Source organism: Semicossyphus pulcher, unplaced genomic scaffold (assembly GCF_022749685.1).
Source record: "Semicossyphus pulcher isolate SPU_LCO1_2020_fin unplaced genomic scaffold, fSemPul1.0.p SCAF_26, whole genome shotgun sequence".
Classification (NCBI taxonomy): domain Eukaryota; kingdom Metazoa; phylum Chordata; class Actinopteri; order Labriformes; family Labridae; genus Semicossyphus; species Semicossyphus pulcher.
The window spans coordinates 10,254,397-10,398,575 of record NW_027211700.1 but is presented as its reverse complement, the minus strand read 5'-3'; positions in this window follow the sequence as shown (position 1 = coordinate 10,398,575).

Genomic DNA, 144,179 nt, shown 5'->3' with positions numbered 1-144,179 from the left:
TTTCTTATCACCCAGAGCAGGGAAGGGAAAAAAGTTACGAAGAGGGAAAGAACTGTAAAAATCTATTTTCACCGTCACTGATTTTTATTTTTATTGAACAAAAGCTTAAAAATGAAAAATCTGTTTTGTGATGAAAAATGTTTTAAAAAGTGGAAAGAGAAAGCCTCTAAAAGTGTGCTTTGACATGGAACACATTTTCATTGAGCCACAACAAGTCATCAATCACCATTAAAATACATTTTTACAAGAACTGTTCCAGGTGCAGTTAACATGTTTCAACTTATATGATTACAAATAATGTACACTCAGTTTATAACTGACATCCTTTTTCTTTCTTATGTTATATGTTGTTATTTGCAGGAAGATGATGTAAGATGGTAATAGTCAAATGATTGTCTGTATTGACCCTGGGTTGGGTGACGACTTTGACACTGTGTTCACTCATGGACAATAATGTATCAGGTTATTGTCTTCCCTATGGGACTCTATAAGCACTCTTGTCACATAAAAGTTGTTACAGTTTCTTCTTCTGCAATAAAACTGCTCCTCTGCGGTTTTACAGGATGTTTTATTTGTGATTTGTTGAGGTTTGACAGAAGAGAAGACGCTGAACAAAAATCAATCTTGTCCTGAGGGCAGCAGGGCTCCCTGTTGCCTCTGAGAAAGTGACATTATTTGATTGTTGGTTTAACACAAAGACACTACGAGGCAGCCAGTCTGGCAGTTATAATAACACTTGGTTTGTTCGGTAAAACTGTGTCGATCCTTTTGGTCCTGCTCTGTCATGTTGCAGAGCCCTCAGAATCTTTCCACCAGTGCAAAACCTGCCAGGTTTTCTCATGTGTTCGGGTAAAGGTGTAAGAGTTTATAAATGCCTCTGCTCCTTGCCTTGTGTATAAAGCTCGCTCCACATCACCTCTCAGACCTGCTCAGTGATTATTTGCCACACAGGTCTCTCAGGTCGTCTCACACAGGCCTGTTTGTAAGATTAAAGTGACGTCTGGAGAAGCTTGTTTTGTAGTTGAGGTTCCAGTCTCTGAGGCAGTTTGTCAGAGGACATCAGATGTGTCCCAGTGTGGACCTCATTTAATAGAAAGTATAAATGCTGCTTTTCTCCTCAGCTTTTTACCAGCTTCTCCTGTGTTTTTATGTATGTGTTCTTTTTTGGGACGTCTTAGTGTGTGTATCTCAAAAATGATCACAACTATTGTTCCCAATCATAAACTGGATGCGACTCACGACCACAGGCTGCCTCAGCTTGTTCTACTGGCAATAATACAGACACATATACAGACAGAGGATCAAACAAATCATTTGAATCTAAATGAAAAGTAAATCATTGTTTGGAAAAATGACAGGTCGTAGTGGGAATACTTCCACCTGTTCACTATGTTTATAAATGTAAATCTGCCAATAACAGCCTCCGTGATTTAACAAAATATAAGTGTTCACATGGTTTAGTAATAACATGAGACTCTGTCAGAGCGGGAAAAGCACAGGTGTAACTACTTGAGTTAACGAGGCCTGGGCTCCATTGAGTGTCAGTGAGCACTATGGCAGGGCTCAGAACCTGACTCCTCTGAACAGAGAGCAGTCGTTAGTGAAGTTATTGATTACACCTGTGCTTCTTGTTTGCTGTAAGAATATCTGCTGTGAACATAAGGTTCTATTTCATCATTATACTCCACTGCTGCTGTCACGGTAGGAAGAACTCAGAATTTAACTATGCAAATGTTGACTGCCGACATTATTGGACATCCCTGTAAATGTGTGCAGGATCTCTCACATTATAAGTGCTGGACTTCAGGGAAATATTTAACTGTATGTTACATGCAAACCTACCTTGATATTCAGGCCTGTTAGATCTTAAAGCTACAACGTACAAGGTTTCATGGCTTTGAACACTTTCTGCTGTAGGGTGGAATGGAATAAAGCTTAATGACATTTGCTTTGACATTGCTAGCAGCACAACATAAACATAATGAGCTGCATAAGGCAAAACAATACAGTAAAGTGCATGACTCTTTCATGTTGCACTGGCAACATACACGTTTGGAGGCTGATACATATCACTTTTTGAGACGAGAATCCATTGCCAATCTGTCATGTAAAAGCTTTTCAGTGAAGCTTCAGGCTGTTGCTGCGGCCAGTAGAGCAGATCTGCATAATGACAGCCTGTTCTGCTGGGAGCTCTGTGAGGTTACAAGGTGCTTACACAGCTCTGTGTGACCCAGCATGTAGGAGGACTGAGCTGCAGGAACAGGTCAGAGTGTAGGAGCGCAAGACCGCAATTAACAGACAGAGAGAATACGAATCGCAGAGAAAACATGTGAGAATAGTTCTGCCATCTGTAGTGTTTTCTGTGCTGCCAGTGGCAGTTGTTAATTAACACCAGGTGTGTCTCTGCTTTAATTTTCAGACTGTAGCTGTGTCACTGGACATTTTGTCTCATGACTTATATGAAAGCTATCACAGTAACACTGTAGTCCTGAGACATACATGATTTAGAATTGGTCTCTATGCTGTCCCGCGAGATGACCCTCCTGAATTTGCACATAATACATAAAAATAAAAATTCACACACGCACACACACAAACATCACAATTCATCTGTATTAATTAGGCTTTAATTGTTGCTAGAGGTCTGGAGGTGATACTCGTCCCATGCGAGTGGGACCTTCGTTAGTGTTATTTAACACACCTGCTAATTTTCGTGCTGTGACCTGTCCCTATTCCTTCTTATGCAGCTCACAAAAGCAGCTCTATTTAACTGCATTTAAAGGTCAAGAAATATCCTTTTAAAACTTAATGTCCTATAATCTACACATCTGTTAACATAGGTTATTAAATAATGGTACTCAAATAGGAAAGCAATGAATAATTCACATCTTATTACTATACTGCCATTTATATTTAGGCTCTTTATGATGACATTGGAGAAGCCGAGCAGATTGCTTTAAAAAGAACATTGTACCCATTTTAACACAGCCTTCACTTTCAAACTTGGCTTTATTGGCTTAGTCATTCATCCTGTCAGATCAGCTCACTGCAGTCTGCATGCTAATGCTCAGCCATGACGAGACAATTCAAACTAACTTGGCTTCCTCTGTACAGTGGCAGGAGTAACACCACTCCTCAAGCATTTATGTTCTGTGTGTGGGATTACTTTGTCTTTGTCACAACCTGTGTTAGTGGGATGATGACTGGAGTCTCTCAGGACAGCTGGACCACCAGAGTGTGTCAAACTAAACTTGGCCCCTAATCTGCAAAGAACTGATAACATAATTCAATAATTGACTGATTTTTACCTTATATTGTTCATTGTTAAAGTCTTTAAACTGATTCTATCATCACAACAACTCACACGAGCTGTGGATTCAGTAATCATGAAAGCTACTGTTGCAGCATTACAAAGCCTCTACCTCACTGCGGCTTCTCTCCTGATACTCAGAGAGGAGATCTAATCATTCATGATGGTCGAGTTGTTGACAAGCAGAAGGTCTTACAGGATGTGAGTGAGACAGACAGGATGGATCAGGGAAGATGACTCCACAGTGCTCTGCTCCTCTGTGTGCTGCTCAGTTCTGTTTAACTACTGACACTGTGAATGGATTCTGATGGAGGGATTGTTGTTTGGAATTTTACAGGAAACTCGCTGAGATCTTGAGTCATTATTCTAAGTAGTAGTACAGTCAGATGAGGACACCTGATGTACCAGAGGCCACGCGTCATTTGGGCTCTCTGCCAGTTGTGTAACTGGCCGATGTTTTTTTCTGTCAGTTCAGAAAACTTTCTCCGTCAGTTTACCTGCTAACCAAACAGTGAATAATAACTGGGATTGTAATGTCATGTTTACCGACAGGCAACTGCAAAGTGTGATTTAACAACCTGGCTGTCACTGACATTAATGACTATGTGTGTACAGTGCAGTTAAGTGCAAGAACAATTAGCATGGAGCAAATATTGCCAGCGGCTGCTGTGACAACACACAGCACTTTCTTTTCCTCCTCCTCTGCCTCCATAATGTGACAATAATGGCTGCTATTTTGCTGCTCTTAACACTGTCATACCTTTACAATGTTGCTTTGCTGTGCTGAAAATATTACCCTTCTCCACCTCTACTATTGAATGTAAACTTTAGCATGTCTGCTGTTTGTTTTAAATCAAATCTGTGCTTCTGTTTCAACCTTTTTAAACTTCTTCTTCGAGTCCCTTGACCACTGATGCTTGTGACATTTATCAATGAGTCCTGCAGATTGATGTTCATGTGATGACGGCAGTGTTTGACTGAATTTGATAAAGTGTAAAACCTCCACATCAAAAACAGTTATTGGTGGCCTGTGGTCTTCTTCTACAGAGAGTATTTGTTCTGACAGGATCTGAGGAAGTGAACAAGCTAACAAGTCTGCAGAGACTCAACTTGTCCAACATTTTTTTGAATAAATCATAATTATATTTTTGTTAATCAATATATGGTCTGACCTCATCCTGTTCTTTTGAGTAGCTGTCAATCATCTTCCTTCCTCCTCTGACTTATCTCTCATTAAAAACACTGCAGCTGGTGGCTATCTGTTTACAGCAAAGGCACTACTTTAATGGAGTGCTAGTGAAGTGGAAAGAGCATTTCTCTTCATTACTGCTCTACTGTTTACTCTCAATTGATTTTGTGTTTATAGATATTGTCTATTTTATAGGTCCAGTGACTGGAGCAACAAACCTCTGGGTCTGAACCAGAAATTGATGCTCTGCCCTCCAGACATTTGGCTCTCTGTTAGAGGCAAACTGAGTCTTTAGGGAAGCTTTCACACATTTTATAAGCCAGCTCAGAACAGCAGTGTTGCAGCAGAGAACTTGCATATAATAAGAACAAAACAGTCATAAATCAAAGCTCTCCACAGAGTCACAGGTAATCAGCTGGGGGTCTGTGTGATGGAAACCACTGGGATGGAGTCACTAGAAATAGACAGAGGAGCTCTTTATTCAGGACAGAGACAACAGCAGAGGAAACTAGAGCTCCAAGAGTCATTAACACCAGAGAACAAGAAGCACAGAGTATCTGCAACTTTACTGGAAATGATCCACTTCTGCAGGTCACAGCTCAGAGTGGAGAGAGTGCTGTGTATTGTGGTGTACTGGTTACTACAGTATATGCTACTGATACCTGTTCAAAAATGCAATGAGAACAGCAGTCTTTCTCCACAGTCAGCTAAACTCTGTGCTCTGCTGCTTCTCTGTCTCTGTCCATGGTGCTGAATGGAACTGAATCTTGCTGCTGGCATGTTATAATGAAACAATAACGATCTCCTCTGTGCCTGAAATACAAATGAGCAGTGTGAGGGAAACAGGTGGGAATGTAAATAAACTACCTAAAATAAATTACCTCGGATGGCTGCTTACTGCTATTTAAGGATCAGGGCTATCATTATGATGGAAATTGAGACACTACCATGACTTAGATGATAAAGCACTAATTCGTGAACCACTATCCTATACTTCAATCATATCATACTGTGGTGTGAAGATTACTCTGAACTGCTGACTCCATTCAATGTGTTTCCACTTGTCCAGATTATATCAGTTTGATCTGCTGAGGTTTGATACCTACAGCAGAGATGTCTGCTTTAACATTAAACATGTGTGGCTATCTCTGGAAGTGATAATTACTTTAAATTTGATGTTGGGGGATCGGAGACGAATTACACAATCAGGTCTCAATTCAAAATGTCCAGAGTAAAGATAACTTTCATTATAATGCCAGGTCTAAGGAAAAAAAAAAATAGACCATTATATGACTTTTAAATTCTGAAAATGAACATCGATAACGAATAATTTTTGTAATGCATGACAAAAATTCTGAAAGTTTAACTTTTTCTTTAATGGTCCCTTTATTTCATGACAGATCCTAATTGGCCTACTCTTCTGTACTGTAGCTGGAGTTGGCCCAATTATAAAAAAGTAAAGCAAGCACTTCTGTGATGGTGAGAACTGTAATAAATCTGCTGTCAGGATTTCTGTGGTGTGAAACACCACACGTGTTTGCACACATATAACTAACTCCCTCCACTTAGACCACCAAGACTATTTTTGGTTTTGGACACAAATATTGGCAGTATGTGGGACTAAGCAGCTTCTAAAATACTAGATGTACTTTATACTCCCTTAAGACATTTTTCAGTTTGAATTGCACGCCTCAATTTGAAACAAGTGGACTCATATTATTCACACAAAATGTATTTTGTTCTTAATGTAGCCGATCAATATCCCATATGGACGTTCATCTTTAACCTCATTAGTCATTCTTGCCTAATTATAAAGGCAGACAAGTGACTGGATTATGTTATTTCCTCCATGTGTAAAATCATGGTCATGGTCGTCATGGAGCAGTGACGGAGCTCCCAGCTCTTGTGTTCATCAGCACCGGTCAGACTGGGATTTCTTCCTCCGCTCGGCTTCACTTTCAGCGCTTTCTCTTGTGGAAATTACCCGCTGCAGACGGAGCTTCGTCGGGAAGAGCGCGGAGCTTTTGCACGTGTGATTAAAGGACACCATGCTTTCCTTCTGGATACACACCGTGTGGATCCCCGGCATCGCTTTCCTCTTTGGATTTCAAGGCAAGGGATCGTTTCATTCTTTTCATTTCATGTCCTGACGTTTTCCACTAGGAAACACTGGAGATGAGAGAGAAATGACAGCTACCGTGGATGTTTCTTGTGCTTCTGTCCGTCTGCTGCTGCCTCTCGTTCTGAAGGTATGTGAAGTGACTTCCCTTCCCTGAAAACACTGACATGACAGAGAGATCTCCTCATGGAGAAGCCTGTGACTTTCTGCTGCTGGCTGTTACAGTAGAGCTCTGTTTGCTCTCAATAAAGTTAGTGATGAGCTGAGCTGATGTGACTGCAGTCTTTATGTTAGGTAGCAGTGTGTGACACAGAGAGGAGAGCAGCCGCAGAGGCTGATGGTCCAGCTGACAGCTTCAGTAGAGAGTCTCCTCTCAGCACACAAGTAGAGAAGTGCACAAACACGTGGAGGCTGTTCAGCTGTCAACTCCTCTGGATAAACTCAAGTGGACAAATCTGTCTTGATCTATTCGGCAAGGAGTTGTGTTAGTGTGGAGTGTGTGTGAAGTGGATCAAAGAGAGTGTGTGTGTGATACACGTGGATGAAAGGAGAAAGAGGAAACAAACAGAGCAAACTTTAGCGAGCAGGAGAGATGATGGTGGGAGGATAAAGAGAGAAGAAAGGCTGGATGGAGGATAAGAATGATATAGCTTCCATGTTTTTTCTTCTGTCTTCTGTAATTAGATGTCAGCAGTAAGTAATGATGCTCTGCAGACTGTAAGTGCAGCAGCTTTAAAGGAATTGTGAATGGATGGTGATGTAGTGATGACAGAAGCAGCTCAGTTTGACTTTATGATCACTTTCTTTACTTTCCTCATCCTCCTTCAGATCTTATTTTATGGCTGTCAGGATTTAAAGCCTTCTTCTTTTCTTTGTTTGTCTCTCTCGTGGCGTCATTTTCTAAAGCTTCCTGCACATGACTGACAGTAGAACGGTTAATCTGTGTCTGAGCCGTTGTTTCCTCTGAGGGGAGCAGTGATACCCGTCTCACTGCAGAGCTTCTTCTAACCTGTCGTCTGCTCAGATGTTGGCCCTGTTTGCTTGAGACTAGGGATGCACGATATTATCGGCACGTTATCGGTATCGGCCAACACGCCGATGTCCGTCGATATACTTAACCGATAAAATAATGGGCTGCTGCATACTTGATTAAATGCCCGACCTCTGCGCAATGTCCCCGGCGCGAAGAAGACCTGACGTCACGTGTGTCTACCTGCAGCATGAGAGAGTTAGAAGCCAAAATGTCCGTGGTGTGGAAGTTTTTCAAAGTGTCCGAAATAGACAGCAAAACTACTATTTGCAATGACTGCTCATCTTCGGTGATGCGAGGAGGAGCCAAGGCAAAGTCTTTCAACACTACAAACTTGATTAACCATCTCAAGACCCGTCACCCCGACCGTTGTAACAAATGTGAAGAGAGTATCACCATTATACTGCACGCTAATTCCAATACAGAAGAGAGTTGATTTGATTTGATTTGATTTGATGATCTCTGCAATTAGGTGTGCAGGAAAAAAATATCGGTATTGGTATCGGTAATCGGCTAAATGAGTTGAAAAATATCGGCATATCGGCAAAAAATCCAATATCGTGCATCCCTAGACGTAATATACTTGGGCAGGCTGGATATACATCTGGTATGATTCCCCAGATTCAGCTACTTCTATTAGTTACACAAACCACAAATCTTCTGCTGAGCATCAGTTTGACTCTCACAGGTACATCTCTGTTCCAGCTGTTGTGTCTCCTTCTAACAAGGCAGCAGATAAAGTGAGAATTATAGTTTATTTTCACAGCTTTGTTTGGTTTTCTTATTATATTTCTTCCCACTAAGTCGAGCAATAACAGAAACGTAAACATCCCTTCCGGAAATGTAATATATATTTATGTATGTACAGACAATAAACTGCAGAATAATAATAGAGAGAGATAAATTAAGAACTCATTCATTCCTCCTCTGTGTCTCTGTCTGGGTGTTAAGGATTTCTTTCAGGCTCATCTGATGTTTTCTTCTCTTTTACTGGCAGAAACAAAGGAAGAGAAGCAGCTCTCATAAAATATTAAAAACTTCCCCCAGGAGAAGTTTTACGCCAAAGCATTTAGTCTGGTATTTAATATCCTCTGCAACCTTTCAGTTAGAGTCCCTCACCTCTGACTCGTGTTATGCTGTGTCTGTTTGTGCTGCTTCCAGTTGTTTTAACTCTTTACAGTGACATTTTAGTACAGTGTGTGCTGAAGCAGAACATTCAGCCTTTGATGGATGTAATTATGTGTCTGCTCTGAACGCTTCCAGCTCTGTGTGGATGTATGCTTCTTCTGGGAAACTGGATGTGTTAGTTGAATGCGTGAATGAGCTACATGTATGCACAAGGTAATCTGTGTGTGTGTAAATTACAGACTTTATATAGTGCATTTCCTTACTCCAACAGACTGATGCATGTACTCTCTCTAACACACACACACAGTTAAACATTAACAAACTAAAACATATTAAAGCAGTGTGAGCTCATGGAAATGTTGTTTTCTGATAATCAAAAGGTTTATATAAATGTACAGAACAGATCTCAACAGAAGTCAGAGGGTCAGAAATAACAGCTGACAGACAGACATTACATCATCACAGTGTCTTTTACTTCAAACAGCAGAGTGCTGAAAGTGTCAGCTTTCTGTCACACAGAACAAATAAATGACAGGATATTTGTTCCCGTACTAAAGAGTCAATAAAAATTGAACAGGAGAGAGTATAATAGGATTACAGGATTAAAGTTGTTTGCTTGGTTTAAGTGTTCAGATACATCCACACATCCTCTTTCTATGAGTCCTTCATTCAGACAGGTCATCCTGCTGAAGACAACACCTTGGACGCTGACTCATTCGCTTTATCCACATTTCAATGAAATTCTGTAAAAGAAAATTTTGTGTGATCTGTGGATTAAAATGACACTTTGTTGTCTCATCCCTCATTCCCTGTAAAAACCAGCAGCTGAAATGTTTACTTTGAGTTTGTATCAGCTCTATAATTTATGCTGCAATGAATAATTACTGCTATTTGCCTGCAAGGTTCATGGTTTGTAATTTGGATGTGTTCAACATGATTATTAGTGTGCACTTGCGTTACCTCTGTGGAAGTGAAAGCTGCTGGGCTGCTTTCATTTAACCTCACATCACTAAGTTGACATTTCAATTTAAGTGGTAAATTTAGTTTTATGTCTGATACTTATTTCTGACTTTATTCATAGATTAGCAGTTAGCATTGGAGTCACTGGTCGTGTCAGTCATTTTGTGTACTCATCATTCTTTCTTTGTTTCCTGTATGTTTCGTAATGTTCATACCTTCAAAGCAAAAACTACGGAGTTACATCACCACCATGTAAGGTGGATGTATGTGGTCAATACTACTTCAGTGCATTTTGAGTAAATGAAACCTCAAAGCAGAATCTCTGTTTACAGTCTGCTCTCCTCTTGTTCTGTCTTTAGGTAAGAGTGGCCAGTTCGACCCTGAGCTGTGTCTGTGTGTTTATGTGCTGGAGTGATATAATGCTTAATATGTTAGAGCAGTTTAAGTTGGCACCTTGCCTCACTTTAGGTTCCTGAATCTGCTGATGTGTGCAGAAAATTGTAAAAACCATCATTCCTGCTTCTGCACTCTTCAGCCACTTTACATTTATATTTTTGACACACAGACGAAGCCCAAAGAATGACATAACTCTCTCTGTCACTGTTCATTGTTTTTTTCATATCTACTTCTTCACAAATTCACCATCTACTAGTAAATATTCTGTTGTGTGTTTTCCTAGCTGGCCATGTTTAACACCACATCACAGAAAGCAGCTCCCTGAGAAAGCTTTAGTGTGAGATTAGGGGTCCACTGATTGCTCCTTGTTGACAGTGATGGGAGGCTGGTGTAAAGGCAGGGGGCTTCTTTTCCTCTGTGTTTAATGGAAGAAACCTGATTGGGTCAAGAGCTGCTGTCCCCTTACTCTGAGATGAGATTGTTGCTGTGTCCTGTTTGCTGACGTGCTGTATTGTTTATGTCTGCAGTCCGTGTCTCTGCCTTTTGCTTCTCCAAAGCACTCACACTTCAGACACTTAACAGTGACATTGACCGAGTGTGTCCTGGTTTTGTGGCTTTCTGCTTTGACTGTATGGATTGGTGGTCTCAAAATATCTGTGAGGGGGCCGTCATGCACTTTTTAGCAGCTTTTAAGCCCCGCAGACCGAGGGTGAACTGGCCTTCAAGTCTCCCTGAATGTGATCACTGGGATTAGGCCTTCTTACAATATGAAGCCAGTGTGGGCCTCATGTTTGTGTTTGAGTTAATCTGAAGCAGTAGCTACTTTGCCATTTCATTTAATATAAATGAGCTTGATGAGTGTTTAATACGGTCACATATTCCCACAGAGAGGTTGTGTTTCAGGCTTGGGAGACTTACAGTACTGTAACTTCATAACAGGATGTTGTTGCTGAATTGATTTTTACACTCAGTACTTCGAGAGATTAGACATTAGAGCTCCTCTTGTAAAGTGCAACTAAAAATCTCTTCGGAGGAGAACCTTGTTGGAGATGAAAAGATGCTTCAATGATCATTCATTGATTTGCTTTTGTTACAGTAAATAAAGCAAATTAATAGTAAATAAGGCACCAAAACCTGCTGTGCTAAATATTACAACAGACACTACAATATTTGTTTAGTGGGGTTTGTTGTCAGCAGTGATTCATTCATCCCAGTGTATCTAATGTGTTCTGAAATCATCAGTGTGATATTAGAGCAAAGTCAGTGGCGGTCAGAGCAGCTATTTGCTAACATGATGTAACTCCAGTGATGATGTTGTTCCGTAGTGATGGATTTACTGTCACATAATGAACAGAGCGACTGTTCAATATCAGCTGAATGACTCCATGTTTCCTCTGTTCACTGTGACTGTGCAGCATTAGCTGCAGTGGTTTATGGGTAGTGAGCTCAGTAGATTGATGGAGTCTCTTCTGACACGTTTTTGTTCCACAACCTGACTTTCATCCGTTCCATCTCTGCAGCTTCCATGCTGTCAATCATGTGTCACACCTTCATCCATCAGGAGATTCAGCTGTCTATAAATGATTGACAGTTAGGAAATATACTGTGATGAGAATAGTAGCAGGTAGTCCACTGCCTCTCACTGCTTCACTCCTGCTTGAGGAGAACTCTGTGTCTACTTTGATGACGACTTTCATTCTTCTCTGCGTGTGTTCGAGCCTTTTAGTGAACAAATCTAAATGCTGCATGTGGTTCTTAAATCCTCAAAGTCTGCAGATTAGTTGTTAATTAACAGGATAAATGAAGTGTGGTGGAGAGATCAGAAGGTTCCTCCGGGTTATTTTACAGCTTTAGTCGACACACAGACACACTAATCTGTGATTTATTCAATATATTATTCATCAGTAAAGTTTAAAATTCACATTAAACTTCCTAAAGCTGGTTATTGTTGTTAATAATTAAATTTTCTGAACTCCACTTGTTCTTTTCATGTCATTTCAGTATTTAATTGTTCAGTATTGAGCAGGAACACACGTCATGATGATGCTGAAAGAATGGTGGCAGCTGAGGGGACAGTTGGTTGCTGAGAAGGAGCAGAGCCCGGGGAGTTCAGGCCTGGCAGGCAGAGCCGTGCTCTCACAAGAGTTCCTCATACCATGAGTACAGACTGATTTGTGGAGGGAACCTCTGAGCCAACTGACAGGAGCTCATTACCCAAACGCAGCTGATCAGTTTGTCTGAACACGAGAACAAGAGGGGAATCTACAGCATTGGTTATGTAAGATTTAATCAAGGCACCTTAATTGAGTCTTTTATGACTACTTGTACCACACTCTGACAGTGTGCAGCACTTCACTTAATATCACCTTTAGAAGTCTGTGTCAGTCTTCGGTTGAAGTCCTTTTCTTGATGTATGGAAGAGATTTATTAAAGTGGTCCTCTAGATTCACATTCAGCCTCCTGTGAGGATCAGTGTTCTGACTTTTACTATGAATGTAAAGTCTTGCACTTTGCTTGAGATCGCATCTGTTTTAACATTGTCCCTCTGAAGCAGCTTTATCGTCATGTCTGTAATATTCTAATAAAATATGAATGCATTACATGCCTCTCCTATCTTGTGTCTCCTCCTACACAGCCCCACAGCTCCTAAAATCCTCCATTATCAATATCGATGTTGAAGAATCTCCCACTTGGTGAGATCATGTCTCTTCCATATGCCAGCTCTCTCTGCTCTCAGCCATGCAGGACGAAGCTGTTTCTCTGAGCTAAACCTCATTCACCCTCTGACATTTTGCCATTTTCACTGGAGATGAGATGTTCAATAGAAAGCCTTTAAATCCCAGTGTTATCAGCATTTATGAAAGATTTCACACTCATCATTTCAACATTTAAAGGATCCTGTTCCAGTTCTGAGATTGAACCTTTTTTCACATCTCTGGTACCTTTAGAGAGAATTCAACTAAGTGTTTAAGATCATTGTATTCATAGCCAGTTATTGCAAATGTAATCATATCTGAGAGCTGTGGTGTGACACAAGAAACTGAGGCAGATAAGACCCAGCAGCTGTGGAGCTGCAAACCTGGAGATGAGGGATAAAACTATCAAAGATCAATGATAACAGCAGGTCACATTTTATATGATACAGGTTCTTTAATTTGTCCTCACTGATGCTTTTAACTTCAGCATCAAAGAAAATAACTTCAGGTTTAAGCACACACATGCAGACATACGTCAACAGTGTGGGGAAGGCTGCTGTTGTGGTGGGGCGTCCTCTGGAACTGTCAAACTGTCTCTGTGTGGTTAACCACCAACTTCTGTTAAGCTTCTTATTAATATTAAACTGACAAACCAAAAGGACTTTCTAATGAGTATGCAAGACCATCCTAATACAATCAGTCTTTGGAAACTTATTGGGTACTCATTTAAATAGTAAATAGACTGCACTCATAAAGTGCCTGTCTAGTCTTTCTACCACTGCCCAACCCAACAAGGTAAGGGGAGGATGATTTGGTCCTGAATGCTGAGCAGCTTTTTTGAAAGTTTCCACATTAACAATCAAATTCAGAGTTCTTAGATTCGTCAGGAATCTCCTTTTTTCTGATTTTTGGATCCATTTGAAACTTTTTCAACTTAAAGAGCTGCAAATTGAAATCCCAGAGCAGTTGGCAGCAGTGATTCATTTGAGCAGGAAGCAACAATTGCTGCGTCTCTGCTCACATTCACTTCTCAGGCAGCACTAACACTCTGCATTCAGCTTCAGTGGCATTCATCAGGATATCATTTACAACCTTGATGGTGGAAGTTTCTGCACTGACTTTATCCTTGACAGGACATGTCAGGCAGACGGACAGGATAATAGTCAGACAGATGGACAGTTTGACCCAGAGAACCTCAGGGCAGCTAAACTGTACAAAACTTTAACACCTGAAAAGATATCAGAAGGTCAGATACTGAGCTGTCTCTGTCATAGTATGCTCTTTCAGCATACTGCTACCTTCAGGGGAGTTTCAAACATAAATAAAAGGAGTGAACAGTAAAGAGGAAAACAAAGCCAGACTGCCTGTGAGCCAACAGAAGAAGCTGACAGAGCAGCACTTCTCTCCTCTCACTGATTGGAGTCGATAAGAACAAGATCAGTCTTCAGCAGCAGTCGATGATCTCAACTGGACCTCCATCCAGTAATAATCAACAATGATTCATGTTCATACAGAGGAGAATAGATTCAGGGTCACCAGCAGGTCATTCTCTGAGCACTGAATCGTTGTGATGTTTCTGAGAGTCTGATAAGAATCACAATCCTGAGTGAATTGAAGGTGTGAAAGGTGAAGAAGATAAAACTTCAGAGATTCCTGTACTGGGCTCAGTAAGTCATCCAGTGTTTTATCAATCTTATCATCTTATATAGAACACACTTTATTTTTTAAAGGAATGTAGTACAAAGTTAATTCTGCTGATTTCATGAAATATTGTGTTTGGCCTGTACTAGGTCTAACAGAAATGTGAATATTTTCCTTTTTCATTCGAATCTGACGTAAAGGCTTTATTGAAAGGAACCTTTTAACCCCACTTTTAAAGAATGGTTTGACATTAAATGACCCAGACCAAAGCACTTGGTCATTGTAACGTAAACTTCCCACATAAATCCAAAACAGCTGCAACTGATGGACATTGTCCATATTTCTCTGTTCTGCCCAACATGTTTTACCGGTATAATAGTGACCTGAATCAGTGTCCTCTGGCCTCACCCTGAGCCCCTCTAAAGCCATTAGCTTTCAGCCATTGGATTAATGCTGCCCATTGATTCCCACAGGAAATGAGTCAAGTTCAGCATCACCTGATCAGAGCTGCCAGCTCCCTAATGGAGAGAGAGAGAGAGCAGGGGAGGAGAGAGGGATTTTGGGAGGCAGGAGTTCACATGAACAATGGAGGGAGGGAGGAGATGAAACAGCTTAATGTGAAATACAAACACACACAGTGAGAAACAGCCAACATGCTATTGTTTCATTGGCAGCTTCCAGCAGCCTGAGGGATTCACATATTATTGCTTTGCCAACGTGGAGTAAAAACTTTTAAACCTTACGGGCTTCACGTTTTATATGTGCTCTCTCTCTCTAAGAAGAATGCTGAAAACCCATAATCTATATTTGCTGTTATACATACGCTGCAGAGGCCTTTTGTTTCTGCTTTTCCTAAAATGTCTCAAAACATTTCGTTCTTGTGGGATTAAGATCAGTCGGGTCACATTTTCTGCTTTATTTCTCAACATTATGTCTCCAAATGTTCCTCCTTGGTATGATGAAAGAAAAGGTTCTTTATCAGCATCTGAAGGTGTTGTGTTGTTAAATTAAATCTTTGTAGCTTTTCCTTCAGTGAGTTCTTGAGAGCAAACACTGACGAAACACAGTGACAGGTCTAAGGACAGACAATTTATTCCACCAACCGATCGGTATGTATCATTAATATCACGTCTTATTTAATGTCTAACATTGAATTGTTTCATTCTGGCGTAGCTGGCATCCGTCCCCTAGTGATGACAAGTCCCGGTGGCTCCGATGGAAATGCTTCAGATGGGATGAGCCAAACTCAAAATGCAGTTAAAACACGTGGTTCTTATAAATAAGCCTGTAGTTTTTCAGTCACTGTTGTTGGCTCGCTGCCTCTGCCTCTCCTGTTGCAAACAGCGTCTCTACACATGCTCGTAAGAGAAACACACACAGACATTCACTGGTATGTCCCTCTTGTAAATGCATTGATTTGGTAGCAATGTCTCTTGTTAAATATGGACCTTGTTATGGCGCTGTTTTAAAATATTTTAAGTACAGCTGTGTTTTGTCTGTGTCATTCAGAACCACGTCGCAACCCAACGTCTTTAACGATGCACGGCTCACCTGCTGCTGTCGCGGGTGATAAACTCTATTAACAGCTTGTCACTCTCTGTCTGCTGGATGTGTTAGGCTGTTGTTTTCCCAACAATTTAACATGCGATTGTACAGTGTGGTTTACTGTGAGTGTGTTTTATGTCCTTTCGACTCTGCATTACCATTACCTGAAGTTGTTTCATGAGCAGCAACAGTAACTGTGTTTCCTACAGTGTGTTTAAATAAAGGATACATGAAGGACAGAGGTCTGGTCCTCCCTGGTCGAATGAAGTTTAAATGCTTGTCTTAATACCTGTAAACCTACAGAGCCCTGGTGTAGCAGCATGAGAGAGAGAGATAAAACAGAATCTCAGTAAAAAGGCCACACAAGACTGACTGCACTTGATATTATCTAGCCTAATAATATAAGCAGACTAGCTGTATGTTGAGTTGGGCTTTGGAGAGGGATACATGTTCTTTATAATGCTGCTGGCAATATAATACACACAAGACATTCTCCCTTGGTGTGTGTTTGTGCAGGTGTGCATGTCAAAGTAACTGTGTATGCTGCACAATGACGTCCTGCTGGGAGCTCTGGGAAGTCTGAAACCCTTTAAATATTCAAATTAAAACTGCAGAAGAACTTATTTGGAGATGAACATGAAAGTGAAGACAATTTAAAGTCAGGTGTGAACCTTCCAGGAGTCATAGACAAAAAATATGCAGAGTGCAGCCTCAGGCCTTAATTTCTCTGTGGTTTCACTGTTCTGCCTTCACATATTTTAGTTATCTCTTGCTCATATTTTACTCTCTGGAGCTCCAGATCAGTTCTGTCCAATCAGTGTTCTTCATGTGCTGTGTTGGTAGCCTTGGAATCAATTAAACATTCAAGTGAATGGAGGCTGGGTGCTGTTAAAAGCTCCCACAGGGGATTCTTATCCTTCACAGCTGGTGGAGCTCTGACTCTGGTCTGCTCTCCTCTTCTACCCCTTCACTTTTCTTTGTCTCGTACCTCATTTAATTGCAAGATTTTGTGGGGAAGAAAATAAGGAACGTACACGAGAAGAAACTATCACAAAATAAATTCCAGGGGCAGAGAAATAACTGAGCAAAACAGAGATAGACGATGAAGAGCAGACAAAACTCTTGTTCAGGTAGCAGAGTTCAGTGATCCCAGATCAGTGCTGCTGGATGACTTGAATGTTGGCTAAAGAGTTTTGAAATAACAGACAGAGTGACAGCACTGGTTTTCCTCACACTGATGTGTAGAGCAAACAGAGTTAAAGAGGTTATTCAGGATGGAGTTTGGTGTTTTGAGGCCAACGGCCACAACTATAATATGATGTACTGTGTTTTGGCATGTATGCACTGATGTTTCCATGGGAAGCAGCAGTTAATGAATAACATTTTAATCAATTAAATTAAGCCAATTAGACAAAATGAATACAATAACTGAAACATCTAAGGCATGAGGTATAAAGATCTTGAGAGTCAGTGGTGTTGGATGTGAGTGACTGGACACACCCTGGGCCCTCAGGTGTGGCCAGTTAACCTAACGAGCACTAACGAGCAGCTGCAGAGACAGAGCAGACTGTTCAATCACAGAGCACATAAAGATGACACCACAGGGAGCATCACATCCACATTCACTTAAAAAGTAATAACATTAGTTAACATTTTGCATACAGCAAACACTATTTTATAGACTGCAGTATTTTTGAAACATTGGTAACTGTCACAATGAATGATCCATCACTGATGGTGTCATCTCTGATTTAATGAACTTCATTGATATTTTCTGCTAAAAATACATCAAACTTTGAATATAAAGTGTGATTGTCAGTAATATAAGAGTCTCTCATCATGTGGTTACTGCTTTAGTTTCCAGCCTGTCTCATAAATATTAATACGCATATGTTATCTTCAAATACACCTTCAGTTTGATAATTTCATCAGATACATGTAAAACAGGATGTATTTTCCCCCACAGACAGAGAAGCAAAGGGCTTGGACATCTTAGAATAGCAGATTCTTTGGATTAAAGCTGGACTAAGTTCCATGTATTGAAAATTCTCCAACCAGGTCACACTGCTGACAATTTATGTTACATAACTTATCAAGCCAATATTATTTTCAAATCTTTCCTCTATCACATTGTACACGATGAGAGGTTTGATAAAATGAATGAAGGATTAAGTTAGAGAGAGAAAATGCATTGTAGTAGTTGACATGATGAGTCCACAATGATGCTTTTTAGCTAGTGACCATGATTATGATGTTTGATTGGGTTGTTTCTATGGCTCAGCGGCCCATGGACCGTTTTACTGCAGTGAGCTTAAAGTATTGATGAGTTGTGTTAGACATCTGAAGGCTGAAGATCTCTAGGCTGAAGAAAACAGAGAATTTTTCAGAAACACTTGCTGCTCTGATCACCGCGCATTAAACAGTTAGCTGTATCTTTCTCATGATTAACACAGACCGTGTCCATACTAAAGGGGAAACTTGTTTCAACCAACTTGACACCAGCGACTGAAATGGTGAGAATCTTTTAGTGCTTGATGGAGCTTTTTGTTGTCATTTCTGTCTGCAAGAAATCATTTGAAGAACAAGTGAGGATGTGGTATGATCTGCAATTTGAGAGCGCCCCACATCTGCATTTTTGGCAAACAGGAATACCACAGTATTTGTTCTCTTAATTTAGCTTGATTGTACACATGATTTGGATTCACTGAACTGAGCAGCCTAAAAGGTCAGATAATCACGCTGATGTCCAGGGGGTTTGTTTGAATTCCTCCATTAGATGAGATTATTATAATTATTATTATTTATATATATATATATATATATATATATATATATATAATTTTATATACATTATTTATTATTATATTATTATTATTATTATTATTATGATATTTCCGACAGCAACCTGAGAGAGTGACCAGACAGGTAGTTAGTAGTGTTAACATTATATCTCACATAGCTTCTGTATGTGGCACAGTGCATGCACATCTCATATATCTGTTTATGGGTAAAGTTTTATGCTGTTATCTATCAGTGACATAGTTTCACTTATGCTACATGTGAAGACGTTGTAGATACATGTTTCTATGGTTACAGTTCGGGTGAATGTTTTACTTTTACTGTAACAGTCAGTACTTCTCTCTCTGGTGGGACAGCACAGCACGGCATCTCTCCCTGCTGTTTGCCTCTAATCTGTTTTTATCTCTCAGCCTTGTTTCTTTGTCTTTCCCCACTTTAAGTCCCTGTTTCTCTGCCATGTCCTCCATCCATCCTTATACTCCATCCTTTTCTCCTACACACTCTACATTATATTTATTGTACAGGAGATGTCCAGTATTTTCCAATATAACATCAGGGTTTGTTGTTTTATCTTTTAAAAATGTTGTACATCTCAAACTCAGCCACATACATCCCTGTTCGAATGCTGCGCTGGCTCATTCTTAAATGATTTACAGCAAAGCCACTTAAGTCTGGGTTGAATCCACTTCACACTCAGTGAATAGCAGATAAAGCCTCAAAGACAGAGCCTCTACTCTTCTTCTCCCCTCACTTTCTCCTCTTTGTTCCCTTTCTCTGCACCCAGCTGTACAGTCAGTCAGGAGGTCAACAGCTTGTTGAACTAGCTAGATGGAAATGCTTTTGCTCCATATGTTTTATGTGAGAAAAATACAGTTCCTGCAGGGATTAAAAGTTGGATAGCAGTGTTTGACAGTGCCAGATAAAGCACAGACAATACACATGAGAAACACAGTTAGACGTGTCTGAAACCGCTAACTTGATCGGTGGTCTTAATCTGGAGGGAAGATCAGGTCTGGTCTGACAGGAGATGTGAAAGTGAATGAGCTAACAGGTCTGCAGAGACTCAGCAGGATAATCCTCAGGAGAACAGCTGAGTTCACTTTGGTCTGTCTGGTCTGTGAGAGAGAAACACATTTTGCTCCGTCTCTTCATCTCTGAAAAGATGTTAAAGAAGCAGCTGAGCAACAGAATGAGGGACCTTCAGTCTCTGTGTTTGCTCACTAACTGCAGGTTCACAAATCTGCAGGTCGGCCTTTTCTCTTCAGGTTTTATTGCCTCCAACCTGACAGATCCACATTCACAGCATTCAGGACACAGCAGCAGTGACCCTGTGGATCTCAGTGACAGAGATGTTTCATAACTAACAAAACAAACATGTCAGATGTCAGATCGTCTCAGAAGAAGTTGGCAGTTTGACATAAATCCAGTGTCAGTGGTTGTTTTGGGACTCAGGTAGCTGTGTGTGTTTTCTGCCTCAGAGAACCAGGATCCTTTCATGTTGGGCAGCTCAGGGATGTTGCACTCAGTGGCATAAAAAACAAGCAAGCCATATCAGAGGTTTGAATCCATGCTGCAGGCAAACACACACACCTACGAGTATATACACCTATACATATACCTTTTCTTCTGTTTCCAGTAATTCACTGAGTTTTCACTCACATTCAAATATGTCATCCAAGTATTTTTTAAAGTTGTATTAAATGATGTTATAATACAAACAGGATCCTTCTTAGGACACATAAGAAACACACAGTGAGACAACATGAACCAAGAGAGGGAGAGATGTAGTCCTCTAACCACCATGTTAAACCCTGACTGTCTGTGAGCTGCATGAAGAATGGTGGTGTGACAGTTTAATACAGTTAAAAGGTTTCTGCTGCAGAGCCTCAGGTCTACACTACAGGCTGTCAGGGTCACACATCTATCAGAGCTACAAGACAGAAATGAGGAGGAGGAGGAGAAGAGAGGACTGTAAGAGGAAATCCTTGAAACATGCCAGATACTTCTCCACAAGTGATGAATATATGCTTATCTTTGGGTTGTGTTCATATCATTCACTGTTGCATCTTCCACTTTGATATTTTGTTATATCAGAGTGATTATTTCTGAATTTTCAGACATCATATTCACACAGTGAGGATGACTTTATTGAGGATACTCTACGTGCTGAAACTCCTGAGTTTCCCTGGCAAGTTATTCATTAGGTTAACGAGGTACAGCTGCTCGTTAAGGCAAAATCTAGTCAGCCAATCAGGTTGCAGCAACTCAGCCCTAATTGTTACATTGAAAATCAAAACTGAACAACAGAAAATGTCGCCTGGACTGATTGACCTGTGAAGGAGGACAGAATAAACGGTAACACTGATAATTGCTCATGTGCTGTAGTGAGTCCATGGTGCTACATAACTTTGAAAGCATTCCTGGAGTCATAGAGCCCACGGTTAGCTGCCCTGTCAAAGATAATTACGAGTCCGACAAATGCTGTCTCAGTGCAGCGGGAATAAAGGCAACCAGAGTGTTACTTCCCAAAGAGATCGGTGGTCGGTCTGTGTAGTTGTCAGGGGTTTGTGTTTCTAAGGTGGGCTTTATAAAGAAGCAGTTATTTGAGGGATGATCACAGAAAAAGTCTGAAAGAGAGAGAGAGTAAAGAGTCTATTGGCTTTTTGCATGCTGAGATGGCAACTGTGACAGGCTGATGTTAAGGTATTTAACATGTTTGCCATCATATCAGGTTCAGGATTCTCTGTAATGCTCGCTCACAGTGCAGATATTTCAGAGACTCAAACTCAGTTAAGGTTGTGAGAGTGTCAAGTGTAAGAGTGGAACATTCTCATGCAGCCATCATATCCTGTATACTGTAAGATGCAGCCTCATGGAGTGTGCAGGTTTACTGTATATCTCAGAGCGAGTTGGAGGAACTGAAGTGAGCTGATAGGCATTGAAACAGCAACAAACACATAATCACAGCCAGCACTCTGATTGCACTTGGCTGTTTTCCTCAGTTTTCCAGCCAAACTTGAAATCTGGCTGAGAACCAAATCGGGTTCTTCTGCAAGGCAGCAAAACATGAACCAGTGAACCATCAGTACTGTGTCGCAGTCAAATGACCAGGTGGCTTCATTTTCCAGTGATATAATGTAAATTGAAGAATATGCATGATTAAAAAATAAAACCTATAGGGTTCATATTTTGCAGGCAGAGATTCAGCAGTTGAATCAATCAGTGTGTGCTACTAATGGAAGTATAGTGATGCAGCCACATGAATTGTCTGCACTGATACATAGTTACCATCAGAGCAAAGTTTGCTATTACAAAGGGATTTGTACAGACAGTCTCTTTATAAAGAAACTAATACAAATGAATAAATGCATCATTTCTATAGTTTTCCCCGAAACTGCCACCACCAATTTCATACTTCAATAATTTGGTTGAGGAAGTTGGTTGGAAAGTTTGAATGCAGCCATTTATTTAAAGCTCTGCACTCCTGATGAGCTTTTTTCGGCAGCATTTTAAACATTTTGCTTCATATTTTCTGCAACCAGGAATCTGCCTGTAAAGTTTTCTTGGAATAACCCAGTTGGATTAAGACCTTTGACCCTGTGACTATTCTGGCAGATGCATATTTCATAGTTCATAGATAACATAACAGGCATAATGTGGAGAGGGGATCAAACAGAAGGGGTATTGCCCACATATACACACATACACACACATTGCGGGATAGTGAGGCAGCATCAGTGTGTCAGCTTTCTGCAGTTTAGCCCCTCTCTAAGGAGATAAGTGATATTTATACTCAAAGGTCAGAGTTTAGAGCAAACAAATGGAAGGAAAGCCTCCATGTTTTACTTCCTCTGGCTGCATGTTATGACTGTGTTTTATTAGCTGCCAGCCTCACACTCTGCTCTAATTAAATAGATTAATACAATGCACATGCAGGCACTTTTTCAAGTATTCCAAGCTGGAAAATCATAAAATCATCATGCATGAGTCAACATTAAAATGAATGGTTCTGCATTATGTACGCACAGTTGTTCTTGTTGGCACAAAAGGCTGCCAATTAGAGAGTATGGAGAGCATTGATTTACCTGAGGCCCTATCTAACTTCAATTGCCCCTTTAAGTGGCAGCACATTAAAACATATTTGATGTATAAATAAACTCATGGAGGCTGTATTGGTCATAGAGTTCTGACCTGCATGTGGAGCCTCTCCAGTCTGGCAGATTGCCTGTGATATCAGTTTGATAGTGACAGCAGCTGAGAGAGATAGTGTGGAGAATTATCTGTGCGTGAAATTGGAGCACAGTACTTACAGAGATACTGTAACTAAGGGTCAGTTGGGTTCATTGACTACAACATTATGTGATATTAAAAGTTTTAACAGCTCCTGTTAACACATGAGTCCTGTGTTGCAGTGTTTATTAAAACTAATATTAAAACTAGATTACTTTCAGCTGCAGGCTTTCACTCTTTCCATTATTCATTAGTTAAAACCTGCTGACAGCTTAGTGCTGTCTTTAAATGTCAGATGGCTGCGTGTTGGCGGTGGTGGGTGAACATCAAAGCATCAGGAGTGTTGCAGGTTACTCCATATTTAGCATATTTTTTGGGATCTCAAAAATAAATTTACTGCATTTGATATTTAAAAGGAAAATAACATGTGCTGTAATGAACACTAATAAATGAGTCCAGCATCAATACATGATGTATTTTGTTGTGAATGTAAATGTGATTGGCTAACACAATAAAGTGGAGATAGTCTTTCCTCACTCTTTAAGATGACAGTATAATATTAAATGATGATTTAGCAACCAGCTCTTTCATCTCTAACATTAACTGAACGTCATCTCGGCCATTTTGACATCCCAGATGTTTCACTGCGGGATAATAATGTGATGATAATGACTTCAGATTAGTCCTGAGTCTGTCCTCTCTAATGTTTAATTTAATGATTTGACTTGTGAGCTGGTGCTCGTGTAGAGTGGGCGATTTCCATGATCGTCAGGTTACAACAGTGTATACACAGTAAAGGTTTAATCAAATCAATTTGAGGTAATTATCTGTTATATGTAACCATCAGCTGCTGCGTTTTCATGTGATTACCATCTGTGTGTACCATCTGAATGTAACGGTGTGTCTGCTTCAAATACCTTCAGGTCTGTGTGGAGACAGGAGCCAAAGTCAGATGCTGCCTTTGCTCGGTGTGTTTGAAGGCTTTCTTTAGATACAGATTCCTGTGATAGTTCTCATGGTACATTATCATATCTACCATTACATCGCTACATGCAGCTGGATCTGCTTTGTACTTAGCTTAATCTACAATTCAAATCTTACACTGATACTGATGCCTGCAAGACAAGGTCTGTTATTCAAATGTAAAGCAGGGAGTTATTTTCCATTATTATCACTATGACTAAGCTTGATGTCTGTTATGGCTTCACCAGTAACTCTTTAGAGCCATTTTTCAGATCCAAGACTCCGACTGTCTGCTTCAGCTCAGAGAGAGAGAAAGTGATTGATTTGCTAATGTTAGAAGGCAGAAAAATGTATCGTTACTTTTAATTATATGATCACAGACTCTAATCGACTCAGTCTGCTGTCTTCTATTTTTCTTCTGTCACACCAAAATCATTTGAACATTTCCACAGGCTGTTTTTATATGAGCTCATGTCTGGATGCTGAATAATTTATTCTGATGTTCAGAGATAAATGATGATGATTTTGTGGCTCTGACATCAGGACTGTCAGACTTCTGCATCTAAAATGAGAATCAGAGAAACTGTGTGAATTATTGTTACTCTTTCAGTCTCTTTGATCAACTTGTTCTCCCTGCGTGCTCTCATTGGCAGCAAAGCTTTGTGTTTCAGTTATTTGATGTTTTTAGTTGAATTATTTTCATCATTTTAAAGATTTTTCTGGTTGTAACTATGAGGTAACAGAAAGTTTGACTCTACTCTTTGCCACATCCAATTTTATTGTCAATCTATTTTTTTAATCTCCAGTTTAGGTCTTAGCATTCATTATTCCTCTTCTATGTATTTAAGGCAGATTTAGAGTTTGCCTGTTTGTGAGAAAACAGAGCAGTTCTTAATTATAAGGCTTACAATTCAAATAGGATTATTTCTTGGTTTGAGTGTTATAATAAAATGCTCAGCTTCTCACACATAGCAACACATGCAAACCAGTCTGATTCTCCTTGGGACGTTACACCTCTGGGACACACATGTTCCACAGAGCTCTTAGAAGTGTGTCGGTCGTTGATTGTCTCTGGAGGCTGTGGGCCCTGTAGAGCTCAGATCTGAAGTCCCTTTCATTTAGAGCAGCCACATTCACACAAACTGAGAGATATACAAATGTCATTGTGGTAAGATAGCCTGTCCTGTATTTGATGTAAAGTTGTTCTTAATTGTGTGTGCACTACTTACATATGTGTGTGCTTGTTGTCAGTTTGGGATGGATGTCATCTTTGAAAATCTGTTGTTTGGCTGCAACATTCAGCTATCAAAGAAGTAGTTTGTTGTTGTGTAGTAAGAAAAATCTCCACCGCAGTGACCATGATGCAATGCAGTAACAAGACCTGTTGAAGTGGAGCAGAGACCCCCTCCTCTTTCTCCCACTCTCTCCCTGTATTTGTTTTATGCTCTGTTGCACAGAACACTCGCGAACACACACGAACACAGTCATGCCCTTATTTTTGTTTGAGTGCTGTGTAATTATTAAAACATAGAACTCTTAACAGTACAGATTATTCTGAAACTAAAATAGAAACTTGTAGTTGGGGAATAAATAATTGTCAAAAATGATAAAACTGTTGTCTTTGCTAATGATCAGGTATCAGGAACAGAGCAGCAGAAAATTTCATGTGTATTACACCCGTCTCCCGCGCAGCATACGCAGCTGGATTATATGTCTACACACAGCCTTGTACCACAGCTTGTCCGTGACACATCAGAAACATGCATGTGATTGCATTCTAATTAGTTTCTGTCCATTTTCACATTCTGTTGCCTTTTATGCCGACTTTCATTATCCTCCACTTGTAGAGCAGAGTTAAAGGTCTTTCTTAACACTGGTGCACATTAGAGTGAAAAGCATGTTGTTAGAGTAGGAAATCACCTTTTGTCCAAACCCCTGACTCTTTTCTTATGCCATTCAAAGTAATTCCACTGATTCACATGTCTCTGCATGTGCTGTTTTTTCTCTTCTCTTCTCTCCTCCATGTGTTATGAGTGCTGTGTAACCTTGAGTGTGTTCTCAGTGTAGAAGCAGAAGCTACTTTCCTATTTAGAGTGTGTGCTGCAGTAATGTCTGTCCATTTCTCTCTGGAATAGAAAATACCATCTGACACACAGCTCAGGATTAACCACGCTGTGTCCATGTGTGTTTGAGTGTGGATGTCTTCTCCCCAGCACAGTCTCCCAGTCTAGCCATTAACATGTTTTTGTGTCCTTGGCACATGGAAGAAAAGCAACAATATTTATATGAATTTATGATAGAATTTTTGTTATATTGCTCAATCTCTAAATGCCAGATTGTACAAGGTTACAGAAACAGCCCTGCAATCAATCAGATCCTTATTATATTATAAGTTCTTATATTCAGTTTGGTTGCTTTGAAATGCTTAAACTTAACAAGTATGCCACAATGAAAGTACCCCATTACAAGATAGTTTTGAATTTATTACCCTACTTACGTTAGGTACAGACCTATTATGGGTTGTAATGACTCCTGTGGTGACATCTTGTTGGGCACTGTGATTGACCCGTCTGCTCTGTCTCTGCAGCTGCTCGTTAGTGCTCGTTACCGGTAACTGGCCACACCTGAGGGTCCAGGGTGTGTCCAGGGAAAAGTCCAGGCTTTAACATGAAGCTGCTCTGTTTCTCATTTTCGTAGCATTCAGGGTTGCTGCTGCTGTGTGCAGTTTTTTGTTTCCCCTTGGTTTGGTTATGTTGGTTTAGCATATCACACCTCATGCCTTCGATATTTCAGTTAATGTTATAATTTTGTCTTATTTGTATGGTGAAGAGTGTGAATCTATAAACAGTTCAATGGGTATTTTATCTGAAAGTAAAGGAAATATGTGGTGTCACTCCAAGGCTGCTTTAATTACAGAGTAGTTTCCAGGCTTTGGCTCATACTGGCGTATTAATCAGGCTACTCAACAGTGCAACAATTTATCCTCAGAATCTAATCAACAAATGATCCCAGTGCATATCCTTTGGCATAAAAAGACTTTGGAACAGATCTTTGCTCAGGGTTGGCAATTTGTTTTAGAAGTTTAATTTGTTAAACATTCCTCAACATCCCAACAGAAATAATTTAATCAAATGCTCTGACAAAACAAGGTATCTGTGGCTGTAATAAGCCTGTCCAATTATTTAATTTGGACCACATGAAATGATTCAATTGCTAACCTGCCTGTCCACCTACTGACCCTACTACCTGTCGGCACTCTGCCAGTCAAGTCATTGTACATCAGCCAAGTCTTCCACAAGCCAAACAAAATGAGTTTGTTGCACCAAAGTGGAAGAGAAAGGAGAATGGACACTGTATTAGATGACTGATTTGCTGCGCTCATATAACCCCTTCCACAAAGCCAAGTAAGTCTCCAGCAAAACAGACTTACATGGATAATTAGAAGACATATTTTAAGAAGGGTTCAGTCTTAGTGCAGTTTGTTACACTAATTGTGACTGAACAATGTGGAAGCGTATGGATAGAGTTCAAATAGAGGGAATGTTCACTCTTATGATGATTAGTATGTGATTGAGTTGAGACCTTTTAATGTTTATTCAGTGACCTGCTGAAGCAAACTCGTCTCACACTGAAATGGACCCTGAAGCAGACTGTGCCACAGTAACCTGATGGGATTTAAGCGTAGACAAGCTGAAACTCCTGGGAGTGTGTCAGAGGGTTCACCCTGGAAGAGTTGATACGCTCCACTGACTCCACTCTGGCTGAATGGAAAAAATTGTCTGATAGCGCTGCCACTGTTCGACCATCAGAACTCTGAGAACAGGCAGGAAGACTCTTTCAGCGCTTGCAGTACGGTTTCTCAGACTTGTGGTCTGAAGGGTGGACGGTTTAATTTCCTGAGATTACCGATAATGTATCATTGTTTTTTTGTTCATTGCAGGCAGGTAATTATGATTACCATGATCTCCATGTTATTCTTTGCATGCTAACACTTTCTAACTACTGCACATTTAATGACGCCGCCATTAATGTTCATTGAACTATCTTTTGCCTGTTTCGGGAACACTACAAGATTATGTGTGTTATGAGTGTTGATGGGTACTTTGTAACACAGAATTAGACCAGAACCATTTTTACTATATGAAAATAAATACATAACATTAGTTAACCCTTGTATTTGTTATTGTCAACAAGGCATAACATTTTTAATTCTGTGTGGTTATAAAATAGCCTATCCCAACTGTGTTTTTGGTTATAGCCATTCAGGGGTTGTGATGACCAGTCTGCTCTGCCCCTCCAGGTGCTCGTTAGTGCTCGTTAGGTTAACTGGCCACACCTGTTAGCTCAGGGTGTGTCCAGGTAAAAAGTCCAGACTGCAGCTCACTCATGAACAACCACACCACTGACTCTCCAGATTGCCACACCTCGTGCATTAGATAGCTCAGTCAATGTTTCAATATATCAAATCAGGCAATAAGTCAGCCCATGAGAGGATGCTCTAGCTTTGCTTCTAATTTGCCAAACCATGTTTATAGCTATTTCAAAGATAAGTGTACTGACAGGAAGTGTGTTTACTAGTTTGTAACCTCAGTCATATTGCAGTTATGTTTTCTCCCTCTCCCTGCCTCACTCTCTCTGTTTTTTTAATACTGATACATGCTCTGGACTCATCAGTGCTTCTCATATGAAACAGTCCCTCTCAAAAACTTCTTTACATAATACAAACCTCTCCTGTGATTGTTGCTCTGTGTGGAAAAGTCCCTGTATATTGCTACCTCACAAAGGGGGCCCACTAAACTCAAGCAGGATTATGTGGCTAAATTTGCCTTTTTAAGTTAAGGGGGAACCACAGATTAAACTAATGTTCATTCAATGGTACAACTGCTTTAAAATGTAATAAGTGCTCATTAATGTCTCCTTGAGAATGAGCTTATGTGATTAAAGTGCTGGGGGCTCTGCAGGGCCTGGAGTCATGACTTTTAATTCTGGTTGGTTTTCATTACCTGCATCCCTTAAGGGAGTCACAGGGTTTAGATTTGGGTAAAATTGTGGCTTTGTTGAAGCTACTGCTCTACAAATAATACTGCAATATCCTGAAGACACAATTCATTTGTATTTTCTATGCTTCAAGACCACCATTTTTTTCATAATTCCAAAGAGAGTAGGATAACCAAACAAAGCAAAAAAAAAAAAACTTGTATAATCACTGTCTCCATCGTCTAAATGATAATTGTTTACTCTGTCTCTAACAAAAACAACTACAGCACAGTGTTTCATTCAGCCACACATTCTCCATAGTGTTGTGTTTCAGGCTCTGGAGAAATAAAGTGCTGTAAGTGAATAACAAGATGTTTTTGCTCCATTGATCTCCAACTGTGTACTTCCACAGTCAGACATGTCTGTGTTCAGCTTTGGCTGCAGTAATCTCTGTATTTACAAACTCATTCTCATGTGGAGAGCTTTGCTCTGTTCAAGGCCACTGACTGCTGACTCCAGCCTGCATTTACTCTACAGCATGGTGTGATGTAATGCAATGACAACACATGCAGCTTTGGTGAAGCCTCATACATACAAAATGTCCCAAGCAATGATTATTTATCCCAAAACAAACAGATCATTCTGTAAGTCAAGTATTTTAGATATGAAATTGCCTGTATTCCGCAACTGCTTTCTTATTTTCATAATTTGTAGTATGTTGTTGCAAATACCAAACCAAAAACTAAAATACCCATGAGCCTCGCTGGTTATACTATGGGGAAGAATGCAGTCAGAAGCTTGTATGGTTCTCTGAACAGGATACTACAAAGAACCTGTCTAGACCTGATGTCTCTGCAGAGTGCCATGACATAACCTTTGTTGTATTTATATTAGTAAAAGTGACATGACCTGACTGACAGCTTTATTGTTTATTCAAGGGGGGACAAACATGATCTTCTCTAAGAACCAAAATATGATTCATTATATCACCAAAGCTGTTGTTTGTAATGACAAAGTCAACGAGGGTTAATGTGTTATGGAAATCATCAGTGTAATAACAGAGCAATGTCAATGGCGGTCAGAGCAGCTATTTGCTCACATGATGTATTACTGCTAACTCCAGTGATGTTTCACAGTAATGGGGCTCACTGTCATATATATATAACATTTGTGACGAAATTATTAGATTAGATTAGAAACATCCCATGAGCGCTGATAAAGAGTAGGCTACAGCAGCAATGGGACATTTAACCATATGAGTCACATTAAGTTAACCTCGGATATTACGTTTACTGTTTTATTCTGAAGTCTAACATCTCCTGTCATGTGTATCCCATTGATTACCAACACCTGTGCTCATATCACACCTGCCCCTGATTATGTCATTAGCCACCTGGTTCATATACCCCTTTTTTTGCCCTCCTCATTTGTCAGATTGTTTTTGTTTATCCCTGTGAGAACATCACTTTCCAGCTTATTCATAGATTATTACATCAACAGTTTTTAACTCTGGCCTGGTTTTTCGATTTGGATTTCTGCCTCAGTCTGTTGTTGCTTATTAATTTTAACTACTTTATGTTGTTGATAGAGCTGCTGTATGAAAACAGGATCACAGTCGAGGCCTCGCTCTTCTACTGAGTATCAGCATAGCTGTGATTATCTTTAATTATCTGTGACAGAGTCACAGCTGTGTATCAGCACAATAATGACTGTGTTTCTGCCGTTCACTGTGACTGTGGGTTATAAGTTGGTGTTGTCCATGAGTAGTGCATTTAGTAGTACACTAAAGTAGAGCTCAGTGGACTGTGTCTCTGGTGTCTTAAAGCACAGTTTTCAATGAGCTGTGAGTCCACAACCTGGCTTTCATATGTCCATTCTGCAGGCGGTGAATTGTCACTCTCTCTCTTACAGAAATACAGATACAGCAGCCTGCTACGTAATGAATTTAAGTGACAGGATCAGAACTTACAATAATAACTCAACTGTTGCTTTCATCCCAAATATAAGGAAATATTATCAGAAAATGAGTGCTTAAACCGTGAATCTATATTGCTTATAAACCTTTTCAGGTTTGTCTCTTTCATGTATGTTTTTTTGTCCTTCCATAATCATCACGAAACATAATGTCTATTAACACTGTCTCAAACTTCCTCAAGTTCATGGAAATGTATCTTTCAATGCCAAGCTGTTTTATCCCAGTCCATTAGTATAAGGGTTTTTAGGTAGCGACTGACACTCACTTTGAATGTTTTGTAAGCCTACAGCTGGTGTTTTAATTTAGCTGAATCTAAATTGGAGCAATCAAACTGAATTTGGCTTTCATAGAGCGCCTTTTTGATCCAGGAAGCATTATTTTCTTGCATGTGTGTGTTTCAATCTGGTAAGCTCCAGATAACAGCTGTGTTATTTAGACTGTGTGAATCTATTTCAGCCTAACAGAAGCAAAGCTCTGTAAACAAGTGGTTAGGAAAGGGGTCTTGTGGTTTCCCAAAATAGAGAAGACGATGTTCAATGTGCCTGTTAAAGAATGAATCACTACAAACAGTCGAGTGGCTCAGCTGGATCGGTGGGTTCTTGCTGGTTTCTTGTTGACATAGTGTACAATGTGTGACATTTCTGGATGGGAAATGTTGAACGGACTCAATGATTCACTGAATTTGTTATACGTGTCTGCCAGGTGTGGGGTCAGGACATCACTGAGATTTGAAGTGAAAATGAGATTTCAGGACACACACACACACACACACACACACAGACAAAAATCTACTGAAAGCTTCTTCCATCCGACTCGTCTAACAACACTTCCATCTTGACAGCTCTTTGATTTGATTCCAGCTTCACTTTGTGTCTTTACAAACTGTTTGACTAGGATTTCTAATTTAATCATGAGGATCTGAAGGAAATCAAAGCTGCTGTCATCATGTCGGGTTGAAAAAGATTTGAGAAGGAATCTCGTTCAGAAGCAGGAACGATGCAGAAAATGCAGATGGTGGATGAGCACCTGTGCAGCTTACATTTTCATAGAACAGACCTGCCTTGCATGTTTAGTGACTTAAACAGAAAAGCTTGATTCATATCTGATTAGTTTTATGATTACACAATGTACTTTTTTCTGAATGAGATTGCACTACATGTGATGCAGTCGGGTTGATTGTTTGCAGTTTGAGGAAATAACTTTGTCAAGAATATTTGATGCATTCAGATAAATATTTATTAAGCATCAGGGTATCTGTATAGGAATACAGTATGTGTACATGAGGGCATTAAGATGGAAATGAAGACAGAAGCTCCGACATTTGAAGACCTTGGAGTTTTTAAATCAGCACTTTTAGTATCTCTGTGTTGGAAAACTCTCTTCAGGTCCTGACCCAGCTCAGCTAAACTGGACAGTTTATCCTCTGGCAAAAACACTGTAGAGTTAGAAGCAGAGCATTTATAAAGTGAAAAAGAACTGCATATTTAGCAGAACTTAGTATAATTCATGTTATTCATGAAATGCATGGGCACAACTCTTTTAGAGAACTATAAGGTTTTCTGCTTCACAGAAAATGACCTTCTAGATTTCAAGAAGAAATAGTTGCTTGAATTGGGGAACCACACAATACTTTAAAACACTTACTGTTAAAAGAGTCTGATATGCTGCCCCTTTGTTGGAATATGTCTCCAAGCTCTGACAGATAACATGATTCTCATTCAGAGCAGCTGCAGTGATAATCCTGTTAGACTAAATGAGGGTGAAGCTGTGAAACTTCAGCTATTGTGCACTTCAGATGAAGAACAGTGACACAGAAATGCCCTTCAGCCTGCCTCTGATCTCATCAGCTCTACTGTCACTGACTGAGGAGAGAAAAGTAAAGATGTTTTGGGCTGTAAGTGAGACTCAACAGTGTTCTTACAGGAGAGAGGGATGTACTGGATGAGTACTTATGTCTTACCTGCATCAGCACTTATTTTAATCATGTCGGTGCTTCATTGCATGGAATAATTTCCTCATCATCTTCAGTGCTGTTTATCTACTCGGTGAATTTATCATCAGGCTCAGGTCTTTTCAGCTGATTCAGAAGATTTTAAGCTTGTTGTGAGTCACGCAGAAAAGAGCTGCCTGGACTGTTCACAACAATCTGCTCATCTTAACTGTAATTCAGATATTCTTGAATCTTCTCTGAACTCATGACTGAGATTACGTATATCTCATGTAAAACACTGGAGATTTAATTATGCACATAAAGAGGATCATACTTAAAGGAGAGAAGACAGCGAGCAGATTAAGAGACTCTTTGAAACTTAGACAGTTATATTTCTGTGTGCATCAGTCGATGATTTCTTGCTTGGTCACATCCTGGCTAGGATCCTACAAAAGCACAGTGTGTCTCTCTGAGTTATAGTGTGTGTGGGCATCAGCTGTTGGCTTAGAGGGTAAGTAACTTGTTATCAGTCACTGATAAACATTTATGTGTGTGTGTTTCCATTGGGTATGCAGTTGCTGATTAATGTGCACAATCCATTAATCCAGTGATTGCAGAACAGGCCTAAATGCTTCATCAGTGGTGAATGTCCCAGAGATGTTGTCTGCCTCCTGCTGCAGGTTAAAGTAGATAAGAATCAATCAAACACTCTGACTGTGGCTCTGTAGCTGTAAACATGTAAAGAGAGAAGAAGGGGAACACAGAGGCAGAGAGTTGAAATGTGGACAGCTCATCTTGGTACTTTGAAGACAAGTTGTTTTCTCCAGCAGTATTAAACAGAAGAAAAATAGGCATGGTACAACACCTCTCTCTGTCACAGTCCACCAGGGTTAACAACTTTCTCTTTGCTATCACCTCTGCAGGTTTATATTCATCTGCTTGATTATGTTGTGTGATGGAGCAAGTAAAGTCCTCAACTACAAGGGGAATGACCCTGCCAAATGTTGCTCTTAATGAAAACATATTTGTCATACTATATGGACACATTTACATGCCACAGTGCATTTCATGTCCATGAAAGTGATTGCACATTTTGATGAAGGGTAGGCGACTATTTCAAAACCCAAGATTATTTTTATCTCTGGTGAGAATACATCTGTTTTTTCTAAATGTTGGTTGCCTTTGAAAGGACAGCAGAAAGTCAGACTGACCCATGGAGAACAATGAAAGAGTCAGAGCAGCATGAGAGGAATCAGAGAGACAAAATCCACATTCCCAAATTGAACCTGCACATTGCTGGATTCAGTTATCCTTGCAAGATGGTTTTTGACACTTTTTTTCCTGTAAGGACACATTCAGCATTGAGTCTGTTCCCTTCTGACATGACAGCTCTGGATAGATTTGCTTCTTTTACTCACCATGGGTGGCAGCTCTGCTGGAGATCAGCGGCCAGTTGAAAAATAAGGACTCAACAGGAGAAGCATTAGTGATTTAAAGTTTGAGCACATTTTGAGTCCTCAGGCAGGACAAATAAATGATGGATTTTGAAAGCTTGTTTGCCTGTTTTAGCAACCCCAGTGGTTTTCACAGCAGCTCAGCATTGTCTTGTCCCTGATTACATTTGACAGGAAATCTGCTGCTTGTTCCTTTGTGCTCAGGCTAGGGTTAGGGTTCCCTAGGGTTAGGGTTCCCTAACCCTAGCCTGCTGAAGTCCAGGCTGTGTTGCTGTTATCTCCTGTAACGATATGGTTCTTACAGCAGCCTTTATCACTAATGTAAGACATGTCTGTTGATCTGATGAAGCTGTTTCATGCTTTGGCTATAAAGTCGGGGTATCTTTTGTGTCTATTTAAGTTTATAAAACTGTGAAAACATTTTTTAACTCCTATTTGGCAACCAGGCATTTGTCATTACACATCTAACATATTTTATGTCTCTCTGCTGCGGTCCAACTGTTCAGTTGTATTATTGTAGTCATGAGAAAAACACAGTTCTCTTACAGTTCAGAGCAAGTTAAACCCTTGAACTTATCAAGAAAGTGCAAAGATAAGTACAGACCACCAGCTCATCCTGCATTTGTCTCATATCTGCTGAATGTATTTCTTAAGAGACTTCTGTGTTCTTGTGGTTTCTAGAAGAACATGGCTGCCTGGGCTCCTCAAGGACCATCTTCACGTTGTGAAATACAGTGGATCAAAAACTACTGCCATCTACTATATAATAGATCTGATATTGTGTGGCTTTCTTGTGTCAAAATGCTGCAGAGTTCATGTCTGTGTGAGATTCTGTGCATGCCCGGGTCTAAAGAGAGTCCATGAGAAGGCTTGAGGTATGTCGTCTCTGGTGAAGGAGCTTTCTTATCTAAATGGATCTCACAATTTGAGGGATGAAGGAGAATTTTTCTCTATGCCTAATTCTGTTTGGCATTCCAAGGACCTTTTGATGTTTCATGAGGAATAAGAGGGGTATGATTTACTTACACAGAAGAAGCCAAAGAATCTCATGAGACAACTTAGCTGAATGAGGATTAGAGAATAAAGTGTGAAGAAAGCGCTGCTTCTGAACAGAGGGGAGAGCCTGACAGGGTTACACTTTTCACTTTGGTTCACTGGAGCCAAAAACAACTGGTTTTAAACAGGGTTTTCTTTCAATAACTGTAAGGCTGTTGATGTTCAAACAGAGGAAACCGTAAATCACGTGTTCAGGGTGAGCTAAAGTTAATTCCAGGTACTTTTTGTACAGTATTATTTATAAATTAGTAATAGTGGTTTAGGATGCATACAAATCGATATTCTTCTCTCGCAGCATATTGACTCTGTGCCTCACATAATGAGGATGGTTGCAGAGTGAAAGGAGAGCCTATTCATTGTGGGTTTGCATGAAATGTAGCCAGTGGGTATTTTGTGTCGCTGTCCGTGGTGCTGAACAGTAGTGCGATGCTGCCTGTGTGGACTGGGCAGAAAGGCATATTGATTGATATTGTCTGCTTTTTCAGAGCCAGTGTTGGCATCACCACAGCCTGAAAACAGATCAATTTTGAAAATGAAACCAGAATGTTCTGCCAAAAAACAGCTTCTATTTTAGAAAGGTAAAACCTGTGAGCCATAGGAATGCAGTCTGCCAACAGGTAGGTTACATGGTTGCTACAGTTTACACAGCTATGGACAGTTTTGGCAAGTTAAACAGTTAATAGTATTGACATACTGTATTTTACCCAATATACCATTTTATAGAAGTCAGCCATATGAAGTTAGTTAACCTGTATATGCTGAGGTGTTTACCCCCTGGATCAGTATGATTCATATTTCTACTCAATTATTTTTCACATAACCTGCTGGAGATTCGTCGTTGTTGTATGTTACAAAAGCGATTAGTTCAAATATATGGATTGAGGAAAATATTATACCTCTTTGGTCATAGAGAACATTCAAGTTTGTTAATTAAATTGAAGCTACAATAAAAATGTAGATGGTCACCAGCATAACAGAACTTTTCCTTACATGTTTTAGCCAAAGGGGAAAAGTAATAAAGATTTAGAAGGCAAGTAAGGTCCACGGTGATAAGACAGGCATACTTGATTGTAAAGACGGCGATCAATAGGAATAATACATTAGAGCAGGGAGACACCTCAGGAATGTTAATATCAGTTCAGTGTCTGGTGAGTGTCAGAAATTTACCACCATAGCAACACTATAGCCTGACAAATTAAGGTGAACTTTTTAAGATCTTGTTGTAAAACCATGCAGATAAAGAGGTTTATCCCCCACAGGTTGAATGTCCTTATTTTGAATAAGATACATTTAATAATAAAGCACTGCATCATGGATCTACTTTATCCATGTGCTGTTTGAATTCTAACTCCATTGGAAAGGAAGGGCGTTGCATATTCATCTGTGGCTGGCTGCTTAATAACTCAAACGTTCTCAGACTTATGACTAAAGCTCAATACTCCATGCAGATGGCTGAAGTCAACCTCAGCAGATTGTATGTCTCTGCAGCAGCTGTCCTTCTGCACAGGTTGAACACACAAATCTCACCCTGCCAAAACGGTGACTTGACAACCAATAAATCTAAAACACGGGAAATTCCAAATTTACTGTTAGCCTTGGTGGGCTCTTTTTGCAGGCCTGGATGTGTCTTTGACACAACCCAAGGCGACCTAACTGAAATATAACTCAGGCTGAGAGAGAGACGGAGAGAGAGAGAGAACTTTGGCCTTGTTCAGACTGCCTGCATGTGTTTCGGTGTCTAATTCGAGACAGCATAAAAGACAAAATGGATTTGTTACATATCTGTTCTACCTGTTGCCTTTGAGCCACACTATTTAAAAAGACAAAGCCGAGTTCTGTTGTTCTTGTAAGACAATGATCAGTAACAATCATGGCAATGCAAACAACACAATGCTGTTTATAACACAAACAGTGATGTCTTCCCAACAAGTCATCTTTTTGCCTAAACCTAACTGCCCAACTATAGCGTCGCATTCTTGTCAGGTGCCATTGTAACAAGATCATCGATGCTATTCACTTCACCTGTCAGTGGTCATAATGTTGTGGCTTATCAGTGTATCTACCTCAAACATTGGATGTGACTTTATCCTCCTCTTAATCAAGCAGTTGCCTTAATTTGACTATAAAAAACAATGATGCATTGAAAAAGTGTAATATGTAAGGAGCTGACCAACAAACCATTTTTTTATGAAAGTGTTGGGACTTTTTGAACACATCTTGTGCTGTGATCACTGTTTTCCACTCTGCTATACTGTTCTGATATTGAGCTGGCATTGTGCCCAGAAGCAGAACACACACAAAGCAATGGGCTCTTAGAGGATTATTGATCTTCTCTGAAGCCATGCCAAATATATCAGATAGACGATTCAAAAGCCAAAGTATGTGTGCATAACATTCAATACTGTAATTGAGACGGGAGCAATGATACAATAGTTGTCTGGCATTTGAAGAATAGAAAAATTCTGCTCTTCAGAAGAGAAACAAACAAACACAATTTGAATCAGTCGATGCTGAGGAAAAAATAATCTTCAATCAATCTGATCCGAAAAATTTGATTTATTTTGTATTACACATGGAACTGATCAGGAAACACGATACATATCCATTAGAGGCCTGTAGAGGAACCAAATATTCACTCTAATTTTCACGGCAGACTTAGAAATGTTTAATGAGGTTAAAATGGAACAAAAAATGTCTCTGCCTCTGGTGACTTTGTTTTATTCTCCATGCGTGTCTTCTTCCCCACTTATAAACACCAGCATTACATTAGTTTCATCAACCAGGGGTTGCACTAACAAGAGATGTAGACCTTTCAGTAAGAACATTTGACTCTCGGAAGTATTTCCTGGCAAATGATCTGATGGACTGTTTCCACTCTGACTAATCTGATTATTTGGAAGGATACATCGAGGAGATGGGGAATCATCAGAAATCAGCACACTGATTGCTGACTGTGTGTCCTTGGGTTGTGGAAACTGTTCGCAGGTATCAGCTTGGATCACAGCCAAACAAACAAAGACACATACAGACATACTGACTTCTCTCATTAACATGGTTCCAGTTGCCTGGAAATCCGCAAACCTTGGTGTATCCAGCATCAAAACGTATTTATTTCATTCACGCTATTACAAAGCTTTCCTTCTGTGACTCCTTATGGACTGTTGCATCAAAGCAAGGTACACAATGTGGCCCTGATCAAGACTGTTAGGTTGTCCATGCTTTGTTGATGAAGCACTACCAAGATTTTACACATGGGGCTCTACAAATGCAACTACAGGCACAAGTGTTATCGAGGTCTTTGGGGCATGGATTGTGTGGGCATTTCCAAGCAATACAGTTTTTTGGTTTGTGTATATTCAGCCAGAGGAAGTGCAAAGGGGCAGGGGAATAGAAAAGGGAGTAGTGCCTGACTGCAACTGCTGGAACTGTTTGTTGTAAAGTTGGAGAGGAGGATCAGTCAGGTTCTGGTTCTGAATATTGGTGTATACATTTGGCAGAGAGGGGAGTGTAGCGAAAGAAAATATACTCCTGTCCTAAGCTGAGCTGTTGCCAACCCCACAATGATGTTACCTGGCATGATGATCTCTTCAGCTCAGGGCGCAGAAAGATTGAAGGGTCATCAGTTCTCCTCAGCTGAGAATCCCTGAGGTAGTGAAGGTTCAGCCTATTTTTTCCTGAGCAGGGTGTTTGTGTTTCATCTCAAGAAAGGGTAGATTTGTATGTCAATGTTGCCTGGGAGCCATTGTCAATGAGTAGAAGATTCTTTATGAATGGCCCAGAACATGAATGTGTGTGTTGTTATGACCGAGCTCGAGTGACCACAACAAAAAGGAAAAAAAACACAAGCAGTTAATAAAAGTATTTTATTAAATCAAATGAACCAAATTAGTCTGAAACATGTTCAAAATTAAGTATAATATTTCAGGGTATGAGGTGTGACAATCTGGAGAGTCAGTGGCGTGGTTGTGCATGAGTGAACAATGAGTGTGTGAGGTTGTTGTATGGAGCATAAGAGCACAGTAAGCAGCTAAACGCTGGGCCCTCAGGTGTGGCCAGTTAACCTAATGAGCACTAACGAGCACCTGCAGAGACAGAGCAGACTGGCCAATCACAGAGCACAACAAGATGACATCACAGGGTTATCACAGAGGGAACATATATTTTTTCTACTATGAATACATGTTCTACCTTGCAGGTAATCATGAGATCATGCTCTGATATCACTTGAGCTGTATGATTACATAACATTGAATTTAAAGTCTAGGAATCATTTCTGACCTCCATCCTGGAACTGCTCTGCATTAATATTCATGCATCCAGTATTTGTTGAGAGTTTTCAGTGTCCACCACAAAATTTTTGAGCAGAACATGGTAGTCAAATGTGGGCGCCTGCCAATTAAAGCACTGTTTATTTCTCTCTCCCTGTCCCCATTGCTGTTTCTCATTTGCAGAAAAAAAAACAGCTTTTCCAATGATGCATTGAATAATTTCCATGACCAGGGATGTAGGAGTAGAAACTGGCCTTACTCACACTAACCTCATTCGTCCCTATTGCAGAACACGCCATACATATTTATGAAGATATTTGAATAATGTGAATTTAAACAACAAAACATCATTTGGAGAAGAAATTAGTAGAAATAGCAGGAAGGTGAGTCTCCTAGGGGTCAAGCCTGGGAAAGCCATCCATCCAATGTAAGGTGCAAATAAATAATGAGAGTGTAAATTATGTGTGTGGGGTGTCACACTGCAATTGCACTTCAGGTTGAAGCTTCTGAAACAACTGAGGACAAATGGGGAAAAAGCTGTTGGTAGAAGAGGGTAAAGAAGTGACAGGAACAAAGAGAACATGAGATTAGGTGCTGGTAGAAAGGTGAGTGTTGCTCACAGAGAGAGAAGACGAGCACAGAGGGAGTGAGGTGTGGACGACATCTCTCAGGAGGGAACATGTAAGAAAGAGAGAGGTGTGTGGGGTCCTGCTGTCTGTCACTGCTGTCGTCTTAGTCATGTGGGTGACAGAGTTGCCTGGAGGTCTCCCACAGGGAGAGAGACCTCATGTTCCAGGAACAAGAAATACAATCTTTAAGGGATCAAAACTAAGACACAGTGCAGCATGCATAATGAGTTATTTAGCTGCCATGGAGGACAGTGTTACTCATAGAAATGATGTCCTTGCTTCAATCTTTTGAAAGGAGCTGAATCTATTTTCTTCTTATCGCTCAGAGCAGAAAACAATGAGTTGAGAGGAAGAAAAGACCTGACTGAATGGAGGAAAGGTAGAAAGAAAAACATGATAGATAGTCGTGGAAATTGATTGTGAACAAGTGCTTGTATTTGACAAAAGCTCGGCACCTTAAGAGAAAATGTTCTCCCTGAATAAATACTGTGGTGGAAATGAGGTTTAGACTTGATAAAAGAAAGCCAGGGGGGAGGTCGATGGAGACCATGGGTTGAGAAAAGAAGTTTAAGAGTGATTAAAGAAAATGAGAAAAGAGGCAAAAAAGAGCAAACAAACTGAAAAGGAAGAGGGAAGGAGTTATTAGAGAGACAATGTGGGTGGGACAAGAAGAAGAATGGGTCTCTGTCCTTTGGCTTTAAATTGCCAACAAAGCATGGAGTCAGATAAATTCAAGATGTCTCTCTTCTATTCTATCTTTATTCATCGCAGCAAAATGCTATTAAGTGAAGGTGGGTAGAGCAGAAGGTGTGAAGCAAGGCCACCAGAGAAAAACAAAACAACACTGAAAACTTGGTAAATGTAGGGCCAGGAGCACAATTTTACCAGTAATTAATTTTTTTTCAAATGTGGCCAGTGGTTATTTTGTGTAGCTGTCCATGGTGCTGAAAAGTGATGCGATGCTGCCTGTGTGGGCTGGGCAGAAAGGTATATTAATTGATATTGATTGCATTTTCAGATCTAATATTGCCATTTCTGTTAACAACATAACATTATTTTGTCGTATAGCCAAACAGAGCCAGTAAGAAAGATTTGGAAGGCACAAGCAAAGTCCACAAGGATGAAACAGGCCTCCCTGATATTAAGGACAGTGATCAATAGGAACACAGATGAAGGAGACACCCCACGAGTGTTAGCATTAGCTTCAGAGTGTTCTAGGTTGCCTGTTAAATTATGTTTTGCAGTTGAAATAAAAATATATCCCCACTATGAAATCTACAAAAAATGTTTCTTCTCTGTGCTGGAGAGAAGGGGCCCACTCAGGATTGGCTGCAGGCTAGATGGACGTGTTTGTGTTACCGAGCTGAGTTTGGAGCACTTTTTTCAGTAACTTATTGAGTGTTTTATGAACCAAAACAAAGTCAATCTTTGTCCCCTCAGGTATCCATTTGTCTCTCTCTCTGCCTCTCTCAGGTTAAAAGGGCAAAGAAAACCCTTTTAGCCTGTCTGAACCGAAGTCGGGTCCAGCAGCAGCACTGATAATCAATACAGCATGTTGATTCAACCCACTTTACTAAATGGGTCTCCGCTGTCCTGTTGATGGACATTAAAATTAGAGTAGTTAAAAGCCTGGAACAATGTATCGTCGACTGGATCGATATTCTGCAGAACTGTCCCTGTTTTTTTCCGACTTTTACTCTAAAAATTGTTATCTTTTCTTACTGACAGTTGTGTTGAGGATATTGCCGACATCATTAAGCAATGGGTTTTTGACTGACATAAAACTGTATTGCAAAATATTTAGCTCAGGAAATATTTATTTTTGGCAGCTGGTGAAACTCACTTTAGTATATCTCTTGAGGCACTTTTGCTGGTGCTGATTCTTTAGCAGGTCGGTGGACAGAATGCAAAGTAATACCAGGTCAGTCTGGTGCACTAAAGTCACTTACAGATTGCCTCAATGCACAGCTGCACAGGGTCAAAAAGAGCGACAGTGTGAAAATCAAGCCACAATAACTCAGCATTCAGTTGCCATTTACTGCAATGGTGGATTTTCCCAGTTTGCACGACTGGCATTTAAAGTTATGCTCTCTATTCACTTAAACAAGAACAGGCTTCACTGACTGTTTAATGACAATTTTACCCAGACAACTGGCTGCAGCTCACTATTCCATGCAGACGACTTTAGTACGACTACCAGGAGAGCAATATCAAAAGCCCAGCTGAAATCAACTTCAGCAGATGTTATGTGTCTGCAGCAGCTGTCCTTCTGCACAGGCCCAAAACACAAATCACACCCAGCCAAAACTATTACTTGACAATAACTCAGTTCAACATTGGGGAAGTTTCAAATTTACTAAAGCCTTGGTGGGCTTTTTACGAGGGCCTCAATGTGTCTTTCATTTAATCCAAGGAGACCTGCTTGAAATATAACACAGGGTGATCGAGAGAGAAAAAAAGAGAGGAGAGAGTGACGGCTTTCTGCTTGATTGCAAGAGCTGGAACAGTTCATCGATGGGGTGGAGAGGAGATCAGTCATGATCCTGCAGGCTCTGGTTCTGCACATTGGTGTATACGTTTGGCAGAGGGGTGTGTAGCTCAGACAAATGCACTCCTGTCCTTATCTGGGCTGTTGCCAAACCACACAGTGATGTTCCTGTCATGATGCTTCATAGTTGCAGAGTAGAAGCATTGAAGGATCCTCAGAGAGACCCTGAATTTTCTCAGTTGAGGAGGCATGAGGTAGAAAAGGGAAGTCTTATTGTTTGTTTGTTATTGTGGCCAGTTAACCTAACGAGCACTAACGAGCAGCTGCAGAGACAGAGCAGACTGGCCAATCACAGTGGACAACAACATAATACAACATGAGTCATAACAGAGGGAACGTTTTTACTACTATTAAAACATTTTGTATCTTGCAGGTTGTCTTGAGATCGTGATGTGGTATCAGTCACACTCTATAGCTACATAGCATTGAATGAAAACTCTTAGAATCATCTGCTGAAGTACCTCCATCCTGTAAGATGTTGAGTACTTCCATACATGCGGATTGTATAGAGACTTTTAAGACACCCCAACTTATTTTGGAAGAGAACACGGGTGTTAAATGTGGACAATTAAAAGACTCCATGCTCTCTCTCTGTCTCTAAATGCTATTCATATGATGCATTGAATAATTCCCATGACCAGGGATGTGGAAGTAGAAACTGGCCTCCCTCTCAGCACCCTCCTGTCTCAGAAACCACCATTAATATTCATGATAATATTTGAATAATGTGAATTGAAATGACAAAACATCATTTTGAGAAGAGCAGAAATAGCTGGGAGGTGAGCAAAAGGGGAAAGGCACAGGTGCAAGAATCTTCCAGACCTGAAGTGTGAGTCATGTAGGGGTCAAGACCCCTGTTCAGTATTTTTACAGATGTGATTATGACCATACATACTCTGCATACAACTTACCGTGAAAAGCAGGAGTCACATAATGAGTAACCATTCGGTAAAGCATTTTGTCACCAGAACAGGAATCATCACATAGGAATGATGTTCTTGTACCAATGGTTTGAAAGGAACTGAATCTATTTTCTTCTTATCGCTCTGAGCAGAAAACAATGAGTTGAGAGGAAGAAAAGACCTGACTGAAAGGAGGAAAGAGAGAAGAAAAGCATGATAGATAGTCGTGGAAATTGATTTTGGGCATGTATTTGACAAAAGCTTGGCATCTGAAGAGAAAAAGGTCTCCCTGAATAAATACTGTGGTGGAAATGTGGTTTAGACCTGATTTAAAAAAAAAAGCCAGGGGGGAGGTCGACGGAGACGATGGGATGAGAAAGATAAAGAGTGATTAAAGAAAATGAGAAAAGAAAAGGGAAACAAACAAACAACGTGAAAAACGAGTGAGTAAATGAGTTATTAGAGAGACAATGTGGGTGGGTCAAGAAGAAGAATGGGTCTCTGTCCTTTGGGTTTAAATTGCCAACAAAAAATAGAAAAATTCAGGATGTCTCTCTTATTCTTAACTTCCTTATTCATCACAGCAAAGTGCTCCTACATGGTGTGAAGCAAGGCCTGAGTCTCTGACTCCCATTTATTTAGATGAATGGAATTCAGGAAAAGAGTATTGTGGACATTTCAATGATTTGACACCAGACAGCTAGCAAATGTATTCTTATGTATCTGGTCTTTAGAACATTTATCTATCTAGCCTACCAATGTAGCTTCTGTTATGTGTATTGTCATGATCATATGTAGAGATGTACTGATACCATATTTTCCCTCCTGATATGAAACCTAAACTTGTGTTTCAGCCAATACTGATTATGAATCAATTCCAATGCACTGAAAGATATGGACAATATTTTACAGCTGTAGGCCTATACGACTATCCTCTGTATGGCATCATTAGTGCAATCCCTTGAAACTGAAGCCTTGTATACTGGTCATATTATATGTCACACAACGTAATAAAAAAAAAACGGACATCACAGAACCCATCAGCAACCTGCAGAAACACTGACTCATAACATAATGGATTTGATTTTTTCATCCTAAAATGAAAGTTAATATGTGACCAGATATCTTTTCCTCTGTTGTATATGAACTGAGTGTAGATTGCCTATCAATCAGTGCAGGGGAGGAAGCACTGTGACATTGTGGTCAATGTATGAAAAGACAGAACAGAACGATGCATCAGGTTATTGTTTCTCTCTGCAGGACGACCTCATAAGCCTTCTTACTCGTTCCTCTTCTGCTGTAGCTGTCATCTTACATGTGGCTTTAACCTTGGAAGACTGACATCTTTTTCAGTCAGACAACATTTTTTACATTGGTTCAGTAAAGAGGCCACACATGAATATCAATTCTCTGTGTCCTTTGTGGCTTTCTGTCTACTCCCGTCTCTGGTTTCAAGGAGGTAAAGATGTCAGCAGTTACTCATCTCATTGTAGTTTATTAAAACTACAAACAGTAAATCAAAGGAGGATGTGTTTCTCTGTTGTTGACATGCTTTGATGCGACACTTCAGCGGTTCCATGAAGAGTGGATGTACATTATGCATGCCTGCACTTCAGTTAATGTTTGTCTGCTCTGTTACATTTATATTTGTTACAATATTGTAATACTCTCTTTTATTCTCTCCTTACACAGTGTCCCGCTTTCAGAAGTTCGTCTTATCTACTTAAACTTTGTCTTGCAATTTAATGCTTCAGCTGAATCTAAATTAAAGTCCAGACTCCAGTTTCTTTGTGAGGCTTTAGCTACTTTTTGTCATTTTTAAATGAAGGTTGAATCGAGCCCAATTCATACGAAGCATACATATTTCTCTGCAAAAGTGTTTCTGCTTCACAAAGTACAACTCACTGCAGCGTTCTGATCTACCATGACCCTTAACCTTTATTTTGATTCTCTCCCACTTTGGCTTTCATTTCTACACATTTAAAAGCCCTCTAACTCGTTACTTATGTGTAATTATCTTGGAGAGCGTGTGAGGTGAAAACCGATTTCTCTGTGTCACGGCTGATGGCAGGCTTGACATGAGTTTAGTCGTCCACTGCAGACTGACAATCCTCCATGTGAAACCCTCTGGGTCAACATTCCATAGGTGACTCCATATAGGGGAAACCAAGTTACAGAGTTCAGGAGGTAAAATGACTTTGTGGCCTTTTCTTTCCTTCTATCCTTCATTGAAAACCCACAGTGCTCTCTAAATGCAAATTGGAAGGCAGGTTTTTATGTGCTGCACTGACGGAACATTGTCTCTCCTCTGTGAGGCTGGTTGGGTGGGTGGGGACTGTTGAAAGTGCAGGTTCTGGGTGAATGTCATCAACTCTTGTAGGTCCTCAATCATCCTCAGCATTGAACAGCTCTGAGCAGAATGGATGTCCTTGTTTTAAGTACAAGACTAAAATTATTCTTCTTCTGAAGCACTCTGTATGAGAGGAATTGTTGGTTATTGTAATTGTGAAAACAGACAGTCTATTGGCTTGTCAGAGTAATTGGTGCAACTATTGATCAGCTCCACAATAAAACAATTATGAAGAAGAAAGTTTTCATGGATTTGACTGCACTGCTGTGATTAACTGAATACATGGCAGAGACTGAATAAATGCCTGTGTAGCATTTTGATGAGCAGATCAAAGTATCTCGAGCCGTCTAACAGCTTTGCCTGCGTCCTTTGAGCCATTGCCTGAAAGTGATCTAAAACATGGAGTATGAACTGTGAAATGAATACTGTGTCGGCCATTCTCTCTGTGCACTGGGCTATAAAATTATACAAATTGCTCATTTATCAGGTTCAGTTCACATTACTGGGATTCACCATTTCTTCACTATGCAGGGTCATTATGGAGCTGAATTATGTCCTTATCTTTTCCTTATTACTGTACATTGCTCTTAGATTTAGATCAGTAGCCATGATGATATAATTTCGTCATCACCATAAGGTTTTTCAGTCTCTTGAAAACCATTGTCACATCCTTACGGTGTCTAAAGGAGGATAGATGACTATGTGTTAATATATTCCAGGGAACTGGTTCCTAAAAGTCATCAGCAACTTTAATCACTGATTGAAAAGAACTATTGTAAGGGATGTCTCGGTCGCTCTTTGGTTGTTTGAATTGGATGTTGTTTCTGAACGTCTTTGTGCTGCAAGAAACAAAACACAGTTTGGGGCTGAGGCCGAGTTTTCACATCCACACTGTGGTGGTTCATGTCTGTCCATGCTTTTTCTGGCAGTCGGCTATACAAGGGTCCACAGTTTGAGTGTTGCACTAGCACATGCAGGTCAAAATGAGCGTGCAGTCAGAAGCATTATTTCTGCACATCGGTGCGGACGACTTGAATTCTGATACAAGAGTTGGCCGTATTTTGGAATTCACGTTTACATAAAAATCTATCCCAGTTGAGTTAGCTGACTGAATTCACATTTGCAATGCTGTGAGCTTCTTTGTGTTCATTATAAATATCTATGATTTCACATTTGCACCAAGTCCACTTCTATCAAACAAGGTCATAATTGCAGATGAACTCGACTCCATCTCTGTGTCAGAGCGAGGCGAAGAGGACTTCAGATGAGTGTTTGTCTGCTGGCTGCTGGTAGAAATGACAGTGAAGTGCCTTTACGTTCCCATCAGTCCATAATAAGTCCTCTCAGATTCACTGAAGCTTTCAAATGGAACTTTTTCAAGGTCACAGATTCAAGAGGAAAAGAGCTTCATAACTCAGCCTGTTGACTTTTTTAGAATCTGAATCACTCAGTACTTGCTCAGATTGTTGACACTCTGTTGTTGTCATAATGTGGACTGTTAAAAGCTCCAGCTTCAGTAAACAGATCTCTAACCTCCGACACTTTTTAGAAGAGTCAGTGGAGGTAAACTGTGAGAAGTCAATCAGGGAGATGGATGCTTTCTCAACTATGTAACCATAAATGTCTTATGGCTGACAACTATAGATAGGATAGAGGGTGAAAATCGGGGAAAATGCCGATATGGAATCATGTAAAGTGCAACCATGCTGCCTTCAAAAGGCACTCATCGCTCAGCCTGCTAGATACAGTTTTGACCTTGTATGAAAATTTACCACAATTGGTGCTTTTAGTGTCACATTCTTGCATTGGAAAAGTGTGAAAGATGAAAGAAGAATGAAGAAAATCAACCTCGCACTGTGCTGCACCAGCTATGTGTTAGTTATCTGCTTTGTAAGTGTGTGAAAGTATCTACTCAGCAGCTGTGGCTCACAGAAAATTGTCACTTTTCCCCCAGCTGCAGTCCACATGTGGAACTGTCCTTGGGCGAGACACTTTACCCCCAAATTGCTCCCGAAGGCCTATGGCCATCGGCATGTGAATGTGTGTGAATGGAATTGGATCAGTACTGATGAGCAGCTTGGCTCTCTGTATAGCAGCCTCTGCCATCAGTGTGTGGATGTGTGAACGTTGTCATGTAGTGTAAAGTGCTTTGAGTGGCTGGAAGACTATAAAAGCACAGAATAAATGCAGTCCTTTTACAATAAGTATTTAATATCTAACCTATAAGTGGGCCTCTAATGGATTACTCTTAATGACAAAATGATATTGTGTAGAACTGCTGTTTTACCATTAGTGAATATAACATTGTGGCATTTATGATTCACAGCCACCCTAAGGTGCATGTTTAACTATGCAGTTGTTTTGTAGAGTTATGTTGTAACTTATCTCCACGATGCATTAGCTTTTATTTTAGCATAAATCATAACTTAGTATTAATGAGCCTTCTAACTACGCCGGGGTTAAACCTAGACACACACGCTGCTGAACTACAAGGGCCTTTTGTATTTAATGAAGCTTTTGCACAGACATCATGTTCATTCACAGACTTCATATCATCTGCATTATTAGAAAGTCTATTTTTACATCACATTCACGCAACATGGACTGCTTGTTTACGGATTAGGTTCTTTAATTTATCCTGAAGCACGGTCATATTTAATAGCGTCTGTTGGATGACAGGTAATATTCCAGAGCCCCTCTGTGCTCCTCAGATCTTGATATGCAAATGAACAATCAGATATAATTATGAAATCTGACTTTCAAATGACATTTAATATGTTTTGATGAAATGGGAGCATTTCAAACTTCTGACAGCAGTAAATGAAGACTGAGTGAAGAAAGCACAAACTTCCTGTTTCCAAACTTCCTGTGTCATGTGTCAAAAGTTTATTAATACTGATGCTGAGTTTCTGCTTTAATTTAATGAAGGTTATTTATCTGACAAATGATGATGAGCATCAGCCATCAGCAGTGATTCTTATGACCTATCAGACAGCACAGTTGATGATAATTGACATCAGCTTGTCAGTTAATATTCAGTGAATGATATAAAAGAGAGAATCAGTCAGATGTGACAAATCAGCACATCGTTACAACCTGAAATTAAATGGAATATTTTTTTATCAAGAAGTCAGTCATCATTTCCTCTCACAGATTTTTAATTTCCACGTCTAATAAGAGTTTGCATATCAGTCTTTCCAAATGCACCACAAGTATTAGTAACACTTGCAGGAGCTCTGAATATCCACCGTGTTCTTAATACCCATAGTATGAAAGTATTTTGTCTTTCCTGCTGTAGTGACTGGCATGTATATGTTCACATGATGCCCTGGGAGTCATCACAGCGGGTCAGTCACCGTTTCGTACATTCTACCATTCATACGCTAAGCTGACACTGAGAGGCAGCCCCGAAACATGAGCTGTGGCTTAAACATGACAATGAATTGCTTCTTTGAACCTGAATTTGCCCATGTTCACGTGATGGATCGAGTGTCTATGATTCAGTTATTAAAGGCCAAGGCTTTAATATGATTAATATTATCACGTGAAACAAGGTTCTTGACCTTCAACTGAATATTATTGTTTCATGATCCTGAGAAAGACATTACTGCAGAAAGATATACATATATACTGTATATGTAGAGATAGCACAGTGTGTGATATGGTCGATAAATCAAGGGGATCCTTGGTGGGTGTGATGAGAAGAAAGAGAACATAAACACATTTTGGGAGCTTTTTTTTCTGCTCATTCCTCTCTCAAGATCTGTTATGCAGCTTCAAAGGAACTCCACCACAGGACATTACTTTCTCTTTGTACTGAACTCTGTCTTTCCAAAATAACTCTTACATTTTGATTTCCTCATTCTAAAAAAACAAGTTCTGTTTGTTGTGCAGCTTTTATTGATGTCTATTTAATTCAGAACATTTTACCGAATTGATTTGGGTCGTTGTTTCAGAGAAACTGATGTTACAATGTTCTTTTCAGTATGTCTTTTTACTGGGCAATGCTGTCTTTAAAGTCAGAGTGGGGTTCGCTGAATGGCATAAAGTGTATTTCCAGTTGAACATGTCCAATAGAATATGTAGGATTCAAAAAAGTATTTGAGTGACTGTTAATAGCACCAAATGTTCCTGACTTTTAAAGAGGAAGAACCAAAATACAGTTTATACAGTTTATAGTACTTTCATTCTATTAAAGAAAAAAAAAATGGTCATTGCAATATGCATCATGCAAATAAGGGTTAGTGTCAGTGTGCATTAGATATCATCCCTTTGAATCTTTATGCTCATGACAGCTGAAATAAGATTTACAAGACATTAGACTTCAAAGCTGAGCTCTGCTCAAACGTTGCAGGAGACATAAGAGAGATAGAGATCTCTCCCTCTGCAAAGCTTTCATAACTCAGGCTCAAAGTGACAGAAAGAGAAGAAATACACTGACACCTTAGAAAGTAAAGAACTACTGTAACATTTTCTGCGATCTAAAGTACTCTGAGATGCGAAAAGAGTTCTTATTCTAATATGTCCATCATGGAGCTGTTGACTTCCCTCCAGCTTCCTCTGTTGGAGCAGAGGTGTTATTATCCTGCATGTCTCACACCTGTCTGATCCTATTAGATCACAACACACCTGCTGAGCTGATCAGCGCTGTAGCCCAGCAGATGGTGAGATGATGACCGTTCATAATGGAGAAAATGAACATCGTGAATCAGCTGATAATAGAAATGAGATTGGCTTTTATTTCTCTCCAGTTAGCAGACAGAGTCTGTATTAGAAGTGTGGACATATGAGGTTTCCCTGAGTAAAGCAGAGCAGTCCTATTCAAATGGAAACCAGCACCCTGCAGTCCTCAGTTTAAATGAAGGCTACATGATGTGAGCTTGACACTGTGAGTGGGGGGTTTGTGTGTCCTGTCAGTGTCCAGTCCTTGGTCCTTTCCTCTTATAGCTTACCATTTCCTCCTCTACCTGAACCTCTTCCTGTCTTCTGTCAGAGCCAGAGGGCTGCAGCTGCTCTCTTGTGTCCTGTCAGTGTTTGGACCTCAGCTCTCTCCGTCTCTTCTCCACCAGACTCTCCAAACAGAGCGAGCGCACACAGACTGACCTCCATCTTCTGTCCTATAAACCAGGACAGAGCTTCACATCTTCAGTCCTGACTGACTGTACAGCTGTGTGCAGAGAAAGGCAACAAAGAGGGAAAAGTGAAGGGGAGTAGAAGAGGAAAGGCCATGACTGAGTGTGAAGTGGATTCAGCTCAGACTTAAGTGTCTGTGTCCTAAATCACTTAAGAATCAGCCAGCCGCAGCATTGGAACCAGGATGTATGGGGTTGTATGGATGTACGGAGTTCTAGCAAGAAAGAACAACCATGATGCGAGAATAAATGTCAGATAGAGTGTGTAGTAGAAAAGAATGGAGTATAAGGATGGATGGAGGACATGGCAGCGAAACAGGGACTTAAAGTGTGGAAAGACAAAGAAGCACAGCTGAGAGATAACAACAGATGAGAGGCAAACAGCAGGGAGAGATGCCGTGCTGTGCTGTCCCACCAGAGAGAGAAGTACTGACTGTTCATCACATTGTGTTGTTTCTCCTCTCATGAGGACAGTGTGTCTGTATGCATGTTTGTGTATGATTTCTGACCTCACTTCTGCAGGACACAAGAAGCATTTCTCACTGTGTTTGTTTGCATGCTGGGATTTCTGCTTTTTACAGTCTTAGGTCTGCATGAACAAAGATTGTGACAAACAAATCTTTAATCATCAGTTAATAACACCAATTTACAGTCTGAGCCTTGAGGAGATGTTTAAAATCCAGCTCAAAGACCCCCTACAGCGCTAAATAGTCCCACATTTAGAACAAACAAAAGCTACAGTACATAAACACACTCCTGGGCTGGTATCACACACTCCACACAGACTACCACCTGCTATGCAAGAAGTAAAGAGGAGGAATTAAAGGCTTTCAGGAGAGAGAGCTGCTCTGCTCTTGGCAGGCTTCAAAGGCGAGACGTTTTCTTTGCATGCTGAACTGCCAGCGTGTGTTTATAGTTGTACTCCATCTTCTCCTCTGCGCCATCTTTGCCTCTCAAGGTATTCCTCAGTTATAAAACAGTCCTTTTATGTAAAACTCCATGAATGCAAAGTCACAAGTAGGTAAAGTTAAGCCGCTTTTTCTCTTTTACACAAAGTCATTCAGTCTGTCGAGTTTGTGTTCACCTTCACTTTGAAAGAAGTGCTGTGTGTTCTGTGTATTTTTGTCATTTGTTTTTCACCCCAAGAGATGGAGGCATTCTAGTTCAGAGCCTCTCTTTCATTACTCAATCTCCACTCACACACACAGGAACACACAAGCAGCTGTTGCCGTAAACAACAGCCAAGTCCAATGTTTAGTGTTCTCATACCATGTGGTCATGATGTGACCGGGTTGTTGGTTCTTTCCTTCTAATTTAACTTTGACTCTGTCAGCACCGCCTGCAAATATTTTTTGCTGCAGTGATGTCAGTGACATTTTTAGACATTGGACATTATTCATAACTGAGTTAATGTAATTGGACCGCATCCATCTGACAGTGAAATGTGCTGCACTTGTTGCTGTTTGTGTGGCTGCCAGTGTTTTTCCAGCCCCTGCAGCAGTAGCCACATGGTGAGAGTGTTTGTGATGAATAGTGTTTTACTTTCAGCTGCATTGAGTTGGAGAGAGTCCTTCATCTAAGTCACCCAGCCCAAGCTGTAATGTCATGATTTATTCTCTCTTACTCGTGAACATGTTATCTCTGTTTGGTTTCCTACATGGACGAAGCTAGTTGAGTTGTTATGTTGCTTTCTCTTTCTCTCAACCCTACTCTATCCTGCAACTTTAATTCAATAACACTAAGTCTCATTATAGAAGAATTGAAGCTATCATAAAGAGGCTGAACATGTGGATGTGCTTGTGTTTCGAGGTCAGAGGTCATTGTTAGAACTCAGAACAAGACCACAATTCTGTCTTCAATGTCTGCATCTGTTTACACGTTTCCCCTATCTTCTAACTCTTTAACGCTGCCCAATATTGACAATATATAATAATATTTTAGTAATTTTATTGTTCCTCGTCATTCTTCCACCACTACATATACCAGCTTGGGTCAGGTTTAAAGGACATGACCAGCTGTGTCTGTATTGTATTTTTGCCAATGTTGTTGGAGCTCTTTGAGTGACAGCCATATGGCCAGTGCGTTTGTCACATACAGACCTTTGTTACACAATAACCTTTGAGTTGATCAATAAACACGCCTGGATGTGAAAGAGGAGGACAGGACAGAGGAAGTCAGTGTGTCAGTTTGCTGACTCACAAAGAGGTAACAAACAAGCTGATGAGCTGCTGCTTCTTGTTTCTCTTCAGTTGAGACAGGGACTGTGCCCCCAAGCTGACTCCTGACGTATTGAGTGACAAGGACATGTTAGACATAAACCTCTCCGTCTTATGATCACTCTACCGAAAATACATCTCAACAGAAGAAGCCAGAATCAGTTCCTCTGAACTGGATGTGGTCCCAGGAGAGGTTCTTGCTATTTTCATCTTAGAGTGTAACACAGTGTTTTTAAACTACATTATCAAAGGGTCACATCGTTTTTGTGCACACAAACACATTCACTCATACGCCATGGTATTTTGAGTGCCACATGAAACATTACACCTGCTGTGATTCAGTCCGTCTCTAGACAAACTTCAGGAAATATCATTTCATCTGTTGGAATGTGTGTTAAATAAATCCAAGCTGTGCTCAGCAAAGACAGCAAACACAGTCTCCTCCCCCAGCATGCCGTCGGGGTGCTGATGCAACACAGTGGTTGAAATCCTCCTAATTCAAACTGCCCTTTACAATGTGGCTCCTCTGAGCCGTGACAGACGCTCCTGAGGAAGCTCATTGGCATTGCAAAATCACTCCCAGGGTATAAGAATGTGTGTGTTCACCAGAGGGTTGCCTGTTTCCAGGCATGCATGGGTGTGCAACTGTTTATCCCATAAAATATTTAAATGTGCTGCCTCACATGTCACTGCAGAGGAAAGTAGTAGTAGTGTAGCATGTAGTAGTAGTGTAGAATGTTTGTGGGTTGTGTGTTAGAGGTTCAACTTGATAACCAAGCTCATCCATGATGTCTTTCAATAACACAATGGTCCTCATTCTCTCAGCATCTAACCATAAGTTATCCATCTGTTGGAATTTTCTGTAAATTAATGCATACCTCATTGTTAAGGATGTTATTATTTAGCTTGTACCACATGTTGTAGGTGACAGTCACAGCTTTTAAAGCTCTGACATGGGACATAAACAGACAGAAAGACGCAGATCTGTCCACAGCAGCTCGTATCTATTATGCACATTTTCCTGTCTGACAAATGTTCTTAGCTGTCATCCTGCAGACATTTAATCACACCAATGTACACCTGTTCATGCATATAATGTTCTGCCTGTTCGCTTATAAGGGTGGGTGTAAATGATGATGTTTTCCATATAATTAAAGAGCCTGTCAGTATGATTACAGCTACAGAGGACAGAGGAAGGATAGCACACACACACTGAGAAGTCAGATCAGAGTATGTAAATAAATCTAAATATTGTTGCTGCTTTTCCAAATTTATTTTCTTTTGATATTTACAGCCATGCCGGCACCATGGCTCTAGGGATGACAATATTGGGTTGTTGCTTGCTGTTGCTATCTTTACTGCCTGCATGAGGTTTACAATCAGGGTTTTCAGTGTAGTGACTTAACAATTAATGGCTGTATTGCAATGAGGGTTTGTACTTTGGTCAGCCTCAGACTTTTAATCAAGCTTCATCATCCAACACTGCCATATGTTTATGACTAAATCCCATTAAACCAATGACATTCCCAGTAGCCCCAGCTAATGAAAGTCATGTTAGCATGCTGAATTTAGCCTTTAGCAGCACCGCCAGAGTTTAGACTACACACAATATTCTGTTGATGTAACTACTAACATAATTATACCAACAAAAGTCATTCACACATTTAATCAGTTGGTGGTGATATGTTCCCTGAATTAGTGTACTCAGCCAGCCTTTCTGATTTCTGATTTAGACGACCAACATGTCCTCCATCACCATCTGATCTCACCTGCTCTGTTTCCTGTCTGCTTCTCTGTGATCCCAGCAGTGAAAGTTAATCTCAACAGAGAGATGTTTGTGATTACAGCTGTGTGCTGGGAGAGAACACAGAGCAGGAAGTGGGCTTTTGATTATTTTTGTGTATCCTCATCTTTAGCTTATAACAGCACACTTTGTCACATTACCATTTATTTGCAGTGATCAGATGTTTATTTGCAGAAATCACCAGGGGATGTTGTTTTAATGGAGGTTTGTGGATGATGTAAATTATTAATACATCAGCTTTAGTACAAAATGTTCACCTCAGCTTTTATTATGTGCTAAAACAGTAACAAGGCTTTTAATATTTTATTGTTTTTTATATGGCTCTGGTCCAACTTTTGTAAGTGTACCATGCAGTGTATTTAAATTTTACACATCCACACTCAGAGGACTCTTGTGTAGATTGTGTGTTAGCAAACTGATGCTGTGTTAAAGGGAGGAGGGTTTTTACCTCCATGGGTGGTTGTGACTCGAGGACTGCATGTAACTTCTGTAAAATATGGAAGAACTATATATGTTTAATTTTTGAATTTATCTTTTCCACAATTGAACTGAACCGAAATTAAGTGCAACAATTGAATATTTACTGTTTTGGGAATAATTGGAAATAAAAACACGGACGGGATTTGTTTTTCTTTTTTCTGTTGATTTTAGCTGCACTTGAACTACGAATACATCTAAGTTCATTCACAGCTGTACATTTTTGTGCTGTGTATTTGATTTGTCAATACGGTTTGCATTCAGGTATGTGTCTTGTCGGTTCAACATACGAGTTATATATTTATTCTCTTTGCTTGAGTGTGGTATGACTAGAGAGAGAGAGCATGCAGGAGGTCAAGGGAGAAACACAACTTTAATGTCTGCATACAGAATTCACACACAGTGGAGTTGACAATAATTTCACTTCAGTTTTTGTGTATTGTTTATTTGTTGTTATATAAGCATTTTGTTTAAGTTTCTGTTAAAATTACACTTGTTTAATGAGACAGATAAGCAGACAGAGTGATAGGAGAGAAGTGAGCTTATGTTACCTGTTTCATCCCTGTCGTCTATAATAATATAAATGGGTAATTTTGTCCATTTTACACATAAACAAAAATATAATAGGAAATATAGTTATATAGTAAGTCACAATTCATCTTCTTAAAGAAGCCGTTTTGAAATGACGTGGCACACACACACACACACACACACAGGTGTATTTAATAAAGCTAATTACCTGCTTCAGTCTCAGCCGCCTGGTGCTGTTGGAGTCTGGCTCAGTAACAATAGAACAGTTATTAATTAGGTGATTAAGAACACCTGTGCTGCTCCTACTATGACAGCAAACATGTCTGCTGTGTAAAAGGCTGATTGTCAGCTTCTTACATTAACTGATGGATCTGATGGAGGTTTAAAATGAGAACCAAGCACAGAGCAGCTGAGAAACAAGAAGCTGGTGATCTAAGAAGAAGCTGGTGGGGCAGATATAGATGATCTGTTTTATTGAGCACTTTGCAGTGGTCTCACAGATAATCCTTGGCTGTGCTGTGATCAAGGCTATTCATCTTGTCGTATTGCTCTGATATCCTTCTGGCCTCCTGCCTCGGGTTTGAACACATAAACCAGTAAGCCCTCTGAATCTGTCACTGGCATCTCCTCTGAGAGCTGAACACAAATCTGAGGTTTGGGGCCTGAAGACCTTAATCCCTGTCATATAGCTATTACTTTGGACAGGGAGGGACAAGAGAAAGGTGTGTAGTCTGCTGTTTCTGCCTGATGATACCAACTTTCTACTACTGCTACTTTTCTGTGTATTACTCTTACAGGTAGTCTTAAAGTCTCCTTCTAGTCCCTTTTTATTTGGGGTTGGGCTTGTTGTTGGATCATCCTCTGTTAGGTCAGTTGTACAACACTGACATCGACCCAATGTTGGTCTGTCTACGTAGACACTGAAAATAAATGTATTAAAGAGGTAATTCAGAAAATTTAATGTTAAAGTCAGGACTGTGTGCTTGCTGTTCATCTAATAAAAAGTTCACTTTAAAGTGTTTCACTCAGGTCTTAAGTGCAATAATTTTATACACAATAGAGAGTGGTTTTGTGGGGTTCTAATAGTTTTTGCTGTAAATGCCTCATCAGTGTAATGGCCTCTGTGTCTGATGTCTCTGTGTGTTTGGCTGTGCCCTGAAAGAGGAAAAAGTATATTTGGAGTCTGAACTGTGAAATGAATACAGTGTCTGTCATTTTCTCTGTGCACTGGTTTTAAAATAAAAAGACAATGAGGTAAAAAAAAAATATGAATGAACTGTAGATTCTACAAGGAGGACCGGACGACCAATGGTCCTTCTCTGCAGAAACATACTGGGGTCTTCAGATGAACAATGTGCCTTCAATAAAGCAACAGCATTGTGATAACTCTGCTTGGTCAGAGCTGCAGACTCTTTTGAGAGATGAAGATTATGAGTCTTCAAGATTAAGGCAGGAAAAGATGAAGAACAAGCAGAAAGTGTGTGTAGTGTTTCCTGACCTTGTTCAGTCTTTGTTGCTTTATTGTTTTATTAGCTTTCTCAGTTCCCTTACAGCAGAACCAAACAGCTACCTGTTTTAGCCTTGTTACCTTGAGAGTGTTGGCCTTGTCTTGTGCCTGACATGGTGAGGCTTTGTGTTATCAGACTGCAGTCACTACTGGATGGTCATATTTACTGAGGCCGTCTGAAAGAAACACTGGAGCAGGTCCAAGGCACACTAATTGATTTGTTCTCAGACGGGTCCTGAGGCAGAACAGGGCTGGACAGTGATCTCTTTTAACAGCGAGGAGTTTTACCGATGACAATGAATTATTTGTCGTGAGTTGTACAAAACGTAATCATATCAAATCACATCTGAAGTAATTATATAGAGAGAAACAAAAAAGAACTCTTTTTTATAAGTGACACTTTGATGTCAGCCTCAGTCCTTTATGTTCGACCACAATGATGATGTGAGAACTCCAGTGTTGGTTATTACACAGGGTCAGTGGTCCATGAGAATACTGTGTGTTGAGATCATAGAAGGGAAATGACTTTTCAATACAATATTCCTCAAGCGTTTTTCTAGCCTCCCTCCAAACACCACTGCCACTGTGAGAATATGTACTCACCCAGTCTGAAACTTTTATTGAGTAGCATTGTGTGAAACTGATACTGGCTTGCAATTGTTTTGATTCAGTGTTGACCAGTAATCTGCTGATAAAAGATCGTAGAAGAAGAATCTCAATAGTGAATAACATTGCGTGTTGATTTACTACATGTGTATTTATGTGTACATGTATGTACAGCAACAGAGACTGTGTGAGTTGCTGTTAACCAACAAAAATACCACTGTACATATTTTCTGTGCAACAGCTTCTTTAAAGTTATGTACATGATGTAACTATAATTTAACTAGATAGCTCATCTTTAACCCTAAATGTAACTAAGAATGTGATTTAGACTCTTACGTTTACATTCAGAGATTTGATTCCTGAGCTGCTTGTTGCTGAAAGAGACAAAAAGCTTCAGGGAAGAATCATTTCAGGGAAGATCTCAGTCTGCTTGAAAACTGTATCCTGCTGAATTTAACACTAAGAAGTTTTACAGTCTTGAAGCATGAAGGAAATTATGTGACTGCTGTGTTGGAGTGAAGTGGGACACACATCACTTTTGTAGATGTTGCAGAGCTCTCAGCCATTCAGACAAATGAGACAGAAAGTGCATTTAGCCTTTGTGTAATTATGTGTCTGCTTGAAACATTATGTTCATATTTGCTGTGAAAGTAAATCTTTTTTAACTGCTGAACAGAAAACAAAGGGCAGTTTGTTTGTGCTGATAGATGAGACCCTTCTGTTCACAAGTTTGCCAAACACGCTTTCCCGATAACTAATTATAGTTTATGTATGTCAGGGTAGAACCAGGTCAACAATCTTATTTTTTTATAATACATCCCTCCGAGTCTTGGAGCTGGTTTGTGTTGGAGCTGATTTGTCCTTCTATCCATGAAAAATGCTGATGTTGTCCTTGTCTCCGGGCTGCAGCGTGTTGTTGTTCTTCAGGCCTTGGATTTTTAGCTTCAGCCTTGATTGAATTGCGAAACAGCTACGAAACTAAGCTGCAAAAAATAGCGTCTCAAAAAATGTTTTGGACAAGGATACATTTTTCAAAGGTTTGGCTGATTTAAAACCTCTCATATGAAACTATAGGAAGCTGTTTCCGGTAAACAAGCTCTTTACAGCTTCCTGCTCTGCTGAAATACACTTTTGGTGTCACAACTTGGCAGGGTAATGGCAGGTCCTGAAAAATATGTCAAGGGATGAAGTTTCCAAACATGAATAATAAAGCACTGACTTTTAAATGTGACAAAACCTGTTAGCTGAAATTGTGCAGATTCTTCAACACAACAAAGAATAAAGAGACCAAATGTTTGTCTTCAGTAGAGATAGATGAGCTGACCTTTGACACTACTGACAACATGGTTGCATGTTTGCAATTAAGTGAACATATTTAAATTGTTCTCTTGTCTTCCTCAAATCATAGTTACACCTTTCATCTGAGAAGATGATGTTCAAACGGACACTTTATCATCTTATTCTGCTTATAGAAGTTTGACAATATTACCGGGCTGTTTCAACTATTGACATGTTTCTCACTCCTGGCTCAAACTTTAGAACTGGCTGTTTATTGCAAAGACTTTATGTAGATTCTGCATTTTTGTCTCTGATTATCTCTTAATTGTATGTTTCTCTTTCTCCTTCTTTTCTTGGTGCGGTCTCATCCATCCTGGATCTTCCTCTGTGGATCCTGAAATGCAGGTAAAACATGATCTTGTTCTTGTATCAGTGGGGTTTTAGATTTTACATGCAAGTGTGTTTAGTGAGGTGGGAAGTGTTTGTGTTTGGGGGATGTTGGGATTAGGGCTGATCAGGGAAGTGCCAGAAAGTACTTCTGTAATGTGTGCAGGCTGGCCAGCTGAAACCTGTCGCTATGTGTACATACTCAGAATGCACAATATAATAGTACATAACTTAGGTGGGACTTCCAGCACATAGATGTAACATAAAATCTAATGTACAAACACTACATATACACTCATAAAGTTCCCCTCGACATATGCTGCAGTGTGTTGTTGTAGCTGACTGTATGTAGCATAAACCCAGAGGTCACTGTTGGTTTGAATAGTTCAGTAGTGAAGTCGTTCTTGCTGCTCTGCTCTCTTCCTCTCTGACTGGCTGCTGTGAGGATCAGAGGTGATTTGTGCTGCACACACAAATGGGAAACCAAAAAAGAAGCAGAACAGATTCGATGAGCGCTCCATGTCTGGTGTTTTATCCTGCGGCAGTTTTTCTTAAAGTTACAGTGAGACTTAGTGAGCCACACTAACCAGAGTAGCCATTATTGATCACAAGATACTTTCTGTCCACTGAGAAGGACTTATAGTGGCCACAGGGAACACGAGTGAGTGTGGCTGCAGACACTGAAACACACACACACTGAAACACACACATTGTCAGGGCTGAATAAATGGTGTGAAGATCCCACAGAGTCTCTGAGCTCAGTTTCAAGGCTTTTTACTTCTGCAGAAGAAATTCAGTTTCAAAGAACAGATTAAGAAGATCACTAGACCATCGACTTTTTCTGACTATTATTCTTATCATGAATGTGACACTGTCCAGGGTGAGTTAAACAACAGCTACAGTCAAAGCTGAGCGAGTTTCATCACCAGCTACATCCACAGACTGCTCATGATGTCTCATACTTCTATTAAAAGTATTTCTGCCAGGTAACAGGACTGACTCTGAGTAGATCAGCTCCCAGGTCAGATCCAAGAGAGACGACTGAGATGTGTCGTCTGTTGTCTTTATCATGCTGTGACTCTCTTCTAACATAACTTACTGCGAGGGACAATGTGTGTGTGGTGTGTGACGTGTGTACCTTCTTGTTCACCTCAGAGGCCCCTACATGAAGCTGATCATCACTGTTTGAATGTGAATAATAAGGTTATTAATCTCCTCAGCTGGATGTTAACCTCCTCTGTTCAGTTTGGTGCCTGGCTTTAAAGAACAACAGCAGGAGTCTTTCATGTGTTTCATCAGTTCAATGAAGCAGTTTGAGACGGAGAGTCAACTTCACCTCCAGTTGTCCTTTTTGTCTCAAGAGGAGGAATTCAATCTCCCTACAGCTCTTCATCTGACAGCTTGGATATCATTTTAATCAGTCACTGTTTGAACCTCAACTCTTTACCCTCTGCTGTCTTTCTGTTGTGTCAGCATGATAAGAACAAACTATAGTGACAGAAACCATGTTAGAGAAACAGGACGCGGGCCTTATGACCCTTACTCTCTCTTTACTGTTGCGGAGCTGTCATGTCGTCCATCTTTTTATACAATCTGTTGTTGAGCTGAATTTACACTGCATTGTAATTGCTATTCATGAGTGGTACTTCTTCCACCTCCACCTCCAGAAGTAGCTTCAAATGCAGCAGAGAAACTTGAAGGTATGAGGCCTGTGAAGCCTCAGGGAGGATTTCCTGAAAACCTCCTGACTGCTGTATTTAAATAAAACAAGTGTCAGGACAATGTTACATAAAAGACAAGTTTAATGTCCATGGACCATATTATAATCACAGGGGTTGTTCAAACTCATTTATTTAAAATACTAATTTACAACAAAAGAGATGACATCAGCGTGAAGTTCAGTGTAAGTTCAAGCAGGAAGTTCATTTACCTCTCTCTCTCTCTCTCTCTCTCTCTCTCTTCCTGCTTCTATAACCGTTGATCATGGGTGTTTACTCTTCAAGCTAAAAGCTACTGTGAGGAACTTTCAGTTTGTGTTGATTTTGGCGACCCCTGTGGACAAAGCTGTACCTCTTATAGAGTAATAAAGAGTAATCAGAATAATTTAAGTTGGTTTCATAACCAGCGGAAAACAGAATTTACAGCAATCTCCATCAGCCGTCATCTTGCTGCTGTCAAACTTTAAATGTGTTCTCCTCTCTGTTGCTGTCAGCTGTCATCCACTGTCTCCACTTCACCACATCCAGTGTCCAGATCAAGCTCTCAAAAGTCCCCTCCTAATCACACCAGGCATCTTTTCACTGCCATCAACAGCTGTGTTTAGACTCCATCAGGGAGTGTTCTTTACTACTCTCGGCTATCCCACTTGAAGGTTACATAATGGGGATAATCACCAAAGACTTTTCACATTTGTCATCTAAAAATTTGCACATATCAATTAAATACCTGTTCAATCATAATGATGTCTGTCCTGTTTGAAATTTTGTATCACAGGTGTTTATGTTTGCATCGGAGCCTGAATGTTTGGGCTTTTTATTTTGGTCGTGTAATGAGTACAAGTTGAACAAAACTTTATTGTTCTCAAATGTAAAGACATGGTAGCTGACATTTTAACACTTCTGCAGTCCGGATGTAATTTGATTGGTTAATTTCTGGTTCATTACAAATATTGAACTTTGAAAGGAACCGAACATTAAAGAGTTCTTTTAAAATCCAGACCCATTGTCTACACATCTGCATGTATACCTTGAAGAGACACTTGAAAGCACCTCAAGTGTCACATACTTTTCACATTTCATCGGGTGGCTGCAAACACTGTCCTTTTTCACTGAAGTTCTTTTGATTCAAACATCATAGATTTCTTTCCTTATGCATACTAATCAGCACACTGGAGAGATGTAATGATTTCCTACATATCCCTTGCACCATATTAAGAGTGCACTGACCTACCTGTTTTGTCTGATCACTGAGATGTGATGTTCAGTAATGCTATCCACAGATCAGGACATTATATCGTTACACACGTTGTTATATCAGGTAGAAATTCACCAATGTGCCGATGTGTGTATACCCACTCTTCATTCAAATGCTTCAAATTTCTATTCCTGAAGGTGATCACACACCATGAAGACACACAGATTGAGACGTGGTTTAAAGAACGTCACTCAGTGTCTCTTTCTCTAGTTTCTCTCCGTCTCTGTTTATCTTATTATTAAGTCTCAGTAAATATTCTGGTTAGCTGTTCTTTCTCACCAGACACTGTCACATCTGCTTCTTAATGCAGTCCAAATGAAAGGGGCTTTAGAATGAGATTAAGGGGGCACTGATTGCTCTTTAATTGGACAGTGATGTCAGATTAATTCAATGATACAGGGCCTCTCTCCTCCTCTTGCTGCTGTGTTAGACAGGTACAACCACTCTGTGACAGAACTGTTGAATCTTTATTCTGGAGTTAAACAGTCCATGTTTTTTTATATGTTGGTTTAAATAAAGTCCTACCTTATCGACGAGACATTGGCCATGCATTAGAAGGCACATTATATGGTTTGCTAGATGGCTTAAATTGCATTTATAACATCTTTTCCCTTGAATTTGAAACACCAGAAATTTAATCTGCTGGAGTTGAGAATGTCACTTTCTTAAAGTCTGCTTAAGTTTTATCTGCAAAGGCTGTAGAGGTGTCCATTCTGTGGTTGTCAGCTGTCTCACCTGTTGGTCAATTGACTGATTTTCAGCCACTTACCTGGCTGTCTGTTACTGTGACATCCTAATAACATCTAAAGCCTGACAGCTCCATTTAACAAATATTAAGCTGCTGACAGGAAGGACGGGACGAGAAAACCTGCTGCTGTCTGATCCATCTGTCTGTCCAATATGCTGTGCACATGCATCAGTCTAGTTTAATGCTCTTGTCAAATTTCACTCCATAAATAGATGTAGGGATGCCTGATTGTTGAGCCTCTCTTCTGTCTGTCCCTGCTCTCTGTCGAGCTGCTTGGAATAAAACAATATTGTTTACATGCAAAGTGGGAGGAAGTGGTTTACTTCAAGTGTTTTCATCTGAGGTCACAACACTGAGTTAATCAGGGACTGATTATATGGTTAAATCGACCACAGCTTTGAATGCCAAGTTCTCATGGAGTGAAAGCTCAGCACTCATATTTGAGCATTTGACATGTGTCTCATGTTACACTGTGTAGGAATGACATCATTGTGCTTCACCTGCTTCACAGACACTCTTAACTTTCAACTAAAATCTCACACACATGCCCTGTGAAAATACAATAATTCATGACCAACTTATGACGAGTTGATTAAGCGCTCGTTGGTATGAGGTCATTAGTGTGACGGCCCTCTGTGAGCAGACCTCTCCCTGCAGGAGCCTGGTGGGCGGAGTCAGCTCGTTAGTAGATTAGGATCACCTGGCCTTTCTGCTGCTATACGCTGGTAGCAGTCAGTCAGTCTTTCTCTCTCCCTCTGCTTCCATCCTGTTGTTTGTTTTCTTTACATTGATTCTGATTTTATTTCTGTTAAATAAACATACTTTTTGTTAAACTCATGTGTGGTCTCCAGTCTTTTGTCCAGAATTGAGCCCAGTTGTGACAACGTGTACAGAGGCATGTCTAGCTCCATTATCTGCATGACCCAGCATGTTAATGTGGTAAGTGTCTGTATCAGATGCATTGATATTAGTCATAGGTTGTGTGCTCTGTTTATTTAAATGTGATAAAAGTTTATTTTTTGATTGTATCACTTTAATTTAAATTTGTGAATGTCTTATGAATCATATAATAAGAAGACTAATGCCTCTACATGGCGACATTACACAAATTCACTGATGGAAAAGCAGGCAAAATGAAAATCCTGATTGGATTTCATGAGATAAGTTCATGACAGCTACTTTTCAGTGTCAGATATGAGATTCTTAAAACCCTTCATATCCATTCTAATGAAACCGTTAACCATCAATAATGAGTTAATATCCAGAGACACTTTATCAAACACAGACCTCCCTGAGCTTCTATACATGATGCAGACCTCTGCAGTGACAGTAAAGCTTTGTGACAGAACAGCTGTATATTATTACTCTCACAAAGGGAGAATAGTTTCAGTACCCAAACAGGATCATGTCTTCATTTACATTTGTAAGTCAGGGGCAAACATGAGCTGGGAAATCTAATTAGAGCTTCTTATTGTCCTCATGAATTCATTGTCCTCACAAGAAAGGATTAAAGTGACTGAAGTGCTGGACGCTTTGCTTTGGTGTCTAAATCCCATTACTTCATTTCTCTGTTGTTTGAAGCTCATGTGACTGTGTCTCTTTGTTCAAGCTCAGAATTCTCTGTCACAGTTTGCTGTTTTTAGACAAATATAAGAGTCAACGAGAAATGTTGGGTAAACAGGCAAAGTGCCGGGAGGACACAAAACTGAAACTATTTGGCCAAGTGCTGAGAGAAAGCAGAGAGAGAGTGAATAACCAATCAGGTTGAGCTGTGGAGGCAGGTCCTGTAACAGGTCAGCAGGCTGATGAGATGATTGGGAACAGGTGTGCAGAGCAGCAGGATGCCTGATGGACAGGTGACACATGACTGATTCTGTCCAACAACACAAACATGAGACAGGAGGAGACAGCAGCAGGAGCACACAGAGACGGTTCATCAGTAACATGGTGAGTGATTATAGTCATAAGGACCACATTTCTAACAGGCAGGAGATGTGTCAAATACAAGAGAGAATAAATATTTCAAATAACAAAAATAATAAATTGTTTTAATAGCTCCCTTTTGAAAGAGCTAAATTGTCCTCATGTGATGAAGTGTTGTTTCACCGCTCAACATTCAGGATATAATGACAGAAATGTGCTGTCTATGAAGGCATTGCATAATGATAACTTGTGGTGAGGTCAGTGTTCTGCAGACTCTTCATTCAGGGTCGATTTCATGTCCCTCTCTGATGCTGCCACCCCAGAGCTCTGCAGGTTTACATGTGTTTACAGCTGCTCAATGAGCCTTAATCTTCAGTTCCAGCAGGGAGGACAAAGTCTCTGGACATTTTATCCAATACTAGGCACTTAATGAAAAACAGGAAGAGGTATTTAAATAATTCATGTGTGAGTCGCTATCCTGTTTTTTAACCATTAGATACAGTGGAATTCACCTGTACTTAAATGAGTCTGATGTCTTAAAAAAGTTTAACATTGATTTCTTTGTCAGTATTTTACACACTCGATGGTTCACATCTGACACTCAGGATATTGTCATTGAAATAGAATAGTCCAAAGCCTTAATCATATGATTTGTTACTTGATGTATAATTAAATGTATTATTAGGATGTATTTCCTTATATCATGTAAATCCTTCATTAAGTGTGTGTGTTTAAGTGAGATTTTGTGGTGTTGCTTATTTTTTTATGCTCACCTATATTCCTCAAAGGACGAGTCTGCCATTGATTCTCCTGTTCTGCAAGCTTGGCACATTTTGTCCACAAATATGCATAATTTATGTATTAAACTAAACGATTTTGATGTTGGTCCTATCTTGGGAACAGAACTGATACAAAATTTAGTGATTTGAATCATTTTAATTACTGAAGCTACAACATGCAGTCATCCATTAAGCACAGTGACATTCCCAGAGAAACAAAGTGTGATTCACACGCAGCAGTTCTGCATAAAGCATGTTGAAGTGTTTAATTCTCACGTATTAATTTTCAGTTTTTAATAACATTCAGTTTAAGTTATGTAATATAAGACAGTCTCAGTGGAGCAGCTTAGTTTTATTAAAACAGTTATTTCCTGAGCACGTTTACACTCCAATCTAACTCCCAGCTGTTTGTCTCTTTAACATCCGTGACTCCAACATCACCAGGCTCCTACACATGTCAACACTGAACGCTGCACTAAGACAACAGATGATACTGTTTGATTTGTCACAGTGCTGCTCAGAGACAATCATTTCATGGGTTAGCTAAACGTGTGTGTGTGTGTGTGTGTGTGTTTACTGTTTTTATATGTTTGTTTTTTCAGGAACTGGATGCTGGTACATTAAACAAAACTGGTTTGAAGCCATTCGTTATTTAGCAGCAGATCATTAAATGTACACACAGTATGCACGGCTGCCAAAGCTACAACATCCTGATCAGATACTCTTTATGAGACGGCCACAGATCAGTGACGAGATAATTGCTCCCTGATGAAACCAGGGGATTGTGGGTAATCAGATAGCTCTTATAAAAAGGCTTAAAAGGCCAAACACCGGATTGCATGCTGGGTTATGACTGCATTATTATCAATTTGCTTGTATTAGATTATGAACTGAATATCAAGTAGGTGGGGAACAGTGATGAAGGATACAGATGCATTTGTTTCAGTCATTCACCAACACACCAACAGAGTCAGTAGAACTGAGAACAGTCATTTATTTAACAGTACAGCAGGGTCTATTTAAGACCAGTAATACAGTGGTTTATGATTGTGATGTTCTGCTGTTGTTCCCTCAAATAAGGCCCTTCATGGGATTACTTTCAATAAATATAAATATCCAGCTGAGGAGATTAATGACAGCACAAAGGGCCTCTGTGTGGGGAAACACTCACAGACTTTTAACCAGTGTGTGTGCTGTTGTAACATTCTGTCACACCTCATCTCTAGAAAACAGCAGGTGACACAGAGGATGAACTTGGCTGAATTAGTGTAGAAACAAGAGGAGGTGACCTGATTCTCATGTCGTCTCTCTGACCTCGCTGGACTCAGCTCTTTGTGAGACTGTTGGCAGTCAGATTGGATTCAAAAGAAGATATTGCTGGTAATTAAATAGAGCTGTCTGAGTCTTTTCACTGAGTGCTTGTGTCTCTAGAAGATGATATTTAAGGAAAAAAAAGAACTACTCAGTCCTAAAAAGCTAAAAAGAAGCTCCAAAGAAAGTTTGTAGAACATCTTACAAAGCAGGAAATCAGTCACTGCACTTCCTGTGCTCAGTGTTTGCCTTCAGCTAAATGTCCAATTTGTGTCTGTTTCTTTTGATTTGCACTTGTTTGTCCGTACAAATGATTTACTCACAACTCAGAGGTCAGAGAACATTTGACCCCACTTCTGTCGACTCACTCACTGCGATATGAAAGAACACTGCAAATGCAAGAGCTTTCATCACACGGTCACAGGCACAATTTACTTAACTAAAAATCTTCAAGATGATGAATTTGAAATACAAACACTTAAATGTTCAAAAGAAGACTCGAGCAGAAAAGACAACTGCAGGATAAAGGAAACAGCTGCTCCACCTTTTAATGAGGATTCCTTCTTTCAAAAGGTCAAATTCAGACTAAAATTTTAATTGGAGGAAGATTTTTCTCAAACACACAACAACATGAATTAACTGAAGTTTCCTCCCTGGAGAAGATTGTAGAACACATTTGGCTGCAGGTGCTTTTAAAACAATGTTTCATTAAATCGCCACACTTCGTTTTTGTATATTCTTTAGATAGTGTGGACTGCGCTGGTAAGATATTTTCATAATTTAGAGTTTTGTACAACAGAAAAATAAACATGCTCTGGTTGTTCTTCATGTATCAGGGAAGCATCAACTCACAATCTGTAAGATCCATCTGGAGCAGAAAATATTGACAAACAGTCTTAGCAGAAAAAAGAAATCTTGCCAAACACCTGCCCCACAGTGAGATGGAGACCAATGACGTGACATAAATGTTTAGAAGGCATCTGCCAATTAGATTGTAGTGATGGCACTGGATCCATGACTGAACCACTGGGCTCAGTGATTTTACCTCTTTTATTACCATCATCAGAGACAGAACCTTTACCAAGCATTACTCTCTAATGCACACAATTCTGTGTTTAATTTTCCAGTCCAGCTGTTACACATGCAGGTGGTACCTGAACATTTCCATAAAGTCAGGTTTCATTCAGACCTCCCACTGAATCATCTTGGCCGACGGCTGACGGCTGAATGAATAATAACTCAGTCTGTGAAACAGGAAGCTGTAAGCACAGCTCTACCTCTCTGCTAGAGTTTAACACAGGGAGGAAAGAGGAAATGATAGACGGCTCCCAGTGACTGCACATCTCCTCCAGCAGCATCTGGAGAAGGAGCTCAGAGGCTGACAAAGAGATGAGGAAACAGACAAGCAATAAGCAGTGAGTTGCTGCAGTTTAATCACTGCTTCTCTGAACTCTGAGCATGAACAAACAGACATTATGTCACAGAGAGCATTTGCTTACACAGCAGCAGCCATTACAGAGACACCAATTACATTTTAACTGGTGTATACTGCCAAATTGAATGTCTTGTTTTTATGTCTACATTTCTAGACTTTCAATGGCTTCTTCCTTGCAGAGCTTTGTGTTATTATTTAGTCTGGCTGTGAGCCATTTCTGAGAAATCAGTAAGAGTAAGCCAGTAGGTCTGGGCTCTGTGGGAGGACTACAGTATGAAAGGAGTCTGGGGAGCATGTAATGAAGAAATGTACAGAAGTCAGAGATCAATGTTTTTATTCCCGTGTCAGTTCAGTATGCAGTGTGTTAGTATGCAGAAGCCATGTGGGTAGACCCAGATCTATGGTAGCAGGAGTAATGCGAGTGGCATTTCATAATTAGAGTATCAGAGGAGAGAACGGGTGTTTTTCCTTCACCACTGTAATGCTGCCACCTCAAAGCTTTACAGGTATTTAAAGCTGCTCAAGGAGCATTTGCACTTCAAGTCACCAGGACAGACGACTCCTCTAAATAGCCAACATTTAGACCCACTAACTGGGATTCTGTATAATGATTATTCTACTGTTTTTAACACCATCCACATGCACTTAATTCTGTCTCTCTAAGAAGTGAAAACTCAGTATGGCAGTAACTGGAGATACGTTTTGGTGGTTGACCTCCTTATGAAGTGAAACCTGGCAACGTTCTGCTGATCAGTCAACAGATTGTGTATTGTATGGGCCATAAGTAATGCTTTGATGTTTATGAGTTATGAGTATCAGTCCACATATATTGTTTTATATCTCAGTGCTCTGGCTCTCTATCACACATGGAGCATTCTCTATATATTTTTTCCTTTGAGTGAATGGAGGCAGAGGGGTGTTTGAAAGCTCCCATAAGGACTGTTTATATCTCACACTGCTGATGGAGCTGTGATTATTTTGGAGGCAGCATCCCTCCTCTGCTGCACAGCAGTAAGTGAGCAGGGTGTGCATGTGTGTGATAAGCACAGCTGAGCAGCCAAGCAGCTGTTCATTAGAGATGTTAAGGCTGCTGAATCCTGTTATCACTTTACCAAGTTTAGTAAGTTTAGTATGTTCTTTACCACATGCTTATTTAAGAAGCCAGTATCCCTCTGAGCACACTTATGATGGTATGCACTACACACTACACATTGTAGCAGAAAAACACGGTAACACGTGGTTTATGTCACCATGTGTTCAGCATTTAAACAACAGCAGGTGGTCTTTGTCTTGATTAATCAAACTGGTACCTCTGAATCACACAGGCAACCAAAGCTACTAGTTGTATTTGCTGAACCAGATGAATGATTGAACAAACAAATAATAAGAAACTGCTGTTTGAGTTATTAGTTTACTACTATATGCCTATGTGATGATTTATTTGTTCTGTATCTGAAAACACTATGTTCAGTCTCTCTGCTCATTCTGAATTATTGTTAAAGCTTGGAAAAACAGATTGATCTCTTTCTGGATATTAATGCCCCAGAGCATCTCATTGAGATATTTCTATGGATCGATGACCTTTTGAAAGTTATAATGTTGTAAGGAAAATGGGCTTTTCAGAAAACTCCCCTGTGGATGTTCACTGAGCTGTAGCACTGGCATTGTATTCAGCAGGATAATACTATCAGGCAGCCAGAAGCCAGTGAAGGAGCAGCAAGTTTTATAGTTATTTAAATACACCATCTTGTTATGAGAATCGATTTTTCTTTGTGTAGTGTTCAGTGGGCAGACTGCCAACATATGAGCCTTATGTCCCACCTGAACAAACACTCATTCAGCCAGAAACTCTCTCTGTGCGAAACCATTTTTATAAAGTAAATAGAAAAAAATAGTGCTTCCTGCTTGAGACAATTTATGTTCTCCTGCTCTTTGAAAGGGAGATATGGTGATGCAACATCGAAGTAAAACCTGGCTGATACATTTATTAAATGGAAGTTTGTGTTACAAAAGATTTCATGGAGGGCAAAACTATTTAGCTGGAACTTCAAAAGTAAACTTTAAAAAAAAAAAACTGTAGAGATATTAGCAGTAACTGCAGGAAAACAAGAAAAGTTGAATCAATCACAAGTTTTAGCTGAAATTTTAACTGATTTGTGAGATAAATGTCATCTCTTCTGATATTCCAACAGTTTGAGGACAGATGTTTGCTGTTCATGCTGAACTGTCTGTGGGAGTTTACAGATGTGTTCTGTCAACTCCTCTGCACTCTTTGCCTCAGTGTTGCAGTTTATGACCCACTCAACTTTCTGTCTTCATCCTCCTCCCAGTTCTCTCCCGTCTTTCTCTTCAGCACAAAGTCATTCAGTCTCTCAAGTTCATTCTCAACTTTTTTTGTTCTCTTAAATGAGTGCAGTGCAGTGTGTGTATCTTCTTTCCTCCTATAAAAAGACAATGTTTCACTTTCGAGCTTAACTTTCATTTGTTCAACTTCTCACACTCTTATGCTGCTCTTCATTCTACATATTAATTACTGGACATGCAATACTGACGCAATCCTGCACATCACACAGTCTCTTCAAGGTCTGTTTGACCTCTCTGAGCAGAGAGTGTGAGGCTGTAGATCTCCAGATTACAGGGATTTATTCTCAGGCTACATATTCATTCAATTGTTGCATTCTAGTTTCAGACTGATATTTAACAATTATTCAGTCTAAGTAATTGGTGTTATTATAACAGCTATTAGTTGCTTTAAGAGAGTTTTACATTCTGAGTTTCCACCTCATCTCCTCTAAAGTCAGCACACACCATTAGTGTTCAGTTAGCTCAGGTCTCTGCTGACTCATTCAGGTTGTGTGTTGCTGTCACAGAATGTTTCTTTTTCCTGACAAGCGAGGAGGGGAAGGCGTGCAGATGTCTTTAGTGCAGAAATGGACCACACAGAAGCTGTCAGTCAAGGAGGAATACAGACACAGGGAACATGGTGAGCCAAAAAGACGTCAGGGAAAGTTATTCTTTGCTTTGAACACTTACTGCCTACAAGAGCCTGACATGATGTGTGATGACAAAGACAAAAATACATTTAACTAGCTTCACTGTGACACATACTGCAGTTTAAGATATATGGATGCTTGTTTGAAGTATTGTCTCATGAAATGATGAACTAAAAATATTCAAGCATGAAGAATAACATTACTTTCAACATTTATTGTTGGAAAACTGTATTTTTGCCAAACCATCAGCAAACAAAGTTGAATCTGTTACCAGTTCTGTGTTGTAAGTGGCTGACTGTTGAATGATGTATTGATATGTAACAGCAGGAGCATCACAGGTGTAATTAATCACACTAACGAAGGCTTGTTCATTTAGATTCACCAGTTCCAGGGTTCTGTTAATGTGCATGTAGCTCACTGGTAATGTTTAACGAGACACCACAATGGAACATACACCTCGTTAGTGTCATTAATTACACCTGTGACTTTTCTGCTATGTGACAAGTAAAAACCTTTCCTCTGAGAAACATGTTGAGAGCTGATACAAAAGCCTCAAACAGCTTTACAACCAAATCTAATATTTAGAAAGTTTGTGTCTCTTCTGAGGATTCACTGTCTTGCTTCTCTGAGCATTCCAAAGTAAAATCACGCAGGTAGAGCATGCTGTTTGTGTGCAGGTCAGGCTGCCAGAGTGCTGCTGATTTGTGGCGGAGTGGTCACTGAGAGGTTCACAGCAACAGTGGGGGGTAGTTGTCAGGGCCCTGGGTCTGAAAAGTCTTTTAAGGAACAGGTGAACATTCACTTTGACAAGGAACATGTTGTGTTGCGAAGTTGTGGAAGATAAGCTGTTGTTCATTGTTTTGAGCAGTTTTTAGTAAGTCCACAAAAAGAGACCAATGTCCAATTTTCATCAAAAACTTTAAAACTTAGAGTGATTGCAGTCAAAGATTTGGGAATAAGTGAGGGCTGGATATCTGTTTTCGCCAAATGTCCTCATTGCTCAAAAGGTTTTGGCTTTCTTTCAAACTGACTCTTGAGCTGGACACTGTGCTGTTAGTGCTCTGTCTCTGTCCATGGTGCTGACTAAGAGCCTGGATCTACCATCTATTGAGTCTATAACTGTAGTTCAGTTCAAACTGTGTGGTTCCTACCTGTGTAGTCCAACTCTTTGAACTACAATTGAGGTCCCCTGCTATTCTCTAGACTCTACCAATCCGCCATGCTTTCACTCACCAGGGGCATGAACGAGGATGAGTGGGGCCTTGTTATTCTCCATCTGTCAGTCACAGCGTAGAGGACCCCTGCCTGGGCTGATTGATGCCTGTTAAGATTAGTGATTCTAACCCACCAACATCTAGTGCTGCGAATGAATACTGAAACACTGTTAGCGGGACATTACTCATGAACTATTTATCAAAACAACCAGAGGTCAGAATTTAAAGTGAAGGCTAAATTCATCCCAGTGCTTCTCCACTGAATCTGGACTGTTAAATAAAAAGTAGTAACTTTTTTTTTTTTCCACCCGAATCTGAAAGTCAGAGAATTACAACTGCAAATTTATGTAAAGCAGTATTAATTTGTTTTTGTTTTTTAAATCTCAGATATCTCCTATTAACACTTAGAGGTAAAGAGCTCTACCTCCTATTTCAGATATAAATAGTGAAATGTTTTGGCTCCTACATCCCAAGGTTGAAGTGAGTCAAACATATTGGAAATGTGAAGGGCTCAGGAGACGGGAAATGCATGCTGATGCATATTCTATGATGATGAAATACATTTACATTAAATTCTAGTGTTTAATGTGATTAATGGTCAATGTGAACATACATCAGGAAATTGGCCTTTCATTATTCAACATGTGTCAACAAAGGGTGACAGGCTTTTACCATGTATCATTTGTACAGGTACAGGCTTTTGCTTTTCCCCCTCAGGTGTTATTCTCAAACATGTGTTTGTCTTGGCAGGGCTGACTAGATTTTATTTCAGAACAATTACAAAAATATTCTGTTGATGTTGTTCATACTTGGAATAAGGGATATCTCTGGGTGCATTGAAGGGTGGTGAAGCTTAAAGTCTAGTGTTTTCTCTAATGTCCTCTGCCATCTCTACTGTGAAGCTCCTCACTATAAGGATGACATAGTGGATAAGGCACAAACTGTGGCAAAAATTAATTCAGTCAAAACGTATTTATTTAACTGTAAAATAATTTTCTTGTGCAGCATTATGTACATTATGTATAAAACATCTTTAGAAAGAATACACTCACAGTGCAATTAACATAGCATTTGTGATAGGAGCCACAATAAACACCCCTCTAACTCTAACACACTTGGTGCATTCCCCCTGGAACACCTCCTCATAAGCCAATGGCAGCTTCTGTTCAGTTTGGCAGTTCCTGGTTCAAACAGAGGAGGGAGAGTACAGCAGAGAACAAACAGGTGACAAACAATTGTTGTTCTTGCCAAACATGTTTCACAATGAATAAAAAACACTTTTATTAGACGGTATGTCCTTGTATTCTTTTAAAATCCCCACATTCTTTTCTATGACCAGAGATACATAAATATATTACAGTAATGATGGCAATGTAAAAACATGCTAGGCTAACAATAAAAACAGCTCCTCCTCCTTCTGGCTTGATTTAATTATTTTAGAGTGTTGGTGTAGCATGTGTGTGCGAGTGTGCATCTTATTCTATAGAGCACATGCTAACTCTGTGACACTCACCTGACTGGATTTCCCCTCTGAGGCAGCAGAATCAGCAGGTGTTTGGTTCTTGTGGTGAGAGATGGGCTGAAGGTGTCGCTCTGTCAGGGAGCAGGTAGAACAATTGACTCTGCTGGATCAGATAATGTCGGCCTTTACACTAAAAAAGGCTGATAAAGGTTTCCCATCAAAGTTGTGACTGGCCAACAGTGGGACTCATGGCTGCAGCTAAAATAAATGAATGATATTGATGTTGATGATGTCATGGATAAATTATTTAAGTCTGTCTTCTCTTTTTGTGTCTTTTCTAGGTAAGGCGGCCGATTGTGTGTGTGTGTGTCTGTTTTATGTGTGTGTTTATGTCATGACGGCTGGATGAGAAAGACAACCTGCTGCATCACAGTGATCTTAAGAACTGACAGTAAGAACAACTCTGATATTTCACAAGTGTCGAACACGATTGCTTCTGGTCTGCTGATGATCAGCTGATGTGGTGTGCTTTCATTCTGTGTCTTGCCAGAGATGCTTTTGTCAGATTCTCTCCTTCACTCTAACCTCTGCTGCTGCAGAGATAAGGATGCACAGTTGTGACTCTTAGTTTCTACTGAAGGACTGAGGTTGCTGTTGGTTCCAGGAGCAGCTGCATGAGAAACATGTTGCTTTGCTAAAATGTTTGAGATTCTTGGAGCTGATTAGAACTGGCTTCATTGCTGTTCTTTGTTTCTGTGTGAACCCGTCAAGTGGTGCCTGGCTTTCAAGCATCGGTCAGCATTATTTCCCATCATTCACAGCTGATTAGTCAAGTTTTTTATTCTAAATTCAATCTTTTATTACACATCATTGTCTTCATAAACATAAGCCTGTGTGTTCAGCGGACTTTGAACTCTACTTATCTGTTCCTGATGAACCTGCAGGTTTAGTTTTAGATTAAGCACTTTGAGTTGTCTTGTGTCTGAAAGGTGCTTTATAACTAAACATGCATTGCCCAGTGTCAAACCATGTGCCATGTATGTCAGACCGTAGCAGGTCATTTCTGTTCTTCTGTGTCATGAGTAGCCATAGTTTAGTACTTTAATGCTTCCTGTCTCTTCTTTTTCACCTCTTTTCTCTTCCCACACTCTCGACTGAAAACAATGACTTGCATAAGACCTTGTAGTGAGATCCTCTATAGCTTATGTTAAGAACTTGACCATGAACCGCAGTGTCACTGGTTTGACTCTATTTTGGTCAGAGCATTGAGTATGTGTTTTATTATTATTATATATTGCGACCTTATTATACAGCAGAAGATGGTATATGTTGTTCACAACATGGTAATGAGTTAAATGTTGAATTTTGCTCACTGAGGATTTTCAATATGTATTGTTTTATAACATTTTCTTTACTCACAATCTGTGTCATCCAGTTTCATCCATTAAGCATCCATAATTAATTTGCTTAACCTTTTTAATACTGGCACTGAACCTTCACACTGTAATCTAACATTATTAGCTCATAATTAGCCGGCTTAGATTTTTGGTGGTAGCGTCTCCATTGAAAAGAGTAATGCACATCTTCAGCACGGCTGAGTGTGACTGATGAAGCATTAGTCCATGAAATGTTTCAACATTACAGACTCCTCCTGCTCTTTATGTCAGGCTCTTTAGTGAAGCAGAGCTTTATGATCATCATTCTGGAGCACTACATCATCAAAATCACAATCCAACACAGTCACTGCATACACAAAACTAACTACAGGTGGTATAGTCTAGTTTATTCCCCTTGTTTTGATAGAGCAACTGGTGCTGATAAATCTGGAGGCTAATTTAAAGACAAAATGCCATAATGTCGTTGTTGTAAGTTGTCGAGGAGGACATTCTCAAAATGTTTGTCAGTGATAATTTGCTCACTAAAACATTCCACTTGGATTAAGTGAGGAGAGGGATGAATCATAGCATTACCTGCAAATTATTGTTTTTATTATCAAGCTGATCGTTCACATGAATTGTGGATGTGATGACTCATGTGGTGTCATCTTGTTGTGCACTGTGATTGGCCAGTCTGCTCTGTCTCTGCAGCTGCTCGTTAGTGCTCGTTAGGTTAACTGGCCACACCTGAGGGCCCAGGGTGTGTCCAGATAAATGTCCAGGCATAGTCCACTACACTTTATATGCTGAATTACACTTGAGTAGACGGACTGAGGTACACATAAAAATAACACAGGCAGTAATATCACTGAATGCTAATAGCTGTTGATAAATATTCATTTGAGTTATATTACACACAAGTGTTTTTATTTCTATTCTTCTATTGAATAAATGTCTATGTAAGCCAAGACTACAGGGTCCAACATATTGTGTATTACAGACTCACTGTTGGATATTTGTATATAGTAGGAACTCATACATTGAATCTTTTTATACAAGGTTTGTTGGAACAGCAAGAACAATGTTCTGTATCTGGATGATTTATTGCCTTTATGCAGTGGGGCCATTTCAACATGATTCATATCTGTTGATATTTTAGCACTTTGACATATTTAGGATTATTGATTGAGATTCAGCCCTTGACACTAAGAGAGTATAAATCAGTAATGAGCTACATTACGATCATAAGTTAGGTTTCTGTGAACATGTGGTGTGTCGTCAGATATGAAAAATGCAGAGACACTCCTGCTTCAAGGTGTAAAGATAAGAACTAATGAAACACTGTGGCAGCTGATCTGTAGCTTAAAGCTGCAAAGGGGGTGAGAGTTCACACAGATCTCGCAGGGTTTAAAGGAGGGAGACGGTAGCAGCACCGTCACTTTGGGCTCCATTTTCCAGATTAAACAATGTAATTTTTTTGGGAGTTTTTAAGGAGATACATTTGGCTAAACAGTCAGTTAATGGTGGGTTGTACTTTAACACCAGTACTGGTAAATTACTTAATTCAGTTGGGTTTACAAAGTTTTAGGTTCAAGGGTTGTAGTTGTTTCTGTATCTTTTTCTTGATCTCATTTGGTTTGTTCTACAGGATTTGATATGTTCTGCAAGTGCTTCAGCAAGTATATTGTCATGGGTACCTTTTGCATTATTGAAGTAGTTGAGGTAAAGAAAGACAGAACCTCATAAAAGCCTTTCTCCCTACAGAGTCAGGCTTTTGTGTTGGAGAAATATAAAGTTCAGTTCAGTTCTCCATCACAGATCAGCACTGTCTCTGTCCATGGTGCTGATTCATAGACAAAAAAAGTTCTGTTTACTGTTTCTGGACCAGTGCAAAGTGTTTGTCACTGTTCATGACAGCTGTACTGATTCATTTTGCTCACATTTACATAAAAAAAGAACTTGACTTAGAGTTCGGTGTTTCTCAAGTCTTCTCAGCAGGAGCTGTCTGAACACTCACTGTTGGTTACACCTCCAGAATAGAGTGAGAGCAGATTTAATGGGTCATAGCTTCATGAGTTGCCTTGGGCAGAATGTAATCCTGGGATTATCCGTTTCTTCAGGGCAGACAAGCTGACAGTCTCTGAAGTTAGACAAACTGATGCAAAATCACTGAACTTAGATGTGGTATTTCCTTATTCCCACCCCACCACTGCTGACTTGTTATGCCTTGTTTAATTCTTGCTTCCTGTAAAACATCTTATTTCTTTTTCTTACCTCTTATTTCTACTTCTTAATCTATGGTGTGATTTACTAACACTATTATTAAAACGTAAAGGCCCTACCATCACAAGCCAATACAGTATTAGAAAATCCCTGAAGTTCTCAGTCTCTCCTCGAATAATCTTGAAGTTTAAAATCTGCATATCTGCACAGATCATAAATGAAGAACATTAAAGAGCTGAAGGTTTTCTCACTGACAGCTGATATTTAGTGAGATTAAAGAAACTCTGTGGGCTGTAAATTAACTATGAATGAGGACACCCAAGGTTCAGAAGCTTTGAACCTTGCGTTCAGTTAAAGAGTTGAGTAGACCGGAGTGTGTAAGATGAATATAAATGGTTTGCCTCATAAAGGAGGCGAATGAGGTGTTCTTTTTATCTATAGTCATTTGACTTCTTTCAACTTCCTTTTTCACCACATTCATTTGATGAATCCACTGAACCTTTCTGTTCTCTCTGCCTTTGTGTTGCTGCTGGAACTTTTTCATGAACTCACCACCCTCTGCTCTGAGTCGAACATACAAATGAGCAGAGTGAAACAGGGGGAATACAAATGAACTTTACCGATCTGTCCACCTGTACCACAAGGTTTCATTTGCTGAAGCTACACAGAGGGAAACTAAAGGCAGTCAAATCATCAAGAACACAGAATATAAAGTTGAATATATCAGCAACAAGTGTCTTGTGATATTCAAATTATTCACAGTTTCCGTCATCATTTGCAGCTTCCTCTCTCCCACTTGAAAGTAAACATGAACTTCAGCCTCTGGACACACACTGCTCTGGTGTCTTCTCACATAAACAGCTTCTCTGCTGATGAGCTGCTGCTTCAATTGGCAGCCACACTGCAGGAGAGCTAAGTGATGGCTGATTGGTTAATGTCAAGTCTAATGTTGCTGATACAAAATCAACATGACATGAACAAGAGAAGGCTGTTTATAGTGGGTGAAAATGACACAACCAGTATACATTGTTTTGTCATCACTCCACATCTCAAGACACAACACCAGAAATATAGTCAATTTCTACATCCTAGAATAAGCTGAATAGTAGGACTGATCCACACGCACACCTGCCTGTATCCCTCTCAGAGAGATTTCTTATCTCTACTTCAAACATGTTTCATCATCCTGCCTGAGACAGACTGGATCCACAGTTTGACAGTTTGTGCTTTAATATTGACATTTCTGGTTAAACCAGCTCACACTCACATTTCCCATGTTTATACCTCTACTTGCCCCCTCTGACACATGAATTATTGATTATTGATAGCCGACACTTTCATATATCATCCCATAATGTACTCATGTTCGTCCTGGTCTACCGCTACAAAAAAATGACACTTTCTAAATTGACAACCTGATTTGTTTTTCACTTTGAGGAGCTGATATTTTTTTCTCACTTTGTTACTGTTACTTTATTTCAACAGTGATTAATTTCACTGTTATAACTGTTTCATCACCACTTTTAACCTCCTTATAGTTTAACATGTGTTTGCTGACTCCACTAAATGTCTGGTTTGTGCTTGTTTTCTTCTTCCCTCGGTCTGATTTCTGTGAGAAAGCAACAGAAGAAATGCTGAGCAGTGACTTCATGAGTAACAGGGAGGTCAGCTCAGGTCAGCTGGGAGCAGATGGGGGCAAGACATCTTTGTTTGTGTTTGGGGGTCTGAAATTATTATTTGTATATTTATATATGTGGGTTTTCTGCCTTCTACTGAGGCAGTAGAATCAGCAGCTATTGTGAGAAATAATGGTCTAAAGGTGAAGGTGTGTTCAGGATTATAAAACAAGATACATGTTAAAGGAAGTGGATTTGTTATCACAGAGTGCATGATGTAATTGTTAAGACCTCTGCAGCTGAAACCAAGAGGCTCCTTTATGTTGCACTGCTGCTCCTCAAGCTGTAGGAAGCTTGCGTTTAGATAGTTCACTGTTCATCAGGGTACCAGGATGCCCCTTTCTGTGGGATCCATCCAATTAATTTGGACAAATTCATCTTTGTAATTTAATGAGTGACTTGTTTGTTTATTTGGTTGACAGGGAGAAACAGTGAGACAGCAAGGCTTCCTTAATCTCATCACATCCCCCTTAATGAACACACAGTCCCAAAGCACTAATGAGATGTTTTGACTCCTCTGTTGGAGTGGTTGCATGTGGTAGACCCCCCAGCTTCTTAATTAAAAATGAGACCCCCTTCTACTGTCTTACTTTAATGAATGTAATTATGTATCTCAAAACCCTCGAAATATGCAGCACCATTATTTACAGTATAACAAATATCCTGTCAAATATCTGACATGGCAGCCTATGTAAATGTTGTTTGGTTTGGCCCACTGTGATAATTTGATAATTAATAAGTTAGCACTTATTAGCAGGTATCTGTGTCTGCGATTCCTGTACTGGGCTTGTTAGCTCATTCAGTGTTTGTCGTACATTTATTTATGTTTGGCGACCTGTGTATAGGAGTCAGGATTGTTGGTTGGTTTTCCCTGCAGAGATGAAAGCTGATAATAGTGATTACAAGAGCGGTTATTTTGCATAGCCCAGTTGTGCTGTTCACTCTCTGCTAGCTCTGTCTACAGAGATGTTGACGCGTGAGCGAGCAAGTCTGTACTGCTTGCCACACTGTAGAGAGGTGGAAAGTCTCTATTAAGTCATGTTGCTGGTGTTTTTCTACTCTGCATTTGACAGTTAATGTACACACTCACTTATTTCATTACAGAGGTTATTAATTGTCTGATGACGCCCAGAGATCGAGAGTAATCAGTCATGAATGAGTCATCTAATCAGCAGGATTAAAGGCTGTTATTCAAATTGCATGCTGTGATGTGACTCTGTTATCATGAATTAACTGATAGGATGTGTTCTGAAAAACAAAAAGGAGCATTCACCCAGGAGGGATCCAGCTGAGACACAGATGAATATCTGTCAGTGGAATAGCACACATACCTCCTTAGTGTTTCCTTTAAATGTACTCGACACACACACTGACTGTAAGAAGACTTCGAGGTTAAGTAGAGAGACTTCTTCTCCCTGCTTACCTGAGAGAACCGAAGGGTTCCCAGAGAGGAGCTGGAAGAGGTCCAGTTTCCCTGACGTGTTTGAGAATAACTCAGAGGTCTCAGTGTTTTTGTGCTTCACTATTCTTTACATGTTAACATGTTTCAATGAGTTGCCACCAGCCGTGTTCTGAACAACATTACGATAAATACAGTGTCACCCACAAGCAGCTCAGCAGTATCACTGTCAGTAGATAATTAATTGTAATAATGGGTTTGAAACAATTGTCCCTCTGTGTAGACGATTATGTTTAACACACAGAGAATACATCACAGTGCTCTGCTCCTCTTGTTGTTCACACTCCACAAACTAATTACCCAGAATGCCACACTCCTTTTCATATTAATACTTTGTCACAAAGACGCTGACTGCAGCAGAATGGTTGTGACACATGAGACATCATATTTCAGGAATGCTCACTTCCAGTTTGTGTCACTGCTTACTTCACTGTTGGTGAGAGGATAACAGCAGCAGATGTGCTTTTTCAGACACTTGTTGCATCAAGCTTCATCTGGAGGTTGTAACATCCCACAGCCCACTGTACGAAGACCCTGACAAACTGTATACCCTTGAACATGATTATGTAGAAGCCTTATTTTGTTATTTATGTATTTATTTTTCTTACCCTGGATACACTGACCTGTGATCAGCTGACCTGTGATCAGCTGGCACAGAAAAATGTAGAGTGAAAGGAGGTCAATGTAAAATACAGTGAACAGTGTGTCTGAGTGAAGGGTTGGGGTGTGTCGTGTGTTTTGAAAGAAGATTTAACCTTTGATCACTCATTAATATTAATAGAACAGCACAGAGAGCTGACCGGCCTCTGGAAGTGTCAGTTGACATTAACTGAAATTTAATGACATTCCCTCTGTGAGACAGAAATGTCCGCAGTTACACTTTCAAGAACAAAGTTCACCACAAAGGTCTAGTCCACATGTACTTGGGTATTTTTTTAAACAAGACCTTTCCTGTACATTTACCCTTCTGTCTTCATGAAAATTCAGGTCAGGCAAAAGAGCAGAGTGTACTGTAGATGAAGTATGCATCACTGAAATGAGCGTTAACAAGCTCCATCTGCCTTCAGTCATCATGGGCTGTATCTGCTCCTCAGTAAACAAATTGCAAGATCAACTGCTGCTGTATGTCTCAGTCATTGCAGGGTCGACATGGAGAGCTTCACTCTGTAGAGACGAGCATCTTTGTGAAGAACAGCTGGTAACATGTCAACACTAGCAAGACAATTTGTTCCCCACATGTTTTACAACAGAGGAGTTCACAACCTGCTCTTATCTGAGGGAGCTGTCAGCTATCTGTGAAGAAGTTGTTCAGTCTTTTGTCCATGCCAGCTGCTCAGGTGCGTTGCTTTATGTCGTGTATAAACTGTCTGAACTATGTTTTGACATCCTTTCAAAATACTGCAAATTGGCTCATCTTTACGCTGTGCCAAGATAGTTACAAGGCCGGCTGACAGGCTTCATGAAAGTCAAGCTAAAAATCAATAACTTTATGATAAACAATATAAAAGCTTCAAATTCTTCACATTTCATAGTTTATTCAAAAAAGGCAAACAAATAAATCATGCTTATCTGCGTCTTTACTTGTGATGTCTCAGTTTTCTTTGAAGCTTATTGGTAGAAATGTAGAACAGATGGAACATTCAGATCAGTCAGGCATATGTTGTGTTTTAATGACTTTATAAAGTTTAAATGGACTTCCATATCATCCGTGTGCTACCATTTATAACTTCCTTAATCTATGTTCATTGCATTACTGTCCGCCATGTAATTCAGCCGGACAGCCCTCTGTTTATTTAATCAGCTGGATTCAAACCTGTGGTATGTTTCTGGCTGTTACATATTTCATTGGAAAGACTCTGGACAGGAAGTCAGAGCACACAGTACAGCACTGACAGAAAGTAAAGTAGCATCAGTGTCTCAGATGTCAGTAGTGTGAGGTGATATAAGTCATGTTTTACGTCCCAAGACGGAGGACAAAAGCATCCATGTCTTCTTCCCATGAGTGCCGCTCTAAACAGGAGAAGTGCTGTAAACTCTAAGCTCCTCTAAGTCAGACATGAAACAGATCAAGTTCATCTGAAAGCAGCAGATTAACTGAAGAGGTTGTTCATGTTACAGAAAGCCTCCACAGTCAGTTCATTCAACACAGGCTGTGCTCAAAAGGCCTTCCCTGCAGCCTCGTTTATACGGACCTGACATTGACAGAGAGAAAAGAAGTCCTGCCCATTGATTCTGCTGCTTTGTCACTGAGCCTCCTGGCAGGAAAGTAGAAGAGCCTGATAATGAAAGAGCAACAGGGGTCCTCAGAGCTGCTCTCTTCCTGGTAAATGTTTGCATTACGCTCTGATCACTGTGTGCTTTTAGAGAGGAGGACAAATGCAATTGTCTATATTCCCTCAATGTTCTTAAGACACTGAATATCTTCTCTGCTGCACTGGCAAACTGGTTTTGTACATCGACGGGTTAAACATGTCTGTGAGCAGTAATGGGGTCTTTTGGGAGTGTGCAAGAGAGAGAAACACTCACAGAAATACTAGAAGGGAGAAATGTTGTAACTTTTGTCTGCCTGAAGGTAAAAACAAAACCAAACTTCCTTTCTCTAATCCCTGTTTCCAAAGTCGTACAGGGCTTTTTGCAACAAATGCTCACCTCAGATACAGATAATTTACATTTAAATAGATACACAGTTATATAAAGATACATTCTCTACGGCTGGGGGTAATGTGATCATAACTTATCTAATAGGAAACAGAAGCAGTGGAAAGAATGTAAACATAGAAGCTGCTTTATGGAATCTTTAGGTGTTTCATACAACGGCCCCATTCAGTCTACAGTCTGTGGGCTCTTCATGTCTCCTTAACAAGCAGAGAGTCTGACTGTTTGGTTTAATCAGTAAAGAGTTGATCAGCCTCACAGTTGGACAGTTGGTTGTTGTTGAACAGTAAAATATCCTCTGGTCTGCTGTTTTATTATTCTGGATGCAGTTGGTAACTTTGATGTCAGTGTAACAGCAGGATGAGTTTCTGTGTGCAGATGGATGCAAATACTGGGGATTACCTCTGCCCTCTATTATGTACATGTCATTGTGTGCTAATCCACTTTGTACACACACACAAACACACACCCACACACAAGATCATGTTAGTTCATATTAAAGTCAGATCGAAACATCAATCTTTCCCAGTATCATACAAATGTGACCCCACCACAGGAAGTACACTGTAAAGAAGTGATAGAATAGAAATGTTAGCTCTGCTTACTGTTAAAAGGAATACAAAGGTGGAAATTACCAACTGATTGCAACCAATGAATTTATTAAATAGAGTGATTTTCTTTCTTGATATCTGAAGAAAACAAACTGTTCTGTGAGCAGATCTCACAATGACAACAAAAAACTTGAAAACTGCCACTGAAGAGGTCAGCATGTTCTTTGTATAAATGAATAAAATTGTAAGTATAATAATAATCTGAGGTTATAACCCTGAGAACAGAATGATAAATTAATACTAACAACATCGTGTGCATGTTAGTGGGGCAAAAAGACAAAACTGAGATTTGAGCCTCACAGTCTGTTTAATGATAAACAATGAAATGTTATTTTCTCCCTGCAGAAGGACAGATTGAATATGGAGGCACCATTAGGCATAAAAGCTGTTTGTGAAAGGGCTGTGAGTGTTTATATTTATTTTGTGTTGATTTTTCAAAACAGTGGTTTAATAAGAATCCCTCTGCAGAGTGAAACACTCAGTTACCCTGGAGCGTTTTAACTCTTGAGCGGCAGCCTTTGTCTCATTTTTGGAGTGGAGTTAAAGCATGTTGAACAAACAGCTGAGCTCTTGTTTGTCCTGAACAGTCGAGCCTCCCTTCATTTCCTGTGAGTTCCTCAGGCTGCTGTGCTGCAGGACTCTGCAGACTAACTGGCACAGACAGCTCCACTACGGCTCTAATGTGTCTGCTAAACTAAACAACTGTCTGACTGATGATTCAAACAGCCTGTACAGTTCAGCAGACCTGAGGAGAGGAAGTGAATCAATGTCCTCATGTCCTCATGTCTGCTGTGATGATGAAGGTCATGCTGGCTGTGTTTTGAGTTTGATGCACAGGGAGGATAAGAGACACACAGCAGGCAGGAGGCCAGGAGAGAAAAGCAGAACATCATCACCTGCTAACAGGGACACTAACGCGGCACACACACACACACACAAACACACACACACACACACACACACACACACACATGCACAGGGTCACTGACCCATTAGTCAGAGGTAAAGGAGACGCTGATACAAGTTTGCTTTGCACAGTTAAAAATCACTGATGTGCTGCATTTAGTTCATTACTGAAAGCAAGAAGGGGAAGCCTTTGTCAGTACACACAGGGAAGATGATCTTTCAAAGTATTATGAAAATAGTGTGTGTTTGCATTTGTGTGTTAGTGTGTGTGTATAAACCATCATGCAGAATGAAAAGGACAAGAGTCTCACTGTGAACCATCTGCTGCCTCTTGTTGGCTCCTTTCCCTGGACACCAGAAGGTCACAGTCATCCATGGAAAACAGAACAAGTGCAGAAAAGACTTCTGGTGTGGAGGAATCTGGTGTCACTGTTTGTGTGTGTGTTTGTGTGTGAATGCATAAGAGAGCTGTGTGAGGTGTCTTTAAATTACAAATAATGTATTATATGATCAGCAGTTTAGTATTTTGGCATAAAGCCAATTTGCAACTTTGGCTAAAGTAAAGGATCTGTTGAGTCACTGTCATGGTTACACACCTACACAGACACACAATGACACACTGACACATTGCCACAGGTGACTCAGCTGGCTGCATAAAGATCAGCACCTCTGATCCGGCTGTCTGGCATTAACAGCCTCTAGTCCTGGCAAAGGACAAGGAGCAGCCTGTCACAGCAGCAGAGGGCAGGACGGGAACAGTGAGGAAGCAGAGAGACAGAATCTGTCCCAAAGGGGAGACACAAGACTGTCATATTAAACCCACATCCCTGCCTTTGCCAACCTGGCACTGTGGAACTCAGAGAGACGCAGACAGAGAGAGAGACGGGATGAAATAGAGAAAGGGAGGAAGTCAGAGAAGGAGCGGGAGAGAGGTGATGTGTTTCTGACAGAATTTTACAGTGATCTTGTGTAACACTTTGCAATAACATTAATTATGAAATATAGCTTTGATGTCTCTCTGGCTTCCTGCCCAGTATCAAAAGAAACAAGTCTTTGGTAACGTATTTGTTTTACTTTACATGCAGATATTTGAAGTCTTCACGTCGTACTGACCTTTACTCAGATATCATAAACCAAATATCTGCTTCTTGTTGGGCTGTGACTGACAATGACATCAGAAACCATCATGTGAAGCAGCTGTCTGGTTGCTGAGCTCTTTACACACGTACACTGTAGTGACTAAACTTCTAATAAGTAATGATAACCCCACTCAATAAGAAGAAATATCCTATCTAAAATAATCACTAATCGTGTCCGCCTTGTATCTCTTATTATTCACTGATCATTCCTCACTCTGCACTCAGACAGACAGGAACATACAGTATTTAGCAAACTGATGTCTGTCTGCAGGAACACTTTTATCTGTTAGTCAGTGCATCACAAGCGTTTAGGTGTCTGAGTAAGTACAGCCGTTCTCTCTTCAGCCTTTCAGGCAGTAACTCTGCTAAACAGACTGATTCAGTGGCTCCACTCTTAATCATTTCACGCTGCATTTCTGTTTGAAAACAAACATCAAGGGAAAAGGGGTGGATCGATACAGAACAGCTGAATTTATTGGATAATAGAAAAATATAGGAGTGAAGGCGAAGTGTGATCCTCTCAGATAATTGCTTCAAAGCTCATGTCACTGATTAACATGGCTTCAGAAATGTGCACAGAAGGATAAGTGAGGATTTGTCCGTTCTAAAATTGTTATAATTAATATTCAGTCGCCTTCAGTTCTGTGAAAGAATAATGAAATATACATAAAACCACAGTGTGAGATTTCTCACATTATTAGCAAGAAAAGTGTCAAAGAATACATTACAATATTTAACATAACTTGTAATGTCCACATGATGTCTGTATCCTGCAGCAAAATAACAGTAAATAACACTGGACAGATTTATAATCATTTAATTTATTGGATGCATTTTTGTTTGTCAAACTTTCTCTCAAATCAGAGGATCAGAGAGGTGTGAGGATGTTCTGTTTGCTGCACTAAAGCAAAAGACTAAGAGCCTCAGTATTTTTCAGTCCAGAGCCAAACACAACAGCAACATTTCCCTTTTCAGATACTCATCAGGTTCCCACCGTGTGAGTCACAGAAACTCTGTTCTCTCTCCAACCTTCTGAATGCAGCTGTTGACCTTCCTTATCGCCCAGAGCAGAAAAGACAAAAAAAGTATGAGGAACAAAAATGTCTTCCCCAAAGAACACTCTGAGCACTCTTGTCACATAAGAGCTGTTACAGTTTCTTCTTCTGCAATAAAACTGCTCCTCTGCTTTTTTACAGGATGTTTTATTTGTGATCTGTTGAGGTTTGAGAGAAGAGAAGAAGCTGAACAGAAATATCTTGTCTGACAACTTGTAGTTTTTCTGCAGATCGTCCTGAGGGCAGCAGGGCTCCCTGTTGCCTCTGAGAAAGAGTGACATTATTTCATTGTTGGTTTAACACTAAGACGCTCTGAGGCAGCCAGACTGACAGTAATAACAACACTTGGTTTGTTCAGTAAAACTGTTGTGATCCTTTTGGTCCTGCTCTGTGATGTTGCTGGACTTCTGCAGAGATCTCAGTTTCGATTTCCTACAATAAATGCCTCCCAGGCTCTGCTCCTTGTTCATAAAGCACTAAATGCTCTCGCTCCACATCACCTCTCAGACCTGCTCAGTGATTATCAGCCACACAGGTCTCTCAGGTCCTCTCACACAGGCTTGTTTCTAAGATTAAAGTGAAGTCTGGAGAAGCTTCTTTCACAGTCAAAGCTGCAGTCTATGTGACAGTTTGCCTGATGATGTCAGATGTGTCCCAGTGTGGACCTCATTTCATGGGAAGATTAAACTGCTGCTTTTCTCCTCTGATTGTGACCAGCTTCTTCTGTAATTGTTCTGCTTTTGTTGTTTGAGAAGGATTATAGGTTTGTGTGTTAGAGATAATTTTTGTGGCTGAGTCAAAGACTGTTGAATATTTAATGTATGTTAAGTTTAATCCTTTTTGTTGTCTGTTCGTGTTCATGTAAATCACACTGAGTTTGTCTGTATAAAAGGAGATATGAATTGCAACAATTTGGTTCCCGTTCGTCTCATCCTCCTCTTCCTCTTTGTTTGCTCAAGAGGCTCTTTTTTTCAGACACCAATCCTGTGAAGCACAATCATCACAGTAATGACTGCACCACAGAGGAGCATAGGCCAACACTGGACGTGTTCATGCATGGAGACATTATTTCCACCTCCCTGTTGTATGCTGCACAGTGCTGCTGGACACCTGGCATGCGTCACTGAATGACTGCCAAGTACCTGTTGTGGGATTAATAAGTCTTCTGAGCTTTCCAATTAGCCTTTTATATCCAATCAACACTTTTAACTAACTCACATCTATATATTCATTCATAAAGGCTGTAGAAAGAAAGGTTATAATTACAGTAAATTTAAGTTAAGTTTCAATTTAGTCCCATCTGAGCATGTGTGCGTGAACATATAATGATAATTCCTTTATGAACATTTACATTGACTAACTTGTTACTAATGACATATGCAGAGATAGAGGATAAAAGACATCACTTGAATCTAAATGTAAAAACATTCAGTCATGTTAGTACTTTCACCTGGTCTCTTTGCTTCCAAAAACAAATGTAAATAAATACATGGTTTAGTTTTCACATCAGATATTTCTCTGTCAGAGCAGGAAAAGTCCAGGTGTGACTAATCGAGTTAACGAGGGCTCAGCTCTGTTGAGTGTCAGTGAGCACTAAAGCAGGATCCAGGACCTGACTGAAAGAATGCAGTCGTTAGTGATGTTATTAATTCCACCTGTTGCTCTCCTCTGATGGTCAAATATGTCTGTTTCATCACTTTACTCCTCTTCTGCCATGATGGTAGCTGGAAGTCAGTGTTTAACCATGCAAATGTTGTCTGTGTGACATCAAGGAACATTACTACACATCCCTGTGTTAAACTTGTAGTTACCACCCGAAGTCTAAATCCTGCTCTGTAGTTCAGGCCTCTGTTGTGTGGATATTTGAGTGTGATGATGTCGTTGTTGTATCTTTGCTGTGTGTTTAAATGAGCCTTGTAGCATCCTCAGTTCCCTTTACAGCAGAACCCAGGAGACACCTTTTGGTAGGACATGTTTGATTATGTTATCGTTACCAACAGAGTGTTGGTGTTGTGTTGCAGCTGCAGTTAATGCTTTTTGTTATCAGACAGTAGATATTAAATGTTTATTTAATACAAAATCCCTGAGGCTAAAACACTTGAACAGGTTGGACTTGTGAGAGAGCTGCATGTGTTTGCTCAGAGCCAGCAGCAACATTACATAGAAAGGAACTGTTCTTTTGGTGTGGTTGTGTGGGTGTTGTACCTCTGTGACGCACTGTGTGTATAGCAAACATCATGGCAGACGAGCTGCAGGCCTCATCTCATACCTCAGTACAGTGAGTATCTGTAGCTCTGAATGTGAAAAGTTGTAGCTCTCAGCTGTGTCTGCAGCCAGCAGGGCAGATCTGCTGGTCTGCTGAACTGGGTCCTGTATGCTGCATAATGACATCCTGCACTGCTGGGAGCTCTGTGAGGTTACAAGGTATTTCCACAGAACTGTGTGACCCAGTATGTAGGAGGACTGAGCTGCAGGGACAGTTCAGAGTGTCGGAGCACAAAGACAACAATAACACATAGAGAGAACAGGAATCACTCAAACCCTGTGAGTTTATTTAAAGAGTTGCTTCTGACACAAACACGAGCATGCCAATTACTGTGTTTTATAGGTGGATTGTTACGAGAGTTCCCAGGTGATACTAGTCCGATGTGAGTGCAACCATCGTTAGTGTTATTAAACACACCTGGTAATGTCTTGCTTGGACCTGACCCATTTCCTCCAGATGCAGATTAGAAAAGCAGCTCTATTTAACTGTATTTAAAGGGCAACAAAATATACTTTTGAATCTTGGTGTCCCATAATGTAGACATTTGTTAACACAGCAGCTGAATCATTGTGTGCTCTCTTATTTGAATCTCATTATTTGATGACCTTTTAATATACTGCCAATGACTTTTAAGCTATTAGCCTGTATGATGACATTGGAAGGGCAACACAGATTGCTTCTAAGAGAACATTGTACCCATATTCACACAACCTTCACTTTCAAACATGGCTTTATTGGCTTAGTCATTCATCCTGTCAGATCAGCTCACTGCAGTCTGCATGCTAATGCTCAGCCATGACGAACCAATTCAGCCTAACTTGGCTTCCTCTGTACAGTTGCAGTAGTCTTTGTCACAACCTACATTAGTGGGATGCTAACTGGAGTTTCTGAGAGGAGATCTAATCATTCATGATGGTCGAGTTATTGACAAGCAGAAGGTCTTACAGGATGTTAGTGAGACAGACAGGACGGATCAGGGAAGATGACTCCACAGTGCTCTGCTCCTCTGTGTGCTGCTCAGTTCTGTTTAACTACTGACACTGTGAATGAATGCTGATGGAGGGATTGTTGTTTGGAATTTTACAGGAAACTCACTGACGTCCTGAGTCATTATTATCAGTACAGTCAGATGAGGACACCTGATGTACCAGAGGCAGCCCGTCATTTGGGCTCTCTGCCAGTTGTGTAAACTCTGTCAATATTTTTGGCACAATTTTCTCTGTCCGTGTACCTGCTAACCAAACAACTGAGATTGTAATGTCATGTTCACCAACAGGCAACAGCAGAGTGTGATTAAACAATCTGGCGAGTCGCCTGTGAGGAAGAACACAGGGGAAATGTTTTTGCTCCTCAGCTCTGTTGGTTACTAAGAGTCACTGACATTAATGAAAATGTGTAAAAGAGTTCAGTTAAGTGCAAGAACAATTAGCATGCAATAAGCATGGAGCAAATATTGCCAGTTGCTGCTGTGACAACACACAGCACTTTCTTTTCCTCCTCCTCTGCCTCCACAATGTGACAAGAATGTCTTTTTGCTGCACTTAACACTGTAATACCTTTACAATGTTGCTTTGCAGTTTCTCGACCACTGATGCTTGTGACATTTATCCTGCAGAGTCCTGCAGATTGATTTTAATATGGTGGACAGAAAATGCCTGCTTCTGATAGGCTGGCAGGTGTGCATTTGATTAGTATAGCAGTACACCTCAAACATACAGTCAATTAATCTGAACCAAAGGTAAATAAACTGTAGGTAACCATAACAAATTATTAAAAAGTATTTGTTCTGACAGGATCTGAGGAAGTGAACGAGCTAACAAGTCTGCAGAGACTCAACCAGAGAATCCTCGCGTGATCAGCTGAGCCACTTGTTCTCTGCTGACCCTTTTCAGGGAATATGACTGATCCATACATCCACCGACATCACAACCACAGGATTCATCCAAGGATTGCAGGCATGCTGTGTGCAAACTCACTACAGGAACACTGTTACAAGTTGATTGAATACATTACCGTTAGACCTATAAAGATATTGTTATTGAAAGGTCAGGGACTCTGACTAAATCCACTGTGAAGACAGAAACAAAGAGCCTCTTAACACAGGAGCATTTTTCCAACATGCCTTTGCATTAATTGTCGTCAGATTTTTTGTGAACAAATATATTGGTTAGTCTTGAATGTTGTTATTGTTCTCACAGACGGTTGAACACTGACACCAGCTTTTTAAGTGGCTGTCAATCATCTCCCTCCTCAGACTAATCTATGAATAGACACTGCAGCTGGTGGCTCTCTGTTTACAGCAGAGGAACGACTTTAATGAAGAAGTAGTGAAGTGGAAAGAGCATTTCTCTTAATCACTGCTCTTCTGCTTACTCTTAAATTATTAAAATTGTATAGATAAAGTGTATTTTATTTTCCCATTTTATGAGCGATGAGGTTCATTGACTGGGACGAGCACTCTCTTTAGTAAAGCATAAATTGATGCTCTGCCCTACAGACTTTTGGCTCTCTGTCAGAGGCAAACTGTTATCACACAAAGTCTTAAGGGAAGCTTCCACACATTTGTAAAACAGCTCAGAGCAGCAGTGCTGCAGCAGTGAACTCACATTTAATAAGAACAAAACAGTCATAAATCAAAGCTCTCCACAGAGTCACAGGTAATCAGCTGGGGGTCTGTGTGATGGAAACCACTGGGATGGAGTCACTAGAAATAGACAGAGGAGCTCTTTATTCAGGACAGAGACAACAGCAGAGTAAACGAGAGCTCCAAGAGTCATTAGCACCAGAGAACAAGAAGCACAGAGTATCTGCAACATTACTGTAAACGATCCACTGCTGCAGGTCACAGCTCAGAGTGGAGAGAGTGCTGTATCTTGTGGTGTCATGTTTACAAGTTAGATAAAATCTTTTTCTGAGCTGTATCCTGATACTTGAAGGATGGAAAGTGAAGCAGACACTTTCACTTAAAGACTGTTTACATTTCACAGTAACTGGCTGGAGTCAGGCCTGTTGTAATGAACCTCACACTATAAGATACCTGGCAGTTTTATGTCTGGAACTTGGTAGATATTTGTGCTACTGAAAGGATAAATCTTAATATCACTTAGACTTAATAATATAAAAATGTACCCTTGTTAAAACATGAACTGTGACCTGTGTGAACTCATGATGCCTTGGTTCTGGCAGGTGAACAGAAGCCGCTGGCATAGGACACGTGTGTTGAAGTAGAGATGTATTCGTCATTTCGGCCCAAGGCCAACAGTTGGTTGGCTGTGACCTGGACAGCAGTGCAGGGGAACTGGACACTCTCCAAGTTTGGTCAAAATTTAAACAGAGAAAATAACAAACTAAACCACCTTTTTGAAAGCTAGCATACAGATTAGGTAGAATAATGACATGAGGTAAAATGGATCATTTCAAATGCACACTTGGCAACAGTGACTTTATCACTCTTAACTTATAATGAAACAATTAAATCAACAATGTAAAGATGTCACTATGTGCTACTGGTAGTTTTTCAGTAATGCAGTGAGAGCAGCAGTCTGCTCTGTAGAGCTCTGTCTACACAGCGGACTGACCTCTGTGCTCTGCTGCTGCTCTGTCTCTGTCCATGGTGCTGACTGGGAGGACAGATCAACTCACTGGAGTTGGTTTGATGGTGGTGTCATGTCACTACCATAGTGTCTCCATGTTTCTTCTGCAGAGTGATGACATCTCCTTTCCTCACAGTTTATGCAGCCTCATTATCACCTAAATTAACTTTAGGCTTTCACACTGACGTCCAAAGGTTGTCTAGAGGACAGAAACACTGTGGGTGGAAATTTAACTATGAATCAAGGTACTTAGAGGTCAGGAGCTTTGAACTCTGATAAAACATGAGTGGACTGTGCTCTGCAAAATTAATGAGAAGTTTCTCTCTAATAAGGGAATGTAATGAGGAGGATGTGTTTTCACTCACAGTGCCTCTGATTGGGGAATTGTAAACGCTGTAGAAACTGTCTGACATTATAGATCGGAATAAACTGCATATAAACTGCATCATTTTCCTAATTTCCTGCATCATTTGATGTCAATGTCTCCTTCCAACATTGGCAACATTAACATTGGCAACACATTGCTTACTAACTAATATGAAATAATTTATTGCCACCTGCCCACATAGAATGACTCATTAGACAAAGGTTTTGCTTTGCACATTAATGCAGTTTGATGCATGTAACCATCAACACAACAGATTTTGACCAAACAGAAAATGAATTGTGATGCCTTCACACACTGTATGTTATTCACAGTTTGCTGAGAGATGGTCTGGGATTACAGTGTGTTCACTGAGTTTGGCTCTGATTTAGCATTGACACCATTATTTTGTTTCTATAAAGAACCCTAAAAATGTAACTATAAAGCCTGTCTTTACAAAGCTCAGACACACAGAGAAATGATGTGGTCACAAAGAATGCATTACAGCATACAGTGTGTATACAGAAATCATTTACATTGCATCCAATGAGTGGTGACTTATGGAGTTTGACTCCGCCATGAGAAAATACTTAATTTGCATCTGAAACATACAGTCTCACTTTTCTTCCAACAAAAACATTTGTTTCATTAGATTGTTTTGAAGGGATTACATCCAACCTTTGCTTTGTTCCTCTTGCTGCTGGCATGTTATAATGAAACAATATCCATCCTCTCTGTGCCTAAAATACAAATGAGCAGTGTGAGGGAAACAGGTGGAGACTGTAAATAAACCTCCAAACACAGTCAGCCTGTGACATCAGGTCTGGTGGGTGGAAGCTTCACAGATGGAAACTAAAAGGAAAAACCAACAACATAAATGAACAAAAATAAAAATATTATAGAGAATATAGCTGTGAGCAGCAGTGATTATTACATTACATCACAGAAAGGAACTGATAGACAGACTTTAATTATTGATACTATATCATCACTTTATCTCCCTTATTAAAAACTGTGCAGCTATTTACTGAACACAACAGTCAAACAATTAAACTCACCCTGGGACGTATCATCACATTATAAGTTCAACTGCATTCTTTATTATTTGGGCTCCTCTGTTCCTAATAGGCCTACTTTTTGTACACTGTAGCTGGAGTTGGACCAATTATAATAAGTAAAGCAGGCACTTATGTGACTCTGAGAGCTGTGATAAATGATAAGTGAGGTTCTTTTAGCTTTGGACACTAACACATTGCTCGCACATCTAGCTATTAAAAAGCTTCTATAGATGACTTGTTTTACTTTGTACTGACTCAGAACAGGTTTTCATTTTGGATTGCATGTTTAAAGTAGAAGATGATTGGGATTGTATTACTCACCGAAAATGTATTTCATCTTTCATCTTTTTTCGTTCAGCTAAGTAACTGCTATTCTAATGTTAATATAAAGACACGTGACTGGGTCATGTTGTTTCTCTTCATGTGTAAAATCATGGTAATCGTGCCGAATGAATTGTGTTCTATTTCATCTGATTCGCTCTGCTGTCAATGCTGTGGTAGTAGGAGAAACCGCTTCGGTCGAAACATGCCGACCACACGCACAGAATTGACGCACGCACGCGCTCTCCTTCTGCGGATGAGACTTCCTGGAGGAGTCGCTACTGTCCGTGTGAAACAGCAGGTCGAGCAGTGACGGAGCTTCCAGCGCTTGTGTTCATCAGCACCGGTCAGACTGGGATTTCTTCCTCCGCTCGGCTTCGCTTTCAGCGCTTTCTCTTGTGGAAATTACCCGCTGCAGACGGAGCTTCGTCGGGAAGAGCGCGGAGCTTTTGCACAGTGTGATTAAAGGACACCATGCTTTCCTTCTGGATACACACCGTGTGGATCCCCGGCGTCGCTTTCCTCTTTGGATTTCAAGGCAAGGGATCGTTTCATTCTTTTCATTTCATGTCCTGACGTTTTCCACTAGGAAACACTGGAGATGAGAGAGAAATGACAGCTACCGTGGATGTTTCTTGTGCTTCTGTCCGTCTGCTGCTGCCTCTCGTTCTGAAGGTATGTGAAGTGACTTCCCTTCCCTGAAAACACTGACATGACAGAGAGATCTCCTCATGGAGAAGCCTGTGACTTTCTGCTGCTGGCTGTTACAGTAGAGCTCTGTTTGCTCTCAATAAAGTTAGTGATGAGCTGAGCTGATGTGACAGCAGTCTTTATGTTCAGCAGCAGTGTGTGACACAGAGAAGAGAGCAGCCGCAGAGGCTGATGGTCCAGCTGACAGCTTCAGTAGAGAGTCTCCTCTCAGCACACAAGTAGAGAAGTGACCAAACACGTGGTGGCTGTTCAGCTGTCAACTCCACTGAATAAACTCCAATGGATAAATCTGTCTTGATCAATTCGGCAAGGAGTCATGTCAGTGTGGAGTGTGTGTGAGGTGGATCAAAAAGAGAGAGTGTGTGTGATACACGTGGATGAAAGGAGAAAGAGGAAACAAACAGAGCAAACTTTAGCGAGCAGGAGAGATGATGGTGGGAGGATGGAGAGAAGAAAGGGTGGATGGAGGATCAGAAAGATTGAGTGTTCATGTATTCTCTCCTGTCTGCTTCTGTAATTAAATGTCAGCAGTAAGTAATGATGCTCTGCAGACTGTAAGTGCAGCAGCTTTAAAGGGATTGTGAATGGATGGTGATGTAGTGATGACAGAAGAAGCTCAGTGACCAATCAGCTGCTCAGTTTGACTATGAGAGTGCTGGAAACACACTAGACCTGATAGTTTAATTAATTTATTCCAGACACCTGTTGAGTCATCAGCTTCCCTTTAATGTCCCTTCTGTACATTAAAGTGCTTCAGGTGGAAATCTTTGCTGTTTGATGTTCAGAGACAAAAGGACCAGAGCAAACCTGAACTCCAGCTGCTGACTGAACTCTTTTGGCTTTAATTCAAAATGATGAAAAATCTGCTCATCTGCTGTTAAGAGAGGGAATATTGTGGAGTTAAAAAAGAGATCCATAGTTAAGCTTCCCATCACTTCCTCTCACTTTAAATCCTTCCTCTGTGAGATGTTAAAGTATTTTCACTCCCCTCTAACTTTCCTCTCATCAGGTCACACACACAGTAAACCTCCCTCTCCATCTTCAGCTTCTCACTGCACTCACAGAGAGTGAGTGTAAGTTAAAAGATTGTTTCAGCCCTCCTACATCCAGGCTGTGTGTCCCATCAGAACAGATTGATGCTGTCAGGCAGCTTAATGATGTATGTCTGCTGGAGCAGCAGCCTGCTTGCTGAGTAACAGAGCGGCTGGACTAGCTGACACAGACACACAGACACACAGACACACACACACAGACACACACACACACACACACACACACATGGACACGTGAAAGGAGAGGTGGAGGCATAGAGCTACGGGTTCAAAAGTGTGAGAAGTTTAAGATGTGTGGGTATTATGTCAACCACCAATTTGTCCACAGGAGGTATTTTTATTTCAACATCAACATCAGGTTTATTCTGATTCTCACCACAAATCAACTGGAGCAAACAGCCTCATGGGAATATGTCTATACCCACAGAGGGAGTGGAGGACGATGTGTGTGCCTCAGCCAGAGTCAGCAGGGCTTGTTGTCTGACTGGAGGGTTAAACATCCTGCATAACACTGAAGCAGATATGTGACAGGCAGGGATAGACAGTGTTAGACAGGAGAAAGACACTCTTGTCTTGTCTCTTATTCCCTGTAAAAACCAGCAGCTGAAATGTGACAGAGGAGCCTGGAGGCCTGAACCAGCCTGAGTATCCTTTTACAGGATGTTTTATTCATTTAAAATCCCAAATTTTGAGTTTGTATCAGCTCTATAATTTATGCTGCCATGAATAATTACTGCTATTTCCCTGCAAGGTTCATGGTTTGTAATTTGGATGTGTTCATCATGATTATCAGAGTGTGTTTGACATCTGCAGAAGTAGTAATAGCTGCAGGGCTGCTTTTGACAGTTCTTATGATCAAATCAGTCTTTATAAGAAGATCCACTGTTGGAGATTATTGCATTTATTTGCCTTTTTTTTTTAAATGACATCACAAAGATGACATTTGAATTCAAGCGGTGAATTTAGTCTTTAGTTTATGTCTGCCACTTGATTCTGACTTTATCCATTGATCAGCATTATTAGAGGAAGTGTAATGACTGATTCCTGCCGGAGGCTGCTTATCACTGTGTGGAGTCACTGTTAGTTATGTTGAAAGTTAACCCCTAATCTCCTTCTTAGCCTGTGTTTAAAACAGTGTACAAACATGTCTCACTGTATGTTTTAGCATACAGTTAATACAGTTGGTTAATATACAGTCAAAGAGTCAAAAATGCAAAGCAGTAAATCTTTATATGTATCAGTACATGTAACCGTTTCCCTTGTGTGATCTTCTAGAAGCACATTTACAGACACGTTCAGCAGAATGTAAAAGTGCCGAGAATATACAAGTATTGTATTGTGCAGTAATGGTTTTACAACCTCCTGACCTGTTACACTGCACCTCAAAAGAGACAGTAACGCTCCACATACGGCCACACAGAATGTGTATCAGAATCACAGCCTGCTGTAGTGTCAGATCACTGAGAACTGACCTCCATCATTTCTATCTACTGTCCAGAGCTGAGTGAGAGGAATGTGTCACATGTAGCTCTGTAATCTCTGCTGTTGTAGAGTGCTTTCTGTGTGCTGGAGTGATATAATACTTGCTATGCTGAGAGGTTTTAGTTGGCACCTTGCCTCACTTTAGGTTCCTGAATGTGCTGATGTGTGCAGAAAATGATACAGTTCTTATACCAGCTCTCCACTCTTGATTTTTACACTCTGCACTTCTGGTACTTTCAGAGATAAGATATCAGAGCATTTCTTGTTCAACAACATTTTAACCATAAATTTTCACTGTAACTAAAAACCTCTCCAGAAGAGAAGCTTGTTGGAGATGAAAACAGACGCTTCTTTGATCCCTTTTATTTTGCAGCATCAAACAGAGACTGTGTTTGTGAAGAGTAACTCTCTCTCCCTGTCTTACAAGAAGTAGATCAGAGTTCTGCCCTGACTTTTTATTGCTTTTGTACATTAAATAAAGCAAATTAAGAATTAAAGAAAAAATTAAGTCTGCTGTGGTATAATATTACAACAGACACATTTTAACTACAACATTAGTTTACTCCGATGTTCATCAGTATTGCCTGCTGTGTGTGTTTGTGGGTATGTGTGACATCTGCTCTACAGTTAAAGTCTAGCAGCACCTGCAGGAGGATGTTAATGGCATCCTGCCAGCATGCCTCGTGTGTCTGCTGTGTGTGTGTGTGTGTGTGTGTGTGTGTAGTTTCAGGATAGATGAGCACACAGCTCCCATCAGCAGAAACATGCAGTCAATATGTCACCACTGTTGTTTTACTTATTGAAACATGCTATTATTGGCTCCAGTTGTTTACACTCATGTTAAAACTCTGGTTTATTAGTAATTATACTCCTGATGGCATCCACTGCTGTATGCATCATGTTTATGTCATATCTCAGTGATGTGCTTTGTTCTGTTCTGTGTATCTGTAGATGAGAGTTATCGCCCCTGGCAGCGTCTCTTTATGCTGCTTGGATTCATTTAGAGAGACACACAGAGAGCAGATCATCATCAGTCAAACACAACTGTGTAACCTTTAGTTGCTATAAATGGTCCAGTCTCCTCTCACACTTTACTCTGGTTTAATTATTTTTGTGAAATCATCTCTGTTCACTGTGACTGTGCAGCAATAGCTGCAGTGGTTTATGGGTAGTGAGCTCAGTAGATTGATGGAGTCTCTTCTTAGACACGTTTTTGGTCCACAACCTGACTTTCATCCGTCCATCTCTGCAGCTTCCATGCTGTCAATCATATGTCACACCTTCATCCATCAGGAGATTCAGCTGTCTATAAATGATTGACAGTTAGGAAATATACTGTGATGAAAATAGTAACAGGTAGTCCACTGCCTCTCACTGCTTCACTCTTGCTTGAGGAGAACACTGTATCTACTTTGATGATGACTTTGATTCTTCTTTGCGTGTGTTCGAGCCTTTTAGTGAACAAATCTAAATGCTGCATGTGGTTCTTAAATCCTCAAAGTCTGCAGATTAGTTGTTAATTAACAGGATAAATGAAGTGTGGGGGAGAGATCAGAAGGTTCCTCCGGGTTATTTTACTGCTTTAGTCGACACACAGACACACTAATCTGTGATTTATTCAATATATTATTCATCAGTGAAGTTTAAAATCCACATTAAACTTCCTAAAGCTGGTTATTGTTGTTGATAATTGAATTTGCTGAACTCCACTTGTTCTTTTCATGTCATTTCAGTATTTAATTGTTCAGTATTTAGCAGCAGCACACTTCCTGTTGATCATAAAGAATAGTGACAGCAGGGGGGACAGTTGGTTGCTGAGAAGGAGCAGAGCCCGGGGAGTTCAGGCCTGGCAGGCAGAGCTGTGCTCTCATAAGAGTTCCTCATACCATGAGTACAGACTGATTTATGGAGGGAACCTCTGAGCCAACTGACAGGAGCTCATTATCCAAACACAGCTGATCAGTTTGTCTGAACACATGAGAACAAGAGAGGAATCTACAGCATTGGTTATGTAAGATTTAATCAAGGCACCTTAATTGGATCTTTTATGACTTTAGAAGTCTGTGGAGAATCGGTCAACTAAGGAGAGACAACAAGCTGTTGTGGATGACGATGTAAGCAGTTTGGTCCCCTGCCTTGTTAGAATAATGGCCCTATGGAGACTAAAATGTATTATTGCTCTGCAACACAAACTGTCTGAAAGTTTAAGTAGGTTAAACCAAGGAGAGGAGATAACATACAGTGAGTCTTAGTGAGAGCTATGAAGGTGTCTCTGAAAAGTGTTTTCTCATCAGATCCCCTGAGCTCAGTGTGTGCATGAGCAGAGCTTAACTCTGCCAACAGCATTACATAATGAATCATAATGAACAGGTGGCAAAATGCAATATTAGAATGATTATGTTATTTGCATAATTAATGTACATTTGTTTAATTGCATTCAGTATGAGTTTGTTTTGTTGTCATAAACAGTGTTTAAAACATATAAAACAGAAACAAAAGGAGTTCAGCAGCAGTCGATGATCTCAACTGGACCTCCATCCAGTAATAATCAACAATGATTCATTTTCATACAGAGGATAATAGATTCAGGGTCAAGTCAAGTCCAGGCATACACAGTTTATATTTTTATGTTCTACCCAAAGTGTTTTTACCAGCCTGAGGGTGACCTGAATCAGTGTTCTCGAGCCTCACCTTGAGCCCCACTAAAGCCATTAGCTTCCAGCCATTTGATTAATGCTGCCCATTGATTCCCACAGGAAATGAGTCAAGTTCAGCATCACCTGATCAGAGCTGCCAGCTCCCTAATGGAGAGAGAGAGCAGGGGAGGAGAGAGGGATTGTGGGAGGCAGGAGTTCACATGAACAATGTAGGGATGAAAGGAGGGAGGAGATGAAACAGCTTAATGTGAAATACAAACACACACAGTGAGAAACAGCCAACATGCTATTGTTTCATTGGCAGCTTCCAGCAGACTGAGGGATTCACAGAAAGGCTTTGCCAATGTGGAGTAAAAATATTTAAACCTTACGGGCTTCCTGTTTTATATGTGCTCTCTCTCTCTAAGAAGGATGCTGAAAACCCATAATCTGTACATTTGCTGTTATACATACGCTGCAGAGGCCTTTTGTTTCTGCTTTTCCTAAAATGTCACAAAACATTTCGTTCTTGTGGGATTAAGATCAGTCAGGTCACATTTTCTGCTATATTTCTCACCATTATGTCTCCAAAAGTTGCTCCGTAGTATGATGAAAGAAAAGGTTCTTTATCAGCATCTGAACGTGTTGTGTTGTTAAATTGCATCTTTGTAGCTTTTCCTGCAGTGAGTTCTTGAGAGCAAACACTGACGAAACACAGTGACAGGTCTAAGGACAGACAATTTATTCCACCAACCGAACCGATGTAACGTTAATATCACGTCTTATTTAATGTCTAACATTGAATTGTTTCATTCTGGCGTAGCTGGCATCCGTCCCCTAGTGATGACGAGTCCCGCTGGCTCCGATGGAAATGCTTCAGATGGGATTAGCCAAATGAAAAATGCAGTTAAAACACGTGGTTCTTATAAATAAGCCTGTAGTTATTCAGTCACTGTTGTTGGCCAGCTGCCTCTGCCTCTCCTGTTGCAAACAGCGTCTTTACACATGCTCGTAAGAGAAACACACACAGGCATTCGCTGGTATGTCCCTCCTGTAAATGCATTGATTACGTAGCGTTGTCTGTTGTTAAATATGGACCTTGTTACGGAGCTGTTGCTGTGTTGTGTCTGTGTCATTCAGAACCATGTCGCAACACAACGTCTTTAGCGATGCACGGCTCACCTGCTGCTGTCGCGGGTGATAAACTCTATGAACAGCTTGTCACTCTCTGTCTGCTGGATGTGTTAGGCTGTTGTTTTCCCAAAAATTTAACATGTGATTGTACAGTGTGGTTTTCTGTGAGTGTGTTTTATGTCCTTTTGACTCTGCATTACCATTACCTGAAGTTGTTTCATTAGCTGGAACAGTAACTGTGTTTCCTACAGTGTGTTTAAATAAAGGATACATGAAGGACAGAGGTCTGGTCCTCCCTGGTCGAATTAAGTATAAATGCTCGTCTTAATACCTGTAAACCTAGAGAGCCCAGGTGTAGCAGCATTAGAGAGAGAGATAAAACAGAATCTCACTAAAAAGCCACACAAGGCTGACTGCACTTCGCCAGACATTATGGTTATTGATTTTACAACAACTCTGTTTTCTCTGTCTTTTCTAGAAAGCTATTTAAACCAAAAACAAAAGAAACTGTTGTAGGTGAATTTAATTTAACTTGGTGTGTGACGGCTGACATAATCGCATCATTTTTTTAGTATTTCATTGAGCTGTTAGCTTCAAAGGTTTGAGGAGAGTGAAACAGATCCAGTGTTTTTCTCTTCACATATCTTCATGAATCATGTTGATAAAAGTCGCCCTTGTCTCTCCTTGAGAATAAATGGTTCACAGAAACTTATAAAACTATTTTCCTTCTTGACCTAATTTACATTTTGAGTTCTCAGTGTTTTAAATAAAGATGAGAATGATGTATGAATGGTGCCTTTGTTTGCCCTTCAGCCTCTTTTCATGTTTACCTTTTATCAGTCAAAAAGCTTTGTTTACTTACGAGGCTGCTTAGTTTTTTCCTCAGCAGTAAAATCAACTACTATTGAGGCACAGATTAGTAACAGCTTTACTGAATGTTGAATCTCCTCTGAAAGTGTTGGTCGGGTTCATTTGAACAGATTTTTTACTTGTTACTTCTTACAAGTTATGGAGATGGCTCCTGCAGTGAACAATGAATATAGGCCAAGGGTTATCAGCATCGTAGTGATGTCGGTTCTCCTTCGTAAACATACATCATTATTTTGAATGTACAGCTGATATTATCTCGCCTAATAATATAAGCAGACTAGCTGTATGTTGAGTTGGGCTTTGGAGAGAGATACATGTTCTTTATAATGCTGCTGGCAATATAATACACACAAGACATTCTCCCTTGGTGTGTGTGTGTGCAGGTGTGCATGTCAAAGTAACTGTGTATGCTGCACAATGACATCCTGCTGGGAGCTCTGGGAAGTCTGAAACCCTTTAAATATTCAAACTAAAACTGCAGAAGAACTTATTTGGAGATGAACATGAAGGTGAAGACAATTTAAAGTCAGGTGTGAACCTTCCAGGAGTCATAGACAAAAAATATGCAGAGTGCAGCCTCAGGCCTTAATTTCTCTGTGGTTTCACTGTTCTGCCTTCACTTTTTTTAGTTATCTCTTGCTCATATTTTACTCTCTGGAGCTCCAGATCAGTGCTGTCCAATCAGTGTTCTCCATGTGCCGTGTTGGTAGCCTTGGAATCAATTAAACATTCAAGTGAATGGAGGCTGGGTGCTGTTAAAAGCTCCCACAGGGGATTCTTATCCTTCACAGCTGGTGGAGCTCTGACTCTGGTCTGCTCTCCTCTTCTACCCCTTCACTTTTCTTTGTCTCGTACCTCATTTAATTGCAAGATTTTGTGGGGAAGAAAATAAGGAATGTACATGAGAAGGAACTATCACAAAATAAATTCCAGGGGCAGAGAAATAACTGAGCAAAATAGAGCTGGACGATGAAGAGCAGACAGAACTCTTGTTCAGGTAGCAGAGTTCAGTGATCCAGTGATTATCGAAATAACAGACAGAGTGACAACACTGGTTTTCCTCACACTGATGTGTAGAGCAAACAGAGTTAAAGAGGTTATTCAGGATGGAGTTTGGTGTTTTGAGGCCAAATGCCAAGAGTATAATGTGATGTAGTGTATTTTGGCATGTATGCACTGATGTTTCCATGGGAAGCAGCAGTTAATAAATTACATTTTAATCAATTACATTAAGCCAATTAGACAAAATGAATACAATAACTGAAACATCTAAGGCATGAGGTATAAAGATCTTGAGAGTCAGTGGTGTTGGATGTGAGTGACTGGACACACCCTGGGCCCTCAGGTGTGGCCAGTTAACCTAACGAGCACTAACGAGCAGCTGCAGAGACAGAGCAGACTGTACAATCCCAGAGCACATAAAGATGACACCACAGGGAGCATCACATCCACATTCACTTAAAAAGTAATAACATTAGTTAACATTTTGCATACAGCAAACACTATTTTATAGACTGCAGTATTTTTGAAACATTGGTAACTGTCACAATGAATTATCCATCACTGATGGTGTCAACTCTGATTTCATGAACTTCATTGATATTTTCTGCTAAAAATACATCAAACTTTAGATATAAAGTGTGATTGTCAGTAATATTAGAGTCTCTCATCATGTGGTTACTGCTTTAGTTTCCAGCCTGTCTCATAAATATTAATACGTATATGTTATCTTCAAATACACCTTTAGTTTGATCATTTCATCAGATACATGTAAAACAGGATGTATTTTCACCCACAGGCAGAGAAGCAAAGGGCTTGGACATCTTAGAATAGCAGATTCTTTAGATTGAAGTCGGACTAAGATCCATGGATTGTAATGTGTCCAACCAGGTCACACTGTATGTATATATGTAATATTATTTTCAATTCATTCCTCTGTCACATTGTACATGATGAGAGATTTGATAAAATGAATGAAGGATTAGTTAGAGAGAGAACATGCATTGTAGTAGTTGACACGATGTTCACCATGATGCTTTATAGCTAGTGACCATGATTATGATGTTTGATTAGGTTGTTTCTGTGGCTCAGCGGCCCATGGACATCTATACTGCAGTGAGCTTAAAGTAATGATTTAAAATTACTTGGCTGATGAATCTGGCCATGAGAACTGAAATGGGAGTTGTGTTAGACATCAAAGCCAACAAGCAGAACAACTGCAGAGACAGAAAAAGCCTTCTAGCTTTGTGAAGCTTTCACACAATGAGCTGAACAAAACACAGAATTTTCCAGAAACACTTGCTGCTCTGATCACCACGCATTAAACAGTTAGCTGTATCTTTCTCATGATTAACACAGACCGTGTCCGTACTAAAGGAGAAACTTGTTTCAACCAACTTTCTATTACAATGTGAGAATTGTGCACAGTAAACTGTGTTTTACTTCCTTCTTTGTATTTTGCTGCTGTTTGTACTACAGGTTCTTCCACATTTATTTGTTTGCCCATCACAAGAGGGAGTCAGATTAAGAGAGGGATGTAGTGTGTCATAAGTACTGCTTAGATGAGTATTCTGCATTAACAAGGACTTGAAGGCTAAATTTCTTCAAAGCCCTGCGACTTTCTTGCCTTGGAAGTTCACATACCTCAAACAATAATGTTCTTGTACATGCTCTGGATGGAAATGTGTTACTTGGAGGGCTACATCGACTGAAATGGTGTTGTCACCAGCAGGAGACAAATCTTCTTTTAGTGCTTGAAGGAGCTTTTTGTTGTCATTTCTTTCTACAATATTTTTTTTGTAGAAAAGTGAGGATGCAGTATGAACTGCAGTTTGAGAGCGCCCTACATCTGCATTTTTAGCAAACAGGAATACCACAGTATGTGTTGTCTTAATTCAGCTTGATTGTACACATGATGTGGATTTACTGAACTGAGCAGCCTAAAAGGTCAGATAATCACACTGATGTCCGGAGGGTTTGTTTGAATTCCTCCATTAGATGAGATGATATTTATTATTATTTATTTAAGTTCTGCACTTATAGAAAAAAGTTTTTTCAACACGTCTGACATTTCAAGGCAATAAAATCTTTCTGCAGTCATACATACTCACACAGCTTTAGTGCTGGAAATGAAAAACTTGCTTTGGCATTTCCTGAGAGCTTCATTCATCACTACTGAGTTCTGTCTGTTCACCATGCTTCTGTTATAATCTTCTATTAGCTTCACTGAAACACGTCGCACAACACGCTGATGTGAGTTATGAGGTCTTATGAAGTTCTTCTGACTGTGATCTGGAATCTGCACAGACTTAACTGGTCGTCTGTCAGAACAGCATCTGAATAAAGCCATGTTGGAAGCTGCAGAATTAGAATTAGTCATAATTAGTTCTTTCTGTCCACTGATCTCTGTCTTATAGTTGTAGGATTAATTGTATTCTTGTGTGCTGCTTGTTGCATGTTGTGTTTAGTTTCTAACTTATGATCTTCTTTTCTCTGTTTTTTCTTGATGCAAGCTCTGACCTGCATTGTGTGTTGAGTTGACATTTAGTGCTCTTGTTTTAAACAAACATCATAGAAATGGTTGGGTCTGACAGGAGAAGTGAAAGTGAACAAGCTAACAGGTCGGCAGAGACTAAGCAGGAGAATCCTCGGGAGAACAGCTGAGTTCACTTTGGTCTGTCTGGTCTGTGAGAGAGAAACACAAGAGAAGACTTGTCATGTTTGTAGGTGGAGGGTAACAGCATGAAAGGTTGAACTATTACTCTGTTTGAAAAGATGTGAAAGAAGCAGCTGAGCACCAGAATGAGGGACCTTCAGTTTCTCTGTTTGCTCACTAACTGCAGGTTCACAAATCTGCAGGTCGTCCTTTTCTCTTCAGGTTTTATTGACTCCAACCTGACAGATCCACATTCACAGCATTCAGGACACAGCAGCAGTGACCATGTGGATCTCAGTGACAGAGATGTTTCACAACTAACAAAACAAACATGTCATATGTCAGGTCATCTCAGAAGAAGTTGGCAGTTTGACATAAATCCAGTGTCAGAGGTTGCTTTGAGACTCAGGTAGCTGTGTGTGTTTTCTGCCTCAGAGAACCAGGATCCTTTCATGTTGGGCAGCTCAGGGATGTTGCACTCAGTGGCAAAAAAAAAAAGCAAGCCATATCAGAGGTTTGCATCCATGCTGCAGGCAAACACACACACACACACACACACACACACACACACACACACACACCTACGAGTATATACACACCATCTCACAGCAACTCCCTCTCTCCTCTTTTCTTCTGCTTCCAGTAATTTGCTGAGTCTTAATTGAAGTTCAAATATGTCGTCCAAATGTTAAAGCATTTTTTAAGTTGCATTAAATGATGTTATAATACAAACAGGATCCTTGTCAGGACACATAAGAAACACACAGAGAGACAACATGAATCAAGAGAGGGAGAGATGTAGTCCTCTAACCACCATGTTAAACCCTGAATGTCTGTGAGCTGCATGAAGAATGGTGGTGTGACAGTTTAATACAGTTAAAAGGTTTCTGCTGCAGAGCCTCAGATCTACACTACAGGCTGTCATGGTCACACATCTATCAGAGCTACAAGACAGAAATGAGGAGGAGGAGGAAGAGGAGAGAGGACTGTAAGAGGAAAAACACAGCATGTACCCTTGAAACATGTCTTAGACTCCACAAGTGATGAATATCTGCAAACCTTTTAGAGATGTGGGTTGTGTTCATATCATTCACTGCATCTTCCACTTTTGTATTTTGTTAAATCAAAGTGATTATTTCACAATTTTCAGACATCATATTCAAACAGTGAGGATTATTTTACTGAGGATACTCTACGTGCTGAAACTCCTGAGTTGTCCTGGCAAGTTATTAAATAGGTTAACGAGATACAGCTGCTCGTTAAGGCAAATATCAAGTCAGCCAATCAGGTGGCAGCAACTCAGTCCTCATTGTTACATTGAGCACCAAAACTGAACAACAGAAAATGTCGCCTGGACTGATTAACCTGTGAAAGAGGACAGAATAGACAATAACACTGATAATTGCTCATGTGCTGTAGTGAGTCCATGGCGCTACATAACTTATAATGCATTCCTGGAGTCATGGAGCCCACAGTTAGTTGCCCTGTCAAAAATAATTGCCACTGCTGACAGATGCTGTCTCAGTGCAGCGGGCATGAAGGAAACCAGAGTATTACTTCCCAAAGAGATCTGTGGTCGGTCTGTGTAGTTGTCAGGGGTTTGTGTTTCTAAGGTGGGCTTTATAAAGAAGCAGTTTTTGAGGGATGAACACAGACAAAGTGAGGGAGAGAGCAAAGAGTCTGTTGGCTTTTTGAGGCTGTGCTATTAATTAAAACATCTGTATGCTAACATGCTCACAATGACAATTTACGAACAGACTGATGATAAATATATCACATCAGGTTCAGTATTCTCTGTAATGTATGAATGTATATCAAGAGCTCACCCACAGTGCAGACATTTCAGGAGACACAAACTCAGTTAAGGTGTGGAACATTCACATGCAGCCATCATATACATAAACAGGGTTCATATATTGCAGAGTTCAGCAGCTGAATCAATCAGTGTGTGCTACAGTTAAAGAGTCAGTCTGTGTTAATAAGTCCACAGGAGGTTGATGGCCTATAGTGCGGAGTCTTTGTCATCAGGACCCCGGGGCTCTGAAACAAACAGCCTGAGGAAACCAGGAAACTAAGTCAGTGCTGTGTCTTAAATCATATCTCATAGCATACTGTTATTGAACATAGAGCAGAATAGACTGATGACAGCTACAGGGGGTGGTGGTGAGATGTAATGCCTGGAGCAGAGTACAGAGTTCAGGTCTTGAGATTTTCTATCAAGTCAGTTATCAGAGGTATCATTTTTGGCATTAAGGAGAAAATAACATTCAGATAAATATTTTCCAAGTTTTGTACATGACATTGTTGTCATTTTGGCAAATATTGCTCTCCTTGCTTCCCCCTTTGCTCCCACAGAGAATAGTTTTCTATCTTTCCAAAGTTCACCCTGAGACACAATATGATGTTTTAGAGAGTGTGTGGGCGGAGATGGATGTCTGAGGGGCACGGATATCTGGAGACAGGAGCAGAGATACTGTTAATGTTAATGATGAGCAGCTGACACAAGCAGTTAAATCCTTCTGGAAAACAAACCTTACAGTCACTAAAAGCAGTAACTGAAGAAGAGAGTCTCACTGACCTCCACAGACAGCCAGGAATATCATCATCAGGCTGACGAGCACTTTTGTCTTCCGTTTGACTCATGTACATTTTGATAACGGCTGCGTTTTTGAATGTACAGGAAGCATCAGAGGCAGCAAGTGTGTACGACAGCTGGTCACATCATGTTCAGCAGCAGTGTAGTCTGCTCAGGTCGAGTATATGGCTTTGAATTGCTGAGCTATCTTGGCAGTGAGCTATGGTAAGCCCAGCGGGAACATGTAGTAACCACCTGACCTGCTTTATTGTAAATTAGGTCACACAGCACTTCTAGAGTTAGTTACAGGCTTTAAAGCTGTTATCCTTCCATTTCAATAACAGTTAATTTGGTAATAAAAGTCTTTGTCAGTGCTGGACCAAGTGAGAGGCTGTAGCTGATTGCTGAAGGCAGAAGGCAATGACAGAGACCAGGAACATATCACACCCAAAAACATCTTATCTTATATAAAAGTCATTATTTGTATTTTTCCTGGCTGACATATGTTTGGGGAAATTCATTCTGGGTGCTGTCTAAGTCTTGGAAGGAGTGGGCAGCTACTGTACAATAAGTTCTGCACAGCCGGTGCCTTGCTCAAGGCCCCTGACAGGAGAAATAACCTTACATACATGTGTTTGGTGACAGGTGTATGCAGAGCAGCTTTAGCAAACCCACATAAACATGGGAAGAAAATGTTACACAGCTTAATGTAAACACAAAAATATTGCTTTAGCTTTCAAACCCAGGACCTTCTTGCTGTGGAGCGATGGTGCCACTGAGCCGTATTGCTGCCCACAGATATGCACAATATTCCCCTTTACTGTAGATAGTGACAGACACTTACTCAATGAACTTTATAGTTTGAACTGGTGGACTGTCGCGGATGTTGAAAACACACATTGCCCTTTCCAATACCAGAATAAAGTGAATAATAAAAGTAACAGCTTCTCTGGCTCTCCTGACAGTTTAATAACTCTGCTGTCAGGATTTTTTGGGCATTTTTCTGTCTTTCTCCAGTGAGACCAACTAACCTCTCTCTCTTTGGACTGTAACTGAAACAGTTAAACCACAAACCAGGCAAAGAAGCTCCTGTTGAGCCTCTTATAGAACAGTACATCACATTCAAGCAGCCATTCATCATAGTTTAATAACATGTCAATGTCTCATACAATGAGTAAAGAGATCAGTTAAACCATCGACTGGATGTCAAAATGAATATAATACACATAATCTGTCTTTAGTTTAAGTGCAAAGTAGCAAATATAATTCTGTATGTTTCTTTTCTAGAGGTGGCGTTTGGGGATTATTTCTCTCTACACTGTAAGAAGCACATTTATCCTGTAAACATAAAATATTCTATTAGTGTTGCCTGCAGACTGAACATTCCCTAGAGTGAAGATTCAGGCAGGATAGAGAGCATTTCTAAAGTGATAGAAAAAGGAAACAAAGCAGTGTACTGCAACTGGAAGTACTTATTTTCCTATGATGTTGATCTGCAGGCGGAAGTTAGTGTAAATACTTTATCTTAAGTGTGTTTGGGTTGTTCTATCCATAAAATTGTACAGTATGTTTTATAAAGCGAAATCATAATCTGCAAAGTGACTGTGCTAACTACAAACTCTAAAATACAATGGAGCTAAAGTGACATGTATCACAAAGTGGAAATAATTTAACTGTACTGAGTTCAATCAATGGTACTTTCAACCCCTGCAGTATAAATGGGATCTCCTTTATAGCAATACATGATCTCCTCTCCATGCATATAGTTATTTTTGTTTAGTAATTACTTCAGTAGAAGTGGGATGGGTATTTAAACTCTTGACAGCTGGAAAAATGTGTTCATGAGCAATGAGCCATTATTTCTGACCAAAGACACTGGAGCATAAGGGACATGTTTTCCTCCAGCCTCCTCCTCCTGCTCTCTCTCACCAGTGACCTTGTTAACCCAGCTACACTCCACTACCCTCAGCACAGGCCAGGGCAATTACAGTTAGCTGCTGCTCTGAGCTTTATGTCTACAGGGATGATGCTTTTAACTAACATGGAGGTCTGAGACCAGGCTTAGCTTAGCTTGGCTGAGTACACCATGGGAATAGATTGTTGGTGGGACATTTTTTTGAGTTAAGATGTTTGTGTTATAGAAATAAACAGACTGTTGGTGACTGCTGGCAAGTTACACACTGCAGACAGAGCCAATGAATTCCAGGTTTATAAGAATGCTTCTTCCAATGAAAGATCCATCTATGATGATGAGAACACCATGAGAGCTGAGGATTTTCTGCCTGTGAGTGTGAGCAGAACTGGGCTGCTGTGTCTTTCCTTCAACATATCCAAGTGTTAACTTGGAGGATTTGTTGATTACCAGGACCGTCAATCAATCATGCTCACATGGTACAAAAACAGCCTCCAGTGCTGTTTAGCATCTTAATTCTAAGATAACTAACATGGCCGCCTGCAGGGTTTGGTGCACCACTTATGCTCTGCTCTCATTCCTGGTGTATCCACTTTCATTGATCATAATGGAAGCATAGTGTAGCAATAGCCACCTTTGTGAACGGTCTGCTCTGACTTACGGTTCCAATAACAGCAAAGTGTGTAAATAATTACCTTAAGTTTGAGGTAGGCGTGATAACTTTACTCATCTTGAAGTTTTCGAATGTTCTAGTTCTGAAGCTTCAAAGCCTCAAAAGTAGTGTTGTGGACCAGCCTTTAAAATAACTCTGAGGTGTCCATGACACAAAGTGGTTGCAGGAGTTTGAGAGTTACTCGTGGCTGACTTTGATCAGACATATGACTTGGTTTACAACACAAGGATTATTAAAGGTATGTGCAGTCTCTCTCCAGTCGCACCTCATCCCTTATAGACATCATTTTATTAGCGACAGAATTACACTTAGATGAAACTGCAATTTAGACTTCTGCATAAATGTAACTTAAAGTGCCAGTCTGCAATCATATTGTAATGCCTGATATTAAAGTGGACAACATGCAGTTATTTCTTGCAGCTAATAGGTTACTAATCCATCATCACTGCTGTGTTTGCAGGAGCTTTTAACATCAAACTAATGAGAGGAAATAAATGAGAAAGCCCCCTTAATGAAAATGCATCAATTTGTCTCCATAAACAAGACAGGGGGTTTGTAAAGACAATCTGAATGTAATATAAATGAATAAATGATGCATTATATCATTGTTTTTCCCCTCAACTGCCACCACCAATTTTATACATACATAATTTTGCAGAGCAAGTCTGTTGGAATGCAGCCATTTATTTAAAGCTCTGCACTCCTGGTGAGCTTTGTTTGGCAGCAACATTTTGCTTCATGTGAGTGATCCAACTTTTCATATTTTCTGCAACCAGGAATCTGTTTGTAAAGTTTTCTTGGAATAACCCAGTTGGATTGAGACCTTTGACCCTGTGAGACTTTTCTGCCAGATGCATATTTCATACCAACTGAAAGATTGTCTGTAGAGCATTACACAGATATACAGGTATACACACACTTACACACACAGTCCCAAAACACAGTGAGGGACAGTAAGGCAGCTTCAGTGTGTCAGCTTTCTGCCATTCAGCCCCTCTCTAAGTTTATAAGTGATATTAGTCGTCATAGTTTATAGTTTTACCTCATGGTAACAGAAGCTAAACTTAACTTGTGTTACTTCTTATGGCTGCATATAATGAGCGTTGTGTTTTATTAGCTGCCGAGAATTCAGGCTGACAGTTCTGCTCTTTTATTACACATATTAATACAGCGCATGCAGAAGCTCTTTTTAACCATTCCATTAAAATGAATGGTTCTGTATCATGAAGGCACAGCTGTATTCGGTGCCAATTAGAGTTGGAGCTATTTTTGTTGCCCCTTAAATTTGGAGCACGTTCAAATCTACAGAGGCTCTGCACTCCTCATAGAGCTCTGACCTGCATATGGAGCCTCTCCAGTCTGGCAGGTTGCCTGTGATATCAGTTTGATAGTGACAGCAGCTGAGAGAGATAGTGGGGAGAATTGTCAGGAGTGTGTAGGTGGAGCACAGTAAAGCTCTGAATGTTGTGATATGAGGAAAGGTTACTTGTGGTCATTGACTACAACAGTAAATGATGTAATGTTTTTCTTTTGATAACTATTTTTCCTCAGCTCCTGTCAACACATGAGTCCTGTGGTGCAGTGTTTGTTAAAACTAACAGTTTTGACTATTTCCCATTGCCATTTTCCTTGAGAACACTATCATGTTATAGGTTTTATAATCACAGTCGCAAAGCACTGATGGTTTGACTGCTTTGTTTGAGTAAAGCTGCACACATCGTCTTTTATTCGATGAGTTCAGCCAACAGCTGAAGAATGAAACAATCAGAATGTGCATCTGCCTTTTGATGAATGTAATTGTGTGTCTGCTCAGAATGCCTTCAGCTCTGTGTGGAACTGCTGCTGTCATGCTTTTGTTTATTACTGTTTACTTTGAAACTGAATGTTCTCAGGCTGTGCAGGCAGGCTGTGCATACTGATTCCAGTAGTGCTAATCTAAGATGCCTTATCTGAAGGCACACACAGAAATACAAACACACATAATGAGTTACCTGAAAACATGTCATGATTTTATCCATATTTATGAGTGTGAACAAACCTAGAAGGACAGAAGGACAGACAGAGAGAGAGTCAGACGGGAGCCAAAGTCAGATCCTGTCTTGACTCACTTGGTGGTAGGCTTTTTTTAGATCTAGGATCCAGGCATAGATCTCATGGTACATTATCATATCTACGGTTACATCATATTGCTGCTACATGCAGCTTGATCTGCTTTATACTTAGATTAATCTACATTTCAAATCGTATGCTGATACTGATGCCTAAAAGACACAATCTGCAATTTAAATGGAGACAGCAGAACCGACACCAAAATTCAGATTTAACACACAGGGTTCTAACCAGCCAAGCATCCTCGGGATTGGTCCATTGAGCAGTTCTATTTTTTATCCAGTTCAGTGCTCATGCAATGAAGATTATGCTCTTCATAATCTGTGGTAAAGCAGAGAACGGTTGTGGAGATTATAGCTAAGGTTCTGTCTGAGAGTTGCAATTAACCTTTTTAGTCCCTATTTGTCTTACAATCAAGTATTTAAGTTACTTTACTTTACTTTAACTATACCCTGACCTCAGATTATGTGCCCCCAAGCTATTATGGCTGTATTATTGCTGCAGTAAGCAGATATTGATTAAATTTATAACTGTAAAAGGGTTGGCAAAAATAATCTAGTTTTGACAGGGTTATTTAAGCATGGCATCAGTTTCACATTGACTGTTAAAGATAAACACCAGATAATAACCACTCATTTTTATCTCTTAAGACCCATTCAGACACCTAAACTCAGGGTGTCTGCCAATTCTGATCCAACATCAGTGCTCTCTTTTTCCCAAAGTTAGAATCTTTATCAGACTTTCTCTCACTGCATGCAACTTATTGGACTTCATGCAAGATCCAGGCAAATACATAGATTAATTATTTTATTGTTTTCTGCTCAAGGTTTGTTTTTCTCTTTCATAGTTAAGCACATGCAGGGGGTAACAGAGGTAGCTTAGTGCATGATGTCTGTGTTTTGATGCTCGTCAGGCTTGTTTGCATCAGTAGCTTTTGTAGACATGGGGGTAAAGCAGGCATTTATTTTCCATCATTATCAGTCTATAAATATATGACATGCATTTTTTTTCCCTCAAAGAGTCTTAAAATTAATTCAATTCAAATGATTGATTAAGCCTTAAAGTCTATTACGGCTTTACCAGCCACTCTTAAGAACCATATTCAAGATCTAAGACTCCAACTGTCTGCTTCAGCTCCAACAGAGAGAAAGTGATTGATTTGCTGATCTGAGAAAGTCTTCTCAAAACTTCTCTTGTTACTTTAAATCAGACGATCACAGACTTTAATTGACTCAGTCTGCTGTCTGCTATTTTTCTTCTGTCACACCAAAATCATTTGAACGTTTCCACAGGCTGTTTTTATATGAGCTCATGTCTGGATGCTGAATAATTTATTCAGATGTTTGGTGATAAATGATGATGATTTTGTGGCTCTGACATCAGGACTGTCAGACTTCTGCATCTGTGTGAAACTGTGTGAATTATTGTGACTCTTTCAGTCTCTTTGATCAACTTGTTCTCCCTGCGTGCTCTCATTGGCAGCAAAGCTTTGTGTTTCTGTTATTTGGTGTATTTAGTTTTACATTTATTCTTTTCATCTTTTTAAAGATTTTTCTTGTAGTTATAATAAGGTTACAGAAAGTTTCTAAGCATCGTTGTACTCACACAGTTATGTTTGAATGATTTTTGTTAAACCTTCAGTCAAGGGCAGCAGAGATTTAGCCTGTTTATGAGAAAACAGAGCAGTTCTTAACTTTGGACTTCAAATTCAAAGAGGATTATTTCTTGGCCTTGAATCTCTAATTAATTAGCTCTGGCTCACACACACAGACACACACATTCCACAGTAGGATGACTTTTGGGACGTTACACCTTTGGGACACATGTTCCACAGAGCTCTCAGAAGTGTGTCGGTTGTTGCTTGTCTCTGGAGGCTGTGGGCCCTGTAGAGCTCATATTCTATCAAAACAGAGCTCAGATCTGAAGTCCCTTTCATTTAGAGCAGCCACATTCACACAAATATAGTGAGGTACACATTTTATACTTCTGAAGTTGTGCTGAATATAAAGTAACTGTCTCTTCATTCATGCAAAAAACTAAACATTGTAAGCAAAATGAAGTCGGTCATTTTGCAACTTGCAGTGGAACACAAAGCGAGGTACAGCAGCGGCCGACATTAGATCCTGATTTAACTTTTTTTGAATATTGTAAAGGCTTGTTGCAATTCGCTAGGTTAATACTGTAAACAGCTGATTGATTGAGTGGTGAGTGTAGATTATGTTGATCTCCTGCAGCAGCAGCTTAATAGTGCCCAGGAGTCCTTATAATGAGTCCACATTTATATGCCTATGCACAGCCTTACATTGCTTTATACCACTGCTTGTCCAATACACACCTGTAACGTGCGTGTGATTGCATACTAATTTGTTTTTGCCCATGGTTTAAAAACGTAGTTTTGGAGACTGTAAGTCTGTCATTTCCATAGAAACATGGATGGTTTATCAAGGTTTTTAGATTCTGTTACCATAGGCATAGGGAACTTTTAATGCCCTGCATGTGTAATATGGCACTAAAGGTCTTTCTTCCTCAACACTGGTGCTTATTATAATGAAAACCATGTCGTTAGACTAGGAAGTCACCCTTTGCCAAAACCCCTTTCTCTTTTCTTATACAATTTAAATGAATCCCATGATTCTCTCTGCAGGTACTGTTCTTTCTTTCCTCTCTTCCATGTGTTATGAGTGCTGTGTAACCTTCAGTGTGTTCTCAGTGTAGAAGCAGAAGCTACTTTCCTATTCAGAGTGTGTGCTGCAGTAATGTCTGTCACAGTCCATTTCTCTCTGAGTAGAAAATGCCAGCTGACACACAGCTCAGGATTAACCACGCTGTGTCCATGTGTGTTTACTGTCTGTGTGTGTCCTCTTCCCAGCATAGACCCCCATTTCCAACCACTAACATTTTTTGTGTCCCTGGCACATTGCCATTTTGCCAATTTTCTTTATGCATTGAAAACAAAGTATTCAACCTCTAAAGTGTAGAAATACCCAAATCTTTTCTCACTCACTCACTTTATTTTACTTAATATACTAGTGTAGATGAGACCTATAAAATGTAATTTCAGAGGTCCAGTGGACTATATTAGTCTTATAAATCAGGTCCATTAGAAACATTATGTGAGGATATTGTGAAACCTTCTAAAAGACATCTTCAATGTCATTGCAATAATTCAGTCACATTCTTAGTCTGCCCTCTTTAACCTCTCTTCACCCCTTTTCTCTTCTCCTTTATTCATGTATATTTCGCTTTAAATGCAAAACCAATTCAGTGATAAATTGCCCTGCCACACACTGTTTGGAATTGTCTTCATATTGGCCAGTTTGAGCCTGAAGTCATTTTCTAAATCTAACTTTCTCTCAGTTTTGTGGAGCCTGATGAGCCATTCTTTTTAATCCTCATCAGAGGGGAAAGTTGTGTTTGTGTTCTTCATCACAAACAAAGGGCTCTAATGTGAGAGCTGATGTCCTGTGTCGTGGATGCTCCGTTAAAATCACAAATTTCTCCTCAAAAGCAATGAACTTGTTTTTATTATTTATTTGTTTGTTTCTTCGTAGGAAGTGTTTTGACAATTCTAATATTTGAGATGCATGAAAGTAATCAACCATTTTACAAGCGATATAAACATTGACTTTTGAAAGCTGAAGTTTTATACAGTGGAGTAATACAGTCTACTTTCTGTTTTTAAAGTACTCCATGTAAAATCACATTTCTGCGACTCAATTATTTAACCTACTCCAGTCAGTCGTCTCTCCTCTGTGTGTGTTTCTCACTCACAGACTCGAGTGGCATGCTTGTTGTACTGCTCACATTTGAATGCATGGAATTGGTCTGTTACTTCCCGAGGCCATTGCTGTAAATGGTGGAGAAGCTGCGCCTGTTACATTTAGAAATGCATCGTCAAGACTCTGCTGCATTAAGCTGTCCCTGTGGTTCCTTTGATGTTGTGCAACTTTTAAACAGGTTTTTCCCAGTTGTATAGTTATTATAATTTATTAATAATGCAGTATGTTACAGATTTGGTCACTGTGGACCAAAACAAAATGCAAAGTGTTATTTCCCAGCCAGCTACTTTGTCTTATAGTAAAATTAACAGAGTGTCACTCCAAAGGCTGCATTCATTACGGTATATGTTCCAGGCTTTGGCTCAGCCGTACTTAACTCAATCACTATACTTAGGAAACACTCCTCAGTAAGCCTGCAGTCTGGCATACTAATCAGGCATCTCAGCAGTGGGACAATTTCTCCTCTTTATCCAATCTCTTAAAGAATCCCAGTCGATTTTATTTCGAATAAAAGCCTTGGAATGAATCTTTGCACTATTAAAAAAGAAAGAAAAGAGAAGGGCAGCTGTGGCTGTCACAGGAAGATCATAAGTGTGTCCAATTATTTAATTTTGAAATGCTTACCTTGGTGGCTGAATTATTGTGACTGAACAATGTGGAGGTTTATGTAGTTCAAATGCTGGGATTGATACCTTTTACTCAGTTACCTGCTGAAGCACAGTTTTATTGCACAACAGACTGAAATGGACCCTGAAGCAGGCTGTGACAGTTTCCTGATAAGCTTTAGACACGGACCAGCTGAAACTCTTGGGAGTGTTTCTATAGAGGCTCAGAGAGTTCAGCCTGGAAGAGCTGAGAAGTTTGATACGCTCTACTGACTCCACTCTGGCTGAATGGAAGAACTTTACCTCTGAGGTGTTATCCATAGATCGTGTGTGAACAGACTGATAGCACTGCCACTGTGGGCCCAGCTTACATCTTGTATTTGTCATTATCAACAAGGCATTACAATAAATTATGAGTTTTCTGCTTAACTTATAAAATAACTTCATCTTGTGTTTTTGGCTTCAGCCACTGTGGGGTTGTGATGACACTGTGATTGGCCAGTCTGCTCTGTCTCTGCAGCTGCTTGTTAGTGCTCGTTAGGTTAACTGGCTGCACCTGAGGGCTTATGTTGGTTTACTGCTTACTTTGCTTTTTTGCACTCAATCCTCCAGATTGTCACACCTAATGCATTAGATATTACAGATAATGTTTCAGTTTGCTGTAATTTATTGATTTTTTAAAAATATAATATTCTTTAATAATTGCTTCCTTTTTGTTATTGTCACTTGAGCCAGGTCATGCAGGGGTTCAGTGAGCCCCCAAACAAATGTGCACTCCAGATGCTCCAGAGCCACACTGACTTAAAGGAAAGATTCATGTAGCAGTCACATTCAAAGGGTATATGTAGGTCTCATGAGGATGCTCTAGCCTTCCGTCTAAGCTGCTAAAGTATTTTTATACCTAGTTCAAAGGTAAATGCACTGACTGGAGGTATGTTGTTGACAAGTCCATCACCTCAATCCTAGTTCAGTTATGTTCTCCCTCTCCCTGCCTCACTCCCTCTGTTTCAGTGTGTTGAATACTGCAAGCTGTGAACTCATCAGTGCTTCTCCTCTTATGAAATGCACCCTCTCAAAGCTGCTTTACATAATACAAAAGTGTCCTGTGGCGGTTATACCCTGAACCATCTTCCATTGTGAATACGTACTATACAGGGACTTTGCCACACTCAACTCAAGCAGGATTATGTGGCTAAATGTGCCTTTTTAAGTAAGGGTGAAACAGCAGATTCAACTAATGTTCTCTCAATGGTAGCTGCTCAAAAATCCAATTAGCACTCATTGTCTCCTTAAAACGAGTGTTCTTATGAGAATTAGCTTATGTGATTAAAGTGCGGGGGGACTTGACAGGGCCGAGGCTCTTTGCTTTTCTTTCTTTTTAAAAACAAAAGTAGTGTAATAATACTGCATTATATCAATAAGTGTAATGAAAAAGTTGAAAAAAAAGAAAAACAAACAGAACATCAGTGGGGGTATCACAGTCCTCACTGTGGAAATGTTATCTTAGGTGTAACCTCCAACAAGAACAACCCCCTCACTTGGGCTTCAGTTCTGGGAATACGGCAGCTGAATTAGCATAATGAATTAATATCAAACACAGCTTTATCCGGCCTGTGCAGACTCACAGCTCCAAAGCTCCAACAACTCTTTATCTTTAATGTGTCTCCTGCTAACAGCATTAGCATGGCTGACCAGTCTGAGCACAACATGTTTCATCTTGGCATTATTTTCAACCCTGATTAACTGGGTTAAGGTCTCAGTAACAAGATAGAGAAAGCACAGGAAGCTGTGCAAAGGGAATAATGATTTAAATTTATGGAAATTATTTTCACTTAAATGTCTGTTAATTCACTATCCTTTGCAAAATGAGTTACACAGTTAAACACATTGAGACAAGGTTAAATCCTCTGGAGGTTCAGCCCAGCTCCTCCACCTACACAGATCAGACTAAATGGAGTCTAACGGCTGGTGAAAGTTTGCCAAAGAAAAGACCCACAGTGTTGTTTTACTCTTAAATCTCATGTGGCGCTGACCTCAGTTGCCTGAAAGACACCTGGTATGTTTGAACAGCCTCCATGTTCTTAATTTATTCCAATAATATTCAATCTGCACAGAAACGACCTCTCTGAGATGCCATGTTAAATCAAACATACAAAACTAAATAGTTAAATCACCTGCAGCTGTGTTTGTTCAGGACTAAAACCTGCACACTATACTTCTAGACTTTTCTGATGACATCAGGTTGGGGAGCGCAAGTTTAAACTGGCGGCCATCTTTAAAGTGTTGTTTAACTAACAAAACTAGAAAAAACAGGAATATGAAGAATGTTCTTGAGAGCTTTCTGTGAAATACATTTGTGTTCTCATGAGACAGTTTGTAAACAGATTTTCACTTTCTGCCTGTCTTATGTTAAACCTACTGTGAGGCTAAATTCAATACTGATGCCTCTCTGGTTTGCTCCATCTTTAACAAGAAAACTTTTGCATGCATGCTGTTACACTCCAGGAACCAAGTAGTGGGTGTAATGTAAAATGTTTCAGCTGCTGTGGCTCCCGAAGACTTGTTCTCCCTCACAGAGATCAATGTCTTGCTCTCTTAGGGTCAAACTCTGAATCTATTTCCCTCAGTCCATTTTCACGCAGTGAGAACTCTCTAAGCAGTAAATCATTTTCTAAAGTGCAACGAACAGAGCAAATACTTCCATGAGGAAGGCTGCTGGAGCTCTTTACTGGCTGCCTCCTGTGTGAACATAATGTCTATTAACACTGTCTCAAACCTCTTCAAGCTCAAGGAAATGTATCTTTCAATGCCAAGCTGTTTTCTCCCAGTCCATTAGTATAAGGGTTTGTAGGTAGCGACTTACACTGACTTTGAGTGCTATGTAAGCCTACAGCTGGTATTTTAATTTAGCTGAATCTAAATTGGAGCAATTAAACTGAATCCCCAGGCTTTCATAGAGCACCTTTTTGATCCAGGAAGCATCATTTTCTTGCATGTGTGTGTTTCAATCTGGTAAGCTCCAGATAACAGCTGTGTTATTTGGACTGTGTGAATCTATTTCAGCCTAACAGAAGCAAAGCTCTGTAAACAAGTGGCTAGGAAAGGGGTCTTGTGGTTTCCCAAAAGAGAGAAGACGATGTTCAATGTGCCTGTTAAAGAATGAATCACTACAAACAGTTGAGTGGCTCAGCTGGATCAGGTGGCTTCTTGTTGACATAGTGTACAATGTGTGACATTTCTGGATGGGAAATGTTGAATGGACTCAAGGATTCACTGAATTTGTTATTCGTGTCTGCCACGTGTGGGGTAAGGACATCACTGAGATTTGAAGAGAAAATGAGATTTCAGGACGCACACACACACACACACAGACAAAAATCTACTGAAAGCTTCTTCCTTCCTACTCGTCTAACAACGCTTCCATCCTGACGGCTCTTTGGTTTGATTCCAGCTTCACTTTGTGTCTTTACAAACTGTTTGATGAGGATTTCTAATTTAATCAGCAGGATCTGAAGGAAATCAAAGCTGCTGTCATCATGTCGGGTTGAAAAAGATTTGAGAAGGAATCTCGTTCAGAAGCAGCAGGAACGATGCAGAACATGCAGATGGTGGATGAGCACCTGTGCAGCTCACATTTTCATAGAGCAGAGCTGCCTTACATGTTTAGTGACTTTGTCAGAAAAGCTTGATTCATATCTGATTAGTTTTATGATTACACAATGTACTTTTTCTGAATGAGATTGCACTACATGTGATGCAGTCGGGTTGATTAGTTGCAGTTTGAGGAAATAACTTTGTCAAGAATATTTGATGCATTCAGATAAATATTTATTAAGCATCAGGGTATCTGTAGAGGAATACAGTATGTGCACATTCGGGCATTCAGTTGGAAATGAAGACTGAACTCTGACATTTGAAGACCTTGGAGTTTTAAATCAGCACTTTTAGTATCTCTGTGTTGTAATATCTCTCTTCAGGTCCTGACCCAGCTCAGCTAAACTGGACAGTTTACCCTCTGGCAAGAACACTGTAGAGTTAGAACAGATCGTTAATAGAAGGAAGACAAGTATTGGGTAATGCATGTTTAGCAGAACTTACTATAATTAATGTTATATTCATGAAAATCATGGTCACAACTATTTTAGAGAAGTTTGTCTCAAGAAGGTTTTCTGCTTTACAGAACATGTTGCTCCTGTGAATGTGTGAGAAAGGGAGCTGTTTAGTTTTAACCCTGAGCTGCAGTTAATCACAGTGTGCTGTGACAGAGGCTTCCACCTGTAGCTGATGTTCTTCTACAGCTGTTTCACGAGAGGATTGGGTCGGCTATTCTTTGTACTATGATCGAGAAGTTCTCTGAAGCTGTGAGTGTTTCCATCCCTCACTTTGTGACTTACCTCCTCAGCTCATTCTGCATTCTCATTTGTATCTTGTGGCTTTTCTGAGCCAAATCTGCTACAATCCTCCACTACCTACATGATCCAGTTGTTCTGAGTTCCCAGCCCCAGTATCCCTTTACAACATAGGGACAGACAGTTCTCCCTTCCTTTGACAATGAATTTCCGGCTGTGTGACAAAGACAGTACATTTAATTATTATAAAAACACTGTATACAATAATCTGCACCTTTTTATCCTTTGTTGTAATATCTCTCCAAGCACTGAGATAATGTGATTCTCACTCAAAGCAGCTGCAGTGATAATCCCGTTAGACTAAAAGAGGGTGAAGCTGTGAAACTTCAGCGGGGGGTCATCCCACCTCGCTGCAGGGTTATCTCTGAGTCTGAAGACGTCTGCTGAGTGTGAGCTGTACGGCTCTCTACTGCTGTTGAATTCTGGGATGTGAGCAGCACAAAGTACGTGTGTGCTTCTTTCAGAGCAGGTGCAGCGTAAAGAATCCAAATTTTGTCCTGTAACAGCATCCCTTCTCTCATCATTCTCCATCCTCTTCTCCTCCCCCTGCTTGTCTTAACCACTCTGGCAATGATGCACATCATCTCTTATACAGCTCAGGTTGTTTAAAGATCACCTTGAGTTTGTGTGTCAGGCTTTGCTGGAGCTCGTAGCTGCTCAGTTCCAATGATCCACTCCACTGGGCTGCAGGTAGCTATTGTGCCCTTCAGATTAAGAGCAGTGACACAGACATGCACTTCAGCATGCCTCTGATCCCATCAGCTCTACTGTCACTTACTGAGGAGAGAGAGGTAAAGATGTTTGGGACTGTAACTCAGAAAGCAACAGTGTTCTTACAGGAGAGAGAGTGTACTTACATCAACACTTACATTGATCATATCCATGCTTTATGGCATAAAATATTTCCGTTGTTCTCTTCAGTGATGTTTATCTGCTCACAGAATTCATCATCAGGCTCATGGATGTCCTGCTCATGTCAGCTGATTCAGAAGATTAAAAACTCGTCACAGAGAAAAGAGCTGCCTGTTTACAACAAACTGCTCATCTTAACTGTAATTCAGATATTCGTAAATCCTTTCTGAACTGAGGCCGTTTATGCTTTTGTGATTATGTATTTTATAACACACACAAAAGAGTGGAGATGTATCACACACATAAGATCACACTTCAAAGAGATTAGACAGCAGGCGTATGAAAAGACTGAGAAAAATGTCTTTTGATCTTAGACAGTCTAGTACAGTATGGTAATTGTTTGATTGTCTGCAACCATGTGTAACATTGAGCTGAGATGCTTAATGTTGGTGTTTGCATCAGCAGTGTTTTGCTGCTCATTGTCTTCCTTATATCACACATCAAGAATGTCAATACAATTTTGAGAACATTATTAATATTTCACAGCTGCTGCAGGTTAAAGAAGATAAGAAGCAATCAAACGCTCTGGCTGTTGCTCTGTAGCTGTAAACCTGTAAAGAGAGAAGAACGAGTTTTACTGGACTGCAGTCACATCACAGAGAGAGGCAACAGCAGGACCAACACTGTAGGTCAGCCGTTAATACATCACCTGATAATGCACCTTTAGCAATTATCATCTGTCCTTAACAGTGATTCTGTCTCTTCTGATCATTCAATACTGTGAAATAAATATCCAGGATTGTTTTGTCGTTCTTCTCACTATGATGCAAATGTGTGTGTGTGTGTGTGTGTGATTGCACATGCTGATGAAGGGTAGGCTACTATTTTAAAAACAATACGGAAATAGAAGATTTAAGTCTGAGGGTCCCCTACTTCTCTAAAATGTCTTCTTAGATTCAGTACAGCGGAATAGGTGAAGTATAAACGTACTTTAGATGCCTGCTGACTACTATCAGGATGAGACGTGGCCTGTTATCATCTGAGCTCAGCAGAAAGTGAAATTACATGGAAAAGTAGCTGAATCATAGTATCACTATAAAATGGCTTTTTTGGGGTACTTCTACTCAGTACATTACCTCTCTGGAACACACAAACAAGGCTGATGTAAGAGCTGAGCACCGTTTTCCAACAGCAGATTCTGTCTGTCTGTGTTTCCATGCTGCTGCCATCTCTCTCCTTCTCAATGGAAGTGCTGCTGAATGTTAATGTAGATGCTTTTTGTTTCAGTGTTACTGCCCTGAATGAACCTTTCATACAGAGAACAGAATATATATAATAAATATATGCACAGGGTCTGCTCTTGTTATGATAAGGGTCATGCTCGCTGTATTGTAGTCTGGACACAGTGTCAGGAGAGGCTTCAGGAGTGGGTGTGACGCACAAAGAGGTGAAGAGAATCACAGCAGGAAGGAGGCAGAACAAAAATAAATGCAAAGAAGGATACATACACATGTTGTGCTGTAGAATATTGAATAGTATTACCTTATCTTTTGGATGATGGGTGATGGCTGGATGTTTATTTTTATCTCTGGTAAGAATACATCTGTTTATTAAAAATGTTGGTTCTCTTTGAAAGGACAGCAGAAAGTCAGACTGACCCACGGAGAAGAATGAAAGAGTCAGAGCAGCATGAGAGAAATCAGAGAGACAAAATCCCATTGCACACATAGAACCTGCACATTGCTGGGTTCAGTTTTCCCTGCAAGATGGTTTTTGGCACACATTTTGTTGTTACACGTCTCCTGTAAGGACACATTCAGTATTGAGTCTGTTCCCTTCTGACATGACAGCTCCGGATAGATTTGCTTTTTCTGCTCACCATGGGTGGCAGCTCTGCTGGAGTTCAGCAGCCAGTTGAAAAATATTGACTCCACAGGAGAAGCATTAGGATGAAGATGAAGTAAGTGAACAACCTCAGGCAGGGAAAGTAAATGAAGGATTTTGAAAGCTTGTTTTACATGCGAGTGATTTAGCAACCCCAATGGGTTTCAAAGCAGCGCAGCATTGTCTTGTTCCTAATTACATTTGACAGGGAATCTGCTGCTTGTCCCTTTTTGCTCAGTCTACTACCCTGAGTTAAGAGGTACATTTTCTCTAATGAAACAGTTCCTGCAGCAGCTTTTATCACTGATGTTTGTGGATCTGAACAGGCTATTTTTAATGCTTTGAATCTATGAATCCAGATGAGTTATCTGTCTCTGAAAAGAGAACATTATCCACATGTAACGAGTCAATTCTAAAGTACAGTTTTAAGCTCTTTAACAGTGAAGTGCAGATTTGAACCCTTGAACTAAACAGCACAGTTTAGAGAGGCACAGATAACCAGATCATCCTGTCTTTGTCTCACACATGTTATATTCATGAAGACACATTAGTGTTTTTGTGGTTTTCAGAAGAACATGGCTGTCTGGTGTCTTTAAGGACTCTCTACACTCTGTGAAAGGCAGCAGAGTGAAAACTACTGCCATCTGTTAAACTGTATAATTGGTTGGATATTGTGTCGCTCTGGTTTTAAAATACTGCAGAGTTCATGTCTGAGATTCTGTGCATGTCCTGGTCTAAAAGAAAGTCTATGAGGAGGCTTAAGGTATGTAGTCTCTGGGGAAGGAGCTTTCTTATCTTAAATGGATCTCACTATAGCGGGAGGGAAGAAGGAGCGTTTTTCTCCATGTTTGATTCTGTATGGCAGAGGATTGCCAAGGAGCTTTTGATGTTTCTTGAGGAATAAAATGGAGATATGACTCACTAACACAGAAGGAGCCAAGGTATCTCATAAGCCAACTATGTTGAATGAAGGGATTTGAGAATAAAGTGTGAGGAAAGGGCTGCTTCTGATAAGAGGGGAGATGAAGACAGGGTTGTGCTTTTCACTTTGATTTACTGGAGCCAAAAACTGCTGGTTCAAATCCAGTTTTATTTCAACAAGCAGGAAGTTGTTGATGTTCACACAGAGAAAAAAGGGAAGAAAGTGTTCAGGGTGAGCTGAAGTTTATCTCTGGAGAGGTTATTCTTTTCATTCAGAATCTTCTACTCAGGAAGTTAGATTCTGCAGATACAACATTTGTCTGGATGGAGGCTTCTGGCAAACTAAGTCAATATAAGCCTACTGTATACTGTTTGTAGACTGTTATTTATAAATAAGGTATGGTAGTTGGATGTATATGTACATAGTGTTTCGGACGCATACAAATCAATATTCTGAACTGATATAATATTGTGCGGACTCTCAGATAATTTGGACTGTTACAGAGGAAAAGACGATCCTATTCATTGTGGGTTTACATTCAAATGTGGCCAGTGGGTATTTTGTGTAGCTGTCCATGGTGCTGAACAGTGATGTGATGCTGCCTGTGTGGACTGGGCAGAGCGGCATATGAATTGATATTGTCTGTATTTTCAGGTCTGATATTGCCACTTCTGTTAACGACATAACATTACTTTGTCTGATATGTTATAGCCAACAGAAAGATTTGGAAGGCACAAACAAGGATGAAGCAGGCCTCCCTGATTTTAAGGACAGTGATCAATAGGAATAACACAGATGAGGGAGACACCCCAGGAGTGTTAGCATCAGCTTCAGAGTGTTCTAGGTAGTCTGTTAAATTACACTTTGCAGTTGAAATAAAAATATATCCTTAAATGAAATGAAATGAAATCTACAAAAAAAGTTTCTTCCTCTGTGCTGGAGAGAAGGGGCTCACTCAGGATTAGCTGCAGGCTAGGTGGACGTGTTTGTGTTACAGAGCTGAGTTTGGAGCACTTTTTTCAGTAACTTATTGAGTGTTTTATGAACCAAAACAAAGTCAATCTTTGTCCCCTCAGGTATCCCTTTGTCTCTCTCTCTGCCTCTCTGAGGTTAAAAGGGCAAAGAAAACCATTTTAGACTGTCTGTACAGAAGTCGAGTCCAGCAGCAGCACTGATAATCAATACAGCATGTTGATTCAACCCACTTCACTAAATGGGTCTCCTGTCTCCTATTGATGGACATTATAATCAGGGTCGTTAAAAGCCTGGAACAATGTATCGTAGACTGGATCGATATTCTGCAGAACTGTCCTTGTTTTTTCCGACTTTTACTCTAAGAATTGTTGTCTTGTTGTCTTACTGACAATTGTGTTTAGGATATTGCCGACATCATTAAGCAATGGATTTTTGACTGACATAAAATTGTATTGCAAAATATTCAGCTCAGGAAATATTTATTTTTGGCAGCTGGTGAAACTCACTTTAGTTTATCACTTGAGGCACTTTTTCTGATGCTGATTCTTTAGCAGGTCGGTGGACTGAATATAAAGTAATACCAGGTCAGTCTGGTGCACATAAGTCACTAACAGATTGCCTCCTTGCACAGCTGCACAGGGTTAAAAAGAGCGACAGTGTGAAAATCAGGCCACAATAACTCAGCATTCAGTTGCCATTTACTGCCATGGTGGATTTTCCCAGTTTGCACAACTGGCATTTAAAGTTATGCTCTCTATTAGCTTAAACAAGGACAGGCTTCACTGACTGTTTAATGACAATTTTAACCAGACAACTGGCTGCAGCTCACTATTCCATGCAGACAACTTTAGTACGACTACCAGGAGAGCAACATCAAAAGCCCAGCTGAAATCAACTTTAGCAGATGTTATGTGTCTGCAGCAGCTGTCCTTCTGCACAGGCCCAAACACAAATCACACCCAGCCAAAACACTTACTTGACAATAACTCAGTTCAACATTGGGGGTGTTTCAAATGTACTAAAGCCTTGGTGGGCTTTTTACAAGGGCCTGGTGTGTCTTTGACTCAATCCAAGGAGACCAGCTTGAAATATAACACAGGGCGATCGAGAGAGAAAGAAAGAGAGGAGGAAGTGACAACTTTCTGCTTGATTGCAAGAGCTGGAACAGTTCATCGATGGGGTGGAGAGGAGATCAGTCATGATCCTGCAGGCTCTGGTTCTGCACATTGGTGTATACGTTTGGCAGAGAGGGGAGTGTAGCTCAGACAAATGCACTCCTGTCCTCATCTGAGCTGTTGCCAAACCACACAGTGATGTTCCTGTCATGATGCTTCATAGTTGCAGAGTAGAAGCATTGAAGGATCCTCAGAGAGACCCTGAATTTTCTCAGTTGAGGTGGCATGAGGTAGAAAAGGGAAGTCTTATTGTTTGTTTGTTATTGTGGAAATTCAGCCTCAGTGCTCTCTAAATGCAAAGTGTAAGGCAGGCTTTTATGTGCTGCACTGACCGAACATTGGCTCTCCTCTGTGAGGCTGGCTGGGTGGGAGGGGACTGTTGAAAGTGCAGGTTCAGGGTGAATGTCATCAATGTCCATCTTTGTGTCAGAGCGAGGTGAAGAGGACTCCTGAGGAGTGTTTGTCTGCTGGCTGCTGGTAGAAATGACAGTGAAGTACCTTTGCATTCCCATCAGTCCATAATAAGTCCTCTCAGATTCACTGAAGCTTTCAAATGGAACTTTTTCAAGGTCACAGATTCAAGAGGAAAAGAGCTTCATAACTCAGCCTGTTGACTTTTTTCGCCCAGAGAGGTTTGCAGAATCTGAATAACTCAGTACTTGCTCAGATTGTTGACACTCTTTATAATCTGTTGTTGTCATTATGTGGACTGTTAAAAGCTCCAGCTTCAGTAAATAGATCTCTAACCTCTGACACTGTTTATAAAGAGTCAATGGCAGGTAAACAGTTTATAACTAAACCAAGCACTAACATTTGTTGCACCACAGGTACTTGGGGCTAATCACTGTCATCGAGTTCCATCGCCATGGTTACTGTGTGCATCAGCTTTCTGGCTGACAAGAGCCACTTGGCATCGTAGCACATTGTAGTAATCAGCTCTCATCTGCAGATTGGCAGTTTGATTTCCAGCTCCTGCAGTTCACATGTCGAAGTGTCCTTGGGCAAGACACTGAACCCCACATTGCTTCCTAAGGCCGACAGTCATCGATGTGTGAATGTGATTAGATCAGTGCTGATGGGCAGCTTGGCTCTCTGTATAGCAGCGTCTGCCATCAGTGTGTGAATGTGTGTGTGAAAGGGTGAATGTTGACATGTAGTGTAAAGTGCTTTGAGTGTCTGGAAGACTATAACAGTGCAATATAAGTGCGGTCCATTTACCATTTAGCAGACATATTTAAATATCATTCTTCATATTTAACAGTGTTTTTTTTAATACCATCTGTTGGATGACAGGTAATATCCCAGTGCTCCTCTGTGCTCCTCAGATCTTGATATGCATATGAACAATCAAATATAATTATGAAATCTGACTTTCAAATGACATTTAATATGTTTGGATGAAATGGGAGCATTTCAAACTTCTGACAGCAGTAAATGAAGACTGAGTGAAGAAAGCACAAACTTCCTGTTTCCAAACTTCCTGTGTCATGTGTCAAAAGTTTGTTAATACTGATGCTGAGTTTCTGCTTTAATTTAATGAAGGTTATTTATCTGACAAATGATGATGAGCATCAGCCATCAGCAGTGATTCTTATGACCTATCAGACAGCACAGTTGATGATAATTGACATCAGCTTGTCGGTTAATATTCAGTGAATGATATAAAAGAGAGAATCAGTCAGATGTGACAAATCAGCACATCGTTACAACCTGAAATTAAATGGAATATTTTTTATCAAGATGGAAGTCAGTCATCATTTCCTCACACAGCTTTTTAATTTCCACGTCTTATACGAGTTTGCATATCAGTCTTCAGTATTAATAACACTTTCAATAGCTACAGATCTCATAATATAATATATTTTTCCTAAAGTTTTGGAAAATAGAGCAAATGACTGCCAGATTAATCGACAATGAAAGCTAATTGTTACTTTGACCCTGAATTTTAACAATGGGAAAAATAATCTATGATACCTCTGTGCTATATAAATCTGCCTGTTTTCATGGTGATGGATCGAGTGTCTTTTTATTTATCAGATTAACATAATAATGTGAAACCAGCTGATTGACCTTCAACTGAGTATTATTGTTTCACGATCCTCAGGAAGACATTGCTGCATGAAAATGTACAGATATACTGTATATATAGAGACAGCAAGGACTGTGACTGTGGTTACTTTTCTTGGTGATGGTGACGAAGACAACAGCAACACATTTTTGGAAGCTTATTTTATGCTGCTTCAAAGAAAATGTGCCAAAAAAGAAATAAGAGGTAAAGACACTATTTTCTCAGTGAATCACAGACATTACATTCTCTTTGGAGTGAACTTTGTCTCGCCAAAATAACTGTTATGTTTTGCTTTCATCACTCTAAAAAAACAGCGACTTGAAGCTTTTTAAAGCATTCACTTGGGTCATTGTTGCAGGGAAGATGATGTTACATTTATCTAATGTATTCAGATGATCAAGTTTTTCTTCTTCAGCATTTCTGTCTTCAAGTTATTTTAATGCATCATTGCTCCATTTCTCTAACATAACAATGTTTGTCACAGTGGGGTTCACTGAATGGGCAAAAGGTTCCAGTTGTACATATCCAATAGAATATGTCGCATTCAAAAGAGGCTTGGGGTGATTATTGCAGTACACAGATGCATCATCACATCAGACACTGTGTGCCTGACCTTTAAAGAGGAAGAACCCCAAACATATTATTTTGTCATTGCGTTGTAGATATTATTATAAGTATGCGTCATTGCATACAGTATCATGTAACTTTTAAAAGCTTTTGTAAGATATCCTCTCTTTAATGTATTTCCCCAGCTAAAATAAGCTTTACAGTACATTAGACTTCAAAGCTAGCTGAGCTCTGCTCAAAAGTTGCAGAGGACATAAACCATCTGAAAGAGAGAAAGAGATCTCTCCCTCTGCAAAGCTTTCATAACTCAGGTGACAAGTGACAGAAAGAGAAGAATTACAATGACACCTTAGAAAGTAAAGAACTACTATAACACTTCACTCAAAAACAATATAAATTACTTTAAGAAGCAGCCTAAAACTTTTGTGCAACTTTATAGTTATGTGAGAATGGGACCTCAGCTCTCTCCGTCTCTTCTCCACCAGACTCTCCAAACAGAGCGACCGCACACAGACTGACCTCCATCTTCTGTCCTATAAACCAGGACAAAGCTTCACATCTTCAGTCATGTCACTGTCCTGCTGTCTGCTTTGACCGATTAACAGAGTTTTAAATAGGATCCAGCCCAGCAATTTGGTGGGATTTGTTATGTACTTGGAGCCATGCTCCATTTGAAACATTCTCTGTGTATAAAGCTTCCAATTTTGTCTACATCCTTATCCAAACATTGCATCATTATTACACTTCCCCTCCTTCACTGTGTGCACGGATGCTTCATTATGTTTATTTTAGTTGCTTTAATGAATGCACTTCATTTTATTTTTTGTAACATTGGTAATTTATCTCGAGGGCCACTGCTTTCCCTAATCTTTCTTCATTTCTCCTACCAGCTGCTCCTTTATTCCACACTCCAATATTTTATTCTCAAGCTTTAATCATCGTTAACCAAAATTTCCTCAGGATATTTTATGAATTGTTAAATCTAGGAAAGCAGATGCCATAGGCAATCCCCTCTCCAATTTAAATCTAGACATTTTTCTTCATGTGATACGAAGTTTGAAATGTTTCAAATCTCATTTAAAGAAATCCTTTTCTAGATGATGCAGCTAAAGCATTTCCACCTTGCTAGCTCTACAAGCTACTGACCTCCTGACTGACTGAACAGCTGGGTACAAGGGAAGTCAACAAAGAGGAAAAAGTGAGGGGAGTAGAAGAGGAGAGGCTCTGTCTTTCAAGGCTTTGTCTGTTATTGACTGAGTGTGAAGTGGATTCAGCCCAGAATTAAGTGTCTGTGTCGTAAATCACTCAAGAATCAGCCAGCCGTAGCAGGAACCAGTATATATGGAGCGGTGTTTAAGATGCACTGAGATCTAGCAAGAAAGAACAACCATGATTTGAGAATGTATGTAACATAGAGTGTGTTGTAGAAAAGAATAAGGATGGATGGAGGACATGTCAGAGAAACAGGGACTTAAAGTGTGGAAAGACAAAGAAACGCACCTGAGAGATAAAAACAGATTAGAGGCAAACAGCAGGGAGAGATGCCGTGCTGTGCTGTCCCACCAGAGAGAGAAGTACTGACTGTTCATCACATTGTGTTGTTTGTCCTCTCATGAGGACAGTGTGTCTGTATATATGTTTGTGTATGATTTCTGACCTCACTTCTGCAGGACACAAAAAGCATTTCTCACTGTGTTTGTTTGCATGCTGGGATTTGGACTGGCCTCGCTAAAGCCTCATCTGCCTCTGCTTTTTACAGTCTTTGGTCTGCATGAAAAAAGATTGTGAAAACAAATCTTTAATCATCAGTTAATAACACCGATTTACAGTCTGAGCCTCAAGGAGATGTTTAAAGTGCAGCTCAAAGACCCCCTACAGCGCTAAATAGTCGCTCATTTAGAACAAACAAAAGATACAGTACATAAACACACTCCTGCACTGGTATCACACACTCCACACAGACTACCACCTGCTGTGCAAGAAGTAAAGAGGAGGAATTAAAGGCTTTCAGGAGAGAGAGCTGCTCTGCTCTTGGCAGGCTTCAAAGGCGAGACGTTTTCTTTGCATGCTGAACTGCCAGCGTGTGTTTATAGTTGTACTCCATCTTCTCCTCTGCGCCATCTTTGCCTCTCAAGGTATTCCTCAGTTATAAAACAGTCCTTTTATGTAAAACTCCATGAATGCAAAGTCACAAGTAGGTAAAGTTAAGCCGCTTTTTCTCTTTTACACAAAGTCATTCAGTCTGTCGAGTTTGTGTTCACCTTCACTTTGAAAGAAGTGTTGTGTGTTCTGTGTATTTTTGTCATTTGTTTTTCACCCCAAGAGATGGAGGCATTCTAGTTCAGAGCCTGTCTTTCATTACTCAATCTCCACTCACACACACAGGAACACACAAGCAGCTGTTGCCGCAAACAACAGCCAAGTCCAATGTTTAGTGTTCTCATACCATGTGGTCATGATGTGACCGGGTTGTTGGTTCTTTCCTTCTAATTTAACTTTGACTCTGTCAGCACCGCCTGTAAATATTTTTTGCTGCAGTGATGTCAGTGACATTTTTAGACATTGGACATTATTCATAACTGAGTTAATGTAATTGGACCACATCCATCTGACAGTGAAATGTGCTGCACTTGTTGCTGTTTGTGTGGCTGCCAGTGTTTTTCCAGCCCCTGCAGCAGCAGCCACACGGTGGGAGTGTTTGTGATGAATAGTGTTTTACTTTCAGCTGCATTGAGTTGGAGAGAGTCTTTCATCTAAGTCACCCAGCCCAAGCTGTAATGTCATGATTTATTCTCTCTTACTGGTGAACATGTTATCTCTGTTTGGTTTCCTACATGGACGAAGCTAGTTGAGTTGTTATGTTGCTTTCTCTTTCTCTCAACCCTACTCTATCCTGCAACTTTAATTCAATAACACTAAGTCTCATTATAGAAGAATTGAAGCTATCATAAAGAGGCTGAACATGTGGATGTGCTTGTGTTTCGAGGTCAGAGGTCATTGTTAGAACTCAGAACAAGACCACAATTCTGTCTTCAATGTCTGCATCTGTTTACACGTTTCCCCTATCTTCTAAACCTTTAACGCTGCCCAATATTGACAATATATAATAATATTTTAGTAATTTTATTGTTCCTCGTCATTCTTCCACCACTACATATACCAGCTTGGGTCAGGTTTAAAGGACATGACCAGCTGTGTCTGTATTGTATTTTTGCCAATGTTGTTGGAGCTCTTTGAGTGACAGCCATATGGCCAGTGCGTTTGTCACATACAGACCTTTGTCACACAATAACCTTTGAGTTGATCAATAAACACGCCTGGATGTGAAAGAGGAGGAAAGGACAGAGGAAGTCAGTGTGTCAGTTTGCTGACTCACAAAGAGGTAACAAACAAGCTGATGAGCTGCTGCTTCTTGTTTCTCTTCCGTTGAGGCAGGGACTGTGCCCCCAAGCTGACTCCTGACGTATTGAGTGACAAGGACATGTTAGACATAAACCTCTCTGTCTTATGATCAGTCTACCGAAAATACATCTCAACAGAAGAAGCCAGAATCAGTTCCTCTGAACTGGATGTGGTCCCAGGAGAGGTTCTTGCTATTTTCATCTTAGAGTGTAACACAGTGTTTTTAAACTACATTATCAAAGGGTCACATCGTTTTTGTGCACACAAACACATTCACTCATACGCCATGGTATTTTGAGTGCCACATGAAACATTGCACCTGCTGTGATTCAGTCCGTCTCTAGACAAACTTCAGGAAATATCATTTCATCTGTTGGAATGTGTGTTAAATAAATCCAAGCTGTGCTCAGCAAAGACAGCAAACACAGTCTCCTCCCCCAGCATGCCGTCGGGGTGCTGATGCAACACAGTGGTTGAAATCCTCCTAATTCAAACTGCCCTTTACAATGTGGCTCCTCTGAGCCGTGACAGACGCTCCTGAGGAAGCTCATTGGCATTGCAAAATCACTCCCAGGGTATAAGAATGTGTGTGTTCACCAGAGGGTTGCCTGTTTCCAGGCATGCATGGGTGTGCAACTGTTTATCCCATAAAATATTTAAATGTGCTGCCTCACATGTCACTGCAGAGGAAAGTAGTAGTAGTGTAGCATGTAGTAGTAGTAGTGTAGAATGTTTGTGGGTTGTGTGTTAGAGGTTCAACTTGATAACCAAGCTCATCCATGATGTCTTTCAATAACACAATGGTCCTCATTCTCTCAGCATCTAACCATAAGTTATCCATCCGTTGGAATTTTCTGTAAATTAATGCATACCTCATTGTTAAGGATGTTATTATTTAGCTTGTACCACATGTTGTAGGTGACAGTCACAGCTTTTAAAGCTCTGACATGGGACATAAACAGACAGAAAGACGCAGATCTGTCCACAGCAGCTCGTATCTATTATGCACATTTTCCTGTCTGACAAATGTTCTTAGCTGTCATCCTGCAGACATTTAATCACACCAATGTACACCTGTTCATGCATATAATGTTCTGCCTGTTCGCTTATAAGGGTGGGTGTAAATGATGATGTTTTCCATATAATTAAAGAGCCTGTCAGTATGATTACAGCTACAGAGGACAGAGGAAGGATAGCACACACACACTGAGAAGTCAGATCAGAGTATGTAAATAAATCTAAATATTGTTGCTGCTTTTCCAAATTTATTTTCTTTTGATATTTACAGCCATGCCGGCACCATGGCTCTAGGGATGACAATATTGGGTTGTTGCTTGCTGTTGCTATCTTTACTGCCTGCATGAGGTTTACAATCAGGGTTTTCAGTGTAGTGACTTAACAATTAATGGCTGTATTGCAATGAGGGTTTGTACTTTGGTCAGCCTCAGACTTTTAATCAAGCTTCATCATCCAACACTGCCATATGTTCATGACTAAATCCCATTAAACCAATGACATTCCCAGTAGCCCCAGCTAATGAAAGTCATGTTAGCATGCTGAATTTAGCCTTTAGCAGCACCGCCAGAGTTTAGACTACACACAATATTCTGTTGATGTAACTACTAACATAATTATACCAACAAAAGTCATTCACACATTTAATCAGTTGGTGGTGATATGTTCCCTGAATTAGTGTACTCAGCCAGCCTTTCTGATTTCTGATTTAGACGACCAACATGTCCTCCATCACCATCTGATCTCACCTGCTCTGTTTCCTGTCTGCTTCTCTGTGATCCCAGCAGTGAAAGTTAATCTCAACAGAGAGATGTTTGTGATTACAGCTGTGTGCTGGGAGAGAACACAGAGCAGGAAGTGGGCTTTTGATTATTTTTGTGTATCCTCATCTTTAGCTTATAACAGCACACTTTGTCACATTACCATTTATTTGCAGTGATCAGATGTTTATTTGCAGAAATCACCAGGGGATGTAGTTTTAATGGAGGTTTGTGCATGATGTAAATTATTAATACATCAGCTTTAGTACAAAATGTTCACCTCAGCTTTTATTATGTGCTAAAACAGTAACAAGGCTTTTAATATTTTATTGTTTTTTATATGGCTCTGGTCCAACTTTTGTAAGTGTACCATGCAGTGTATTTAAATTTTACACATCCACACTCAGAGGACTCTTGTGTAGATTGTGTGTTAGCAAACTGATGCTGTGTTAAAGGGAGGAGGGTTTTTACCTCCATGGGTGGTTGTGACTCGAGGACTGCATGTAACTTCTGTAAAATATGGAAGAACTATATATGTTTAATTTTTGAATTTATCTTTTCCACAATTGAACTGAACCGAAATTAAGTGCAACAATTGAATATTTACTGTTTTGGGAATAATTGGAAATAAAAACACGGACGGGATTTGTTTTTCTTTTTTCTGTTGATTTTAGCTGCACTTGAACTACGAATACATCTAAGTTCATTCACAGCTGTACATTTTTGTGCTGTGTATTTGATTTGTCAATACGGTTTGCATTCAGGTATGTGTCTTGTCGGTTCAACATACGAGTTATATATTTATTCTCTTTGCTTGAGTGTGGTATGACTAGAGAGAGAGAGCATGCAGGAGGTCAAGGGAGAAACACAACTTTAATGTCTGCATACAGAATTCACACACAGTGGAGTTGACAATAATTTCACTTCAGTTTTTGTGTATTGTTTATTTGTTGTTATATAAGCATTTTGTTTAAGTTTCTGTTAAAATTACACTTGTTTAATGAGACAGATAAGCAGACAGAGTGATAGGAGAGAAGTGAGCTTATGTTACCTGTTTCATCCCTGTCGTCTATAATAATATAAATGGGTAATTTTGTCCATTTTACACATAAACAAAAATATAATAGGAAATATAGTTATATAGTAAGTCACAATTCATCTTCTTAAAGAAGCCGTTTTGAAATGACGTGGCACACACACACACACACACAGGTGTATTTAATAAAGCTAATTACCTGCTTCAGTCTCAGCCGCCTGGTGCTGTTGGAGTCTGGCTCAGTAACAATAGAACAGTTATTAATTAGGTGATTAAGAACACCTGTGCTGCTCCTACTATGACAGCAAACATGTCTGCTGTGTAAAAGGCTGATTGTCAGCTTCTTACATTAACTGATGGATCTGATGGAGGTTTAAAATGAGAACCAAGCACAGAGCAGCTGAGAAACAAGAAGCTGGTGATCTAAGAAGAAGCTGGTGGGGCAGATATAGATGATCTGTTTTATTGAGCACTTTGCAGTGGTCTCACAGATAATCCTTGGCTGTGCTGTGATCACGGCTATTCATCTTGTCGTATTGCTCTGATATCCTTCTGGCCTCCTGCCTCGGGTTTGAACACATAAACCAGTAAGCCCTCTGAATCTGTCACTGGCATCTCCTCTGAGAGCTGAACACAAATCTGAGGTTTGGGGCCTGAAGACCTTAATCCCTGTCATATAGCTATTACTTTGGACAGGGAGGGACAAGAGAAAGGTGTGTCGTCTGCTGTTTCTGCCTGATGATACCAACTTTCTACTACTGCTACTTTTCTGTGTATTACTCTTACAGGTAGTCTTAAAGTCTCCTTCTAGTCCCTTTTTATTTGGGGTTGGGCTTGTTGTTGGATCATCCTCTGTTAGGTCAGTTGTACAACACTGACATCGACCCAATGTTGGTCTGTCTACGTAGACACTGAAAATAAATGTATTAAAGAGGTAATTCAGAAAATTTAATGTTAAAGTCAGGACTGTGTGCTTGCTGTTCATCTAATAAAAAGTTCACTTTAAAGTGTTTCACTCAGGTCTTAAGTGCAATAATTTTATACACAATAGAGAGTGGTTTTGTGGGGTTCTAATAGTTTTTGCTGTAAATGCCTCATCAGTGTAATGGCCTCTGTGTCTGATGTCTCTGTGTGTTTGGCTGTGCCCTGAAAGAGGAAAAAGTATATTTGGAGTCTGAACTGTGAAATGAATACAGTGTCTGTCATTTTCTCTGTGCACTGGTTTTAAAATAAAAAGACAATGAGGTAAAAAAAAAATATGAATGAACTGTAGATTCTACAAGGAGGACCGGACGACCAATGGTCCTTCTCTGCAGAAACATACTGGGGTCTTCAGATGAACAATGTGCCTTCAATAAAGCAACAGCATTGTGATAACTCTGCTTGGTCAGAGCTGCAGACTCTTTTGAGAGATGAAGATTATGAGTCTTCAAGATTAAGGCAGGAAAAGATGAAGAACAAGCAGAAAGTGTGTGTAGTGTTTCCTGACCTTGTTCAGTCTTTGTTGCTTTATTGTTTTATTAGCTTTCTCAGTTCCCTTACAGCAGAACCAAACAGCTACCTGTTTTAGCCTTGTTACCTTGAGAGTGTTGGCCTTGTCTTGTGCCTGACATGGTGAGGCTTTGTGTTATCAGACTGCAGTCACTACTGGATGGTCATATTTACTGAGGCCGTCTGAAAGAAACACTGGAGCAGGTCCAAGGCACACTAATTGATTTGTTCTCAGACGGGTCCTGAGGCAGAACAGGGCTGGACAGTGATCTCTTTTAACAGCGAGGAGTTTTACCGATGACAATGAATTATTTGTCGTGAGTTGTACAAAACGTAATCATATCAAATCACATCTGAAGTAATTATATAGAAAGAAACAAAAAAGAACTCTTTTTTATAAGTGACACTTTGATGTCAGCCTCAGTCCTTTATGTTCGACCACAATGATGATGTGAGAACTCCAGTGTTGGTTATTACACAGGGTCAGTGGTCCATGAGAATACTATGTGTTGAGATCATAGAAGGGAAATGACTTTTCAATACAATATTCCTCAAGCGTTTTTCTAGCCTCCCTCCAAACACCACTGCCACTGTGAGAATATGTGCTCACCCAGTCTGAAACTTTTATTGAGTAGCATTGTGTGAAACCGATACTGGCTTGCAATTGTTTTGATTCAGTGTTGACCAGTAATCTGCTGATAAAAGATCGTAGAAGAAGAATCTCAATAGTGAATAACATTGCGTGTTGATTTACTACATGTGTATTTATGTGTACATGTATGTACAGCAACAGAGACTGTGTGAGTTGCTGTTAACCAACAAAAATACCACTGTACATATTTTCTGTGCAACAGCTTCTTTAAAGTTATGTACATGATGTAACTATAATTTAACTAGATAGCTCATCTTTAACCCTAAATGTAACTAAGAATGTGATTTAGACTCTTACGTTTACATTCAGAGATTTGATTCCTGAGCTGCTTGTTGCTGAAAGAGACAAAAAGCTTCAGGGAAGAATCATTTCAGGGAAGATATCAGTTTGCTTGAAAACTGTATCCTGCTGAATTTAACACTAAGAAGTTTTACAGTCTTGAAGCATGAAGGAAATTATGTGACTGCTGTGTTGGAGTGAAGTGGGACACACATTACTTTTGTAGATGTTGCAGAGCTCTCAGCCATTCAGACAAATGAGACAGAAAGTGCATTTAGCCTTTGTGTAATTATGTGTCTGCTTGAAACATTATGTTCATATTTGCTGTGAAAGTAAATCTTTTTTAACTGCTGAACAGAAAACAAAGGGCAGTTTGTTTGTGCTGATAGATGAGACCCTTCTGTTCACAAGTTTGCCAAACACGCTTTCCCGATAACTAATTATAGTTTATGTATGTCAGGGTAGAACCAGGTCAACAATCTTATTTTTTTATAATACATCCCTCCGAGTCTTGGAGCTGGTTTGTGTTGGAGCTGATTTATCCTTCTATCCATGAATAATGCTGATGTTGTCCTTGTCTCCGGGCTGCAGCGTGTTGTTGTTCTTCAGGCCTTGGATTTTTAGCTTCAGCCTTGATTGAATTGCGAAACAGCTACGAAACTAAGCTGCAAAAAATAGCGTCTCAAAAAATGTTTTGGACAAGGATACATTTTTCAAAGGTTTGGCTGATTTAAAACCTCTCATATGAAACTATAGGAAGCTGTTTCCGGTAAACAAGCTCTTTACAGCTTCCTGCTCTGCTGAAATACACTTTTGGTGTCACAACTTGGCAGGGTAATGGCAGGTCCTGAAAAATATGTCAAGGGATGAAGTTTCCAAACATGAATAATAAAGCACTGACTTTTAAATGTGACAAAACCTGTTAGCTGAAATTGTGCAGATTCTTCAACACAACAAAGAATAAAGAGACCAAATGTTTGTCTTCAGTAGAGATAGATGAGCTGACCTTTGACACTACTGACAACATGGTTGCATGTTTGCAATTAAGTGAACATATTTAAATTGTTCTCTTGTCTTCCTCAAATCATAGTTACACCTTTCATCTGAGAAGATGATGTTCAAACGGACACTTTATCATCTTATTCTGCTTATAGAAGTTTGACAATATTACCGAGCTGTTTCAACTATTGACATTTTTCTCACTCCTGGCTCAAACTTCAGAACTGGCTCTGTTTATTGCAAAGACTTTATGTAGATTCTGCATTTTTGTCTCTGAGTATCTCTTAATTGTATGTTTCTCTTTCTCCTTCTTTTCTTGGTGCTGTCTCATCCATCCTGGATCTTCCTCTGTGGATCCTGAAATGCAGGTAAAACATGATCTTGTTCTTGAATCAGTGGGGTTTTAGATTTTACATGCAAGTGTGTTTAGTGAGGTGGGAAGTGTTTGTGTTTGGGGGATGTTGGGATTAGGGCTGATCAGGGAAGTGCCAGAAAGTACTTCTGTAATGTGTGCAGGCTGGCCAGCTGAAACCTGTCGCTATGTGTACATACTCAGAATGCACAATATAATAGTACATAACTTAGGTGGGACTTCCAGCACATAGATGTAACATAAAATCTAATGTACAAACACTACATATACACTCATAAAGTTCCCCTCGACATATGCTGCAGTGTGTTGTTGTAGCTGACTGTATGTAGCATAAACCCAGAGGTCACTGTTGGTTTGAATAGTTCAGTAGTGAAGTCGTTCTTGCTGCTCTGCTCTCTTCCTCTCTGACTGGCTGCTGTGAGGATCAGAGGTGATTTGTGCTGCACACACAAATAGGAAACCAAAAAAGAAGCAGAACAGATTCGATGAGCGCTCCATGTCTGGTGTTTTATCCTGCGGCAGTTTTTCTTAAAGTTACAGTGAGACTTAGTGAGCCACACTAACCAGAGTAGCCATTATTGATCACAAGATACTTTCTGTCCACTGAGAAGGACTTACAGTGGCCACAGGGAACACGAGTGAGTGTGGCTGCAGACACTGAAACACACACACACTGAAACACACACATTGTCAGGGCTGAATAAATGATGTGAAGATCCCACAGAGTCTCTGAGCTCAGTTTCAAGGCTTTTTACTTCTGCAGAAGAAATTGAGTTTCAAAGAACAGATTAAGAAGATCACTAGAACATCGACTTTTTCTGACTGTTGTTCTTATCATGAATGTGAAACTGTCCAGGGTGAGTTAAACAACAGCTACAGTAAAAGCTGAGCGAGTTTCATCAGACTGCTCATGATGTCTCATACTTCTATTAAAAGTATTTCTGCCAGGAAACAGGACTGACTCTGAGTAGATCAGCTCCCAGGTCAGATCCAAGAGAGACGACTGAGATGTGTCCTCTGTTGTCTTTCTGATGCTGTGACTCTCTTCTAACATAACTTACTGCGAGGGACAATGTGTGTGGTGTGTGACGTGTGTACCTTCTTGTTCACCTCAGAGGCCCCTACATGAAGCTGATCATCACTGTGTGAATGTGAATAATAAGGTTATTAATCTCCTCAGCTGGATGTTAACCTCATCTGTTCAGTTTGGTGCCTGGCTTTAAAGAACAACAGCAGGAGTCTTTCATGTGTTTCATCAGTTAAATGAAGCAGTTTGAGACGGAGAGTCAACTTCACCTCCAGTTGTCCTTTTTGTCTCAAGAGGAGGAATTAAATCTCCCTACAGCTCTTCATCTGACAGCTTGGATATCATTTTAATCAGTCACTGTTTGAACCTCAACTCTTTACCCTCTGCTGTCTTGGATCTGTTGGATTGGCATGATAAGAATTAGCTATAGTGACGGGAACAATGTTAGAGAAACATTTATTTGACGTGTATTTTGGTATTACAATTTGACCCATGTCCCATCTGTTAACATGGAGGAGGCGGGCTTTATGATCTGTACTGCAGTCAGGAGGAGGAATTTGAGATGTCTTTTTGAGCTGTCATGTCGTCCATCTTTTTCTACAGTGTATGGTATGAATTTGAACTGTATTGTAATTGCTATTCATGAGTGGTACTTCTTCCACCTCCACCTCCAGAAGTAGTTTAAAATGCAGCAGTGAAACTTGATGGTATGAAGCCTGTGAAGCCTCAGGAAGGACTTCCTGAAAAACTCCTGACTGCTGTATTTAAATAAAACAAGTGTCAGGACAATGTCACATAAAATAGATTATAATTAGTAAGTTCAAATGTCCATGGGCCATATTATAATCACAGGGGTTGTTCAGACTCATTAATTTAAAATACTAATAATACTAATTTACAAAAAAAGGGATGACATCCTCGTAAAGCTCAGCGTAAGTTCAAGCAGGAAGTTCTTTATTCATTTACGCCTCTCTCTCTCTCTCTCTCTCCCTCTCTCTCTCTCTTCCTGCTTCTATAACCGTCGATCATGGGCGTTTACTCTTCAAGCTAAAAGCTACTGTGAGGAACTTTCAGTTTGTGTTGATTTTGGCGACCCCTGTGGACGAAGCCGTACCTCTTATAGAGTAATAAAGAGTCATCAGAATAATTTAAGTTGGTTTCATAACCAGCGGAAAACAGAATTTACAGCAATCTCCATCAGCCGTCATCTTGCTGCTGTCAAACTTTAAATGTGTTCTCCTCTCTGTTGCTGTCAGCTGTCATCCACTGTCTCCACTTCACCACATCCAGTGTCCAGATCAAGCTCTCAAAAGTCCCCTCCTAATCACACCAAGCATCTTTTCACTGCCATCAACAGCTGTGTTTAGACTCCATCAGAGGGTGTTCTTTACTACTCTCAGCTTCACTATCTCACATGAAGATTACATAATGGGGATAATCGCCAAAGACTTGTCACATTTGCCATTTAAAGTTTGCACATATCAATTAAATATCTGTTCAATCATAATGATGTCTGTCCTGTTTGAA